Below are 111,486 nucleotides of genomic sequence, written 5' to 3' on the forward strand. Positions count from 1 at the left end.
GTAGGCTAATGAATGAGAGGAGTATTCCTACTGTTTTAGGGAAGGTGCCCACTTTTTTCTTTATTTTGGTTTTGTTTTCTATTTTTGGGATGTGCTGAGAAGAACCTAGATAGCATATTGAAAAGCAGAGACATTACTTTGCCAACAAAGGTCCGTCTAGTCAAGGCTATGGTTTTTCCTGTGGTCATGTATGGATGTGAGAGTTGGACTGTGAAGAAGGCTGAGCGCCGAAGAATTGATGCTTTTGAACTGTGGTGTTGGAGAAGACTCTTGAGAGTCCCTTGGACTCCAAGGAGATCCAACCAGTCCATTCTGAAGGAGATCAGCCCTGGGATTTCTTTGGAAGGAATGATGCTAAAGCTGAAACTGCAGTACTTTGGCCACCTCATGCGAAGAGTTGACTCACTGGAAAAGACTCTGATGCTGGGAGGGATTGGGGGCAGGAGGAGAAGGGGACGACAGAGGATGAGATGGCTGGATGGCATCACTGACTCGATGGACGTGAGTGTGGGTGAACTCTGGGAGTTGGTGATGGACAGGGAGGCCTGGCGTGCTGCGATTCATGGGGTTGCAAAGAGTCGGACACGACTGAGCGACTGAACTGAACTGAACTGAACTGAGAAGCATGTGGGAGTTTAGGTCCCTGACCAGGGATCAAATCTGGGCCCCCTGTGCTAGAAATAAGGTCTTTAACTATTGGACCACCAGGGAAATCCCAAGATGCCACTTTTTAACTTTTATAGTCAGCTTTGGAACTGTCATAGCACCTGTGGGTGTGTCATTTAGCTTACTGGTGTGTTACAACGGGGCGTCCCACGTGGCGCTAGTGGTAAAGAACCTGCCTGCCAATGCAGGAGACATCAGAGATGTGGGTTCTATACCTGGGTCAGGAAGATCCCCTGGAGAAGGGAATGGTAACCCACTCCAGTATTCTTGCCTGGAGAATCCAAAGGACAGAGGAGCCTGGTAGGCTACAGTCCATAGGATTGCAAAGAATAGGAGACGGCTGAAGCAACTTAGTACACAAATGCAGTTGAAGTTCAGTCAGTTCAGTTCAGTCACTCAATCATGTCCAACTCTGCGACCCCATGAACCGCAGCACGCCAGGCCTCCCTGTCCATCACCAACTCCCAGAGTCGACCCAAACCCATGTCCATTGAGTCGGTGATGCCATCCAACCATCTTATCCTCTGTTGTCCCCTTCTCCTGCCCTCAATCTTTCCCAACATCAGGGTCTTTTCATGAGTCAGCTCTCTGCATCAGGTGGCCAAAGTATTGAAGTTTCAGCTTCAACATCAGTCCTACCAATGAACACCCAGGAATGATCTCCTCTGGTTGGATCTCCTTGCAGTGCAAGGGACTCTCAAGAGTCTTCTCCAACACCACAGTTCAAAAGCATCAATTCTTCCGTGTTCAGCCTTCTTTATGGTCCAACTGTCACAACATCCTTACATGACTACTGGAAAAACCGTAGCCTTGACTAGACGGACCTTTGTTGAAGTTCATTCATTCTCATTTCTGTGTAGTATTGTGGTGTGTGACTAAACCAGGTATTGGTGCAAATGTGGAGCCACAGGAACTGCTGATAGGACTGTGAATTGTCTAACCATCTATATTGTGATTTATATCAGAAAATACATGTCTGGTGTTTGTCCTAGTACCTTGCACTGAGCTCCTAAAACCCTAGGAATGTCCAAAGTGATAAGAGTTATAGATAAAGGTTCATACAAGCCCCTTTTAACCACACCTTCAGTCAATTCAGTTCAGTCGCTCAGTCGTGTCCGACTCTTTGCAACCCCATGAATCGCAGCACGCCAGGCCTCCCTGTCCATCACCAACTCCCAGAGTTCACCCACACTCACGTCCATCGAGTCAGTGATGCCATCCAGCCATCTCATCCTCTGTCGTCCCCTTCTCCTCTTGTCCCCAAACCCTCCCAGCATCAGAGTCTTTTCCAATGAGTCAACTCTTCTCATGAGGTGACCAAAGTATTGGAGTTTCAGCTTTAGCATCAGTCCTTCCAATGAACACCCAGGACTGATCTCCTTCAGAATGGACTGGTTGGATCTCCTTGGAGTCCAAGGGACTCTCAAGAGTCTTCTCCAACACCACAGTTCAAAAGCATCAATTCTTCGGTGCTCAGCCTTCTTCACAGTCCAACTCTCACATCCATACATGACCACTGGAAAAACCATAGCCTTGACTAGACAGACCTTTGTTGGCAAAGTAATGTCTCTGCTTTTTAATATGCTATCTAGGTTGGTCATAACTTTCCTTCCAAGGAGTAAGCGTCTTTTAATTTCATGGCTGCAGTCACCATCTGCAGTGATTTTGGAGCCCAAAAAAATGTCTGACACTGTTTCCACTGTTTCCCCATCTATTTCCCATAGTTTATGTTAATGAAGTGACTTTTGGAAAGCCACCAAGCTAGTTGTCAGGGGAACCAATCAGGAGATTGCACTTTTTACTCCATTCCCCAATCCCTAGAAGAAGGAAGAGGGGCTGGAGATTAACTTAATCCCCAATGGCCAATGATTTAACCAATTATACCTACATAGTGGGGCTTCCCAAGTGGCTTGGTAGTAAAGAATTCACCTGCCAATGCAGGAGACTCAGTTTCCATCCCCAGGTAGGGAAGATCCCCTAGAGTAGGAAAGGGCAACCCACTCCAGTATTCTTGCCTAGAAAAATCCCATGGACAGAGGAGCCTGGTGGGCTACAGTCTATGGGGTTGCAAAGAGTCAGACACAACTTAGCGACTGAGTACATACACACACAAATACACACACTCCTATGTAGCGACACCTTCCTAAAAATCCCTAGCCTATGGGGTTTGGAAGAGCATGGCAAAGGATGAGATGGTTAAATAGCATTACCAACTCAATGGACTTGAGTTTGACCAAACTCCAGGAGATAGTAGAGGACAGAGAATCCTGTTTCTAGTAGAGTAGAAACACAGGCGTTCCCCTCGAGGCACTTTAAAAACTAGCCCAGATCAGATCAGTCGCTGAGTCGTATCTGACTCTTTGCGACCCCATGAATCGCAGCTCGCCAGGCCTCCCTGTCCATCACCAACTCCCAGAGTTCACCCACACTCATGTCCATCGAGTCAGTGATGCCATCCAGCCATCTCATCCTCTGTCGTCCCCTTCTCCTCCTGCCCCCAATCCCTCCCAGCATCAGAGTCTTTTCCAATGAGTCAACTCTTCACGTGAGGTGGCCAAAGTACTGCAGTTTCAGCTTTAGCGTCATTCCTTCCAAAGAAATCCCAGGGCTGATCTCCTTCAGAATGGATTGGTTGGATCTCCTTGCAGTCCAAGGGACTCTCAAGAGTCTTCTCCAACACCACAGTTCAAAAGCATCAATTCTTCGGCACTCAGCCTTCTTCACAGTCCAACTCTCACATCCATACATGACCACTGGAAAAACCATAGCCTTGACTAGACGGACCTTTGTTGGCAAAGTAATGTCTCTGCTTTTGAATATGCTATCTAGGTTGGTCATAACTTTCCTTCCAAGGAGTAAGCGTCTTTTAATTTCATGGCTGCAGTCACCATCTGCAGTGATTTTGGAGCCCAGAAAAATAAAGTCTGACACTGTTTCCACTGTTTCCCCATCTATTTCCCATGAAATGATGGGACCGCATGCCATGATCTTCGTTTTCTGAATGTTGAGCTTTAAGCCAACTTTTCACTCTCCACTTTCATTTTCATCAAGAGGCTTTTGAGTTCCTCTTCACTTTCTGCCATAAGGGTGGTGTCATCTGCATATCTGAGGTGATTGATATTTCTCCTGGCAATCTTGATTCCAGCTTGTGTTTCTTCCAGTCCAGCGTTTCTCATGATGTACTCTGCATATAAGTTAAATAAACAGGGTGACAATATACAGCCTTGACGAACTCCTTTTCCTATTTGGAACCAGTCTGTTGTTCCATGTCCAGTTCTAACTGTTGCTTCCTGACCTGAATACAAATTTCTCAAGAGGCAGATGAGGTGGTCTGGTATTCCCATCTCTTTCAGAATTTTCCACAGTTTATTGTGATCCACACAGTCAAAGGCTTTGGCATAGTCAATAAAGCAGAAATAGATGTTTTTCTGGAACTCTCTTGCTTTTTCCATGATCCAGCGGATATTGGCAATTTGATCTCTGGTTCCTCTGCCTTTTCTAAAACCAGCTTGAACATCAGGAAGTTCACGGTTCACATATTGCTGAAGCCTGGCTTGGAGAATTTTGAGCATTACTTTACTAGCGAGTGAGATGAGTGCAATTGTGCGATAGTGTGAGCATTCTTTGGCATTGTCCAGCAGTTATCAAATACAGGCTAGTTGATTTGGGGTAGGAACGTACTCCTATACCAAAATACAGCAATTCTAACCCCTGAGTTAAAATTCATGTTTAATTGCAAGATCAGAAAAATTTAAACCTATTTTTTTACTCTCCCCTGTACTGTGCTTTGTGTATCTGCATTAGAAGTCAACCAAACCTCCCCCGGTCCACAGAAAGATCTGCTCAACCGTAAAAAGAAACATTCTCTCAGCATCAAAAGACAACTCTTTAAAAGATAACATCTTCTTGATTTTGTAAGGGACCACGTGACCCACCACTCTGTACCCCAGATTTGAATTGTGCAAACTTTCTACATCATTTAGTGTATAGTCCTATGTCTCAAAAACCTAAATAACAGTGCTTTGGCCTCTAACAGGTGGAACAGTCTCAGAACTTTCTGAGGTTGTAATACTCCATTTGACTCAAATAAAATTTTCCATTTCTTTCCTAGATTGATCAATTCATTTTTTTATTGATAACCCCCAAAGTATATATCCCACAAGTACATATAAAGGCACAAGGGAGATTGGGGATAGTAAGTAGGTGATGCGGGATTGATCCCTGGTCAGGGAGCAAGGATCGCACACGCCTCAGATCTAAAAAACCAAAACCAAAAATAGAAGCAATATTGTAACAAATTCAATAAAGACTTTAAAAATGGTCCACATGAAAAAAAAAAATCTTAAAATGGTGTGGCCAAAACAGTTATAAAAATATATATTAAAACTTTTTTTTTCTAACTTACTACCCAAAACCAAACTTTGTTTAAATTCCTTACTAAGAAAGCACTCAAATCTAAGTTTATCTTGTCAATTTCTCGCCAAATTATTGTGTCTTTTTTCCTACAAGAAATATGTTTTTTACAAAAAAAATTTATTTATTTTTGACTGTGCTGGGTCTTTGTTGCTGCGTGGGCTTCTCTCAAGTTTCACTGACTAGAGGCTTCTTTTGGTTGTAGTGAGCCGGCTTCTCATGGCTATAACTTCTCTTGTTGTGGAGCACAGGCTCTAGGGCACCCCGGCTCAGCAGTTGCAGCTCCCAGGCTCTAGAGCAGAGGCTCAATAATTGGGGTGCATGGGCTTAGTTGCTCTATGGCACATGGAATCCTCCCAGATCAGGGCTCAAACCTGTGTCTCCTGCATTGGCAGGCGGACTCTTTACCACTAAGCCACCAGGGAAACCCACTAAAAGAGACAAGTTTTGTCTACTGCCTGTTTGGGCCACTTCTTAGGTTTCAGTTCTTTTTCTCCTGTTAATCTGTCTTATGTCAATTTTATTACGAATCTAGCCACAAGAATTCAAGAAGGGTGAAGAGGGAAATTTCCCACTCCCTTATGGCATCACCAACTCAATGGACATGAGTTTGAGCAAACTCTAGGGGACAGTGGAGGAAGGGAAGCATGGTGTGCTGCAGTGCATGGGGTCAAAGTGTCAGACAAGACTGAGCGACAGAACAACGCACTATATCTTGGAGCATCTAGAGAACCACCTCTTGCATGGGGTCCAGAAGCCCTAGGATTTCCTTTGATGATGTCTCCCAAACATGATACAAATTGCTGCCAAAACTCCTAGAGGGCCCCCAAACATTTTGGCTCTCTGGTAGTAGGGATGGGAGGAAATACAAATTTTAGCAACTTTCCCTTTGTTTTGGGACAAAAAAAAAAAAGAATTCATTCCAACATATCTCTTCTTCTGGATCGCCAAAACATCTTTGACCTAGCAGGTGCCCGTATTTTTCTGAGACAGAACCTTCTATAATGTGCATAAATCTATAATCAATGAATCCATAGCACCTGTTTCATTGTCCATTTGGTGTTGGTGGTTTAGTTGCTCAGTTGTGTCCGATTCTTTGCAACCCCATGGACTGTAGCCCACCAGGTTCCTCTGTCCATGGAGTTTCCCAGGCAAGAATACTGGAGTGGGTTGCCATTTCCTTCTCCAGGGCATCTTCCTGACCCAGGGCTTGAACTGGGTCTCCTGCATTGCAAGTGGATTCTTTACTGAATGAGCCACCAGTTATTCTTGGAAAATCATAATTCTGGAAAAGGATGTGATTTTTCTAGTTCCTGGGATGGCTTTAGGGTGGGTTCTTTGTGCCACGGGTGAGCAGTCCTGTAGAGAGGAGACATCACAGAGTGTGGATGCAATTCCAGCTTCAACTTCTGGAAACCCTGGGGAAGAAAGGAGACCATTGGTCAAAGAGAGACATTATGGTGTATTGGATCCTACTGACTGCCAACCCAATCATTATTCCCACATTCTTTCTTGCTAATCCGATCTTGGATTTATTGGGAAGGCTGGAGGTAAAGAAGTTCATTTTATGAAGTGAACCTGTGTCTAACTAGTTCTTAAGGAGATGATGCCCCCTCTGGGGCTGAGATTGTAGCAGCCCCTTGCCTTCCAGCTCTGGCTGTCCAAGCCTGCCTCTCTGCCTTCGGGTAGGGAGGGGCCTGTATGCCCTTATGGCAGAAAGTGAAGAAGAATTAAAGAGCCTCTTGATGAAAGTGAAAGACGAGACTGAAAAAGTTGGCTTAAAACTCAACATTCAGAAAACTAAGATCATGGCATCCGGTTGCCATCACTTCATGGCAAATAGATGAGGAAACAGTGGAAACAGTAACAGACTTTATTTTCTTGGGCTCCAAAATCACTGCAGATGGTGACTGCAGCCATCTTTTAATGAAATTAAAAGATACTTGCTCCTTGGACCAAGCTATGACCAACCGAGACAGCATACTAAAAAGCAGAGACATTACTTTACCAACAAAGGTCCATCTAGTCAAGGCTATGGTTTTTCTAGTAGTCATGTATGGATGTGAGGGTCGGACTATAAAGAAAGCTGAGTGCCAAAGAATTGATGCTTTTGAATTGTGGTGTTGGAGAAGACTCTAGAGAGTCCCTTGGACTGCAAGGAGATCCAACCAGTCAATCCTAAAGGAAATCAGTCCTGAATAATAATTAGAAGGACTGATGATGAAGCTGAAACTCCGGTACTTTGGCCACCTGATGCGAAGAACCGACTCATTGGAAAAGACACTGATGCTTGGAAAGATTGAAAACGGGAGGAGAAGGGGACAACAGAGAATGAGATGGGACACAATGGACATGACTTTGAGTAAACTCCGGGAGTTGGTGATGGACAGGGAAGCCTGGCTGCAGTCCATGGGGTCGCAAGAGTCCTACACGACAGAGACTGACCTGAACTGAAGGAGATGATGTCGCCCCCTAGAGGACATTTTGGAAATTATGGAGGGAAATTATTTGTGCTTGTCAATTGGTTCTCAAGGTGACAATATTGCTCCATTCGGGACGTTTTGGAAATTTTTGTGGACTTTTGAGGCATCACAATAATGAGGGGGCTGTTACCAGATTTAGAAGGTAGAGGTGGGGATGATAGAATATTCTGCAACATTAGTTTGTGGATAATGGGAAAAACTGTTTATGCTAAGTTATATTAAGCTGTCATGCTGAACTTTTCCAGTTCTTTAGCAATTTTGTACATAGCAAAGTCATGGTAGACTCTTGGAGATAAACGCATACCAACACTTTTGGAATAAGAGAAGTGTTTTGGAATTCAATAGAAGTGGTGGTTTCCAGTGGTGGCTGTACTAAATGTCACTGAATTGGTCACTTTATTTTTTTAATTTGTATTTTAGATTAAACTATAGCTAATTTACAATGTTGTGTTGGTTTCAGATATACAACAAAGTTATTCAGTTATCAGTTCAGTTCAGTTCAGTTGCTCAGTCATGTCCGACTCTTTGCGACCCCATGAATCGCAGCACGCCAGGCCTCCCTGTCCATCACCAACTCCCAGAGTTCACCCACACTCACATCCATCGAGTCAGTGATGCCATCCAGCCATCTCATCCTCTGTCGTCCCCTTCTCCTCCTGCCCCCATCCCTCCCAGCATCAGAGTCTTTTCCAGTGAGTCAACTCTTCGCATGAGGTGGCCAAAGTATTGGAGTTTCAGCTTTAGCATCATTCCTTCCAAAGAAATCCCAGGGCTGATCTCCTTCAGAATGGACTGGTTGGATCTCCTTGCAGTCCAAGGGACTCTCAAGAGTCTTCTCCAACACCACAGTTCAAAAGCATCAATTCTTCGGTGCTCAGCCTTCTTCACAGTCCAACTCTCACATCCATACATGACCACTGGAGAAACCATAGCCTTGACTACACAGACCTTTGTTGGCAAAGTAATGTCTCTGCTTTTTAATATGCTATCTAGGTTGGTCATATTCAGTTATACATATACATTTTAAATTTTTTTCAAATTCTTTTTCCAGTTAGGTTATTACAGAGTATTAAGCAGAATTCCTTGTGCTACATAATAGATCTTTGTTGATTTTCTATTTTAAATATAGTGGTGTATATATGTTCAGTCCCAAACCTTCAATTTATCCCTCCCACACCAAATTGGTCTCTTTAAAATGGTTAATTTGGGTATTCCTTGGCAGTCCAAAATATTTTATGTTATATGAATTTCAGATGAATTTCACTCAGGACACTCCCTAACCCAATGCAAATAAGTACATGCCCTGGATCTTTAAGGTCAGTTTCAAGATCAATATATTAACAAATCATTCAAAGCTCTAGGTCTGTTTTTGCAACTCAGAAAAGTTTCACTTAGACTCTCCTGGTGGTACAGAGGATAAGAGATCTTGCTGACCTCAACTGGAGAAAGTCTGCATGGGGCAATGAAGACATGGTGTCACCAAAAATCAAGAAATTTTAAAAAAGAGTTTGATTCCTTTATTTTCCTATAAGCCGTGTGTGTGTGAGTTTAGTCACTCAGTCCTGTCCGACTCTTTGCGACCCCATGGACTGTAGCCCGCCAGGCTCTTCTGTCCATGGGATTCTCCAGGCAAGGATACTGGAGTGGGTTGCCATGCCCTCCTCCAGGGGATCTTCCCTACCCAGGGACCGAACCCAGGTCTCCCGCATTGCAGACGGATTCTTTGTTCACTTTAATAACACAAGGCAACTCAGCAAAAGTGTTTATTTCCAAAGGCTTATCCAAAAGATACTTGATATAGCCCTTTGCTGCCCAGTCATTCCATGACTTCTAAACGTCTTTCCTGCGCAGAGGTTATTTGATCCTGTCTTTGGCATTTTCCCCACAGAGGTTATTTGATCCTGTCTTTGGTATTTTCCCCTTTGATTGGAAAATAGTAACACAGCAGAGTGCAATAGCTTTGAATTTAGAACTTAAAACAAGGTTTTAAAAAAGAAAAAACCCACAGTTTTATTTTGGAAAAATTCAAAGATACACAAAAATAGAGGGAAGAATAATGTGAAAGTCATGTATACATTATCCAAATTAAACAATTATAATGTCATGGCCAGATAACCGACAAGGATTTACCATATAGCAGAAGACCTATGCTCATCATTTTGTAATAACCTGTAAGGGAAAAGAATCTGAAATAAATAGTTTATGTGTATGTAAAAAGTGATACAAATGAACTAATTTACAAAACAAAAAGAGATACACACATAGAAAACAAATTTATGGTTACCAAAAGGGAATGGAGAGGAGGGCTAAATTAGGAGCTTGGGATTAACACACACACTGTGGTGAAGAATCTGTCTGCCGATGCTGGAGACGCAAGAGTCTCAGGTTTGACTTCTGGGTCGGGAAGATCCCCTGAAGAAGGAAATGGCAACCCATTCCAGTATTCTTGCCTGGAGAACCCCAGGGACAGAGAAGCCTGGCGGGCTACAGTCCATGGGGTCACAAAGAGTCAGACACGATTGAGCAGGTGAGCATGCGTGCACATAATATAATACAGTACATACGTTACATGATACAGACTGATGAATTTACATCTGTACAAAGTGTTACGGGGCAAATTGTGTCTCCAAGAAGGTATGTTCACATCTCAATCCCTACTACCTATGAATGTGAGCTTACTTGGAAATAGGAGAGCATTCTTTACCACTGTGCCCCCTGGGAAGCCCCTTGTTATAGTATACTTTTATTAAAACATATTTGTTCTAAGGACTCCACTTATCCTTTGACTGTCATAGTTTCTACTCTAAACAGCAGAAACTGTGTCTACAGATGGCTTAGAGAGTGTGATTAAAAGCTGTACAGACCCATGAGAGATACCCAGAGCTTAATCTGATGTCATTTTTTAAAACTGAAGTATAGTTGGCTAACAATGCTGTGTCAGTTTCAGGTGTACAGCAAAGCGATTCAGTCATACATACTCTTCAGAATCTTTTCTTCTACAGATTATTACAAGATACTGAGTATAGTTCCCTGTACTATACAGGGAGTCCTTGTTAGTTATCTAGTTTATATTCGGTAGCATGTATATGTTAACCCCAAACTCCTAATTTCTCTCTCCATCTGTTGTCTTTTATTTATTTATGGCTGAACCACCAGGCATGTGGGATCTTCCCTAGCCAGGGATTGAATTTGTGCCCCCCTGCAGTGGAAGTGCAGAGTCCTAACCACGGGACGGCCAGGGAATTCCACCCCTTCCCCATGTCCTTTATCTATTTTTTTTTTTAATTTAAGTTTTAAAAAACTTCATTTTGTATTGGGGTATGGCTGATTAACAATGCTGTGATAGCTTTGGGTGAACAGTGAAGGGACTCAGCCATACACATACCTCCCCCCCATGTCTTTTAAATACCCCATAAGAGTTACATAGTTCTAACAGGAAGAGGAGGAAAAGAATTCAGACTACAATGAAACAAGACACAGACCTTTGTTCCACAATTCTCCACACTGACTGCCTTTCAGAATCATCTGGGGAGCATTTGGTAAAAATCCCAAGGTCTCAGCTCCACCCTGAACCAATTAAGCCGTCTCTGAAGTGGGGTTTGGGCACTGTCTTCGCTAAAAAGCTCTCCAGACAATCCTAATGTACAGGTGGGATTGAGAACCACTGCCTTGGTGAATGGTGAGCAGTCACCTGGGTGGAGGTAATTATGTAATCCTTAAACCCAGGAGCCTGATGTATTGAATAACCGCTCTCCTCCCCCTTTAAGTTACTCTGTCACAGTTTGGGCAGCTGTTTTGATGAGGTGTTGCTAAAAAGCAAATTGCCCCATGGGTATCTACCCAAGAGAAATGAAAACTGTGTCTCAAAGAGATATTTGTATGCCAGTGTTCACAGCTGCATTATTCACTATAGTCGAAACAGTAGAAACAAACCAAATGTCTATTGATGGATGAATGGATAAGCAAAATGTGGTATATGCTCACAGTGGAATATACTCAGTCTTAGAGTCTCCGCCTGTGATGCGGAGTTCTCCTGGGTTCAATCCCTGTACTAGCGACTAAGCACACACAATGATCACATATTACAATTAACAAATAGATTTCCAGGCTTTAAAAAAAAAGTATACACTTTAATCCAATGTTGTATGTCAATTATACTACTACTACTAAGTCGCTTCAGTCGTGTCCGACTCTGTGCGACCCCATGGACTGCAGCCTACCAGGCTTCTCCGTCCCTGGGATTCTCCAGGCAAGAACACTGGAGTGGGTTGCCATTTCCTTCTCCAATGCATGAAAGTGGAAAGTGAAAGTGAAGTCGCTCAGTCGTGTCCGACTCTTAGCGACCCCATGGATTGCAGCCTACCAGGCTCCTCCATCCATGGGATTTTCCGGGCAACAGTACTGGAGTGGGGTGCCATTGCCTTCTCCCATGTCAATTATACCTCAGTTAAAAATAAAACAAAACATTATTTTGCCTCTCGATTGATGCTTTGTCCCCTGGGGTCACCATGGCTTAGTTGCCTGACTTCTCTTCCTTTGTCTCCTGTCTACTTGGTTATCACTTCCTCTAAGAGACGTTCCCTAAGCCCACAGTACAAAACACTCCCCCTACAGGTTATCTATTGCCTAGCATGGGGCTGGGCACTGAGGAGTTAGTGGCTTAGTGTTAGTCTCTCAGTCGTGTCCTACTCTTTGCAACCCCATGGACCGTAGCCCTCCAGACTCCTCTGTCCATGGGATTCTCCAGGCAAGAATACTGGAGTGGGTTGCCATGCCCTTCTCCAGGGCATCTTCCCCACCCCGCAATCAAACCTGGGTCTCCAACACTGTAGGTAGATTCTTTAACCATCTGAGGCACCAGGGAAGCAGGCATTGAAGATGTCCCCAGGGAAATGTAAATGAATGAACACATCAGAGAGACTAAATTCAGAAAGATGGAGAGTGAGTTTGCATTCTCAGAATACTCTTTCCTGACTCCTACACTAAATCAGACACTATTGTAGCTGCTGCTTCTTTCCCTTGACAGCACTTCTCAAAGTTTCTATTTATTTTTATACCACTTTCAGCAGAGAAAAAGAACTAGAGTTAGAAAGAGAAAGGAAGCTGGGGTTGGGCAATAAGGGAGAGTGTGAGAAGGGAGAGAATTGAGTGGGGAGAATATTCAGGTTTTCTAAAGCTCTGTAGCAAGTGTCAGCAAACTTGTACCAAAGGGCTTTCTGGTTCTTAGTTCCTGGACCAGGAATTGAACTCATTACCTGGTACTGCAAGCTGCTGAGTCTTAACCACTGGACAGCCAGGGAATTCACAGTACTTACAGCTCAGTACTTTGGGTAGAGCTTGGCAAGAATAGCTTCTCTCTGCTCCCTCTGGGGTGATTTTCTGCCAGAGGATCTCCTTTCAAGATGGCGCACTCACATGGCCAGAAAGATGGTGCTGGTTGTTGGTTGGAGCTGTCAGCCTGGCCGAGGGTCAGAAGCTTTTGTCCCTTTCCATGTACGACTACTTCATAGGCTGTTTTGGCTTCTACTAGCGTGGAAGCTGGGGTTAAGAACAAGCGTCCCAAGAAACAGATAGTGGAAGTTGACCACTTCCTTTTTAAAAAACAGCTTCACTGAGATATTCACACACTATGCAATTCACTTATTTAAAGTGTACAATTCGGCGACTTCCCTGGTGGTCCAGTGGCTAAGATTCTGCACTCCCAATGCAAGAGGCCAGAGTTCAATCCCTGATCAGGGAACTAGATCCCCAATGCCACAGCTAAGACTTGATGCAGCCAAATACATAATTTTTTTTTTTAAGTGTACAATTCAGTCTCTTTGGGTATATTACATTATTAATTTTTAAACATTTTACTAATTTTTTATTTTTAAATCATTTTCAAATGTACAATTCAATGTAATTAAGTACAGTAAGTGTCACACAACCACCACCACTGCCTAGTTCTTCTTTCATCACCTTTTGTACCTGAGTTCTTTCACTTAACATAATATCCTCAAGGTTCATCCAAGTTATGGCCTGTATCAGTGCTTCATCCTTTTTACGGGTGAATATGTTTTCATTGTATTGTTTTACCACATTTTGTTTATCCACTCATCACTTGATGGGTGGATTGGGTTGTTTCACATTTGGCTTTTGTGAATAATTGTCATAATGATCAGCATACAAATATCTGTTTGAGATATTTGCAAATGGAAATTGCTGGGTCCTCTGATAATTCAAAGTTTTGCTTTTTCGAAGGAAGGCTGCCCATTTCTCAAGGGCTGGACCCAAACATTGGCCTAGCATTCACTCCAATCATATATTATTAATCAAGCAGCCGTAGAACACAGATTCAAGGACAGGAGATCTAGATTCCTTCCCTCCCTCCCAATACAAATGAAGAATATCAAAGGAGTTGAGGACATGTTTTTATCCCTCCCACAGAAAGTCTGGGAGGGAGAGGCGGTGGTGAGGACCAAGGAGAGACTCTCAAGGAGTCAGACAAAGAGAATTAACTCAGACTCTGGGTCTTGGCAGGGGAAGCCGTGCTCTCAGCTTGGGGTTCTTTCGCTGGTTTGGTAGTTTCAATCTTTATCGACTGCAAATATCAGCTGAAAGTTTACACTCTCAAAATATTTTTTCCTGACTCCTACGTTAAGTCAGATACTGTCATATCTCCCTCTTCTTTTCTCTTTCTCAAAGTTCTATTTCTTTTTTTCTTTTTTATTAAAAAATATATTTAATTGTTTTTGGCTGTGCTGGGTCTTTGTTCCTATGAGGGTTTTTCTTTAGTTGCAGTGAGCCGGGGTCACTCTGTAGCTACAGAGAGTGGGCTTCTCATCGCAGTGACTTCTCTTGTTGCAGAGCACCGGCTCTAGGGTGAAAGGCTTCAGTAGTTACAGCTCTCAGGCTCTAGAGCACAGGCTCGGTAGTTGTGGTGAACGGGCTTAGTCCCTCCGACGCGTATGGGATCTTCCCAGATCAAGGCTCGAACCCGTGTCCCCTGCATTGGCAGGTGGATTTTTTACAACTGAGACACCAGGGAAGCCCTAAATTTTTAAATTTTTTTGCCATACCACAAGGCTTGTGGGATCTTAGTTCCCCAGACAGCAAGCGCGGAGTCCTAACCACTGGTGTTCCCTGGAATGTGTCCAAGTTTATCATGATTGTATCCCCAGGGCCTGGCCCAAAGTTGAATACATAGTTGGAATTTGGTAAATAGTTGTTGAGAAGTTGCATTAGTGAATGCCTTTGATGAAGTACTGTCTGTCCTCCCTACTAGAGTGTCAGCACCACACAGGGCAGGTGTTTGCTTTGTTCACCGTATTTTCACCGGGCAAGATGTGTAGTCAGTGGAGTAACGTGCCTCCAGGATGGTCCCCAAATGATCTTTGCCCTCTAGTATTCACACCCTTGTATAATCCCCTCCTGCAATGAACAGAGCTGGCCAGTACGTGGCCAATAGCATACTGGTGAGAACGCGTGACTTTCAAAGCGGCTCTGAGGATCACTTGCTCTGGGGTATGGCAGTCGGTATGTCATGAAGACACTCTTAGCAGGCTGGTGGATAGTCCCAGAGGGAGAGGAATTGAGGTCCCCAGCCATCAGCCAACATCAACTCACCAGCCACAACTATGAGTCATTTTGGAAGGAGATCTCCCTGCACCCCAAGCCATCAGAAAGTTGTAGCCCCAGCTGCCATCTGACTTCGTCCCTATGAAAAACCTTGAGCCAGAACTACCCCACCAAACTGCTCCTGAGTTCCTGATTCACAGAAACACTAAGAGATAACAAATATCTATTGTTGTTTTAAGTCCTTAAATGTTTATATAATTTGTTCCATAACCATAACCAACACAGTAGGTATTGCTACCCTTTTCTGAATGCCAGAGTCATATTGCAAAAGGGGAAGAAATATCTATTTCTGAGGTTCATAGAGAATGCACCTCACTGGGCAAGGTCATAGAACATGTGCGTGCATGTGACTATGTGCTAAGGTTGCTTCAGTTGTCTGACTCTTTTGAGACCTAGTGGACAGTAGCCCCGCCAGGCTCCTTTGTCCATGGGATTCTCCAGGCAATAATACTGGAGTGGGTTGCCATGCCCTCCTCCAAGGGATTTTTCCGACCCAGGGATTGATCCCATGTCTCCTATGTCTCCTGCATTGGCAGGCAGGTTCTTTACCACTAGGTCAGAGGACATAGTAAGAGCTTAATGTACCACCAGAAGTGTAACTTCCTGAGGAAGCATGTGGGCCTGGGTTTGAATCCTAGCTTCACTACTTCTAAGATATTAAGACTTTGTTTGGGCCACTAATACTTAACTTTGCTGGATCTCATACTCCTCAGCTATGAAATGGGAATACTAAAGGATGTATCTACTCTTCCAAGGGTTAGAGAAATAATCCATGTAAAGCCCATTTAAGCTCCATGAGAGGGCAGATACTGTTTTTTCCTTTTCACTGTTCTATCCCTAGCACAAAGATTGGTGGTTGACAGTTTATTAATAAATATTTGTAGACTGAGCCATAAAAAGGCACTTTGCCTAAGTACACATTAGCTATTACTAGCCTATAACATCCTGCACGGGGCTTTCCAGGTGGCTCAGTGCTAAAGAATCCGCCTGCCAATGCATGAGACATAGGTTCAATCCTTGGGTTGGGAAGATCCCCTGGAGAAGGAAATGGCAACCCACTTCAGCATTCTTGACTGGAAAATTCCACAGACAGAGGAGACTAGTAGGCTACATTCCTTGGGGTTGCAAAGAGTCAGACACAACTTAGCGGTGGCGGTGGTTTAGTTGCTAAGTCGTGTCCCACTCTTGCAACCCCATGGACTGTAACCTACCAGGCTTCTCTGTCCATGGAATTCTCTAGGCAAGAATACTGGAGTGGGTTGCCATTTCCTTTTCCAGGGGATCTTCCCAACCCAGGAATGGAACCCTGGTCTCCAGCATTGCAGGCAGATTCTTTACTGACTGAGCTCGGAGGGAAGCCCCACAACTTGGTGACTAAACAACAAAAAAAGTCCTAGTGATTTCCCACCTGCTTCATTTTATGATTTAATCTTGTGCCATTTGCCACCCTCTCACTCTGCTCCATCTGCCCTCCCCTCTCCATAGCTCCTCAAATATGTCACATGTGCCAGCTTCAGGGCTTTTGCACCTGCTGGCCCCACCACCCCAAAGAAATACTCCATCTACATAGCTTGTTATTGCAGGTCCTTCAGCTCTCTACTCAATGTCACCTTTTCTGAGAGACCTCCTCTGGCCGCTCCTGTCACCCTCTAGTCCCATATCCTGTTTTACTTTTCTCCAAAACATTTACTGAGGGCCTGACTTCCCCTCCCCCTTCCCCCCTTTGGGCTCTCTTCAGTGTAATGTAAGCTCCATGAGGGCAGGGCTTTGTCTATTTTACTCGCCACTCTATTTCACAACTCCCGCGTTGCCAGGATTCAGCCGATTTCATTATATTTGCTGAATTAAAATGGCAACCCACTCCAGTACTCTCGTCTGGAAAATCCCATGGACAGAGAAGCCCGGTAGGCTACATTTCATGGGGTCACAAAGAGTCAGACACGACTAAGCGACGACAAATGACCACCTGGCTTCCCTGGTGGCTCAGACGGTAAAGCGTCTGCCTGCAATGTGGGAGACCCGGGTTCGATCCCTGGGTCGGGAAGATCCTCTGGAGAAGGAAATGGCATCCCACTGCTGTACCCTTGCCTGTAAAATCCCAGGGACGCGGTCCATGGAGTCGCAGAGAGTCCGACATGATTGAGCAACTTCACTTTCCTTTGCTTTACAAACGACCAGCTGGGTAGCCCCGTGGAGCTAGAAGCCGCGGGGATTTTTGGCCAGGATTGGCCACAGACTCCGTCACATGACTGGCTGTGTCCCGCCCGCCTTGGCGGCTAAGGAGGTCCACGTGGTTTCGACTCCAGGGACGGGGCGGGGTGGGGGTGGGGCGCCTGGAGGCGGTACTGCGCAGGCGCAGTTCGTGGCGCAGGCGCAGACGCCTCCCGGGCGCGCGGCCGGCGGCGGTTGGCGGCGTGTGGGGCCGGCTGGCGGTTGCCGGGAGCGGGACCAGAGCTCAGGCAGCTAGAGCCGGCGCCATGGTGGAGAAGGAGGAGGCGGGCGGCGGTATCAGCGAGGAGGAGGCGGCGCAGTATGACCGGCAGATCCGTCTTTGGGGGTTGGAGGCCCAGAAACGGTCAGGGCTGGTGCGGCTTGTGGAGGCAGGGGGAGGGTGGTTGAGGATCTGCAGGGGGCGTCTGGCCTGAGGCGTTGGCGGCCTTCGGGGAGCCGGACGGTTTCATTTGAAAAGAGCAGGCGGGAATCGTGTCAGGCGTGGGCGCCCTTATGAGAGGACTGGAGGGGGTAGATTTGGTCTGCTTCCTCAGAAGCTTTGGGAAGCAGGGACGTCCCAGGTGGTGGGAGGGTCGTTCCGAGGGGTTGGCGGCCTCTCGAAGGGGAGGTTCAGGGACTCGACGCCCGAAGGGAGTAATGGTGGGGTTTGGATCGGGGTTGCGGGCTTACGGACTAGGAGAGGGGAGGAATGCCTGGAAACGGTGAAGTGGGGGGGCATAGTTGATTCATTCATAGGTAGCAGGAACCTCGTCTCGGCTGGACGCTGGGGGAGACTGGCGAGCCAAACAGATGCGAACTTGGATTCATTCTTGTGGCCTCTAAGTGGTGGGCCAGTCTGAAAGAATGAGGACTTTTTTCTTTTTTTGTTTTTTTTTTTTTTTTTTTGAGGAATTTTGGAGCACTTTATTTCAAATGGGCATCCCGAGAGGCTCGGAGGGTCTCGGGGCGCTGGAGGTACCCGAAGAGGCTGCTTATGTGTAGATCTGGGGATTCCTCCAGAGAGGACAGGATTGGGCATGCCTTCGTCTTGGGCGAGTAATTTTCGGAGGGGATGAAGTCTTTCAAAGAGGTGATGGATTTGATCAGATATTTATTGAGCACCTACCACAGACACCGGTGTAGGCACTGAGCGGGTGTCAATGAACGATGGAGACTGCATTCTTGTGGGGAACGCAGTAAACCTAAAGAAATAGCAAAATATTGGGCAATGCAAGAGCCAGGGAGAAAAAATAAAGCAGGAAAAGAGGGTCAACAGAGGATGGTGAGGTGGAAGAGCCATTTTAAAATTTTATTTATTTTTGGCTGTGCTGGGTCTTCCTTGCTCTGTGGGCTTCTCATTGTGGCGACTTTTGTTGCAGAGCGGGGGCTCTAGGGTTCTCAGGCTTCAGTAGTTGTGTCTCCTGGGCTCTAGAGCTAGGGCTTAGTTGTGGCACACAGGCTCAGTCGCTCCGTGGCATGTAGAATCTTCCCCGGATCAGGGATCGACTCCTTCATTGGTAGACGGGTTCTCCACCATTGAGCCACCAGGGAAACCCTGTTGTGTTTTTTTTTTTGTTTGTTTTACTGGAGTATAGTTGCTTTACAGTGTTGTGTTAGTGGGAGAGCTGCTTTGATAGGGTGGCCAGGGGAGTTATCTGAGAGGTAACACTGAGCCTCGGTTCTCTATGCAAGGAAGGAGCCAAAGAGCCGTGTGGTCATCTCGAAGGACCTTCCAAGCCTAGATAACAGCAAAATCCTGGAGGCCAGGGCATGCTTGGCAAAACAGAGCAACAGAAGTGGCTGGAACCAAACCAGGGGAAGCTTTTTAATACTAAGTGCTGAGGAACCTGTTGGAGAGTTTTGAGCAGAGGAGTAACACGATCTGCTTTGTGTTCAAAAAGGATCAGTCTTCTCTGTTCGAGTGTGCAGAGGTGGGAAGAAGGATTCTGTTTAAGAAGTAGCTGCAATAATCCTCTTGAGACGGAAGTAGTGACGGCTTGGAACTCTAGAGAAGGGGTCAAATTAGATTCTTACAATTTGAAGGTAGAGAGAACAGGCTTTGCTGAAGGATTCAATGTGTGGGGTGTGAAACACAGAACTCAAGGATGCCTCCAAGGTTTTGGGCCTAAGCAAGTGGAAAGATGAAAGTGCCTTTACTGAGTGAGGTGGGGAAATTGGAGGTGTGGTGTGAAGAATCGGGAGTTCACTTTTGGACTTAGGTTTTAACTGTTTACTAGACATATAAGTAGCAATATGAAAGTGGTTGAGTTCAGTGATGAGGTCTGGGTGATGGGGAGTGATTATGTGATGTGAGGGAGTACAAAGTGGAGAATTACTTGATTGAAGGATCGGGGAGGCAAGCAGGTCACGAGAATTTAGTTTGAGGGGTGAGAGCTTGTAGAATTTTTGGGTGAGTGTGTGTGGGGGGGGTGAGGTGGGGGTTACTTCAGGCTCATTCTGGAATCTTCTCTGATTGTGGAGGAAGGTACATCATGAGGTATTAGTAAGCAGTGGTCCGAGGGTTGGAGGCACCTGAAATAAACGATTGGTAATTAAATAATGAGAATGGGCCTGAAGACATAGGTGGGGTGGATTGAACTTAGGGTCTCCTGATTGAAGGATTGAAGCGTTAGGAGGTCCTAAAGAATTGGGACGCGAATCCTAGATGTTCTGGAAGGGTTGATCCAAGGGTTTAGGAGCAGCAGGTAGGTCTTATTTGAAGTGGTGTAGTGTCGGTGAGGATTAAAGGGAGCTGTCAGAGGCTTAGGAACCAGTGATTTATCTGAGGAGCAATAAAGGATGGATGGGGGCTCTTGAGGGAGAGAAGACCTAAGGGGCAAATCAGAGTCAGGGTAAGGAATTCTTGGGAGGTTGGAGTTATTCTGAGGAAATGGAGATGTACTGAGCTCAGTGGAGAACCTGTAAAGGGTTGGCTGAGGGTCCTGGGGGAAGGAAGGGGTTACCTATCGTTTGAGAGCTATAGATTTGTAGACAGTCTTACAGAGTTGATAAAATGCTCTTGAGTCTCATAGCAGCTCTTTGGAGAAGGAAGGCAGTGGTTTCCTCCTCTGTTCAGAAAGGAAGGAAGCACCACAAAGCAAACTGATTCGTCTCTAAGGGAACTCCAGGTGGGGTAGGAGAGCTTCGGAGACTGGAGCAACTTCGTGAAATAGAAAGCAGCCTGGGAATCGACAACTGCATTCTGGCTACAGGTTTGCCTCTGACTCTGTCATGTTGGACCAGGGTTGTCAGAGAACTGTAAGGGAGAGAAATTATAATAAAAATGGCCTTCAGGGGAACTCATACAGTCTGGAGGTTAAAAACGGGTGTATCTCTCATACAGTGTTTTAATTTTTTTGAAATTAGTTGCCAGCATTAAAAATTCTAAAAGAATTGGCCAAATTTGGGACAATTTGAGCATGGAAAGAATAAAATCGACCTCACTTAGAAATATGTAATAATGTATTTTCTGATGTGGTGATATAAGAACCTCAATGCATCATCTTTGATGTTTTCCTACCAAATATCTTTTACCCTAATCATGTTTTTAGAGAACAGGGGAACAGGTTAAAGGACACTATTGAGGTAATGATGAGATGTCCAGCATGTGGAACATTTTACAAGACAGCTGCCCTGGTTCTCTTCCAGAAGTCAGTGTCATGGGAAAAGCAAGCAGTGGGACTGTTCTCAATTAAGAGAGTAAAGTGGTGGAGCCCAATGCAAGGTGTGATCCTAATTGGATCCTGGTTCAAAAAGAAAACTTCTATAAAAAATATCTTTTAGGCAATAGGGAAATTTGAGTATTTAGTCCTGTTAGACGATTTGGGGAATTATTTTCTAGATGTGATAGTAGTGTGGTTATGAAGGAGAACATCATATTTTTGGAGCTGCAAGCTAAAGGTGTGAAGTGCTGCCTCGTCAGCACATGGGTGAAGCCAACAGGGCAAAATATTAACTCTGCTTTCTATTTTTCTGTATGTTGGAATTTTTTAATGAGAAGTTGGGAAAATGTCTCTGTCTCCCAACTACTCTCCATGCTCCCCACATAAGGGGATGTCACAGTTTCTGATTTATGTCTTGAAAAGTAGTTAAGGTCAGACAAACAGTAAGGTCAGCATCTATCCCTATATCGGTTGGATCGAAGTGGAGGCTGCCTGTCTTACAGAGAGCTTATGTGGCCATCGTCTCCGTCAGCTCTGCTTCAATCACTGATGGAACTGCCCGGCCCAAAGCATGTGAGTTTGCAGCTCTTGGTGTGTCCCCAGCCCATGTTGTGGTTGAGGTTCAGGGAAGGGAGCCAGCTCTCCCAAGGTCACGCACCAAGTAAATAGAAGTGGGACTTCTATCTAAGCTGCTAACTTCAGGTTCACTGCCTGTTTCCATGATAGCTCATTTGCCACCCTGAGGGGGCTCATTCTTTCAATTAAAGTAACATAAAGGAGAGTGTTGAAGCTGGCAGCCCTGGTCGTTCTCAGACCATGTGCTTCAGTAGTTTTGCATTGCGTTTGTGCCAGAGGCCCATTTATCCCCTGTTTCAGAGTGAGGAAGAAAGGTGCCTGGGAAGAGAGAAATAGAAGATAAGCTCTGTGAGGGTAGGTGCTTTGAAATGTCCGATAATTGAGATGTGGGTTTTGACTGGTCACTGTGAAATTCCCAGTGCTTTGTTGAGTGGATGGAACGGTTGTACACTGCAAAGACCTGGGAAGTCCAGAAACCTGGGTTCAGTTCCCGGCTCTGCTCACTGGCTCTCTGGCCTTGGGTGCGTCACACAGTTCCTTGGCCTTAGGTCCCATGTGTGCACAAAGGAGGGGTGAGTGTGACTAAATCTTTAAGGACTCAACGTTGAGTTTTAACCTTACAGGATTGGGACTCCCCAAAACTTCGCTGTTTGGAAACACTCATTATCCTACACAGCTGCTGTTGAGACAGCACTTCAGTTGGATCCATGGGCACCTAGTTGTCATGAAAGTGACTGAGCTTGTACTGGAGGCCAGTCCTAATGGTTTCATATAAGGATCCATTTTGTAGTGGTTAATAGTTGAGTTTGAATCCAGAACTTCTTAGTTATCTAACCTTGGATACATTTCATAACTTCTCTGTGCTTCAGTTTTCTCACGTATCAAATGAAAATAACAATCTACGTTATAAGATTTTTGAGAAAGATGGGACTTTCCTGGCGGGCCAGTGGTTAGGACTCCTGGCTTTGACTGTGAAGGACCTGGGTTCAGTCCCTGGTTGGGGAACTAAGATCCTACATGCTGTACAGTGCAGGAAAAAAAAGAGAAATGAGATGAAGCACGAATAGGATCCATGCACAAATACCATTATTTGACAAATATAAATTACAGCCACAAAAGACAAGGAACTAAGTAGGAAATGGGTTGTGATAAATAAGATACAGCAGGTGTCTGTGGATGCCAGGAAACTCCAGAAGGACAAGCTAGACTGTGGGAGGAGCAGGTTTGCCCAAGCAGATTGAGGTGGGGAACAGTCTTAAGTTGTATCTTGGATTCTGACAAGACATTGATGTAAGTATAATGAATAGGCAGTTGGATTGAGCGGGATCATAGATTTAAATGACAAGTTCTGTACTGTGTGTCTTGCCTGGTGTCTCAGCAGTAAGAATCCACCTGCCAGTGCAGGAGATGCAGGAGACTTGAGTTCTAGTGCTGGGTCGGGAAGGTCCCCTGGAGGAGGGCGTGGCAACCCACTCCAGTATTCTTGCCTGGAAGTCCCATGGACAGAGGAGCCTGGCATGGGGTCACAGAGAGTTGTATATGACTTAGCAACTAAACAACAACAACTGTACTGTTAATTGAAAAAGAGAAGTATTTTTAGAAGCAGGAAATGGTCAAATCTGCCAAGTGGTCCCATCATTTATCTGGTTGCACTGACCAGAAACCTAGGAGCTCTTTATTTATCTCTGTCCTTTCTGTCTTCGTCCAGTCTGCTGGGAAGTCCTCAGATCTCTGCTTCAAGGTTTATCTCACCTGCCTTTTTTCATTATACCCATCATCTCAGATCACCTCTACAGTTCCTCCTTGGTCTCCCCGTTCCACTCTTGACTCCTTATAATCCATCCTGCACTTAGTAGCCAAACTGATTTAAATGAAAAACAAACAAACAAACATCTTAACATTCCTTCTCAAAGCCTTCCCGGTGATTTTCTGAGTGCTCAGATCTTTTAAATCTGGTGCCCTTCTTGCCCTGCCTGTCTGTCCTTGCCTGCATCTCCCTGGCTTGCTCCATTCAAGCTAACGGTCCTTGAACCCCTCTGTTCCTCAGATATGCTAAAGCTCTGCCTGTCCTTGGGGACTTTGTGTTTGCCCTACTAGAAATAGTCCTATACAAGATTTTTGCATTAGACTCTCAATAAATGTGGTTTGAATGTGAATTTGGTAGTCTCAGAATTTTTAATCATGAGTGAAGTTCATTGGCTTGACTTACTTTGCAGTATGTTTTGTGAATTTAGATTATGGTATAAAGATTGGTTCCTTCCTTCCCAGAAATTTAAAAGGTATTTCTATACCAGAAGTTAGAGGGAAGTGAATCCACAAATGCTTATGTAGAACCTACTTTATCCTCATTGAAAAAGACCCTGATCCTGGGAAAGATTGAGGGCAGAAGGAGAGGAGGATGACAGAGGACCAGTTGGTTGGGTGGCATTGCCGACTCAGTGGACACAAGTGTGAGCAAGCTCCGGGAGATGGTGGAGGACAGGGAAGCCTGGCATGCTGCAATCCATGGGGTCGCAAAGAGTCAGACACGACTGAGCAACAACATGCAAGGCAGCATGGGGGAGATGTTGAAAGAGGGAAAGAAGAGCACAGATCCTGGTTAAAACTGAATTTGGATCCCCAGTGCTGGACACCTGTTAGCTGTGAGACCTTGGACATCTTTGCTGAACCTCGGTTTTTTTCCTTTCTCAGGATAGGCATGAATCCTTTCCTATGGAAACATAATGGCCCATGCTGGGGCCCGTGGAGCCACCTTGCCTTTTAGGGAGAGAAACTATATGCAACATTTAGCGTGTGTGTGCTTTCTGAGAGAGGAAAATGGTGAACCATAATCAAGGTTTCAATGAGGCACTGTATGTACATATCTAGCTCAGTGCCTGTACCCTGTGAGCCCTCTGTGGATAGTAATTACTATTATTGTTACTGATAGACTGTACACAATATGTCATAATGTGACTTTACATTTATTTGCTATAGAGAGGCATATAACTTTATTTTTTCCAAAGATTTTCTTATGTGGACTGTTTTTAAAGTCTTTATTGAATTTCTTACAATATTGTTGCTCTTTTTTGTTTTGGTTTTTTGGCCCCCAGTCATATGGAATCTTAGCCCTCAGAGCAGGAATTGAACCCGCATCTTTTGGAAGTATGGAGCCTAAATCCTGAGAGGCATGTAACTTGATGAGCAGACTCTGGAGCAGTATTGTGCAAGTTGATATCTGCTTTGCTAAGATCCCACATCCCATGCTGCGGCATGGCCAAAAAAACCACCCAAAAAACACAGTTTTTGAATGCCAAGCACTGTTCTAAGCAACTTAATATATATATTAACTCTGCAAGGTTGGTAGTATTAGGCTCATTTTACAGATAAAGGAAGCTGAGAGTGGCAGACAAAATAATGCCTGTTGGGTAGCTGTTTTATCTTCAGCAAGGTCCCTAAGAACTCCGTGCCTCAATGGGTTAGTTTCCTTTTGGCAGCTGTAACGATTACCACAAATTTAGTGGCCTACAGCAGCCCAAATTCTGGAGGTCAGAAGTTTGGAATCTGTTTCCCTGGGCTAAATGAAAGTCAAGGCAGGGCTGTGCTCTCTGGAGGCTCTGGGAAGAATTTGTTTACTTGATTTTTCTAATGTCTAGAAGCCACCTGCATTCCTTGACTTGTGGCCCCTTCCTTCATCTCCAAAGCATCTTCAAGCCTCTCTTCTCTGAGCAAAGCCCTTGCTTTTGTCATCACTTCGCCACCTCTGACCCTTCTGTCTCCCTCTCTAAAGGACCCTTGTGATTATTTGGACCCACCTGGAAAATCCAGGATAATTACCCCTGCCCCTCCCCCAAATGCTTAATTTGATCACATCAGCAAAATTCCTTTTGTCCTGAAGTAATTTATTCATGGACCCCAGGAATTAGGGGCATGGACGTGGCGAGAGCGGGGCTGCATTATTTTGTCTGACACTCTCAGCTTCCTTTATCTGTAAAATGAGACTAATAATGTAGCCTCGCGTTCTGGGAAACAAACTCACTCAGAAGGACAATGCAGATAGTGGAGTGGAGTTATTACTCCGGTGGGCCCAAGGCAGAGTCTCCTCTTAGCCAAGGACCCCAACCAGTTTTAGTGAAAACCTTATATACCCTAAGTGTACATGCCCAAAGCCACCCCCCAAATTCCGTGAAACTAGTCTGAACAAAGGAAAAGAAAGATACAATCAAAGTTAACCCGTGATTCATATGCCTTAAGCCTGGGTAGGTAACAGAAGATAATTATCAATAGTCCTGTGGTCATACTCCAATAAGCATAATAGAATTTATGATTCTATTTGGTTGCGCAGATAATTAGGGTATTCTTTTAGGAGACGGAGAGTCTAGATACAGGCCCTGGGGCTCTTCCATCCCGGGGGTCTGGTTTTCCAGTTGGTATGTCATTTCCATAGATACTGGGCATATAGCTCAAAGTCCACAGTCCGGGCCAAGATGGAGTCCTGCTTTCAAGATGGAGCCTGTTCTGTTTCCTCCTTCAATAATACTACCAACCTTGCAGAGTTAATACACATAAGTTGCTTAGAACATGGCTTGGCATTCAAACATTGTGTTTTTCGGGTGTTTTTTTTGGCTGTGCCTTGGCGAGGCATGTGGGATCTTAGTTCTCTGACCAGGGCAAACCCATGCATGCCCCCCTGCATTGGAAGTGTGGATTCTTAAGCACTGAACTGCCAAGGAAGTCCCTCAGTAACTGTTTCCTAAGTGTCAACTACTGGTATTTCATTCTGTTTTATGGCTGCCTCACGGGCTCCCCTGGTAGCTCAGCTGGTAAATCCACCTGCAATGCGGGAGACCCCAGTTCAATTCCTGGGTTGAGAAGATCCTCTGGAGAAGGAATAGGCTATCCACTCCAGTATTCTTGGGCCTCCGTGGTGGCTCAGATGGTAGAGAATCCACCTGCATCCGCCTGCAATGTGGGAGACTTGGGTTCAATCCCTGGGTTGGGAAGATCCTCTGGAGAAGGGAATGGCTACCCACTCCAGTATTCTGGCCTGGAGAATTCCATGGATAGAGGAGCCTGGCGGGCTACAGTCCATGGGCTCGCAAAGAGCTGGATGTGACTGAATGACTTTCACGTTGATTTTCCTAGCAGGTGCACACCAGGGCGCCGTGGCCTCTGAGCCCACCATCCCAGTCACTCCGCCTTGTTGTTGCCCTTCTCTGCTGCTGGTTCTGTCAGTTACTTTTAGCTGTGTAACCACTGTGTAAGCTAGTTCACTTCTTAGTCCCTGTTTTCTCAGCTCCAGAGTAGGGATAGCAAGGCACCAGCTCATGAGATCCTCATGGGGGTTAAATGGCATTATACAAGTGAAGAGTTTACAACAGAGGTGGGTGGTAGTGTGAGTGTTCACTGACTGTTAACTATTCTTTGTTGTTGTTTTTTTATTTTTTTGCTATCTACCAGGTTTATGTAATTCTGCTGGGATTTCTTTTGCTGTATCTGTAACAGCTACTGGATTAACAGTGTCATATATTTCCAAGCACAGTCATAGACGCTAGAGATACTGTGGTTTCTGAAGCTCGCTTACACTCTAATGGAGGAATGAGCAATGAACACATGAACAAATAGCATAACTCCAGATGTGGACCTATTTTGGATGAGGTGGCCAGTGTGGACCTCTCTTAAGATGGAAACAGTTGAGCTGAGACCTGAAGAATAGGTCATGTTTGAGGTAGGGGAAGAAGCAGAGAGAACAGCTAATGCCAGAATCCAGCAGCGGGAGCCGACGTGGCGGCGCTTTCTAGGATCAAGGATGGCCAGCCGGGCTGTAGGCGATTACCAAGGGCGAGAGTAGGATGAGATGGCAAGGCTGACGGTACCAAGCTGGCCTGGGAACCGTTGAAGGGACTGAGCAGGAGAGTGGCATGATCTGGTGTCGGAGCTCTCTCTTCCTGAGATGGGGACAGCGGCTTGCAGAGGGCAGGGATGGGAGCAGGGAGGCTGGGTATCAGGGTGTTGCGGTTTTACAGGTGAGAAACGGAGGCCAGGGTAGGGTGGTGGCTGTGGAGTGGTGGCCCATGCTGCCGCGAACATCAGTGTGCCTGGTTTTGGCCCACCTCAGTATTTCTGTAGGCTTGATTCCCAGAAGGCAATTCCTGCCTTAGAGTGAGTAATGAGAGCGGACATTCTTTAAGTGCTGACTACGTGCCAGGTACTATTTTAAGTGCTTTTCATCTAATTGAGCCAGAAATAAGCAGTCCTCTCAGGGCCCTAGAATGGTTAAGGATTAAAAACATACCGTGATATTCGGTGTTGTTGGCAGTTGAATAAAAAAACCTCCTGAGCAGTCAGAGTCCGAGGAGCTCTGTAGGATGGAGGGATCCTGGAGAGGCCGTGGGCTCCATGGGATTTCTGTCAGAGGTGTTTATATGGAGCAGGCGCTTGAAGACTTCAGAGAGAACACTGAGTCGGTTGTGATAAGGACTTCTTGAGGAAATGGTGTCTGAGTCGGGATTTGAAGTCTGCAGGAGAGGCTAGGCGAGGCCGAGGGAGGAAGACAGGGTGCGCGTGTCAGCCGGGTGCAGTGCTTCGATTTAAAGTCTGCAGGTGGGGAACTGAAGGCATGTTGGGAGGAAGCTGGTAGTAGTGGAAGATAAGGTGGCGGAAATGGGAGAGAGCCAAGACCGAATGGATTTAAACGTCAGCTTAAATTTTGTTTCTCTGTCAGATTTTTTTTTTTTTAATCAGAATCAAATCGATCACTGAGCCCTTTTGTAATTAAGGCAGTGGAGATTGAAGAGATGTTCAGGTAACTTTTATTCAGCATCTGGTAGTTGGCTGGGCCTACATTAGGTGGTTTTGCACACGTTTGACCAGGTCTTTGGGGAGAGTTAATGATACAAAGTAAGAATGGGTGTCTCCATTTTACAGATGAATGGAATGAGGTTCAGAGAGATGGCTCAGTTTGCCTGGGTCACCAGTTAGGAAGTGGCAGAGCCATAAATTCAAACCCAAGTCTTCACCCCTGAAGGGCGTTAGTGCTGGGCCCTGCCTGTTGCCAAAGGAACGGCAAGGAGAACAGAGCCTGAGAAGTTAGTGGGTTTGGGGGCATCAATTTCTCAAAAGCAAGCGGGGCTGGTCTAGCTATATCCTTGGGGTGATGGAGCAGCCAAACCAGAAAAGACCATCACTCAGACTAAGAGGGACCATGAAACCTGGAATTCCAGGCACAGCAGTGTCGGGGCCAGGTGAAGGGAGATGAAGAACAGTGACAGCAGAGACCTGGGAGGTACCGCTGAATGCATGGCTGCTCAGCCTGTCTGGTGTCAAAGGTTTGATGTGTGCACAATATCCTCTTTGGAAACATTGCTTGTTTATTATCTGTGCTGTTTCTGGAGGGATCAGAGTGCCTCTGGAAAGATGCATAGCCTCTTTCCTCCTTCCCGCTGCTGGTGTGATGCTGTCAACCTGTAATAAGAGACCCCCCTCATTGCTAGCATCTCTGTTATTTATCTTGCTTGTATGTCATAAGTCCTTTGCCCAGTTACTCTGGTTAAGTGGAATTGTCGCACGAAAGGCTCCTCTCTGCTAGGGTGTGGTTGACAGTGGCAGGGCAGTGTAGAAGAACAATAGTGAACAAGCTGGAACCAGACATATGTCTCTGAGGGAAATATTGTCAGAGTTCTTTCCCTCCCTCTGATTTTACCCTTTGAGCATACCACTGAAGGAAATCCCAAATCTGCTAGCATCAAGAATCAGTGCAGGACTTGATTTTATCAGCCCTCATTCCCATTCAAGATTTCTAGCCTGATGACATGCAAGTGTCCATAATTATTAGAACCATTTTTGGAAAAGAGTTTCTGCATGTTCTCCCTATAGTGGTACTACATGAGAATGGACTCATTTCCTAAATTAGGAGCAGACTCATTGGCCAGCAGACCCTGAATTTATGTGTGACTGTTCTTAGTTCTTACTCATCCTTGTCAGTGTGAATAATCATAGATTTGCTGCAGAAATATTAATGGGTTTGATTACAAGGTGCTAAGACCTGTAAGACCCTGATGGGGTTTTTCATGATGCAAACTCTTTATTTCCTGTTTCCAATTGGAAAAATTCTGATTCTGAAACACTTTTGGTTCAGGAATTTCACATAAGGGATTGTGGACCTCTGCTGCTTTCTGCTGACCTCACAGTTAAGTCCAGACTTCCTGGGATATAGCCCAGCCTCTGATTACTTTAAGCTTCCTCTTCTGTCACCCTACAGACTTAGAATGGTATAAACACTCCCCAGATGTCCCCTTTCTCATGCCATCTTGTGTGTGATAGCTTAAATAGTGCCCCTTCTCTTCTGCTGTCACACTAGTCCAAGCCATCGTCCTCTCTCAACTCGGACACTCTTCTAACCACCCCCCCGGCCCCACTCCATGACTTTCCATCTTGTTTAAAGTCCAGCGTCCTGACGGTGCCTTTGTAAGAGCCTGCATGGTGTGAGCCCTGCTTCTCTCTGCAGCCTCATCCGTCATTCTTCCCTTTGCTGTCTGCTCTTCAGCCGCTGTCTCTGCCTTCCTGTTCCTGGAACATGCCGCGCACCCCTCTGCTTCAGGGCTCTCGCACTTGGCTGTTTTCTCTACCTGGCACGTGCTTCTCCCAAATACTACCTGTGTGCTTGTCCTTCATTTCATTTTAATTTTTGCTCAGCACCTCTGTGGAATGGCCTTCACGATCAGGCTGACAAAAGTAGCATCGTCCATCACTGATCCACGTCACGCTTGATTTTCGTCACTTTTGGACATGTTATGTGTCTCTCTTTGTCTCTACAAAATACAAGCTCTGAGAGGGCAGGGATTGTGTCTGTTTTTTCACTGCTGTATTTCCACACTTTAGAGGGGTGCCTGGCATTGTAGGTGCTCCATAAACAGTTGTTGAATGAGTTGTTCTCTGTAGGATAGAGTGGAGCCTGTCTCTTTTCCAAGATCTGAGGTCTTGGTGCTTAAGTGCATTCAATGAAAACCAAGGTTACTTCTCTTTGTCTTGTTTTGTTCTTCAGTGATTCGCGGTACTTCCAATGTTCTCTCTCATCCTGTTAACAATGTCTGCCTTGTAGGCTTCGGGCCTCCCAGGTGCTTCTTGTCGGCATGAAGGGACTCGGGGCTGAAATCGCCAAGAATCTCATCCTGGCTGGAGTGAAAGGACTGACCATGCTGGATCACGAGCAGGTGAGATGCGCTGTCGCGGGATCACTGTCCTTCACGGTCTCCACCCCTCAGTATAAACACATGGAGATGGCGTGTGTTCCTGCTTGCCCCTTCGGGGCTGTGAAAGAGGAGGGCTGGCGTTAATGACACTGTAGCCGTGGAGACTGACAGTGCTGACGCCAGATTTGAATTCACTGCCACCATATCTTACATGGTCTGCCCGTGGAGACTCCCGTCCCCTCACTGAGCTTGCTTGTCTGTAAGGTGGAGTTACCATCTCCCTTGAAGGGTGATTGGCACCACAGTGCCCCCTAGTGGCAGGAACACCTCACCCAGAAGAAGAATTTGTGACAGAGGAGCCTGGTGGGCTACAGACCATGGGGTTGCTGAGAGTCAGACACTACTGAGCGACTTCACTTTCACTTTTCACTTTCATGCATTGGAGAAGGAAATGGTAACCCACTCCAGTGTTCTTGCCTGGAGAATCCCAGGGACGGGGGAGCCTGGTGGGCTGCCATCTATGGGGTTGCACAGAGTCGGACACGACTGAAGTGACTTGGCGGCAGCAGTAGCAGAGAGGGTAATGGAGAAGGCAATGACACCCCACTCCAGTACTCTTGCCTGGAAAATCCCATGGACGGAGGAGCCTGGTAGGCTACAGTCCATGGGTCGCTAAGAGTCAGACACGACTGAGCGACTTCACTTTGACTTTTCACTTTCATGCATTGGAGAAGGAAATGGCAACCCACTCCAGTGTTCTTGCCTGGAGAATCCCAGGGACGGGGGAGCCTGGTGGGCTGCCGTCTATGGGATCACATAGAATCAGACATGACTGCAGCGACTTAGCAGCAGCCACAGCAGCAGAGAGGGTAGTAGCGAAGGAGAGGGAAGCCTGGCATGCTGCAGTCCCCTGGGGTCGCAGAGAGTTGGACTTGTCTGAGCAACTGAACAGCAAGAGAGGGTAAGAGTGGAGACCCAGGGAAGGATGGTTCCAAAACTTGGAGGTCCTTGGTGTGGAAAAACAAAACAACAGTGGGCCGATAGCGTCTTCATTTGGTTGTGTGATCTGAGCATGGGGAACTAGGAGAGAACGCTGAGGGCGAGTAGCCTGCTTCTGGCTCCGCCTCAGCCTGGGGACGAATGCCACTCAGTGTCGGAGCCACCCCTTAGCTCTGCAGTGCGAGCGCTGGTGGTGCTTTCTGCTTGGCTTCCGCTGCAAGGCCTAGCTCCTCTGACTGGTTTTCAAAAGCCTAACACGTGGTTCTCAGTCCCATCTGTGCTGTAGAATATTCGGGTAGTTATTTAAGAATAAAAGTTCCCCAGGTGAGTCTAAAAGTCAGGGAGGGTTGAGAAGCACTGCCTTCGTGTAACCTGGTCCCAGTCAGCTTACCCAGCCTGATGCCCATCTCATAAATTTCGTAGTTCACGAGCACGCCTCAGTAGTTCTGCCTTTTACAGTTTGCTTGAGCTTTTGTCCCTGACTACAGACATCTGTGGGAAATTCTGAAAGAGATGGGAATACCAGACCACATGACCTGCCTCTTGAGAAATCTGTATGCAGGTCAGGCAGCAACAGTTAGAACTGGACATGGAACAATAGACTGGTTCCAAATAGGAAAAGGAGTTCGTCAAGGCTGTATATTGTCACCCTGCTTATTTAACTTACATGCAGAGTACATCATGAGAAACGCTGGACTGGAAGAAGCACAAGCTGGAATCAAGATTGCCGGGAGAAATATCAAGAACCTCAGATATGCAGATGACACCACCCTTATGGCAGAAAGTGAAGAGGAACTAAAAAGCCTCTTGATGAAAGTGAAAGTGGAGAGTGAAGAGTTGGCTTAAAGCTCAACATTGAGAAAACGAAGATTATGGCATCCGGTCCCATCACTTCATGGGAAATAGATGGGGAAACAGTGTCAGACTTTATTTTTCTGGGCTCCAAAATCACTGCAGATGGTGACTGCAGCCATGAAATTAAAAGACGCCTACTCCTTGGAAGGAAAGTTATGACCAACCTAGATAGCATATTCAAAAGCAGAGACATTACTTTGCCAACAAAGATCCATCTAGTCAAGGCTATGGTTTTTCCTGTGGTCATGTATGGATGTGAGAGTTGGACTGTGAAGAAGGCTGAACACAGAAGAATTGATGCTTTTGAACTGTGGTGTTGGAGAAGACTCTTGAGAGTCCCTTGGACTGCAAGGAGATCCAACCAGTCCATTCTGAAGGAGATCAGCCCTGGGATTTCTTTGGAACAAATGCTAAAGCTGTAAGTCCAGTACTTTGGCCACCTCATGTGAAGAGTTGACTCATTGGAAAAGACTGATGCTGGGTGGGATTGGGGGCAGAAGGAGAAAGGGACGACAGAGGATGAGATGGCTGGATGGCATCACTGACTTGATGGACGTGAGTCTGAGTGAACTCCGGGAGTTGGTGATGGACAGGGAGGCATGGCGTGCTGCGATTCATGGGGTCGCAGAGAGTCGGACACGACTGAGCGACTGAACTGAACTGAACTGAACAGACATCCCAGGGAGACAGTGCTGCATGATGCAAAAACTTTGGAATCGTGCAGACTTGGGCTCAAGTCCCACCTTCTGAAGCTGGGCAAGGGCATTAACCTCCCAGAGACTTAGTTTATACATCTATAAAATGAAGATATTCATTCCCACCCCTTAGAGTTCTTCATTTCAGTTACATCAGCACGCATCCAAGAACACCTGCTGGCTGCCTTGGAGTAGTCTAGGTAGGGGCAATAGAAAAGTCCACAAGAGGGACTTCCCTGGTGGTCTGGTGGTTCAGACTCTGGGTGCAGGTTCCAGCCCTGGTTTGGGAACTAAGATCCCACATGCCATGTGGTGCAGGGAGGTGGGGGGAAGGGAGGGATGCACAAGATTTGTTTCCCATTCTCAGTTTTTTCCAGAAACCAGAGAAGGCTCCCTGACTCAGGTTGTGTCAGGGAGACATGAAAGGCTTCCCGGAGTGGTAAACTCAGTCTTAAAAAACAAGTAGAGATTTTTCAAGGTTAGAGGGGCTGTGTTTTAGGCAGGGGACATTAGCACAGCATGGTAGAAATCAAAAATAACAAGCAGTTTGGTATTTGTAGAGCATGAAGCCCAAGGGATGGGGGTGAGGGCGCAGATTGCAGGTGAGGGCCAAGTCACGAAGGGCCTGCTGGTAAACTCCGCTATGAGCCTTCCCTTACTTCTCTCGGTGGCGTGGAGTCATCGGAGAGTTCCAGATGGGCGAGGCGGGCCTGAGCTTTGGGCCTTGTGTAGATCACTGATACCGTGTAGACTGGATGGCACAAGGCATGGGACAGAAGACTACTTAGAAGGCTGCCTTAGTAGTTTAGGAGAGTTGGAAAGAGTGAGGAATGGCAGTGATGATAGAGATGGCGAGAAGCACCCAGAGGTGAGAGGTGCTTAGGTGGTAGGGGCGGATGGATTCTGTATGGGGAAGCAAGGAGTAACCACGGCCACTGCCATGGACTGGAGGTGCTGGACACTGTGCTTAGGGCGATAGGTGTAGTGTATCATTTAGTCTTCAAAACAGCTCTGAGATGCAGGGATTATCATCCCTCTTTTACACATAAGAAAACAGAAGGAAAGGAGGTGAAGCATGGCCCACCCAAGGTCTCAGTAGTTAGTGGGAGCACCAGAACCCAGGCCCCGACTCCTGGCAGAGCCCACCTGCTTAGTCCCGTCACCTGGTGGCTGCTGTCAAGGAAATGTCGAAGATACGAAGACCAGGTTTCTGGCTCTGGTGACTGAATGGGTGACTGGTGGGCTCATCAACAAAGACAACAAATGTAGGAATCACATATGATTGGCCCCTGGGATCTACAGCAGGAAATATCCAATGGACAGTTTAACATAAGACTCAAATGGATCAGGACGTCTGTATCAGTAACAGCAATTTGAGAAACAACAGTAGACTTTGGTAGATACTAAAAGGTATGGAGTTGGTTTATGGAGCTACATAGAGTGAAAATATGAGTGATTCTGAATGGAATCCTGAAGACAGCTGCACTGAAGAGGGCCATATAGAGACTGGGGTGTCCGGTGAGGGGGAAGGAGAGCTAGGAGCTGAGAGGCCAAGGAGCAAGGCCCAGATGACCCAGGTAAGCCAGGCAGAGTGTTGAGTAAGTGCATTGCTTCTAGTAACGTCGTCATTTTCAGGCTTCTCTGTCCATGGGGATTCTCCAGGCAAGAATCCTGGAGTGGGTTACCATTTCCTTCTTCAGGGGATCTTCCCGACCCAGGGATTGAACCTGGGTCTCCCACATTGGAGGCAGATGCTTTAATCTCTGAGCCACCAGGGAAGCCCCGTTTTACATGGGATTTCTTCATATTTGCTCAAAATCACACATTTAAGTCCTTGAGCCGGGATTTGAATCACAGATTTGAATCCAAGCTTGATTATTCCAGAAACCGCTATGATGTACAATCTCTCTGTGTTGTGAGATCCCAGGATGGGTCACAGGTACTGTTAGACGGCTGGCCTGAAGCGGGAGGAGGACCAGCGCCGTGTGCTTGGAGACAGGATCCTAGGGACAGTGTGTGCTGTGCATAGTTGGCAGGAGAGCAGGATTTCCTCTACTGAGCCCAGTCTTGGTGAAGGTGGTGAGGTCATCCATGGAGATGAATGATTAAATTAGATGTTTGATGTGTGAAGAAATGCATTTTGAACAGTGGAATCTAATCCTACTTGTGGCTATCAGGGGATTATATTATCTGTCTTTGAGGCTCTCTTCTGGTGATGTCCAGCCTTCCGAGTGAAATTGTCCCTCTGCTCCAGCCTCTGCTCATCTCACCTCCTTTCTGAGTTTTAATTGAATTTAAGAGTTCGTTTCCAGCGTTCTTAATTGTGTCTGATTTTTGCATCGGTTTGATTTGAAACCACTTGTAGGCAGGGAGTGCATCTTTTAAGCTACTTATGTTTTTCTATGAATGCTTCAAGTTGGGCACATGGTAGGTATTTTTGGTCAATTCTTAGCACTCATGATTATGTCATTTTGTTGGCAGTTAAAAATTAAGAAAGCATGTACTTTTTTGTTTATAGAGTGAATTTTCATTATAAACACAAGGGGGTGCTCTTTAACCATCAATGCCCAGTTTAAAAAAGAAAAAAAAGTTAAATGTCTGTTTTAAAGCTTCGGGAGGAAAGAATATAGGGAATCTGCGTTGGACAGATTCCTATAGAAACAGTCGTAATACAATTAGATGGTAGATATTTTAGTTACTCTTTAAAATGGAAAAGTTCAGGGGAACTTCCCTGGCTGTCCAGTAGTTATGACTTTGCTTTCCAATGCAGGAAGTTCAATCCTTGGTCCAGAAGCTAAGATCCCACATACTCTTAGCCAAAAAACCAAAACATAAAACAAGACACACTGTAACAAATTCATTAAGGAATTAAAAAAATAAAATGGAAAAGTTCATTTGTTATTTCCTGCCAAATTCAAATATTCAAAAAAAAAATTCCTTCCCAGGTATCTCCAGAAGACCCCGGAGCCCAGTTCCTGATCCGTACTGGGTCTGTTGGCCGTAACAGGGCTGAAGCCTCTTTGGAGCGAGCACAGAATCTCAACCCCATGGTGGATGTGAAGGTGGACACTGAGAATATAGAAAAGAAACCGGAGTCATTTTTCACCCAATTTGATGCTGTAAGTTTCATAGAGAATGTAAAGTCTACTGGAGGAATTAAGCCCTAGTTGTATGTATGTTAGGTCCCCTGGGGTATTAGACTCGCAAATCTGAGCTTTTCCCCCATATAGTTTGTAGGCTGTTCTGTTCTTCGCTTTTAGTATTGGGTGGGCCAAAAAGTTGCTTCGGGTTTTTCTGTACTATCTTAAGGAGAAACCCAAACCAGGTTCTTGGGCACCCCAAGCTGTTGTCCTAGTTAGGTGAAGTCTTATATTACCTTAGTGCATATATGCCTCATTAGTGTGTGGCCTTAGTTTACTGTGTGTGGGGGGTAGGCAGACCCAGGCTGTTGAATCTGCTTTAGCTGCTTGTGAGTTGCTGCCTTTTGGTTTCTTCTTTGGGCATATTTCCTCCAAGACCAGCTTTCATCATTGGTGTTTTGTCTTCCTTCCAGAATCTCCGCACACAGCTTTAATACATTTCACTGCAAATGTTTTCTTCCAAAAACTTAACAAGTTGGTGATTAATTTCTGTAGCAGAGTCATTTTTTTGTTAGAAATATCAAACTCCAGTCTGTGTTTTGTCTTTTGAAAGAGCACACCTGATCTTGGTCTGTCTATATCTCTCTCCTCCACACAGCCGCTTTGACCATGTTGCCATGGACAACTAGACAGAATCACTGCAGTCATAAGCCAAATGAAGCATATCCGACCTCACTTGATTTTACTGCCAAATCTCTGCAGAGGTGAAAGGATAAGTGAAATTCTGCTTCAGTGTCTACACGACCTTTCAGACATGGTTCCCTCCGCCCTGGAAAAGCTTAGTAAATGTTGGATAACCATGTAATAGTCAGAGATGATCTGCTTGGTTTTTCAATGAAAGACCCATTACATGAGAGGTTAGGATTTGAGTTTGGTTTCCACGCCGTTGTATCTCATATGTGCATGTATTCAAATGTGGGCTTCAAAGGACGGTTCATCTGTGCGTTTTGTCCCTTTAAGATTTTTTTTCACTCTGTTTTGTAAGTCCAGGTATTGGAACATTTTCCATTTGGACATAAGTCATCCTTCATTTCTTTATCCATAGCAACCACATTTGGTTTCTCTAGGTGTCCTTGAACTTCTAGCCACTAAAGCTTTGTTAGAACCGAAACAAGGGGTTGTTGCTTGTATTAATCTGAGGCATGTTCACAGGGCCAGCGTGACTTGTTTGAGCCGTGTTTGACTGGCCCTCATAGGTTTTCACACTCGATTTTGACTGCAGAGCTCCGTTGAGACAGTGTGCATGTTCAGCCGCACCTGTCTTGTCTTTTAGATTTGGTTTCTCCCTGGGTGGCTGCGTCCTTTGAATGGCAGTGGAGACACATGTTTCTCTGAAGCAGTTATGTCAGTGTTCAGGCTCCCAGGCAGCAGCAAAGAGGTTTATCAAGTGAAAACATCCTTTGGTAATTTTCTTCTCCAACTTTCTCTGTTCAGAAGAAAACAAGTACGATTTAGAAGTTGTCTTCTGCTCCTGATCACAAAACTTTTCCTGAAAAGATGGTGTCCTGTGCAGTAAAACTTAGCCGTTTCCAATACCTCAACTTACTGGAACATGACCTGGAGGCCTCAGAGCAACATTGATGATTCCCCTGAGTGAATCACCAGCTCATTGTCTTAACTCTGAATGGGAGGTCACTTGGGCTATAACCTTTTCTTTTGTCCTTAAATTCAGATTAAGTTTCACATCGAAAACTGTGGAAAAATAATCTCAATGGGACTTGTGTACCTTCTTTATCATCACACATCAGTCAAAAGAAGGGGGGGAATAATGCCCTTGTATTTAAACATGACCTTTGGGTAAATTTTAAAAACTGGTTTTGTTTCTTGCTGTAGCTTAATCAGACTTTAATAGGTGTAATGATTTAGAAATAACTTACTCTGAGTTATATTACTGTCTTTTCATGAAAACTGTGAAGTGTGGTTTATGTATGTTCATGGTTTAGGGGAAACAAATTCATTGAGTGCCTGTTACTTAATAGCTCAACGTGTTTCATTTTGGTCGCGGAAGGTGAAATGATAGTCTCGATAATTTACATTTTCTGCACACTGAAGCCTGCAACTGTTCTTTTGTCTTCTAACCTGAGGATCCAAAGAACCTGTTGTACCAGTTTGAAACCGGCTTTAGACATGCCCAGAGAGACTGTTCATTACGGTTTATTTAGACATCTGGGCGGTGAGTCATGGTCTGCCTAACTCACATGCAGCCACTTTCTTTTCTTCTGCAGGTATGTCTGACTTGCTGCTCCAGGGACGTCATAGTGAAAGTTGACCAGATCTGTCACAAAAATAGCATCAAGTTCTTTACAGGAGATGTTTTTGGCTACCATGGATACACGTTTGCCAATCTTGGAGAGCATGAATTTGTAGAGTAAGTTGAGGGAAAGAAGGAGAGAACATAGCATTTTAAAATGTACTTTTATTCACAGGTAGGAAATGACTGAAATGGTTAGATAGCATCACCGACTCAGTGGACATGAATTTGAGCAAACTCTGGGAGATAGTGAAGGACAGGGAAGCCTGGTGTGCCGTAGTCCATGGGATTGAAAAGAGTTGGGCGTGACTTAGCGATTGAACAGCACAACGGCAACAGGAAATGACCCGTTAAAGAAAAGTATTTTACTTTAGGACTTAGAACTTTGGGAAATCAGTTAACAGCTTATTGACTACACAGATTGTGTGTTCAGAATTGTAGGAGATGTGGCTCCTGCCTTCCAAATTGATGGTCTCCTCTAGAGCAGGGGTCCCCAACTCCCAGACCCCCGACTGGTCCCAGTCTTTGACCTGTTAGGAACCAGGCCGTGCAGCAGGAGGTGGGCAGAGCTTCACCACCTGCTCCCCATCACTTGCATTACCACTTGAACCATCCCCTGCCCTGACCATGGAAAGATTGTCTCCATAGAACTGGCGGTGCCCCCCCAACCCCACACCGTGCCAAAAAGGTTGGAAACAGTTGCTCTAGATCATGAGACAGGCATTTCTAAGGTGATCAAAGCACACCACAGGGGTGTCTGATCAGTCTGGATCAGACTGATTTTGCTTTCTGTTTAGGAACGACTTGATTAGATTGTATACATTTGTTCCCCAGCTTGGGCTTGTGTGTGTTTAGGTTTGAGAGCTAATAAAACTGAGTACTAATTAGTTAGATGGGCAACTCTGGAGGCACTCTTAGCCAGAGTCTACCTTACAACATCTCTAGGGTCCAGAGGCAGCTCTGGTGGAACAAACAGACCTCTTCTTGCATCTTGAGGTTGCAGATCCTGATAAGTCTCACATGATGAGACCTACCATATTTTGAACTTACAGCTTCTAGATGAAAGATGGTGATGATACCATTCTTGTAAGATGACAAGAGTTGGTTTGGGGGCTGTGACTTTTGACCACCGCCTTTCCAATGAGGGATAAAGAGAGACCCTGTGTGGTAGTGAAGCCCCCACCAGGAGTCAAGACAGGAACTGCTTTCTTTCATTGAACTTCTCAGGGGAGCCCCTGAACTCTCTTCAGTTTGCAGGTTTCTTGCCTGTGAAGTCAAGATGGGGGAAGGATAGACATGTTCAGAATCTCTTGTAACTCTAATGTGTGATGGCTTTAAGAAAATCTAGTCTTTGAGCATGTTCTAAATGGATAAAGAAGTCACTGTAGAGAAAAGAAGGCCAGATTATTTGAAGGTGAGCTCCCCATGGGAGATGGGAGGAATTGAATTCAGGGAATGTTTACAGCATTTCTTGAGAACATACTATGTGCTTGGCAGTCTGCTAACAATTGGTTATTTCTCTTAATAATCCTGCAGAGGTTATTATTCCCACATAGTAGGTAAATGCCACATCAGGTGGTCTTGGCTCCTGGGCTGGGATTTGAGCCCAGATCAGTGTGAGATGTTGCTCTTAACCACCATCCATTCCATGCAGTGAGCTGGTGATGCTCTTTTTGTTCTCATGGCATAATTCACAGAGTAAAACTCGATTCCCCCGCTTGTCATCCTCTAGGGAGAAAACCAAAGTTGCCAAAGTCAGTCAAGGAGTAGAAGATGGACCTGATACCAAGAGAGCCAAACTTGATTCATCTGAGACGACCATGGTCAAGAAGGTGTGTTGATGCAGCTGATTCACTTTGCTGTACAGTAGAAACTAACACAACATTGTAAAGCAACTGTGTAATTGTGTTGTTGTTTTAGTTGCAAAGTCATACTTGTTTTAGTTGCTAAGTCATATCTGACTCTTTTGTAACCCCATGGACTGTGTAGCCTGCCAGGCTCCTCTGCCCACAGGATTTCCCAGGCAAGAATGCTATACTCAGTAAAAATTAAGAAAAAAGTTATGTTGGGGGGAGTGTTAAGTCAAAAAGCCCTGGGGTCCTGTAGGCTCCAGGCCATAACCAGGAAAGGAAACATGTAGTCCTGAAGGGAGGAGTCTGGACAGAGTGGGCCAGCGCTTGTCCCCTTTAAAGGGGGGCAGATATGCTTAGTGCCAGCTAGCTGTTACCATGAGGTTGTGTGTTCAGTAGCTAAGTCATGTCTGAGTCTTTGCGACCGCATGCAGCATGCCAGGCTTCCCTGTCCTTCACTATCTCTCAGAGTTTTCCCAAGCTCGTGTCCATTGAGTTGGTGATGGCATTCAACCATCTTATCCTCTGTGGCCCTCTTCTGCCCTCAGTCTTTCTCAGCATCAGGGTCTTTTCCAGTGAGTCAGCTCTTCACATCAAGTGGGCCAAATTATTGGAGCTTCAGCTTCAGCATCAGTCCTTCCAGTGAATGCTCAGGGTTGATTTCCTTTAGGACTGGTTTGATCTCCTTGCAGTCCAAGGGACTCTCAAGAGTCTTCTCTAGCACCACAGTTTGAAAGCATCAGTTCTTCAGTGCTCAACCTTCTCTGTAGTCGAACTGTCACATTCCTACATGACTATTGGAGAAACCGTAGCTTTGGCTATATGGACCTTTGTAGACAAAGTGATGTCTCTGTTTTTTTAATATGCTGTCTGGGTTGGTCATAGCTTTTCTTCCAAGGAGCAAGCATCTTTTAATTTCATGGCTGCCGTCATTGTCTGCAGTGATTTTGGAGCCCAAGAAAATAAAATCTGTCACTGTTTCTGCTTTTTCCCCATCTATTTGCCGTGAAGTGATGGGACCAGATGCCATGATCTTAGTTCATTGAATGTTGAGTTTTAAGCCAGCTTTGTCACTCTCCTCTTTCACTCTCAAGAGGCTCTTTAGTTCCTCTTCGCTTTCATAGCTGAGGCTCTTCATATTTCTCCTGGCAATCTTGATTCCAGCTTGTGAGTCATCCAGGCTGGCATTTCACATGGTGTGCTCTGCATATCAATTAAATAAGCAGGGTGACAATATACAGCCTTGACGTGCTCCTTTCCTAATTTGGAGCCAGTCTGTTGTTCCATGTCTGGTTCTAGTTGTTGCTTCTCTCAGGGTCAGGTAAGGTGGCCTGGTGCCATCTCTTTAAAAATTTTCCACAGTTTGTTGTGATCTACACAGTCAAAGGGTTTAGCGTAGTCAGTGAAGAAGTAGTAGATGTTTTTCTGGAGAAAATGTGGACCGAGTGATGCCCAGAGGTGATTTTTCTTTTCTTTTTTTTCCAGAGGTGATTTTTCAAGAGAGTGGGAAGTGTAGAATTTTTTCATATGCCCTGTCCCAGACTTGTTAATGCCAGCAGCCTTTTTGCATGCTGTTCCCTTGCGCCGTGTAGAGACTGAAGAGAACATGTGCCCTCCTTACTCACCTGCTGTGGGCCAGCAGTTTGAACCTTTGGGGTATGGAGTAGCATAAAGAAGACTGTTGTTGAGCATAAGCCATTACTCTTGTACAGATTTTTTTGTTTTCAAATTGGTAGACAATTTAGTAGGCTCCTTAATGGGCAGGGAGACAGTTTAAACTTGAATTGCTTATTGCTTTTTTAAAATAAAGTTTTTGTTTTTTTCCCCACCAAATAACCTTTTAAGAAGAAAGGTCTTGCTATTGACAAGTGTTCTCAGGTGTATATATGTATTTTTTTAACGTAGTTTATGATACTGTAATTCATTTTACATAAGAAAGAGTGGAAAGGGCATCCGTAGATAGATGATGGTTTCATAGCTAGTGCTGGAATTTGAGAAGGGAATTCACGTGATGAGGAAAACAAATCCAAGTGGCCAGAATTGGTTTTGTTAAACCAAGAGGAAAGACATGGGCAAGCCCATATTTACTCTTTACTTTGTAGATTTAAACGTTGAGAAAAAAAATCAACTGGTCAGGGCGTTGAGTTAAAATTGCTCTAAAGGGGGGATTCTAAGAGTGCAGAAACCACAGAGAGACTGCAAAAAACCACAAAAGTGGAACTCTTGAGTTTCCAGCAAAGCTGCGCTGGAGATTTTCTTTCTCTTGCTCTTTATGTTTGTGTTGGAATAGTTCGATGCTGTGAGTGCGATACAGAGGAATTATTAAGCCCTAATTTTAGTGTCTATTCACAGGACCATAATTATCCAGAGTGAACATTAGTGTTTTGGCCAAAACTTGCGTCTTTTTCTTTCTTCCTTTCTTTCTTTCTTCTTGAGGCCCAGTCAAGCTTTATCTGAATGGCTCCGTGAGTTTGGTTGGGGGAGATAAATTGTTAACTAAGGGAGGAGGACAAAAGCAGCTTTGTGGGTGCTGTCAATTTATAAATCACACCCTCTTACAAGTGTGACACTTGGCCTTGGTGTGAAGGGTTTTATGGCTTAAGGGCCTTCTCTGATTGAGGCAGGCCTTTCACATTCAAATAGAGAGAGCCCTAGCTTTGTGAGCCCTGCACAGCGGGAAGTTTCCTGGGAGTCAGTCTGCTGGTGCCCACTGGGGCGAATCTGGAAACCTCTTTTGGGAGCCACTTTAGCGAGCTATGAGGAGAATGTGGGCAGCCCTGGCAGGCCCTGGGTGGCCTCTGCGTACCATTCTGCGGGCTCTTCAGGCACACAGCTCTTTGTGTAGCCTCTTCCTCCACAGGGCCCAATTTGAAGGTATCAAAATATTCCCCAGCTGACATTGTTAGTCAGCTGTTTCATGGGGACAATTCAGGCTTGGATTCCAACCCTGAGCCGTGAAGGTCGTGAGGCATGCAGGGCATTCCTCATGACAATCTCCGGGATTCCAAACCTTGTCTTTGTGTGGCCTCCCCGGGAGCTGCAGAAGGCCGGGGGCTCGGCCACCTTGCAAGAATGTGCCGTCTCCATTTTGGCAGTGACTGCTCCACAGTTTTGAAGTTTTCCTCCAATTCAAAAATCCCTGGGTTTAGATTCTGCCCTTTCAACTAGCTGGGCTATGCTCAGCCTTGCAGGATGGGGGTGGGGAAGCAGCCACTTCCTGTTTCCTGTGAAAGGCTTCTGCTGAGGGTTCCCTTCCCCTCCCCCTTTTCCTTAGTCTCAACCCTATGTTGTACACCCACTTGTGCTTGAGGGTACACATTGTGCTCTGAAATTAGAAACATTAAAAAACAAAGAGGAAAAACAGAGCTTGTGGTTTTCACACCGTCTAGGAAGATGCTTGGCCGGGCCTTTCTAGCACCTGTGCTATGGTGAGAACTACAGTGGTGGGCAGATGCCCAGCCCAGAGACTGGTGCTCAGGAGGACACTGTGCGCTTCCTTTGGTGCCCAGGAGGAGTCACAAGAGAGATTTCCCCAGAAACAGGTCTTGGGCACAGGCGTGAAGTGGGTACCCATATACAGCACCTAAAGGAGATGGCAGCGGTTTTATGACGAAGTGTCTGGAAAGGTTTCCCCGAGGAAGAGTTGTCAGAGTTGAAATGTGAAGAACAGACTGGCAAGCACCAAAGCCAGGATCCGCACCCAGTCACAGGAAACAGGGTCAAGAAAAAGCTTAGATGTTGAGACTCTGACTTCCCTGGCTCCAAACAGCCAGTTCTTTATGATTCTGTGAGTTGTAAAATGCCTACTGTGTACAAGGCACTGCATTGGGTGCAAGGAAGTACGTTAGTTGTCTTGTCTCCATTTACAGCAGACCCTGAAGCCCAGAGAAGTTAAAGGACCTGCCTGAGATCACACAGCTGTGTCAGAAGGAAGGACTAGGTGGGCTTCCCTGGTGGCTCAGATGGTAAAGAATCTGCCTACACTGCAGGAGACCTGAGTTCGATTCCTGGGTCAAGACCCCCTGGAGAAGGGAATGGCAACTCACTCCAGTGTTCTTGCATGGAGACTCCCATAGACAGAGGAGCCTGGCGGCTACAGTCCATGGGGTCACAGTGAGTCAGACAGGACTGAGAGGCTGACGCAGGGAGGGGAGAACACAGGCAGTGGCCTAGGGTGCAGGTGCGCTGTATCACCACAAGGTGCATCCCCTTGGAGTTTCCAGGATGACTTGAAGTTGGGTTAGGATGCCGGGGTGAAATATGTGAAAATCAGGATCACTTCTGAAAACTTACGGGATGAATGACGACCAGTGTGCTCCCACATTGCTGCTCATGTTTCTTTATTGTTAGGGGGCTGCCGGACAGGAGTGGATAGATTCCTGGGGGTGGATACTCTCTGTGATAGCTTTTTAAAGATTAAACATAAAGATTTGCTTCTGACATGCTAAGGAATACAGACTTAATTTTACCCCTTCTGAAGTAGTGGGTGTCTAATTTTGGCCCTGGAAATCCCTTTTTTCATGAATTAGTTGTGAAATTCCACAGTTGAAGAGTGATTCATTGTTTTGATTTCTCCTTCCTGAGACATTTGTTGACAACTCTCATCCTCCTCTCAGCCCTTTCTTTACAGCAGCATTCCTGGTGGCTGGCTAGTGTGGCTCCCCCTCTCCTGTGGCATGTTGATTGCGGCACCCATTGCCCCTCCGATGACTTGGCAGTGTCTCCCTCGTTCACATAAACTCCATTTGACCTGGGCTGGGGAGTTGTGTTCCCAGCTGTGTCCTGGTGCAGCGCCCACACGTTCGCGTTCAGGACAGGTTCAGTGCGCGGTGGTAGTGGCTGTTGCAGCAGCATAATATGACCCAACTTGGGAGATCATTGTCATTGTAAAAAGAATTTGTTCATTAGTTAGAAAGGATTTAACTTTCTTTGTGATTGAATAAATTGATTAGTGTTGTAGTATGTTAGTTCTCATAGTTGAGGTTATTTGAACTGAGCTGAGAGAACAGACTTTTAAAGAAGACAAGGTTCTTGGCGAAGAATGTGTAGAAGTCTGTTACTGAGTTGTTGCCTGGACCAGAACTTGCAGTCCAGAGAGTTCAAAACTCACTGTCAGAGTGACTTGGTATGTTTGTGGCTGGGGGGCAGGCAGGGAGGGGGCAGGGTGTACATTGCAGAGGATTTGGTGGGAAGCTGATGGCAGGTTTTCCAGGTAGAAGAGTTTTGGAGCGGGTGCTGCTGGTGCCTTGTCTCATTGGAGAGAAGTTTCTCGGTTCTATGGATGAGGAATAGAAGTCCCTGCCAGCATCACAGCACAGTGTGTGTGTGATATTTGATACACAAAAATCATGTGACATCAGTGCAAGTTATAAAACATAACAATAAAGCAAACACTATCCACCTTAATAACGAGAAGGTTTCCAGGACCCTTGTACCAATCTGCGTGTTCTTTCTCTGTCTCCTCAGGTCTGCTGGTACATTTGTGTGGATTTACTAAGGTATCCAGAAAAAGTAGATATTATAAGCCGGCTTGGCATAGTGTTTTATCATGTGTTTGTAAATCTCAACAATGGAATGATGCTTACTAGGTGATGATGTAGGTTAGAAATTAAGAATGTAGAGCGAAACCACTGTGAAACCACCACCCAGATTAAAGCAGAAAACACTATTGGGTGGTCGAGGCCATTTGGATGCCCCTCGCCCACATGAGTAACCTCTGTCCTCAGTCATGTTTCTCATTCCCGTGTATTTCTTCTTCCTGCTCGCCTATGTTTCCAAGCAATACAGAATTGTTTGGCGTGCTTTTTAATTTCTTACAAATTGGTTTCACATGCTTTTTTTCCACATGCTTTTCTAAGAGCAGCTTTGTGAGGACATCTGTGTTTGTGTGTAGGTCTGGAGCTTTGCTGTCCATTATGGTAGCCACCAGCCATGTGTGGCCATTCAAATTAAAATTAATAAAATTTAACTTAAAAATTCAGTTCTGCAGTCTCACTAGCCACTTTTCACATGCTCAGTAACCACACACAGCCTATGGCATCCATATTGCAAAGCACCCATATACAGAGTGTTCTTGTCATCATTGCAAGTTCTCTTGGACAACAGTCATTGCAAGACAGTTTTTTTGGTGGGTTTTTTGTTTATTTGTTTTGACCACAGAGTATTTGTTGTGTGAAAACAGTACTATTTATTCTCCTATTAACAGGCATTTAGCTATGTAAGCTATTGCTGTTACAGATGGCGTTGCAGTCAGTGTTGTGTGCGTGCATAGATAATCTCTTTGGGTAGGTGTGTGATTTCTCTAGGGCATAGGAGAATTAGAATGTGCACACCTTCAACTTCACCAGACTCTAAAAAATAAGTCTTAAGGCATTTTCTCTATTTACATTCCAACCCAGCAGCATGTAACAGTAACATTTGGTAACTTTGGGCTCTTTTGCCACTCTGCTGAGTGTGAAAACTGTCTCAGGTTGTGGTTGTCAGTTGTTAAAATGCTTTTGAAAACTATAGTCTCTGATAAGCAGGTGTGGAAATTAGACCTCGAAATCTGTAGTTTGAAAGTTGTTTCAATTCTGATTTACATGCTGCTTTACATCCAGATCTTTATCACTTGTTATAGATGTTCAGCCTAATTTTAAAAAGTAAAATAGGGTACTTCCCTGGTGGTCCAGTGGGTAAGATTCCATGCTTCCATTGCAGGAGGCACGGATTTGATCCCTGGTTGGGGAACTAAGATCTCACATGCTGTGCGGCACAGCCAAAAAAAACCCACAAAAAACAAAATGGTTTCACAAGTTCCAATGTGGAAAATATAGAACAAACTGAGAAAATGTGAATCCTGCTACCCAATAATGTCACTATTCTTTTTATGCATGTACATAATAAATTGGAGTGCTAGTTAATATATGTAAATATATGCAAGACATACATAATGATCTAATGTATGTGGCATATATATATATATATGTATTGTCTTTTCCTTTTTTCACTCCGTGTATTTTCATAAGCACTCCTCAAATCTTTGTGTCTACTTTGGAGAGCATGCTTCTGTTCTACTCTATTTTATTTATTGAGGTATAGTTGGCATACAATTGGAGAACATGATTTTTAAGTGGCTGTCTGGTAGGTCTTCCTCGCTTTGCCTTGGTGTGATCTATTGAGCCAGTTCCCTATTGCATAGAGGTTATTGCAGTCTCCCACTATCTAAATGGCTCAGCGAAACCCCTTAATTTGATAGCTGATAGACTGTGTGGAGAATTCATCTTTTATATTTACTGTTGGGCTTTCTGGCAAATGAAAGGCAGGTGGGTCTTATCAACTCCTGGGTATTTGTTGAAAATCTGCTCCATTCAATGCTATGCCTTTCACTGTGGTCTCTGCCTCAGGAAGCTGCTACCCAGTGTAAGAAGGCTTGTTATGAGTCTTAACTAGACTCTCAGATTGAAATCCTCAAGGCCCAGAATGATCAGGGAAGAAAATGGACAGTGGAGGGGAGTGGGTGAGGCCTACCAGACAGGGATTCGTGAGCGGAGGGCATGGTGGAACAGGAGGGGTTACTTCGTTTGGGTGAATGGTGGCAGCTGCTACCTGGGAGGCTTTGTGGCTGCTTCATCTGACGGCTCTTCACTCCCTGAAAGCACTGTCAGGCAGCATATTCTCTTTATAAACTCAATGCCGGTGAGGTGGGTAAGGTAGGCACCGCCTTTTGCATCTGTTCTACTACAGATTAGGCAGCTTGGTTAAGTTTTATTTTTGTTATGAGCCACAATAGTAGAATTTGGATACTTTGAATGAAAAAAGGGGGCATTAATTGAAGGCAGGCTGCAGTAGCCCAAGAAGCATAGAGTTTTATTCCTGTGATCTGAGAAGAGGAAAAAACCAGGGCAGCTGGGAAGCCCTGGAGGCAGCAGGAATCTGGCCTTTCTCTTTAGAGTTCTGCCATGAATGTGTCTCTATTTCCAGCTTTCATATTCTTGATTAAGGAATCTGGTGGGCCTGGCTTGGGTCGTGTGACCACCTCAGACTCTGTCACCTGTGCTGGTGGGTTGGTACACATTAAAGCCAAGGCCACAGGGGCCTCCTCCTTAGATCCCAGGAGACTTCTCTAAAAGTTGTCTGCCACAGACCCAAAAGAGGTGAAGTCATTGGTCCACGGTCACAGACTAGTGGCAGAACTGGGACTAAATCTGCCCTAAAGTTGGGAAGGGCAGAGGGCCTCTACCCTTGGCCATGGTGCTGTAGAAGGTCCCACTCCCGCCTTCCTCCAGCCGTTCCCCTCACAGGGTGAGGCTCCCATGAGATCAAGAAGGTGCATCTGCCTGGGTCCCATAGCCTTCCCCCAAGTTCTGAACCCCATTCTGGGTACCTGGACCCCTGGAATCTCCTGGCCAGATAGCCTCAGGCTCACTTTCTAGGCTGCTTCCCTGTCTGCCTCTGGAGTGTGGACCTTACCACAGCGTCTGAATGCCTCGGCCTGAGGATTGGATGTTTTGGTGGGGAAGGATGGGCAAAACCTTGTGCAAAGTCAGGTTCAAAGCTCCTTACATTGTGGGTGAGCCAGAATGAGACGGGGGCAACCTTCCCAGGGTACCTCCTCTGACACAGGACTCCCACGGAGTGTGAGAATTCCAAATTTGAACCTAGTTTTCCAGGTGGTTATGAAGGAGGTTTATTTGTCAAGGCAGGAGAATACAATATACTTTACTTAATAGCTTATTAGTGTGATTTATAACTGAATATGTAGACATGATATATGGGTTTTCATTTGTACTCTTACCCTCAGGCCCTGAAAGCGTTAGAGGCAGGCCTGCTTCAGACTGATTCTAAGAACCAACTTTTTTCCCCCTTATTCTTCATATAATGGCCTAACAAATCAGTAGATTCTTAGCATTGGTCTTGGCCAGGCAAACTACAAAAATTTTGAATGAAAGTCTTGGTGGGTTTTGAAACCTGGTAAGACTTTTCTTCATTGTGATGGCATCTCCAGGTCGTACTGCTGATGGCTTGATCTGTGTGGTAAGACTTGTCAGGAAGGGTCTGGCAAGTCTGTACTAAGCACTAAATGTCACTCTGGTTGACTGCATGACTTATCTGCTAAGGTCAGACAGACCCATTGACCAAAAGGTTTGAGGGCAGTAGAGGCATCTTGTATACTAGCTTTTACAGTGGATCCAAACCCCAGAGGAGTGATTATGGGGAGGCAGAAAGCCACCTTACACACCATGGCTGGTTTTTATTTTCACCAGCAGTTTGAGTTTTCATCTTTCAGATCCATTTTGATCTTCAGCAGGGTGTGGAAACTGCCTGGCAGCTAATGGATCTTGGCTCCCTTAGCCTGTAAATTGCGCCATTGTTGTCTTCTTTCTGTTTTCTTTTTCTTTCTGATGTGTGGGGGGGTGGGGAGTTGGTAAAGGAAAAAAAGGAAGACACACACCTCTGTAAGTGTGAAGTTTTATACACTTGGCGCACACACATGTACTAGCTTAAACTTGGTAGAAGTACCTAACAACCATATGAGGATAAGGTGGCACTGCCTTACTCCCAAATATTTTAGTCTGTATTTTCTCAAATAAGGTATTCTCCGTGATCAGAAACCAGCCATCACAGTCAGGAAAAATACATGGATAAGTCACTGCCATCTAAATCCTCAGACCCTGTTTCGGGTTTGCTAGTTATTCCCGTCATGTCCTTAACAGCAAAAGGATCTGGGTCAGAGTCATGGATGATCTAGATTTTCATGACATCTAAAGGTTGCAAGCCGGTTATTTTGTAAAATGTCTCTCAGTTTGGGTTCCTCTGATGTTCCTTGTAATTAGACTCTTGCTACACATCTTTGGCCAAAATAGCACAACATGGATGCTTCTCATTGCATCCTGTGGTCTGGTGCATGGTTTCCATGTGTTGCTTTACTGGTTGTGTTAATTTTGATAATTTGAGTAAAGTTAGTTTCCATACTGATCCTTTGAAAACAATTTTTTTATCCCTGTGTGACTAATAGGTATTTTCTGGAGAAGTATTTTGAAAATATGTAAATACTTCATTCCTTAAAAAACTTTGCTCATTAGTTACTTTTAGGTCTAAAGGATTATAGTTTACTTAAAAGTATTATCTATTATCCTTTACTTTTATCCTCAGATTGCTCCAGATTTGACCTGAATTTAAGCTGAATTGTTACCTCTTGACATGTCCCATCATTTTTGGGGGCACTTTTCCTTGTCTCAGGCTCCTCTCATGTTGCAGCTTTGAAATCAGTCATTTCTCCAAGGAAAAATGTGTCTCTTAGTGGTGATTAGAAACCAGAGTCTGTGTTTGAGATGTGCTCATTGCTGCTAGAGTATCATTGCTTTTAGACGTTTTCAGTGGACACAGCGGGTAAATACTTGTATGTGTACACATACACTTGCATTTACATTTATTTATCTGTCTGTATATATGGAAAATAAGAGTTCACGGCAGTAACTCTCACCACAGGCTTCATTCTAATTCTCTCTGTTTCCATAGTTCTGATTCTCTTCTTTGACAGTGAAGCCTTGCTGCCCAGATTCTCAGCGCATTTTCTTGTTGCATCAAGTCCTTGGATGTGATCGGGCTCCCGCTGCTGTCCTCTGGGGATGCCCTCCTTACCCTGCCCTGCTCTGTCCCCTCCAGTCCAGCCACCAGCCCTCCACACACACTTTCTTTACCTGTCTTCCTTCAGTCCCAGAAAACGGCTTTTGGACTTCATTGTTTAGGAAAGGAAAAGAAAACCATTTTCTTATTCATAATTAGTTGTTTGTATTTTAACATATATCTCTCATGGCATTTTTAAAAGAAAATTTGATGTAGGTTACTAGGTTTCAACTGTATTTCCTTCTGCCATAGGGAGAAGGAATGCTGTTATTTATGGGTATTGTTGTTTGTGTCTGTTTACTAACACAGAGAACATTTCATTGAGTATCTTTAGACACATTTTATTGGTCACTTGTGAAGGAATTTCCGTGGCATAAATACCGCCAGAATTCACCAGAGAGTCAGAATGGACAGAGCTTTGCACTGTCTTCCTGCAGTGAAGGGAGTCCGTGGCATTGATCTCTGTGACCCCGGTGCCCAGGGGAGCTCATAGTAAGTGCTCAGGAAGCATTTGTTGGATTTGAGTTGGCCTCAGCTTCTTTTCGGAGAAGGCAATGGCACCCCACTCCAGTACTCTTGCCTGGAAAATCCCATGGATGGAGGAGCCTGGTGGGCTGCCCGTCTATGGGGTCGCATAGAGTCGGACACGACTGAAGCGACTTAGCAGCAGCAGCTTCTTTTAGTGAACAGGAAACCTAGTAATGGTGATGAGTTACTGCCTGGTGATTTGAAGTCAATGTATTTTATCCTTGGCCTTCCCTTGTGGCTCAGCTGGTAAAGAATCCACCTGCAATGCTGGAGACCTGGGTTCGATCCCTGGGTTGGGAAGATCCCCTGGAGAAGGGAATGGCTACCCACTCCAGTATTCTGGCCTGGAGAATTCCATGGACTGTATTGTCCATGGTGTCACAAAGAGATGGACGTGACTGAGCAACTTTCACTATTTTATCCCTAAGCAATCTTGTCTTTTTTTTTTTTTTTAAACAGAAGGTGGTCTTCTGCTCCGTCAAAGAGGCGCTGGAAGTGGACTGGAGCAGCGATAAAGCAAAGGCAGCTCTGAAGCGCACGACTCCAGATTACTTCCTCCTTCAAGGTGAGCCCTGAAAGCAGTTTCTCGGCACGCGCTTTGTGCTCTCATTTCTGCATGTGAGTCTGCAGAACCCAGAAGGTTCCTTGAGGTTGCCCTGAGCCTAGTTCCCCCTTAGTTGGTTCTAAGTGGTCACTTAGGACAACAGAGTGAATGGAGAGGAGGCCCATCATTGAGCTCTAGTTTCTTTACAATTTCTGTTTTTTTTTAATTATGTGTTGAAATGAACTGCTTTCTGAAATTGAGCCCAAGATAACAGTGTTATAAATCAAGCTCCTGTCATCACTGTTCCTGGTGCTCAAAACCGGCGTTCCTCTCCTGAGAGATTTTCTCCCATCTCTCACCATCATTCAGAGGGCGTTAGGTAGGTGTTGGTTGCCATCTCAGTGTTCTTGTGCTTGGCACTTTATTATTATTATTATTATTTAAAATATCCATGGAATGTGGGATCTTGGGTCCCTGACCAGGGATCGTACCCTTGCCCTCTGCATTGGAAGCACAGAGTCTTAACCACTGGACTCCAGGAAAGTCCCTGTACTTTAATTTTTTAATATTATTTTAAAAACAGTAATCATGAACATCGAGTGCTTACTAGCAAGAGCCAGTGGGAGTTGATGTGTTATCCCTTAGTTCACAGACAAGAGAGCTGAGGCACAGAGAAATTGAGGTTGCTCTTGTTCTCAGGGTGAGCAAGTATGTAAATCATATGGGTTTGTTAGCATAAAAATAATCCGTATCTGTTACAGAAAATACCAGAAAAGCCCCCCAAAAAAGAATCACCTTGACATTTTTGTACTTATGGGGATGTGCTTCTCAACTCCCCCTCCTCACTGGTGGTACATAGACACCCCTCTGTAAACAGCTGTTAATTTGCAGAGGTTTGGGCATAGCCTTGGTGTTTCTAACTGCCAGTTATAAGAGGAGTCAGCTAGTATTTGAGTTTACCATAACCTGGGGATCCTCAGCCAGGGGCAGTCTTGCCCTCCAGGCAAGTGTCTGGAGACATTTTTGGTTGTTATGACTGGTGTTGGGGTGGGGAGAGAGCCCCCAGAGTCAGCAGTGTTGAGGTTGAGAGACCCTGATCTACAACCCTTTTGCAGTTTCCAGAGTACTTTCTTGTCCACCTCCTCATCACATCTCCCTCATGAGATGGACAAGGTAGGAATTATCCCCAGTTTGGTTTCCGGGGCTGAGGAGGCAGAGACCCAGAGAGGCTTGTGTTTTGCCTTGAGAGGACACCGAGTGAAAGTCACTCAGTCGTGTCCAGCTCTGGCCTTGTGGCCTGCAGCCGCCAGGCTCCTCTGTCCATGGCAGTCTCCAGGCAAGAGTGCTGGGGCAGGCTGCCATGCCCTCCTCCAGGGAGCTTCCCAACCCAGGGATCGAACCTGCATCTCTTACATCTCTTCTGCATTGGCAGCTGGGTTCTTTACTACTCGTGTCACCTGGGAAGCCGAAGAGGACACCAGATGCAGATGTAAAAGAGGTGGGACCTGAGCAGCCCGGGTCTTTGAAATCTAATGAATTAAATACTGTATGAGGTACCAGGTAATAAGAGCATGCATGCTCCATTCTCAGTGCCCTGTGAGTGTTAGCTCATTGGATCCTCACCTCATGCACACGAAGCTGCTGCTGTGCGCTCCTCTATACACACAAGGGATAGACTGGTAAAGACACAGGCCCATGGCCATCACTGCCCTCAGGAGCCTGTCACTGAGATGGGGAGGCAGGACTCATGCCCTGGAGACAGGATGGGGGAACGTGTATATTTCATCCAAGTAGATTCTGCTGAGCATCACCATCAGAAGTTATAAGGGGCTGGGGAGTCAACAGGATGTGATGAAGAAGCAGGAGCTTTATATCACTTCGCACATGGCAGGCAGTGGTTCACGGTCATTCAGAACTGGCGCTTTGGAATCAAAACAGACCTGCCTTCCAGTCCTGGCAGGTGGGTGAGGTTGAGCCACAGACTTCAATTCCCAGAGGCGCCCTCAGATTCCCCTCTGACCATGGGGGTGGTGACAGTGCTGGCCTCAGAGGGCTTTTGTGAGGCTTGGATGATACCCGTGCAAGAGGCTTAGCCCAGAGCGAGTCCTAGAGATCTGTCTAATCTAGCCGTGTGCTTGGAGGTCGGAGGTGCTTTCTAGTGTTAGGGTTGACTCAGTTTACCCTTAATTCCATTCTTGAGTAGGTATTATCATAGCAGCAATCCTGTCAGGCTTTAGTTTTTTTGCCCGTAAAAAGCAGTTTGTTTTATAATACACTTCATGTGTTTACTTCCCTCTTCTAAATGGTAACTAATTCTCTTTTTAGTTTCAAAGCTTTGCATTTGGAGATTAAGACTATGTTCATAATTAATAATATACAGTTTCTTTATTATGATAAAAACACGCACCATAAAGTTTATCACCTTAACCATTTTTATGTGTAGTTTTCTTTTTTTTTCTTTTTGGCTGCATTTGGTCTTCGTTGCTGCGTTTTCGCTTTCTCTAGTTGCAGAGAGTGGGGGCTACTCTCCAGTTGCGGTGCGCGGACTTTTTATTGTGGTGGTTTCTCTTGTTGCAGAGCATGGGCTCTAGAATGAGGGCTCAGTAGTTGTGGCTCACAGACTTGGTTGCTCTGCGGCATGTGGAATCTTCCCAGACGAGGAATCAAACCCATGTACCCTGCATCGGCAGGCAGATTCCTAACCACTGGACCATCAGGGAAGTCCATGTGTATAGTTTTGTAACATGCGTGTGTGTGTGTGCCACTGAGTCATGTCCGACTCTTTGCGAACCCATGGACTGTATGTAGCCTGCCAGGCTCCTCTGTCCATGGGATTCTCTAGGCAAGAATACCGGAGTGGATTGCCATTTCCTTCTCCAGAGGATCTTCGCCACCCAGGGATCTAACCCAGGTCTCCTGCATTGCAGGCAGATTCTTTACCATCTGAGCCGTGAGGGAAGTCCATAGTTTTGTAATAGGGAATTTTAAAAAAGGAGGCAGCTCCACACGTCATACCATCTTGGTCAAGGCTGGCAGCCATGTGCTTCCCACTCTTCCCTCCACCCCTGGGGCAGATGTGGCTAAGAAATCATCCTTGTTGACCGGCCACTTCTCCCAGAGCCTCAGAATCCTCTCGACAGCACTGCCTGCAGTCCTCTCTGACTGGGCATACAGATGAGTCCACTTCTAAGCTTATAAGAATAAGGCCTAGAAGGGAAGTGACTCCTCCTCCTCCTGGCTATACAGCACACCAGTGGCAATATCAGGCCTAAAACCCAATTCTCCTGATTTTGTTCTTTTACACCACCGCACGCATCCGCGCCACACACACCCAATTCTCCTGATTTTGTTATTTTCCTTCGCTTTTCTCTCTGTAGCAGATGACGTGTCCTAACTTTTCTTGCGTGTTGTCACCTGCGTATTCCTGATGTTTTGCTTTGTTTTGCCCTCATGGGTCATCCTGTGCCCTGTTTGTTTTTCCAGATATGCTGCACCTGGAACTCTTAGTGTCCTAGCAGTGAGCATAAGGGGCTGGTTAGCTTTCTGGGGGCTTTTCACATGTGATTAACTGCTTGATTAAGGACTGGACTGAGCTTCTGGAAGTGGAGGGCAATGGCTCTCATGATCTCTTTCCCTAGGGGAGTCTGGCCGGCAGGTTAGACTTCTGCCAGAATTCAGCTTGTAAGTGTTAAGCGACTTGCTTTCTTTCACTTGATGGCCTTACGTGCTTCGGAAAAGATCTTGGAGCATACATAGAATGACCTCATTTGTCTTGTTGGCTGCAAAATGTGTTTCTCTGGGTATGCTGTCTTTTGTGACTCGTCTTATCAAATGTAAGTTGTTTTCAGCTTTTCTCAGTCCTTGGAGTTTGTCCCCAAGAGCCTTTCTAGGAATGTGACTGATACACCTGATGATGCCTTAGGAATTCCTGGTGAGGTCAGAGTGCAAGGTCAGAGTACTTGACTGTGATACGTATAGGAGGATACCTTGCAGATAACCCAAATGGAACACTTAGTAGGTGCTCGACAAGTAGTTTATACTTGTGACTAGTCTGCCTGTCTGGTCATTTCTTCCCCCTCCCTGCTGCTGTCCCCAGAGGCCCCTCCTGCCTCCCTGCTCCCCTGGGAGCCATCAGGCTTTCAATCCCAGTGCCACCCGGCTCTGGCTTGTCCCGCACGTGTGGACGGTCCTCACCCCATTCACCATCCAGCCCCCGGTGAGACAGTAGCCCTGCTGTCCGTATGCGTGTGTTTGCCTTGTTGGGGTGTGAGTGTTTTTCCAGTTTACTTCATAAGATAGTGGCCAGACTGCACGTTTCCTGCTGCATTTTCCACTATCTCAAGAGTCAGCCTTACCAACTGTGAGCAAAAGGTCTCATCTTTTTATTATTCTCCCATGGCATGTTGCAAAACATTAAGTGTGAGCTGGTTTCCTGTGGCAAAAAGTTGACTTTGATTTGTTCTTTTTGAGGTTACTGTGAGTTTATCATAACAGGAGTGCTAAAAATAATTGAGTCTTGTATGGAAACAGCATTCACTTACCAGCATGAACAATAACACGCAGGTTTAGCCCAGAGCAGGAAGATATGGACTTCATCTCGAGATGTGAATTACTGAGCAGAGAATCTTTGGCAATCCTAACTTTTCTCAGTCTGTTCTGACGAGTCATGGAAAAGTACTTGGGCTGTCTTTGAACCACAGAATTAATGCTGAAAATAATCTTAGACCATTTTTGGAGCACCTGCCATGCACCAGATCTCGTGCCTGGAGATCGTCACAGGAAGAAGAAGCCTCCTTGCCAATGGAAAAGACAAGCATAGATAATCCTGCTCATGAGGGGAGCTGTAACAGAGGGCTATTGACAAAGCTGTCGTGTTGTGCTGGTCTGTTTTTCAATATGTGTGAATTATTCGACAGTCGAAAGCAAACTGTTCTGAGAGCTCAAGGAACTTGGGGTCTGGGTGTCTTTGGGGAATTGGGAAGGCTTCAGAGAGGAGGAGACACCTGAGCCAGATTTTAAAGAATAGGTATTTGCCAGGTGGTAGAGGGAGGTGAGAGCGTTGTGGGCCAGAGAAGCAGCGCCTGCAGGCGGCCAGCAGGGTGGAGACCGTGGTCCCGCAAGGCTGGAGCTTGGTGCGAGCCAGCCAGACATGAGACTGGGGCCTCACTTTTTTATGTTTTTATTCTTAGAGCCAGTGGTTTCCCCAGAGGATATCAGGCTCCCTCAGGGAACGTTTGAAATACAGATCCCTTGGCTGTAGCTCAGATGTACTGAATCGGAGCAGCTCAGAGTGGCTGGCATCTGCAGTGTTGCACACCTCCCAGGTTTCTAAAGGACCAGTCAGTCGGAGGGAGACCATTGCCCTAGGAGAAGGGGAGCCCTGGCCTGTGTCAAAGCCTCGCTTCACTCATCTGCAGTTTTATTTTAAGACATGTTAAATGCTGTATTTCAGGCGAGGACATGACTGAGGCAGGGCTAAGATGATAACCCCATGTGGCTCTTAAATGTGCTGTTTTGTCTATAGACCCTCATACTAAAAAAATAACTGTAAACAAATATTGAACTCGAGTTAGGTTTGTTTTTTACAGTGGTGTGGGTTAGAAATTCTGAAACTTATTTACTCTTTATTCTAGGATACCATCTCAGCCACCAGGGAAGCCCTGGATGGAGCAAATAGGCAAATATATTGTGGATAATGAGACTTGCATTTTTTTATTGCCAGAAAGGGGAGTTCGTTACTTCCCCTTGTTTTAGTCGCTCAGTCGTGTCAGACTCTTGGTGACCCCATGGACTGTAGCCCTCAGGCTCCTCTGTCCCTGAGATTTTTCAGGCAAGAATACTGGAGTGGGTTTTAATTTCCGTCTCCAGGGGATCTTCCTGACCGAGGGATTGAACCCATGTCCCATGAATTGTCAGGAGGATTTTTTACCATTGAGCCACCTGGGAAACCCTCTCTAGTTCAATTGGAATTGGAGTCATCTGGATGAACTCATGGTTTTTTTATATGTAGGTACAGAAATAGATGCGTGTGTGTCCATGTATTTACATTTTTTATTATTTTTAAAAACATTTATTTATTTAGCTGCTCCGGATCTTAGTTGCGGCATGCAAGATCTTTTTAGTCGTGGGCGGTGGGATCTAGTTCCCTGACCAGAGCTAGAACTCAGGTCCCTTACATTGGGAGTGCAGAGTCTTAGCCACTGGACCACCAGGAAAGTCCTCATGTGTTCACATTTATACATATGTATTTTCCAGCTCTAACCAGTTGAGAGGGCTTTTAGAACTACTAGCCATGAACAGACTTCATGGTTGTTAACATGCTGAGAACCAGGACTCCTTGGAGAAAGGGCTGGTTTTGGGCCTGGGGTAGGAAATTTACAGATGTGCTTGGAACATCCTGCACTGCCCGAAAGTGAGGACGTGTACAGAGAATCACAGTCGTGTCTGCGTGAAGGTCACAGGAGTCAGTTTGAAGGGGCGCCTACTGATCAAATCTGGGAGAATTTGAGGATCAGGTAAATCATGATCGTAGTTGATTACAGCCCATAGAATAAAATAACTCATGAACCTATACTGATAAATATATAAGTAAATGAGGGAGAATAAATAAATGAGGGAGAGGGGAGAGTTTATTTTTTTTTAAACAGAAGAAGAAGAATAAATACAGCAAGAATGAGGAAGATTAAAAGAAATCTGTGTTTGGCCATCATAGTAGTAGTTTTAAGGATCATTGTTTTAAGGATCATTGATGGATGCTAAAAGTAGGCTGTGAAGCAGCATAGATGTCTTCCCAAGATACTTTTTGATTTATTACAGAGAGAGACTAGAGAACCCAGCAGGTTGTCCCTCCACCAAGAGCTCACAGTTAACATTCCAAGAATAGGACAGTAGGTCTCACGCGTCCCACGTGGACGCACTGAGCAGGTAGGAGATAGTGTAAGTAGCGCCGCTCTGCTGAGCCAGCCAGCGGTGGCCTCTGGTTCTCGGCCCAACATGGGTGATCTCAGCCCAATTATGGGGAAACATCAGACACACTTGGACTGAAGAAGATTCTATAAAATAAATGGCCTGTACTCTTCAAAAGTGTCATTAAAGACCCAGGAACTCCATTTCAGATTAAAGAAGGATGAAGAGACAGGGTAACTAAATGGAACACGGACTTCCCAGACTGGATCTGAAAGCAGATATATTTTTTTTTGCTTTTGCTTTCAAAGACATCAGTGAGACTGTCAGTAAAATTTGAAAAAGATCTGTTGAGTACATAGTAATACTCTATCGATGGTTAATTTTCAGTTTTGATAACTTTTGTGGTTCTATGAGAATATTCTTGTTTGGGGGAAATACACAGTGAAGTGGGCTTCCTTGGAACTGGTAGATCAGACCTTGGGCCCGCTGTGGGGGAATTAGAATCTTTTCTAAGGTGGCCGATTGTTCTTGGTTCATAAGTCTAGCCCAGCAAGTTTGGAGTTCATGTCTACTTTCTGCTACCCCTAGAACCTTGATGTCTCCAGATTTGGATTTGGAAGAAAGGCATTTTGGTTCCACTCTGTCGTATAGTTCACCTTATGGCCTCTGTTTTCTCATATAGCGATGGGGGAGACGTTGATAACCTCCTCCCAAAGATCATGTATAGGAGAGCCTTAGAAATCGTTCTGTCTTCTTTTAATGTTAACCTTCTTAGTAAAATACTCGGATGTCTCAGAGAAAACTGCCATTTCATGTGTATTCTTCCAGAACTTTCTAGTATTTTGTGCCTCATTCTTCCTCATCACTGCAGAGATTCTTTGGCAAGGTTTCTTATAATGGACAGTTTTAACTTTTTTATGGTTAGAAAACTTAGTTTCCTTGACTCCTCCTTCCTCAGTTCCCCCTGCCCCCACCACACTCCCAGCCTACCTGTTTTTATGATTTTTAACTGACTTTGTCTCTAGACCTCAGCTTGATTGGGTGATCAGTTCTCTTCAGGAGGAACTTCTTATTTTAGAACCTGTAACCTTTGTACACCAGCCATCGCCAGTAGCTGGGCCCGGCGCTACCCCGCCGGTGTTTTGCTGTCCAGCGATGACAAGAACTGCTGAGGAAGAGACGGCCACAGGGAAATGGGTTCCGATAATGGGGCAGCCTCTGAGTGCTTGTTGATTTGCTGCTGTCATAACCACAGATGTTTAAAAATAATTTGTAGGGAGGGAAGAAGAAAGAAGTGGTGGGTTTTGTTGTGTTTCTTTTTTGTTTGGTTTTTTTTTTCTGGTGCCACTTGTCTTATCAGTGGTACAAAACGCAGACCACAGTCATTCAGAAAGGAAGAAGGCAGTGCCACACAGAGTGGAGAGGTGAGGGGGAGGGCAGAGGTGAGCCGTGAGTGCAGTCCTGGGCTTCACTGCCGTCAGCGGGTAGAGACTCTTGCTGGAGAACCAGCTCTGTTAGGCTTGTGCTCCATTCCTCAACCTGAAAAAGAGGCACATAACCTGGAGTCTGCCACTGGGGTCACAGGGATTAACAAATGCGGGCCAGGCACATCTTGTGCATTCATAATTTTTTTTACTTTTTAATTTTTATTGGCGTATAATTGATTTACAATGTTGTGTTAGTTCCAGGTGTACAACCCAAGTGACTCAGATATACATATACATGTGTTCATTCTTTTTCAGATTCTTTACTGATAGAGATTCTTACAGAATATTGAGTAGAGCCCCTGTGCTATACAGTAGGTCCTTGTTGATTAACCAACAAGGCACTCTCATGAGAGCAGATCTTACTATGACCATCTCATTTTCACAGACGGAAATAGAGTCTGAAAGAAGCTTAAGTCATTTGTCCAGGGTCACCAAACCTAGTAAGTGTTTAAGCATCCCCCAATAAATACCACGTCCCTCAAAGCGCTCAGTCAGACTTCAGCTATTCACCTTACTAATTAATACTTATGGCATTATGTCCATTTTTTAAAGTCTGAACATCACAAGAACCCGTGACGTTTTCTTGTTCCACTTCTGCAGATGGGAAACTGAGGCCCACCGTGGCCAGATTGAAATAATGGGCAACATTGTCAGCAACCTGCCTTGTCTTCTCTGCAGGCCCGTGTCTCCCCCACCCCCGTTGTTAGCTTGTGTTTGAGCTGCTCTCGGGCCCCAGCCCAGCTGCGATTCTGGTTGAAAGCCTCACATCTCTTCCCTGACTGTCAGACAACAGTCACGGGAATGTCCTGTGCCATCTTCCCTGGGTAAGAGCGGTTGGTGGAGAGCAGCAGATGCCCAGAGTCAAGGTCATGTGCCACTCAAGTGCTGGGCTGGAGAAAAGCCCCTGTCTCCCTGCTGCTTGTGACCAGGCAGGGGAGTGTGAATGGAGAGGGTTCTGTCAGAACAGCTCTGTGAGCCGAGGGTGCGGCTGGCCACGCTGGGAGACGGGGCCAAGCACTCGGGGTCCAGGGAGCTCCACACTTGGCCTCTATATAACCTGCCTCAGCATTTCAGAATGTTTATGTCCCCTTCTTTTTGTAAGTTACAGACTTCTCAGACTGCTCCATTGTAAAGATGAGAGTCAAGCTCAGGAATCATTAGACCGTTGTTTTGTGGGGTTTTTTTTTTTTTTTAAAAAAGAAGAGAAATGGGGGACTTCCCTGGTGGTTGGGATTCATGCTTCCACTGCAGGGGTCACGGGTTTGATCCCTGGCTGGGAATGCTGCAGAGCACAACTGGGGGAAAAAATTGTTTTTAATTTTTGTTTTAAAATAATAATTGTTTTTTGTTGTTGTTGTCTTTTAAGGAGAAATAGAATATTTGGCCAGATGGAGTCTGAATGGGTGGTTTGCATTACTCTAAACTGATGGATTCTGGGATGGGAAACTAAGTTCATTTGAAGTGGTTTTCTTTTTTCTTTTCTTTCTTTTTTTTTTTTAATTTTATTTTATTTTTAAACTTTACAATATTGTATTAGTTTTGCCAAATATCAAAATGAATCCGCCACAGGTATACCTGTGTTCCCCATCCTGAACCCTCCTCCCTCCTCCCTCCCCATACCCTCCCTCTGGGTCGTCCCAGTACACTTTCTTTTCTTTTTTTAAACCAGTCTGTATTCTCTCTTCTCTCTGCTTCCAGGGAGGCAGTACAACATAGAGGTTAGAGGTGTAGTGATTTTGGAATCTATCAGAAGCCCAAGCCTTAGTTTCCCACGTTGGACAGGAGGATGGTCACAGTTGTACCCACCTCATTCTGTTTTTATTTTTTATTTTTATTTTTTTTTTTATTCATTACTATTTATTAGATGCATGTGAGGGAATCAGGTCCTTTCAAGTATCTTATCAGCACAGACCAGTTTCTGGTCTAAATTACCACAAGTATGGCATGAAATAAGAAGTTACTGAACTATTAATTCATATCCTTCAAATTTTTGTCCTTCTGGGACCATATATACTTCCTTAAGAATAGTTTATTCTCTTTCAACATAAGATGTTTCCAAAAAAGAGATTAAAATAATCTATTATCCCCTAAGGAAAAAGAAAAACTGGTGATTGTCTTTGGCTGCTGCTGCTGCTACTGCTGCTAAGTCGCTTCAGTCGTGTCTGACTCTGTGCGACCCCATAGACGGCAGCCCATCAGGCTCCTCCGTCCCTGGGATTCTCCAGGCAAGAACACTGGGGTGGGTTGCCATTTCCTTCTCTAATGCATGAAAGTGAAAAGTGAAAGTGAAGTTGCTCAGTCATATCCGACTCTTAGCGACCCCACGGACAGCAGCCCACCAGGCTCCTCCGTCCATGGGATTTTCCAGGCAAGAGTACTGGAGTGGGATGCCATTGCCTTCTCCATCATTCTGTTTTTATTAGAAGAGCTCGTTCTGAGTATAGGCTATTACCTGCCCCTGTTTTAAAAACCTAAATGTTAAGGAAACAAACATGTGACCAAAAACTGCTTAAACATAATTTTGATAGCTGAATAATACTCCATTTGGTCAATCTGTCATATTTTATATGCGTGCTTAGTCGCTCAGTCATGTCCAACTCTTTGTGATCCTATGGGCCGTAGCCCACCAGGCTCCTCTGACCATGGGATTCTCCAGGCAAGAATACTAGAGTGGGTTGCCATTTCCTACTCCAATCATATTTTATGTAATCATCCTATTATTGGATGTGAGATTGTTTCCAGATTGTGGCATAAATAACGGCGGCAACCATTTGCACATAATTAAATCACTGGCCACAGGGCCTGACCTTTTATAAAGCCGCTCAGTACTGCACCTTTGCACGGCTGGGTGAGCCAGTCTCTCCACTGCATGCTCAGGTTGAGTAATCTGGGTCTTTCATTTGGTAGGCAAAACCCAGCAGGTCATTTCTGAGAAGCAGGACTCCCCTTCTCCCATCAACAACTTTCATCCAGCTGCCTCAGGTTTTCTTCAGAAGACAGCAAGCTGTAAATAACCAGACAGCTTTCTTTCTCTCTCTGCTGAACTGAGATGGAATGTGGTCAGAGACTAGCTTTCATTGGCGAGATGAAAGGATGGCCAGGACTTGGTGCTCAGCAGGGGTGTTTCAGAAAAAGTCTTCAGGGCAGGCCAATCTGGGGGTGAAGTTCTCTGGAGAAAGAGGTCAAAGGCCCGGGCGGCCGTGGTGACAGACAGGGGCTTATGTGCGTGCCCTCTGTGGACTGTGATCTCCGCCTTTTGGGTCCCAGCACGGCTCAGCATATGGGGTGGAGGTGGTGTGCAGGTGCTCAGGAAATGTTTGTGGACAAGAAAATGAATGAAGGAATATGTGCATGCACATACTTTCAAGTTTCTGGGTTAAAGAGGAACACTAAGAAAGGTAAATGAAGCGGGTAGTGGGGTGGAGCTGAGCTGAGCAGATGACGAGATGCCACCAGATGCCTTGAAAGGTGAGAGAGGCTGAGAGCCAGTAGGCCCTCATGGGGGTTCCCGGAGACCGTGCCTCTGCTTCCTCCAGCCCAGCCCCTTCCCTCCTTTGAGCTCCACGCCTGTGGACCGGCTCTTCTGCATCTTTGGCCCTCAAATGTGGCCTTGAAAGGCAGGCTTCTATCTTGTTTCCCTCTTGAGGCAGATGTGGTACACTGTGTGTCTTTTTTTTTTTTTCCTTTTTTTCTCTGGCTGAACATTCCTTGGTAAGAAACAGAACCATCCTGGGTATCTTGCGGTCTCCATTCAGTTCAGTCAGCACAGGAACAGGCTGGTTAGATCTGTGGGGGCCTCTGCCACCTTGTTGTGAGCCTTCTCGCCCTGTGACTCCTTTCCTTCCTTCTCCAAGCACCGACACTTGCTCAGTGTGTGCAGTGGGGGCCCGCCCCGTGCTGGGCACTCAGTAGGTAATGGTGAATGTGACAGATGTATGTCTGCCCCGCAGAGCCCCAGAGGCTGGTGAGGAGACGGGTCCATCTTCGTACAGGTGAGCCGACACTTTGACTATGAAGTTTCAAATTGTGATCGAGACCATGAAGGCCAAGAGCAAGGTGCGGAGAGTTACTGGAGTATGCACGATTTAGAGCCAAAGCACGGTCGCCTGCTGAGCTCACTGTTGAGTTGGTGGTGGTCTCAGTCATGTGAGGAGTCACAGCATAGGCCAGTGTGTCAGCCTCTCTGAGGGCCATGTAGGTGGGTTTATGGAGGTCGGACAGTTCCGGAGTAGCACCATGGACCCGACGCTCCCCTGGCACCGGCCAAGGTGCCTGGCCTGTATTCATTCTGTTCATCCTTAAACCGCATGAGTTCAGTGCTGTGATGCTTCCCATTTTATGGAGGAGGCTTAGGGATGTTGTCAGGGTCCAGTGTTACAGTGATTTAGATCAGGGGTCAGAGCTATCTGCTGGTTCCAGGCTGCCCAGGCCCGGGGAAGGGCTCTGCACAGAGAGGGCACAGTGGTCCCTGATGAGCAGCACGGGCAAGTTCCAAGGGCAGGAGGTGGCAAGGGTCAGCGTTCAGGTCTGGAGGACCTGCCGAAATGTGGTGGTTGTGCCTGGTGGGCAGGGGGTGTCCGGCTGCTCGGGGAGACTGCCCTCTCCTCCCCGTCGTGCTCGCTCAGCTCCTCCTCTCGTGCTGCCTCTCGTTACCGTGCGTTGTGATGTGTGTCGCCCTCACACATACTCGGAACGGCAGAGCGTGCAGCTTGCTCTGTTGCACTCGGGCCCCGGCACAGAGGCTGTGCTCGCTGTGTGTTTATTGAATGAACAGTTGACTAAAGAGGAGACCTGGTGTCTTGCCTTAGGAAATGGGCTGCTGGCTAAGAGGATAACTCGCCTTTTCATTTTCTTGGAGATGTATGTCACCCAGGAGTGGATCCGATTTCCAGGCCATTCCCAGAGATAATGAGTCTCTTGAGTGAGCCAGTTTGGGGAGAATGTTGGGAAGCACCAGTGGTGTGAGGCAGGGGTGTCTGGTATAGAACAGTTCTAGGCACCAGCCAGGCAGTTTTACAGAGATTTGGCTTTTTTCCTTTAGATGAATTCTTTTGGGGAACAGCAATTGGGTTGGAGCTAGTTTGCAACGTTGACTTCATTTTTTTTCCTACAAAAATAATGGAGTTTTTGAATGGCCTTAGTGATTATGCTAAATATAATTGTCCCATTTAAATGCAATGAAAGTTTTCAGAAAGAAATAGAATAATTAATAATATAGCTTCCCAGATTCCTATTATAACACTAATCTAGTAGTCTGATTCAGATTAAATTTGAATTTGGGTTAATTTCTCTTTGCAAAAGTAGTAGTTTATCCACATGTACAGTTTTTCTTCTAATCCAGGAAAAGGTGCTTAGTGTCTCCCTTTCAGAGTTTGTCTCCTCCGTTGCATGGGCGAGTCCTGAACTCTAGCAGAGACCCCAGTCTGTCCTCAGTAGCAGTGAATGTCACCCCCCACCTCCGGACTTCAGCAGCCTGAGTTAATTAAAAGGTTCAGAGGAAGTTAATCAAGTTTGGAACTCTGATTTTGTGCAGTGTTTTGATATGTTTCGATGAGTCATCTTTTGGCATCCCTAACAGTATTTGATCTTCACAGAATAGTTTCATAATCTGGAAACTGGCTGGGAGGTGCTCTCCAGAAATGCAGAGTCAACAGTGATGTGTGTATGTCTGGCCATTTGGGAGGGCAGATGACAGAACAAAGAGGAGACTTTAATAAGCAAGAACCCGTCAGGGGCTCCGGTCAGTTCTGAGGCTGCTGCCCGTCTAGAACACTGGGCTTCTTCCCGCCCCCTCCAGCCCTGCTCACTGGAGTGCTGACATTAAAGGAAGAAAAAAAAAAAAAGAGTACAGAATACAGCCTCTGTTTGCTTTGCTGCAAATAAGTGGCTGGAGTGACTGGCCCCCGTCCCGGAGGCCCTGCGCGAACTTCAGATGTGGTCAGTGAGGCCTCTAGACGGTGCCAGGCTGCCGGCCCACGTCCAGGCGGCCCGCACCAGGAACAGGCAAGGGGCCCAGAGAAACAGCGGGGCCAGCTGCTGGCGGCCTCTGCTCGTCCTCTGAGCGCCGCCTTCTTTTTTTCCGAGATGAAACCGGTCTTACCCTCTGAAGATGGATGGGCCAGGGCTCGTATGGCCCCTGCCTCCTCTTCTCACCCGAAGAGCTAGGAACTTAAAATGAATGGACCAGTTGAGAGAGAGCAGGGCCCGTCTGGAAAATGCATCTCACCAAAATGTGGTCGAGCAGGAGTTCTCTTAAGGTGGCGGGCAAAGAGCCAGACCACCTGGGGTCCTTGGGCTGCATTCCTCATGGTCCTGGATTTCTGCTGCGTCAGTTAGGGTTCAGAAGCAGAGATTCTGAGTGCCAGCATTGGCAGTTCTGTGACACTCCTCATTGGCAGTCCCATGGAAAAAACTGTTCAGTCTCTGGACTTCAGTTTCTTCACCTGTGAAGGGGGGAAGCGAGCGTATCAGGACCTCCCTCCCTCCCTTGGTTATTGTGGACATAAAAGGTTTAGAAAGGTGCCTGGCATGGAGTAGGCACTGTTTGTTTTGGAGTTGTTACAATAGTCTGAGTTTGCTTCAAGAGCTGTGTTCCATAACCAGAAGGTGAAAAGTTTTGCGGCGAGGGCTTAAAAAATGAGCCTCTCTGGTGTCCCTTGTGACAGTTCGTGCTTCTGCCCCAGTGACACAGAAGAGGCAGGGCCCCAGCTGCAGTCCTGCAGCCTCATTCGCTTCCCACCTGCTTCTCCCTGGCCCTTGGACTGTGCATTACAAGCATCTGCTCAGGCAACACTGACGTGCACACTGGGTCTGTCTTCTCCAGAGTGATGGACAGGATGAGGGCTGACATTTGATACCGTCCGCTTAGAATGTCCTCTTGACTGGACCGGAGATTTCCAGGTTCATTTGTCTTCACAGGACCTTGTTGGCAAAGAGGCTCGGTCTCAGCGATTCCTCACCACTTCCACAGCCTTTCCTCCACCCTGTCCCCACACACTCGCCTGAAGGCACTTGTTTAGTCCAGATCAGAATCCCAGCGACACATCTGCAGAGGTAGAAGTTGAACTTAGGTAATGGCATGTCCGTGTTAGCCAGCATCCGGATGGACATTGGCTTTGAGTTGGCTGCCAAATGGTCGGGCCGAATCAAGGGTTGTAGAAGCTGTATTCTTGGAAGAGAGAGGAGAGTAACATTCCCAGACTGCAAACAGTATCCGAAGCAGGTGTTCTGGAACCTTCTAAAGAAAAGAGGACAAGCCCTCTGATGTGCAGAGCCCTGTCCAGGGCGTGTGACTAGCAGTCTTTCTCTGATACTGGCACTGAGAAAAGCATAGCCCAGCAGCAGTTTGCATCTTCTTTAACCCGGACCTCCGCTGTGTGGGGTCTTCTGAGAACTCTGTATAACTGTTTATGAACTTCTCTCAGGCTGCAGTGGAGCTGTCTGTCCTGGCCTTTAATATCCTGTCCTCCCCCATCACCTTCAGGCTGCAGAGACCTTGCTCACCACTGGACTCTGGCACCTAAGTCCACCGGGCACACCTAGGTCAGCCCTGCTCACTCATGCTGGCGAATGAATGAATTCTTACTACTTCTTGGAGAGCTGTTCTCCACTGGGCTGCTCATCACAAAAACTGTGTGTGAGTCTGAAGAAAACAAAGAGAAGGTTGATGATTCCCTAGTCTGAGGTTAGATCCAAACATTTGCATTTTTAAAGAGCCCCACGACAATTGCCCATTCACCTTTAACTTTTCCCTTTCACCTTTAACTTTTAGAGGAGAGCTCCTTGTACTGAGAGGGAGGGAGTATGATTTGGGGGATGAGTTCACTTTTTCAGTGAACTCGTCAGCAAACACTGATGAGACTTAGTGGAAGCACTTGGTGAACTGTGAGTGTGAAGGGCCCTCCCAGGGCCCCCCAGGATCTACTATCTCTCCCTTTGCTCCAAAACAGCCTGTGTGCTGTGGGAGGAGCACTGCCTGGAGAGGAGGCTCTGCCTGCCTTGGAGAGCATGGTGGGGACAAGAGTGCCCCCCAGCCCGCCTGCAGTAACATCTGGACGAGGCAGTGGAAGGGGCTCATGTTTTGATCGGTCTTCTGTTCATGCCTGTGTCTTTTCATTTGGCTTACAAGTTCAAGTCTTGTTCAGGGCTCGTTCCACGGTAGCTCTGATTTGCTGCCATCATCTGAACACTTCCTCTAGTTCACATCCAAAATGAAACATCCCTTTCTGGAGGTTGACGTAGCAGTTGTATTAAGTATGGGAGGGTTTGTTTGTAACGATCCGCCTGTCTGATGTGTCCGAGCCCTTGGCTGGCCTCTTCTGGCTGGAAGCAGTTCATCCTTTGAACTTGTGCCTAGCATGCGTGCCTCCTCCACCTGACGTCTCTCCTGGGTCAGAACAGGGCCTTTTCCCTGCGCTAAAAGCTTCTTGGACCTTTCTTCCCAAACCCACACAGACTTCACTCATGGTGCTGACGCAGGGAAGCTTTGCTTAACAGACCCTATAGAGGATGTCAGACTCTGTTGTACTGTCATGGCTCTCGTCACAGGAATTTTAGTCATTTTTGTCATTATTTGATTACCTTTCTGACTATGTTTGTTGAATAAATGAAAAGTGTTAACCTTTCACTTGGCCCACATTTTAATTAATGTACTTCCTGTAGAATGAAAAAAATTTGTTTTATTATCAACATTTGTAAGTATTTATTACGAAAAAAATTATTGAAGTACTGTTGATTTAGTGTTGTGTTAATTTCTGCTCTACAGCAAAGTTGATTCACATATACAGACATTCTTTTCCACTGTGCTTTATCACAGGTTATTGAATATAGTTCCCTGAGCTATACCTTAGGATCTTGTTGTTATTCCGTTCTATATATAATAACTTACATCTGCTAATCCCAAACTCTCAATCCGTCCTTCCCCTTTAGCAGCCACGAGTCTGTTTCCTGGGTCTGTGAGCCTGTTACTATTTCGTAGATAAGTTCATTTGTGTCGCATTTTAGATCCCACGTATAAGTGATATGTGGTTTTTGTCTTTCTCTTTTTGACGTACTTCACTTGGTATGATAATCTCTGGGTCCATCCCTCTTGCTGCACATGGCTTTATTTCATTCTGTTTTGTGGCTGAATCAATATTCCATTGTGTATACACACCACAGCCTCTTTATCCGTTCATCTGTCGATGGACATTTAGGTTGTTTCCATGTCTTGGTTATTGTGAATAGTGCTGCTTTGAATATGGGGCTGCATGTGTCTTTTTGAATTGCAGTTTTGTCTAGATACATGCCCAGGAGTGGATTGCTGGATCATATGGCAACTCTTTTTTTTTTTTTTTTGAGGAACCTCCATACTGTTTGCCATAGTGGCTGCACCAGTTTACATTCCCACCAGCAATGTAGGAGGGTTCCCTCTTCTCTGTAGCCTCTCCAGCATTTATTATTTGCGGATTATTTTTTTTAATTGAGGGCCATTCTGACCAGTGTGGGGTGGTACCTACCTCTTTGTAGTTTTGATTTGCATTTCTCTGTTGGTTAGTGACATTGAGCGTCTTTTCATGAGCCTGACAGCCACATGTATGTCTTCTTTGGAGAGATGTTCATTCAGGTCTTCTGCCCATTTGAGTTCTATGAGCTCTTTGTATGTTTTGGAAATTAAGACCTTTTTTGATCACATCATTTTCTTTTCAGTTGTGAAAAGACTTGGTTTTTTAACCTGACTTCTTCCTTTCCCAGTGCTCCTGAAGTTTCGCACAGATAAAGGAAGAGATCCTAGTTCTGATACCTTTGGGGAAGATTCTGAGTTGTTGCTCCAGATACGGAATGATGTGCTTGACGCCCTGGGTGTCAATCCTGATCTGCTTCCTGAAGACTTTGTCAGGTTGGTCTGACTATTTATCACAGTTGAGTTTAGATTGATAAATGTCTGTGTTTAGCATTTGCCTTAATTTGGAGAGATGCTTTATTAAGACTGAAAAGCCCTGAGGAGAGAGCCTCCTTTGCCACATTCTGCCACACACACACCCACACCCACACCCACCTCGCAGCCGTCCGCCCCTCTGTTGGTATAACAACAGTATATGAAAAATGGAGGTGACCTTGTATGTGTTCAGATATAACTGCAGGGTCAAGGGAGTGGCGGGTCAGAAGGATGGGTTTATCATTTGGTAGATACTGCCCTTGCCCTCCGCTGATGACCCATCAGTTTATACCCTCGGCTGCAATGGCATCCTTGTTCCCAGCATCTTCACCCCTGGGCACTTCGATGTTTTCAGCCTCAGGGACCAGTCCTTTGTTCTTATACACAGTCAGGTTTTGGGTTTGTTGGTCTCTCCAAAGGGAGACTAAGTTAGGAATCCCTCCCAGACAGTTTTGGGATCATCTGCTTACTTCCACTCTCTCTCCGCATCTTTGAGGGACTCTGTAAGCTGCCTTGCTGTGCCCCGCTTGTAGCTGCAATAATGATGGCTAGAATCTACTGAGCAGCTATTACAGTACCAGGCACTGTGGTAGCTGCTTTGTGTATGTGCCCTGTCTTGACAAGACCCCATTTTATAGGAGAGGGGAAGCTGAGTTAGAGCTCAGAGAAGCCCAGTCACTAGCCTGAGGTTACACAGATGATAATGGAAGCACGGTGTAGTGAAGGCTTTCAGTGCTTTACCAGTGCAGCCATATGGCTGTTAAAGTCCTTGAAGGGTGTGTTATTATTTCCCCGTGAGTTAACTGAGGCTCCGAAAGATACAGTCACGTGTCCAAGGTTTTAGTAAGTAGCTGACCAAGATTTGCCCACACCACTGATCCCTGGGGACAGCCTAGTACCTTGGTTCCTATTCAGCAAGAAAGTGAATGGTGGTCCCACCCTTCCCTAGTCTTTTCCTTGTGTACTCATGTCTGGGGACCTCACTTAGACACTGACAAGCCTCAGCCAGTTTAAGACCAGCAGTGGGGCTTTGAATCGCCTGCTGAGCCCTCAGCCAGAAAGAGGCACCTGGATACCAGGCACTCTTGTAAGTTGGCACCGGGAGGGAGTTCAGGGGCTAATGACACCACCGCCTGGGATGGGGTCCCTGTCCCGGGGGACGGCCCACGGAGAACAGGTTCCCACAGGTGTCCGGCTTCAGTAGTCCCATCCGGGCCAGTGAGCACACCTAGTGCCAGTGCCAGGCCATGAGTGTGCAGCCGAGTGACCGATTTGGGCATTGAGAGTGATGAATGGCCTGCTTAGGCATCACCAGCCAGTGGCAGAGCCCCCACTTCCCAGAAGGAGAGAGCCACAGCCTCACTGCTCACAGCCTGTCTCGCTGCTGGCTGGTTTCCTCTCCACAGAGTGTTGTATTCCCCCCACCCTCCCAGTCCTCTTTGCAGAAACAGCTCTCCCGTGTCTATGCCCTCATGTCTATGCCGTCCCGTGCTCAGGCACTCCCTCTCTATTGCCCTTTAAGTGAGAGGTGTTTGATGGCCTCTTAACAGCCGGCCATGGCCAGTGCAGATAAGGCTGGGGGAGATGCGCTGGGGATGTGGCGGGGAATCGAGCTGCCGTCTGGCAGCTGAGCTGCCTGCACAAATTGCCCACTGCCAGCTCCAAGCAGGGTGCGCTCACTTGAGGAGGGAAAGCTGTGCCCAAGTCTCCATTTCCCTCATCTGTCTGTGATCTGCTTGTCCCGTCCTTCATGTTATTTATTCTCTTCAGAGAGCTCAGTTGCTTTTCTGATTATGAAGGTAACAGATGCCCATTGCCAAAAAATAGAAAAGGGAAGAAAAGGATCTCCCATAGCTCCTCCCAGTGAGAAGTCACCAGTGCTGGCTTGGGGTTTAATTTGGGGGTTTAGCCTCTCAGACATCTGTGTGTGTATTTACTCATGTGTCTTCTCTTTTTAAATACCAAAATGATCACACTTTTCATACCACAGCCTTCCTTTTCCAGCATCTCATGGATCTGTTTGTGTCACAAGTAAAGACCTGTAACCTCGCTTGTACTGCCGCATGTGTCATTGTCTACTGAATGGTTTTCATTTAACCGTTACCTGCTTGGTGGGTACTTCAGTTATTTGTAGTTTTTCACTGTTATAAACATCTATGACAAACATTCATAATGTATATATGTAATATAACTTGTGCTGTTAAATTTTTGCATTATGGTAAAATGCACACATCATAAATTCTAACACTTTAGCCATTCTTAAATGGACAGATCAGTGGCGTGAAGTCCGTTCGCACTCTTGTCGCCTGTCACTGATACCCGTCTCCAGAACTTGGTCCTCATCCCAAAGTGAACCTCTGTCCCCACTGAACACTGACTTCCCATTGTGTGTCCCCAGCCCCTTGCAGCCTCTTTCTTTCTTGATGAATTTGACCGTTGTGGGCATCTTGTTTAAGTGGAATTGGAATGTAGTATATGTCCTTTGGTGAACTTACTGGTCCTTAAGTTTCAGAGATAATAGACATATTATGGAAAAAAACAGATAGTATGGAATGAATCCAAAGATGGAGATGAGGGGAGGTGGGAGGCACAGAGGGTGGGATATAACATAGGCTCGAGGATGCACTGTGTAACACACGGAGTATTAGCCAGTATTTTTAATAACTGTAAATGGAAAATGACCTTTAAAACTGTATAAAAAATTTTTAAAATAGGGACTTCCCTGGTGGTTCAGTGATTAAGATTCTGCACTTCACCACTTCTGGGGGTGCAGGGTCAGTGCCTGGTCAGGAAACACAGGATCCCACATGCTGGGTGGTGTGGTCAAAATTTTTTTGTTTTTAAAATAATTTTAAAAGAAATTTAAAATTACTCATTCCATGAACCAGAGAGGGGGGAAAATCACTGAATTTGTCCGGTGCCGTACTACACTGTCTTGATTACTGGAGCTTTGTAGTAGGAAGTTTGAAATTGGGACGTGGGTTCTCCAACGTTAGCTCTTCTTTTCCAAGATTATTTGACTATTCTGGGTCTCATGCAGAATTTTAGGGTGGATTTTCCCATTTCTACAAAAAAGGTTAGCTGGAATTTTGAGAGGAATTATGTCAAATGTATAGAATAATTTGGAAAGTATTGCTGTCTTAACAAAGTTAAGTTTTCTGATCCATGAACATGGGAATATCTTTCCATTTATTTAAGTCTTTTATTTCTTTCAACAGTAGTCTTCATAGAGTAAGTCTTAAACATCTGTTGTTAAATTTATTCTGAAATATTTTATTCTTTTGGATGCTGTTGTAAATGGAATTCTTCATTTCATCTTGAGGGTGTTCGTTGCTGATGTATAGAAATAGATTGGTTTTTTTTTTTTTTGTATGTTAATCTTGTATTCTGCAGCCTTGATTCAAATAATTCAGTAGTTCAGATAATTTCTCTGTGGTTTCCTTAGTACTGTCTGTGTACCAGATCATGTCATCTGTGAAGACATATCACTTCTTTCTTTCCGGTCTGGATGCCCCTTGTGCCTCTTTCCTGCCTTCCTTAAATGCCCTGGCTGGAACCTCCAGGACAGTGTTGAATAGAAGTGGTGATAGCAGACATCCTTGTTTTGTTCCTGATATTTCAGTGTTTTGCCGTTAAGTGTGATATTAGCTGTGGATTTTTGTAGATGTCCTTTATCAGTTTGAAGAAATTTCCTTCTGTTCCCAGTTGTTGAGTGTGTTTATCACGAAAGGGTGCTGTGTTTTGTCCCATGCTTTTTCTGTGTCAGTTGAAGTGATCATGTGTATGTTGCTGTTTTGATTTACTGGCATTTTGTTGAGATGATACTCTTTATTTTTTAAGATTATATTCTTTTAAGAGAAAAAAAGTAGAACATTAAATTTTTATAGTAGGATCACATAGAATAAAGGAGAATTTTTTTAAAGGAAAAAATTGACTATCTTTGAGGAGTAGAATTATGGCGACTAGTTTCTCCTGGCTATAGTTTTCTCTGTTAGGTTTTATAGTTCCTCAGAGGACCTTGGTATGCAAGAGGAAAAGTTGCCTCCGTAGATTAACAGATGGGGGTGCTGGTCCCAGCCAGGGGGTAAGGAGATGGTCACCCCGAGCCTAATTAGTGGGAGTTGAATGGATCGAGCCTTTCTGGAGAGCATCAGGACTCAGCAATTCTATATTTAGGAATTTGCCATAAGAAGCTGTTTGGACGGCTCTACCAAGGTGTATGACCACAGAGTCCACCAGCTTAAATATCCCTCCGTAGGTCATGGGGCACAGTGAATAGTAGTTGCTGTGACCTGGGTTTTCAATTATATATATTTAGATATGTGCCCTTTTAAAAATGTCTGGAAGGGTGTGTACCAAAGCAAGAAGACTGGAAGTGTTCTCTCAGTAGGGCTCCAGAGAGAAGTTTTCCGTTTAACTTGCCTGCACCTCAATCTGCTCATTCTAGAAACCCCTTTGTGTTCAGGAGTGGGAGCTGGCGAGGCAGGCTTCCTGGAGGGAGGTGGTGGGAGACAGCGTTTGACTGTCTGGGATGGATGATTGGGAGGGGCAGGTGACAGTATTAGCTAAAATTTGTCCTCTGGGTTCCCCCTCTTGGCCCAGAAGGGTTGGTATCTATGTGGGTAGTGAAGACTTTTCTTTCCTCCCATGCTTTAATTTCAGACCCCGACTTTGCCAAGCTGTCTGCATGTTAACACAGGCCTGCTCCGGACATTTGTCTGGGACTAGCATATTGAACCCACTGCCCATTGTGGGACAGAAGAGAATTGCGAGAATGTGACCGGGGCACCAAAACATCTGGTATTTGTAGGGCTTTATTTTTAGGATGCACAGATATAGTCTTATCCTTTAACTTCAAAAAAAAAAAAGAAGTTGTGAAACAGTTCTTGCCTGCCAAGGTTCAGATGTCTTTCTCGCCACCCACTAACCTGGATCAGATTTACTTTTCACACCTAGATACCAGTATTAGCATTACTGTCTGAATTGACTCCTCCTGGTGGGAGATGTTTTCATTCAGGCAAACCCACCACTGACCTCTCCCAGATGTCCACACCAGCCTTCCTGTTGCTCAGAGCTCTGTTTCACATGTCTTCTCTTTTAGGTACTGCTTCTCTGAGATGGCCCCAGTGTGTGCAGTGGTTGGAGGGATCCTGGCCCAGGAAATTGTGAAGGTAAAAAGTCCCTGTGGCATGGAAGATCATTGGCCCTCCGCACTAGGACCTTGGATGTGCCGACAGAGAACCCAGAGCTGTCTTAGAGAGCTGCCTGGTTTCTCAGACCCAGTCATCCTTGTCTCCTGACCTCCCTGTTCCCTTTCTCCCTCCCTTTTTCCACTTCATCCCCTTCTCTCCAGCCCATTCACGTGGGGCCTTCAGCAAATGGCCTTGGGAGTGCCTACTTCGTGCTGATAAGCCCAGAACTGGACACAGAGCCCACGGGGCTGTCTGCCGTCCCCTAACTATACCACCCAGCTATCTGGTGTTGTGACATTTGCCACAGATTCTGCTCACAGCTCTGTAAAGTGGGCACTGTCCTGATTCACACTTAAGGGGTGGACACTGAGGCCCAAAGAAGGGCCTCCACAGCCTGTACTGCTCCTGTCTGCTCCAGTTTCCCTCCGCTCATGCCATGGCGTCAGAGTTCCCTCTCGTTACTTCGCACCCCGTGGGCGAGTGTAGAGCAGGGGAGTCAGCACCAGAGGAACTCAAGCCCTGTGCCCAGAGCCCACAAGGCTCTGCCCAGCGTGCCCTGTACCCACGTTAGGCAGATGTCCTTCTCCCTCTCGAAAGGGGAGCTTTCACACAGGGTCATGTGTTTAGTACCTGGCACGGCACTTTGAAGTCTCTTCTGGAGCATTTGGGTTATCAGAACTGTAGCATACCCCCCAGTATGTGTTCCTTTCTTGGGGGACTTTGATATTTTCCTAAAGTGATGAATTTGCCTTGTGCACATCCTAACCACTGAAGTGGACTTGGAACAGTGGACCAACTTCCCCTGCTTTGTCTTGGTTTGCACACTTGCTTCAAAAACAGTTGACGCAATCTCATGGTCCCACCATCTTCTTAAGGCTTTTTCCCTCTCTTTTCTTCCCTGATCATTCTCTGGATCAGATTCTTTCTGAGTCTCACTCTGTGGCGTAGGCAGTGGGAGGCACAGTGGGAGGAGAGGAGAGGCACGCGCTGCTGTGTGCGGCCTCACCCCGCTTCTGCCTGCCCAGGCTGCTGGCAGGGTTCGCCTTGGGCCCCTGGCCTGGGGAGTCGGTGGTGGCTGCGGGAGGACTGTGTTGAGAAGGACTCTGAGACTGCCTGTGGAGAGACTTGGCAGGAAAGAGTACAGTGATGGAACAGCAAGGGGAGAGTGGGAACCTAGTATGTTTTTGTATCCTACGATGATGAGAGCATAGATAACACTTATTTATTTTAAACATAGTTTTCTCTAGGACTTTCTTTTTTTGACTCTGCTGGGTCCTTGTTGCTGCCAGAGGGCTTTCTCTGGTTGCAGAGAGTCAGGACTACTCTCCAGTTGTGGGGCATGGACTGCTCATTGTGGTGGCTTCTCGAGGACATGTGGGTTCCCTAGTTGTGGTACACGGGCTTAATTGTCTGTCCCTCGGTGCGTGGAATCGTCCCAGACCTGGGATCTAACACGTGTTCCGTGCATTGGCAGGTCGAGTCCCCACCACTAGACCATCAGGGAAGTCGCTAGATAGCATTTGTTGAAAGCCCATTCTGCACCCACTGCTTGGACTCCTTGTTCTCAACTTGATAGACTCGTTTGATCCTCACAACAGCGCATGAGGTAGGAGCTGCTGCGATCCCTGCACTGAGATGCAGAGCAGCGGTGAGGCCGGGATTCAAGCTCATGCCGTCCGGCTCCTGGGCCCATGCTCTTCAGCCCTTGGCCAGCAGGTCTCGGGTGCCCTCAGCCTCACCTCCACGCATCCCGCTGAGATGCTGCTTCCTGACTTTCTTGCATGGGATGGAGGTGGTGGGCTGGGCAGGCGGTCTTGCCCCGCTGTGTGCAGGGGCACGCGGCGCCTGCGCCCCAGTCCCGCCTCCGGGCGCCCCTCCTCCTGCCGCCGGGCACAGCTGTGGCCCGCATCTTGTTCCTGTCTGTCCCATGGCCAGAGCATTCTGCGTTCCTGGCTGCAGGCATGTTTGGAATCTCCCCTCCCCCTTCGGAAGTACGTTCCCCCTGGCCCCGCGTTCACCCCATGCCCTGCTGTCTTGTCCCTGCCACTCCCCCTCACTTAACACCGGTCCAGCTCCAGCCAGCTGGCGGTAAAGGCCTGCCATCTGAGGGCGGCAGACCTCCGCCCTCTCCCTGGTGGGGCCCTCTGACCACGGTAAAACGTAAACATTGGGAGATGGGGGCAGATGTACAAGTCTGTTCCCTGGGAATCGTCTGTTCCCCTCCTTCCTTGTATCTTTCCAGACACCACACATTCTAGTCCTGTCCTGTCTCATCCTCCTTCCTTGGGTTTAATCATTCTTCTTTACCTTTCACTGTTGGTGGGCAGTCTCCCCTCCTACAGCACTAGAGGTGAGAGTTGACAGCAGCAGCCTTACCAGGCTCCATGTGAAAATGCGTCGTGCCATCTCCTGGAACGTGGGTTCTTGCGTCTGGGATCCACCTGTGTGTCCTTCGACCTGGCTGAGTGCCTGGGGGCCTCAGATATTGGGAAAGGACCTCCTGTTCGAGCAGTAGCAGCTCCCATTTATTGAGAATCTACTCTGTGGCCGGCATGTTACAAGCTGGATCGCGTTTCATACTCACCAGGAACCCTAATAGGCTGAGGCCGTTTGTTTGGGTTTTCCTATGCAAGCTCAGAGAAGCCACCCTCTGACACCAGGTCAACACCTCCTCTCCAAAAGAACAGTTTGTTCCAGAGTAAGCACTTGGAATAGGTATAATCATCTCCATTTTACAGATGAGGACTGGAATTGGCGCTTAGTTCAAGGAGGAGAGGTTCAGGGCCCAGCTTTGTAAAGGCAGGCCTGCCTGAGGAGTGACTGACTGCATGGAGCTCCCGGGCACCTTGGCAGGTTGCAGTTTGCGTGGGTGATGTCCTCCTCTTTAAACAGTAACCCTTCTTGGGTTGAGAATGTCTTAGAAAACTCACTGTCACCTCTGGACCTTGCCCTGGTCCACACAGGTCACTCGTGGTCCAGCATGTAATCCCAGGGACTGTCACTCCGTCTCTTAAAAGTGCTCTGACCTGTTAACCGGATGAAATGATGACCATTTCCATGGCCGACTAGAATCTCCCAGGCCCTTTGGATGCCCACCCTGGTGTGTCCCGTGGAGGGCCAGCAGCACTGCCTTCCCCTGGGAGTGTCGGTGTGTGTCCCCCCAGGTGACAGAGGCTGTGCTCCCAGATGGGTCAGAATGATCATTCACTGCCTTTCTCAGTGGAATGTTCATAAGTAATTATTACGGCCATTTGCCATTGGTGCTTCTCTGAGTTAAGCATTGTTTTAGATATTGGAGGTAAAGCATCTCTCTTAATCCCCAGGATAAAACAGTTGTTGTTTTCATTTTACGCGGGGAACGTAAAGGTCTGAGAGGCTAAATGGTCTGCTCAAGGGCACACAGCTGGTAGGGGACAGAGTGCAGGGACAGGAGAGTCACAGTCAGAACTGTTTTCTGACCTGGCCAAATAGCCCCTGGGGAGCAAAGTCGGCCTCTTTCGAGAACCACTCTCCACGTTGCTTTGGGAAGGTCTCGGTTAAGGGGTCTATTCTCTTTTCTCCCTCGTATCCCCTTTTAAGCACTTGAGCTGAACCTTCTTATTTCCCTCCGCAGGCCCTGTCTCAGAGGGACCCCCCTCACAACAACTTCTTCTTCTTCGATGGCATGAAGGGGAACGGGATTGTGGAGTGCCTGGGCCCCAACTGAACCCAAGACTCTGCGGCCCCAGAGATGCTGACCGCACGGCGCCCTTGTGCGATTGATCCCCTCCCCTCCCCCATGAAGGCCTCTCCAGGCGAGGGAAAAACCAAGTCACTGAACCAGTACCAACCATTTCCTGTGAGGCACGAGGCTGTGCAGCACTAGTGGCTGCACAGGGGCCTGGGTCCTGACAGTCTCCTCCTCGCCCCAGGCCTCCCAGCTCGCCTGCGCGGCCAGTTCCTGGAAGTCCCCAGCCAGGAACCAGCACACTTGGTGGCCTAGGAGCCTCTCGCCACCTTCTTGTCCTCAGTCCCCACCTGATGTCACACAGCGAGGAGCGTGACTTCAGGTGGGGAATAATGCCCTGGGCCGTGAAACCACACGTCAGAACCACAGTTCCAAGTGTAGACAGGTGCCCTTAAGAGAGCCAAAAACATGGCGGGCGGAGTGTATCTCCACCAAAGGTTGAAGCTCTGCGAAACAACAGGTGCCATCTGGTGTGCTGTTCTTGAGTTTTAGTTTAGGATTAGTTGAGTTCCAGCCTGGATTTTGAAAGAGAGGAAGTATTACCAAATTCTCTTGGATATTAGGGTGAGGCCTTGCCAGTGGAATATTAATGGGAAAGCTTGTTTAAAAAGGCAGATTCCTGGGTCCCACCCCTGGGAAGCCAGCCTGACTCTTTGGCTTTGAGGTGGGACGGGGGAGCCGGCCTGTCTTCCTGCAGAGCCCCTCACAGGTGAAGGCAGTCGTGCTGCAGGCTGTCACATTGAAGGGCTGTGTTGGTCCTTCTTGTTACCCCCCTGAATCGCAGCTGTTCGTGTGTTTTTTATATTTTCTATATTTCTTTGGTTCTTCAAAAAGGAATGATAGAAATAAAGTTATTTGCTTTAAGATTTGTTTTTCTTCCATGTGAGAAACTTCTTCCTCTGACAGGGAGCAATGGCCTGTTTAAACATGAAGATGTATCCCTGGATGCTTGAACACAACACGGAGGCCCTCCCCTCTGTCACCATTCCTGCCACTGTTTTCCTGAGCAATGCAGCAAAAGTTAGCATGCTCATATTCTAAAGCACATAGAAGCTTGAGTCTTGTTGTCAAATAATTCCGTTAAGTAGTGGCTGTTCGCAGTGACAGCAATTGTAATAATAGTGGGAAAGGAGTAAAAGTGAGCAGTGATCTCATAGCAGTTAAGTGAGACCGAAGTAAAATGCCCCAAGTCCCACAGCTGGACGGGTCAGAGCAGTCGCTGGAGTGCCAAATGTATCTTTACTCAGCGGCCCGAGCGTGTGTCCACCTGGAATGCGTTCCTCACCCACACTTGGCTTTCTCCCCATATGTAAATTGGCTGGTTAGAATGAATAAATCAGCTTCTCTGTTTCAGCCCTGTTGATGTCAGTGAGAAAAGAAAAGCACGGATCTCCTCTGGGAGGAGGGACTCAATTCTCCCCCCTCCTGGTTCTCTCTGCCCCCTCCTGAGGTGAGGCTAGGCTCTATTTCTGGAGCAGCCCTTTTCTGGGCCCTAGAGTGTTGAATCAGGGGTTCCTTGCAAAAATTTCACAGGGTCTTGGAAAATCTGAGCTAATTACACCCTTTATTTTGCAATGTGGGGCGTCGGTCACAAGGGGGAGCAGACGGGTCTGGATGGATTAAAAACAAAACTGTCTTAGAATCTTCTCTGCAACTTTTCAAACTTTTCCACCCCTGTACCTGTAATGGCAGAGACTTGAGTGACCCCGAAATGACCCCTTGGGAATCTGGAGGGTGGTGCTGGAAACTTCCAGCCCTGGACAAGAAAAAGGCTTAATTCTCCTTGCTTTCAGATTTCATATTTTTCCATGTTACAAGTTGGTGTTACCTTAAGAATAGATTTCCCTAAGTCTCCAGGAAGTCCACGGTGATTATCCTGTGGGTTCAAACACCTCGGGACATGCAGCCCACTTGGGAAGAAGGATCCTGTCTGAAGGTAGCGTATGTCTGGTGGGGGAGGTGCTGAAGTTAGCAAATGAAATGGTTCTGCCAGGGCTCTCCACTCCATACCCCACTTCTCTTGTCTCTGGTGTGCGTAATAACCAAACTTAGGTTCTCAGTGGTTGAACATTCTAGTGAACAGGTGGCTACTCAGAAAAGCCTCCCTTGTCTTCGACGTTAAGAATCCACCTGCCAATGCAGGCGACCTGCATTCGATCCCTGGTCCAGGAAGACCCTACATGCTGCGGAGCAGCTATGCTGGAGCGCCACAGCTGCTGAGCCCGAGTTCTAGAGCCCCTGAGCTGCAGCTGGAGGAGGCTGGTGCACAGCAACAAAGACCCAGCGCGGCCAAAAATCGTAAACTTTTGGCCCCATCACAGCCTTACAGTCCATGATTTCCCTTTCCACTGCGGACCCTTTTTTTCAGTTTCTTGCATTTTACTGAAAAGTATAAATGTCCCATCTATTGAGGTGTCCCCTACTTGGCCCTCCACAGGTAGGGAAATGTAAGTTTATGTATTAGTTGGCAAAGAGTGTAATAACAGCTGAAGTCCTCACACGACCCACTTGATACCTTTCAAAATAATGAGACTTCAGCTAAATTGCTTGAATCCTCACAGCAACTATGGGGGTAGATACTGTTGTACCCATAGCACAGATAAGGCAACAGCCTCACCCACCCAAGTCTGGCGTAAATAGAGAAAAAATTTTTTTCCTTTTATTTCTGACTGTTTAAAGCAAAAAATACATGTCTAAGGACGTCCCTGCAGGGGGACCTGGGTTTGAGCCCTAGTCAGAAAACTAAATCCTGCAAGCCACAGCTAAGAAAGACCTGGCACAGACGAGTAAATACATATTTTTTAAAAAGTTAATACTTGTGGGCATTTGTAAGGGGTGTTGATATGCTCCGTATGACAACTACAGCATGAAATGATGGGGAGAAGAGGGTTAGCAGGGCTGTGTGTTGGCAGAGCTTCTGCGCTGTAAGTGACGTGACAATCCATAAATAACGAACAGGTAAGGATATGTTTGTGATCCCGGGAGCAATACTAAAAGATGCTGATACACCTAAAGATAAGTTTAAAAGAAAGTATTCAAATAATCCAAGAGGAGGCAGGAGAGAGGAAACACAAAAACCTGATGAAGAGAAAACAAGAAAACGACCTGATCCAAGCAGATCAATAGTTCAACGAGGGGACTTCTCTGGTTGTTCAGGGGTCAGGACTCCCAGCTCCCACTGGGCGTGGGTGCAATCCCTCCCTGGTCGGGGAACTAGGATCCCACAAGACTTGTGACACAACCAACATGCTCCCCGCCCCCCCCCCCCCAAAAAAAAAACCTTGGGGCCTTGGGCCCTGTGTGTATGTAAGCATGAAGGAAATACAGAGAGGCACAAGATGAATACCCAGTACCCACCCACCATCATTTCGCTACTTGCTGTTTCTGCTCACCATTATTTGCTGTTTATTCATCGTGATAAATTTCAAGTTTATTCCAGTTCACTGCTGTGTGTTGTATTGTGTGACAGCAGACTTGATTTACCCTTCAAACTGATGGCTCTTGCTACTTAGATGGTGGCTTTGTGTCTTGCCAACCCTTGGACACCTGTGCACGTCCCCTTCTTTTTATTTATTTCTGGCTGTGCTGGGTCTTCGTTGCTGCACAGGCTCTTTTCTATTTGCGGAGAGTGGGGGCTCCTTCCTAGTTGCGATGCTTGAGCTTCTCTTGTGGAGCACGGGCTCTAGGGTGTGCCGGCTTCAATTGCTGTGGCACGTGGGCTCAGTAGTTGCAGCTCCCGGGCTCCAGAGCACGGGCTTAGTTGCTCGGTGGCATGTGAGATCCTCCCAGATCAGGGGATCGAAGCCGCTTCTCCTGCACTGGCAGGTGGATTCCTTACTGACCCACCAAGAAAGCCCCGAACATCCACTTGTGAAGGAGACACCCAGGAAGGCGCTTATTGCCATAGGCAGGTACATCTCAGCTTGACAAGCTTTTGCCAAATTCCTGTCCAAACGATGGTTCGCGTTTCCGTTTCCCTCAGCCTGCCCTTTGAGAAGAGCCACTTCCGGGGAATGCCCTGGTGGTCCAGTGGTTAGGACGCTGCTCTTCCACTACAGCGGGTGCACATTCGATCCCTGGTTGGGAAACAAAGGTCCATGTGCACCACACCCCCACCAAAAAAAAACCATTTTCTCTGAACTGCCCCTTTACTGGGATACCCAGGGGAAGGGGCAAGGCTGGGGTCTGAGCCTGTCTGGGCCAGTCCTCTGGAAGATGCCACAGGAGAAACATTTGGCCCATTACCCTGTTTTCCAGAAGATAGCAGTAGCAGCGCCCCTTCTTATATTTTCCTTTTTGTGGGGGGCAGCCATACCACTTTGCTCTTGGGATCTTAGTTCCCCTGACCAGAAATGGAACATGGGCCCCCTGCAGTGGAAGTGAGGCATCCTAACCACTGGCCCACCGGGGAAATCCCTCCCCTTCTTGTATTAATTCAACACAGGGTTTTTGTGTTTTTAATTTGGCTGCACCTAGTTGTGACATGCAGGAATTTTGGCACTTGGGATCTAGTTCCCTGACCAGGGATCAAACCCAGGCCCCCTGCATTGGGAACGCGGAGTATTAACCACTGGATCGCCAGGGAAGTCCCTCCCCTTGTATTAATTCAACACAGGGTTTTAACACTAGATTAGAGTGTCAGACTTTATTTTTTGGGACTCCAAAAATCACTGCAGATGGTGACTGCAGCCATGAAATTAAAAGACGCTTACTCCTTGGAAGGAAAGTTATGACCAACCTAGATAGCATATTGAAAAGCAGAGACATTACTTTGCCAGTAAAGGTCTGTCTAGTCAAGACTATGGTTTTTCCAATAGTCATGTATGGATGTGAGTGTTGGACTGTGAAGAAAGCTGAGCGCCGAAGAATTGATGCTTTTGAACTGTGGTGTTGGAGAAGACTCTTGAGAGTCCCTTGGGCTGCAACCAGTCCATTCTGAAGGAGATCAGCCCTGGGATTTCTTTGGAAGGAATGATGCTAAAGTTGAAACTCCAGTACTTTGGCCACCTCATGCGAAGAGTTGACTCATTGGAAAAGACTCTAATGCTGGGAGGGATTGGGGGCAGGAGGAGAAGGGGATGACAGAGGATGAGATGGCTGGATGGCATCACTGACTCAATGGACGTGAGTCTGAGTGAACTCCGGGAGTTGGTGATGGACAGGGAAGCCTGGCGTGCTGCGATTCATGGGGTCGCAAAGAGTCGGACATGACTGAGCGTCTGAACTGAACTGAACTGGAGGGTGCTTTGGCTTCCCAAGTGTCACTGGCGGTGAAGAACCTGCCTGCCAGTGCCCACCAGGTCTATCTCAGGACTGACACATTCCCCGGGGCTCCTCACAGTGGGACTTCTGAGTAAGTTAAAGGTCATTCACTCATTCTGTGAATCTTGAGCCCCCTGATGTTTTATCCAATAGGAATAAAGTGAGAAAGTCCCCCCAAAGCCCTGTCTTTGCAGGGCTTAGCTTTTAGTGGGAGCCCAGGTTGGGTGCATGAAGGTTGGGCTCCCACAATGGCACAGAGCCATCTTTTAACCAGAGTGACAGACACCCCAGGGTGCTCCAGGCACCACCCACCCACCTCCTCCCAGCAAAGGGTCACAGGCTGGGCCCAGGCCCCGCCGCGGGGAAGGACAGCTGACAAGAGTATCCACTGTTCCAATCTGATTTTATTGAAAAGGAAACATACAAAAATCATGTACAAAAAAAATTAACCAAACATGTACAGAAAATTCATTCCGGTATCTACAGCAGCGCATATACAGTATTTTACAGGCTGGGCCATCCCTCCCCACTCCCAGACTCCTCCCTCTTCTGAGATTTTCCCCCCCTCCCTGACTCCCCGTCTTCCCCCAGCGCTTCGCCCTGGGGACTAAGGCTGGGGTGGCTTCCGCCAAAATATCCCACCCCCCAAATGAATGCCAGTGGTCACGCGTGCTCTCTCTAAACCTATGCAATGGGATTGATGGGGGGGAGCGGGGGGTGGTCACGGGCAGAGCACAGGATTCACAGTCTGGGCCCCTCCTGGCCACCCACCCCCAGATGAAGGTGAGGCAGGCATGCCCACCACCTACCGGCTGGCTCAGGGAAGATGGCTGGGCGCTGGGCCGGGGCACCCGTCAGGACGCACCCCACTCTCTGGCTCCAGGAAGCTAGTGGTCACGTTTGGCTCATTTGCTCTTCATGGGCCCCCTCCCCAGGAGGAGGGGGGGAAGCACCAGGGGCCTGAGGCCAGGCCCAAAGTGAAGGAGCGCCGGGGGGAGAGACCCCCGCTCCCCAGTGTCACCGCTGCAGCTGGAATGGGCAGCCAGCACCAGCAGCCTTTCCTGAGATGGTGGTGGGCAGCAGAGGGAAGCAGCTCAGGCCCTGCCCCCTTGGTCCCCGCCGCCTTCAGACGCCAAGTCCGTCAGCCCTCTCTCCCCTGGCCCCTCAGCCAGGGGCCCAGGAGTCCACGTCTCCATCAGTGCTCCCCGGGGCTACGCCAGGGCTGGGTCGGGAGTGGCTGCCCTGGCCCGCCCCTGGGTCGGGCAGGGCTGTAGTCCAGTATGCTACATGGTGCAGAAAGAGTCCCCCGCGCTGGCCAGGGCATCAGGAGTTGGGAGGGTCCTGCCCCCCTGGGTCCCCGACGTCCACCGGGCGGGTACAGGCACCTAATTGGGCTCCACCTCGGGGGCTCCTCGGCCCCCGGGAAAGGGCAGGAGTCCCATGATGAGATTGTACAGGACCCTCCAGGGTGAGGGGCGGTGTCGCTGCCGCTCCTCTTGTCTCTGGGGAAAGGGAGCAGACAGGAAGTTAGACGGGCTAGAGCCGGACAGGTGGGTGGGGCGCGCAAGGGGGTCAGGCTGAAGGGCAGCGAGGCAGGAGGCATAGACCCTCCACCAACCTGCTCAGGGCGGTACTGTTATTATCGTTCATTGGGTCATCTCCTGGCCTGGAAGAGACTAGGAGGGACAGGATGTGGACGAGGCCCTCAGCATAGGGCCCGTGGGTATCAGCTCTGATCTCCTAGTTCCTGGTCTCCAGATGAAGACAGTCACTCGACCGAAGTCACCCAGGCTTGAGGGGTAGGCTGGACCACAGCCCACCTGCCCTCCCATTGAAAGCTGATGAGACACACAGAAGGGAGCAGAGTCCCCCTGTCTCAGTGATTCTAGAACACTCTGTGTAAGAACCGGGAACTATTCAGTGCTGAAGCTGTACAGAAATATGTTTGGGTCAAGCAAACCCCCAGCCCTTTCCCGAGTGGCAGGATAAAGGCTGGGGGCAGCCTCCGGGACTGTCGCAGCTCCACAATGCTAGAAAAGGGAGAACGAAGAAAGCTAGATACAAGAAAAAGTTGCCCTCCAATAAAAATCAACAACAATACTCAATACTTATGGAGAGCTACAGTTCTCTCCACTCTGTGCTGAGTGCAGGCCTAGGTCCTGTGCCAAGGAACTAATCTCATCCCCACCAGATGGGAAGAAGAAACCCATTTTACAGATGCGAACAAGAAGGTCAGATCAACCATGCTAATCTTACTGGGTGCCTGGGGGTGTGCTGCCTGGTACCAATCTGTCTCTGCCTCAGTCCCCACCGAATTTTCCAGCCAGGAGAAGGTGACCAAGGGGTCACATGAGATTGGCAGAAATGCCACCGTCCCACTGTGGAGTGCCACTTGGCATAGTCACCTTGCTGAGCAAGCCAACTATTATTTACCAAGGCTAGGGGCTGGCAGACCACCCAGGTATCTACTGTGGAGACATGTGTGTGCCTGGAGATACGCATTTTTTGGAACAGCCAAAAGAAATAACAATAAAATTAAATTACGTTAAAAAATTTGAGACACTTATGGAATATCCTAAATACCCACCAATGAGAAAATGAAGATGGATACTACATGGTGATCCAACAGAATGCTACGCTATGTGGCAGTGAAAATGAATGAACTGAAGCTCCCTTGCCCGTGGATGTATCTCAAGCACAACACTGAGCGGGTGGGAGCAGCTTTGAGAACACACCAGATCACGTTTATTAACTCTGAAACGCCTCGCAATCCTAAGTATTGTTTGTGGCCTGGTGAATGTGTTGTAAAAGAATCAACACCTACAGACCAATGGGACAAGCCAATCTGTGAGGTTTCCTTTGAAAGCGGGGGGGGGGGGGGGGGGGGGGGGGGGAGGTGGGGGTGAAGGGGCTTCGCAACATCCGGTTTTTGTTTTTTGCCTCGAATAAGCAAGCAGTGTGGCTGTAATGTTCAGGTTGGACAGAGCTGGGTGGTGGGCGCCCCGGTGTCTGTTATTCTCCGTTCCACCGCCTTAGGCTTCAAGTATCTGGTAGTAATGAGAGGCCTGGCTGTGGGCCCCGGGGGCGGGGCCTCCGGCGGGGCGGAGCCCCAGGCCCCGCCCCCAGCCCCCCGGGAAGCAGGGTGGCGCGCCGCCGCAGCCGCCGCGCTGGCGGGCGGGAGGGGCGGGCGCGGCCGTGCCGCCGCTGCTGACTCATCGGCTATAAATAGCCCGGGATATATGAGCCGCTCCACCTAGCGCCGCCCTCAGTCCCCACGGCCGCTGGCCCCGGGCGCGCAGCGGCGCTCGCGGACGCTCCGGCCCCGGCCCTCAAGCCGGGCCGTGCCGGCCGCGCCGCGGGCCCTACGGCGGCGGCTCGGCGACCACGCCGCCCCTCCCAGCTGCCTGTCCCCGGCGCGACCCCGCCGCGCAGGGCAGCAGCTGCCGCACATCTGGCTGGGCCGCCGCAGCCCCCTCCCCAGCGGGAAGTCCCACCTGCCGTCTGCCCCTCCCCCAGCACTCACCCGCCGCTCGTATAGCGCGTTGAGGTCGTCCGCCATCCGCCGCAGCTGGGCCCCGATCTCTCGGGCCCACTGCTCCTCCTCCCCCCGGACTCCCGGGGCCGCTTGGGTGGGGCCGCCCGCCAGGGCCCCCGGGGCGCTGGGCACTGGTGATTCCAGGTGCTGCTCCGCGGGCGAGAGTGAAGGCTGAGGACCTGGGAAAAGCCGGGGCTGGGGTCACACCCACCACCCCTCTAAGGTCCTGCAGTGGCCCGGAGGAGGGCCGGCTGGCTAGGACTTGCTTCTCCCTTTTCCCGTCGCCTGACTTCTCTTCGGCTCCCCACCTCATCTCGAGCGATGCCACTTTGCCCTCTTAAGAGCTAGATGTTTTAGCTCCTACTTCCCGGGGGAGAACAAAAGTGCTGGGGGGGCCTTCCTGGGCTCACCTGTCTAGCCAGCTACCACCCCACTCCCCGTGTTATTCTGGAAGTGCTTCCTCTTATCCTACCGAAGTTGTTTGTTGATGTTTAAGTCGCTCAGTCGTGTCCGACTCTTTTTGCGACCCCATGGACCATGGCCGGCCAAGCTCCTTCCAAAACGATTGCCAAATTTTGACTGCTCTACTCAACCGACAGGGAAACTGAGGCTCCCCCTAGGAAGTGGCCCAAGGTCACACTGGGATACGGTGACTGACTACACCCCGAGTCACAAGCCTCAGGTCTCCTGCCCTCTAGTGTCCAACCACAGTGAGGCCACACCCCCGGATGTGGCAGAGGCCTGGAAACCCAGAAGGCCGGCCTGTGGCCCCCTGTGAGCCTGGAGGATAGGATGCGGGACGTCCCCACGCATTTTCTGAGTTCCTCTGACGACTCTTTCTCCCTCTGTCACGCCGGGTCCTGGCTTGAGGGATCCCTGAGAACTAACCTCAGGGCCTCAGTTTCCATGCCTGTCACTCTGGTCTAGGAACCGGGTCTCCTCCAGCCTCCGCTGGCCAGGGAAGTCTGCCCTCTCCTGACCTCTCCGGGCTCCGGGGACAGGTGGGGAGGGGAGTGGAGACAACCTCTCCCTTGCCAGCGTGCGGGCCGGCCGGGCACCACGGAGTTAACAGCCCAGCAGGCAGGGGACCTTTAACCCTTCCCTCCCCAAGACCCGCCCCCCCCCCACCCTTTCCCCCAGACAATGGACCCTCCCCCTCCTTCCTCCTCTCTGACTGCAGAGAGGGCGGGCCCTGGTCAAAGAGATGCAGATAAAGGCACCAGGCCACCCTCGACCCCTCCCCGAAGTCCTGAGAGTGACAGTCCCCTCTGCCCACACTCTTTCCAGCTGCAGTCCTCAAGAGGCTCCCGGGGACCCAGAACTGGAGAGGGTGGGGGGCTGGAAAACAGCTGTTGCCCCGGGCCCGGAAAAGGCAGTGGGCTGCAGCTCGCGGACTGCAGTCCGATTCCAAGAGGGACTTCCCAGTCGGCCTCCCCCCACCCCCCAGCCTCCCACTCCGTCTTCCTGCTTCTTGCAACACAAAGACCACACTGGCCACACCCTCCCAGTGGCCCCGCCGGCTCACCACCTCCCCCGACTCGCTCCCCTTTCCCGGGTTCCTCGGGGTCTCTCTTTCCCCAGCTCCCGCCATCTCGGGTTGGGGGCAGGCACTCACCGTCGGGTCGCGGGCCTCGGGGCCGGCTGCGGGGACCCCCAGGCCAGCGGGGGGCCCCCAGGGCGGCGGTGACGGCGGGCGGGGCGGTGGGGGCGCAGAGGTAGGCGGCGGGCAGCAGGGCGGGGGCGGCGGGGGCAGCAGGCAGGCCGGGTTCGCAGAGGCCGCAGGACACCGCCGAGGGCACCAGGCGGCTGAGCGGGAAGGGGCGCGGGCCGTCGCGGGCCAGGCCCTCTACGGGCTCCGGGGAGCTGCCCTCCTGGCGTGCTCGGGCCATGGCGCTCCCTGGGGCCTGCGGGACAGGGCAGACGGGCGCGGTCAGCAGCGGGGCAGTGCAGGGGGAGCCCCACAAGGTACACAGGGTACCCCACTTCTGCCCGCACGGCGGGCTGGGGCAGCCCACGAGGGTCCACGACACACAGAGCTGTGATGGAGGGAGCTGTAGGTGTGTGTGATGGCCCCTCAGACAGCCCCCTCCCCAGGCTGACCCCAGGCCCAGCCAACCCAGACAGCCTCCCCCAAATGTGGTGACCAGCACACAGGAGGGACCAGGGACAACATGGTGACCGGCATACAGAAGGGACCAGGGATGAGGAGGCACAGGACGGTTCTCATAGCAAGGACAGGGGCTCACGCAGGTCCCAGACTCGTGGGCCTGTCAGCAGTGTGTGTATAAGGGCTGACAGCCCCCTAACACAAACTCACCCAACCTGGGACTCACAAAGGGCCTGGGCTGGCAGGGTTAACTTTTGGAACACAGCGATGGGCACGCGCGCACGCGCGCGCACACACACACACACACACACACACACACACACACACACACACGGAGGGCAGCCAGGCACTGCGATTGCTCCCACAACAAACACCAGGACTCACACAGGACCAAGAGGAGGTGTATGTGGAGCGTACACAACGCACACACAGGACTCAAGCAGGACTGGCCCGCCCGACCTCCCACCAGGCCTCCTATTTGCACCCCAAGACACCGAAAGGTCCCAGGACACACACACACACAGACCACGGAACAGCTATCCACACACTGCATGCTGGCTGGTACACCCCATCTCAAAAACACAGATACGCAAACTGTCAGGATGTCACCCACTGACCCGCTGTTAATATACCCACAGAGCCACAGAGACTCACAATGTGGCTGTCACAAGCACAGACAGAAACACATACCAGCTAGGGCACTGTCCCTTCTCAGGCACACGTGCCCCTCCCCGTAACGCACCCGCAATAGATAAGACCTACACCCCTCAGGACTCACACACATATCAACACAAAACAGACCTCCGTGGACACACAGGGAGCTGTACAACTGCAACACACCCACTTGTCACCAACTCTTAGGTCCCGGGACACATGTAAAGCAGGCACACATGTCATGAGATCCGGATGAACCACCGCATGCCAGCAGCAACACGGAAACACAACAGCAGACATCAGCCTACCCTCCTCCCCGAACCTCCAAACACCATTACCAACTGTCAGCCCTGGACACACGCGCGCACACACACTACAGCTAATCCCACACTGGCCTGGCAGGGCGCACACCTGAAGCACCCTCAGAAAACACTGGTCTCACGTGACTGACATAAACACTACACACACACAGCCCACATGACACACACGAGCCAGCCGATCACAGAGACAAGCCCCTCAGACTCAACACACACACTCTCTCTCTCTCACAACACACACACACACACACACACACACACACACACACACGGGCTCAGACACATCCCTGTACAAGAGGCTGCCAGCAGCATCTACTGACTTTCTACTCAGACCCCACAGAGCCTAGCTCCTCAATTCCCAGACGCGATGCCAGACACACAAGCCAAACACAGACTGAGACAACCCCCCACCATACACACACACACACACACACACACACGACGCAGAACTCACACAGACACCTGGACAGAAAACAGACATCCGCAAACGCTGAGCTGAGCCAGATGCCCTGGAGATAGACACAGATACAGTCCACACTGACAAGACACACAAGCACTCACAAACACAGCCCGTCGGGCAAGACGCACACGTAAACACACAAACAGCTCACTCAGGCAACGCGCACACACACTATAGCGCAAGCAGGCAACCAGGAGCCACAGACTCACCCCCAAACAGCACACACAGACAACTCTCAGAGAGAACACACACAAGTACACCACACATCAACAGAGCGCCCACCCCTCAGGCGCGGCAGCACACACGGAGAGAACCCCCTCACACACACAGGGGGACGGCGCCGCACACCCCGACGGGGCCACAGTCCCAACATGCCCCGGGACTGGCACAACCACTCCCTGCAGACCCCAGCACAAACTCGGAGCCAGACACGCGCACACACCCAGGCGAGACACCTGCAGATCCACCACCCCGCACACGCGCGCTCCCACGGCGGGCCCAGACGCCCCCCTGCGCTGTCACAGTCCCCCCACCCCCCACGCCGCCGCCGCCACGTGCGCCCGCCCCGCCCGCCAGGCGAGCGCGGGGCCAATAACCGGCTGTTGCTGGGGCGCAGCCCCCGCCCGCAGGAGCCGCAGACTCCACGGCCCGCGAGCCGCCCCCTGTCGCCGCCCCCAGCGGGCGCGCGCCCGGGGTGTGGCTGCCCCTCCACGCCGTCCCCCCCACCCCCACCCCCCGCCCCTCCGGGACTGCAGGGGCCGGGGCAGTCCGGGGCGACTTACTTCCCCGGGCCCGCACTGGCCACCAGGGGGCGCTGCCGAGCCCGCACCCCATTGTTTGTAAACAAACCCGCCGGACCGCGGAGGCACCTGCGCTCTTGGACCCTCAGTGCCTCCCGCCCAGGGACCCCAGCCTCGTGGAGGGTGGGGAGGGCAGGGGGAGAGGGGAGCCCGGTGTGGGGACGCAGCGCGCCCTGCCCCCGCACTGTCTATCCGAGTGCACTCCCGCCACCTCCTCCAGGGAGCCCACCCGGCCTGGCCAATCGCGGCTGGCGGGGACTCGGGGTGCGCACACTCACCCCGGGGGCATGAACACGCCGGAGGGGATGGTGATGGGGGGCGGGCGGCTTCCTTCAGGAGGGCGCGCCCGCCGAGCGCCGCTCGCTGCGGCTGCTGCCGCTCTAACTGCAGTGGCTGTTGCTGTTGCTGCCGCAGCTGCTCCTCGAACCTCAGGCGCGTTCGCGTCCTGGACGCTGCTGCTGCTGCTGCTGCTGCTGCTGCTGCTACTGCTTGCTGCTGCTACTATCGCTGTTGCTGCCGCCGCCGCTAGGCGCCCGCTCGCATGTGGCTCGCGCCGCGTCTCAGGCCGCCCGGCTGATCCCGGGTCCTCTCGGAGGCCGCCCCGCCCCGCCCCGCCCCCGCCTGGCGGGTCCCACGCCCCGCCCCCGAGTGACGCCACGGCCGGGCCCGCCCGCCCGCCCGCCGCGGACAAGTCGGGACTTGCAGGCGCGCGCCGCGCCCCCTACCTCGGCGCGGGGGGTTTCCCTGCAGCCGGGGGCGGGGCAAGGCTTGGGCCTGGGGGCGGAGGCGCGCCGATCGGCTGTCCAGGCGGGCGGGACAGCTGGACACACACACACACTGACACACTGACACACTGACTGGGACCCACAGACACACACCCCGAGACGTGTATGCGGGCTGACCGTCTGGCGCTCCAGGGTACATAAAGTCACGTGCTGTCAGGGCCACGGGGCCAAGCCCACTCGCAGACACGCCAGATACACTCCCTGGACAGGGGCGTGGACACACAAACTCACACACTGACGAGGCACTCTCCCATTCAGGCACAAATACATACGTAACATGACTTCCTACCAGTCTCACTGGGACGCAGTGTCACAGACACAGAAGTTGCACAAACACCCGCACCGCTGAGCACACCTAGGCTCACAAACCAATCCTGTTCACAAGCTCTGTTTAGGTACCCACAACACACACACCCACTAAGAGCTTGTCTTGTCGGCACACAGAAACTTCCTGATAGAGCAGGACACACACACACACACACACACACACGACACCTGTCACTGGGACACCTGGACACACTGCTTGATCTATAGTGTGTAGAAACACCTACAGGGACACACCTCCAGCAGCTCACACACAAACACACCCCCAGCAACTCATAGCTGACACATGAAAACTGTCAGAAATTGACCCTCCCGGACACAGATCAAGCTAGACATAAAAAGACGGACTCCCCCAACAGACAGTCACAAAGTCACACCTGTGACAGGTTCCTAAGTGGCCCACTGCTGGGACACGCTCCGGAAGCATGTGCACCTGTCCGCACTCACCACGAATCTGGTGGGGGACCCAGGGGGAGAAGAAAGCCCCGGGCAGCTGGCACGGGACATGCCCGGGCAGCCTCTGCAGTGGCTCTCACCCGGGGTTTTCTGCCTTTCAGTTCCCTTTCCTTTCTCAGTCTCCCTTCGTCACTCCTTCCCCCACTCTGATGTGGTGAGGTGACGCAAGGTGGTGTCTAAAGGCTCTGGGGCTCTGTCTCCCCTGCACCCTCCATTCCCTTTGCATCACCCCCCAAACCCCACGGCATCATCAGAGGGCAAGGGGCCTCTGAGTGCCCAGCAAAGGGGGGTTCTCAGGGGGTTGTCCAGGTTCTCAAGTTTGGCCAGATGCTTCGATTTCCCAAGAGCAGAGAAGGCAGGTCTCACATGTGATCTCCCTCCTTCAAATACTGGGGACCAGTTCACCCTCCCTCTCTGCTTCCTTTCCTTCATTCATTCAATCATTCATTCATTGACCTTTCCTTCCTTTCTTTCTTCCAGTGTGTTTTATTTTTCTTTTCTTTTTTTCAATTTATTTTTATTTATTTATTTTGGCTGTGCCACCCAGCTTGTGGGATCTTAGTTCCCTGACCAGGGATTGGACTTGGGTCCTTGGCAGTGAAAACAGTGTAGTCCTAACCACTGGACCAGATCATCAGGGAATTCCCCTTCCAAGCTGTGGGTCATGACCCATGTGTGTGAACCATGTATTGTGAAATCACTGGTGTGGATCTTATTCTGAGTTCACTGAGATGTATTTACATATCATAACATTTACTCTTTTTACGTGTATAGTTTGGGGAGTTGGGACAAATGGACACTGTTGCACATCACCACATCCAGATTTGGACCCTGTCTGTCGCCCTCCGCAAGACTTCTCTTGTGCTCCCCCTGTTTTATTTTTTGATATTTTATTTATGTATTTATTTGGCTGTGTAAGGTCTTAGTTGCGGCACACAGGATCTTTGATTGTGGCATGTGAGCCTTTGTTGTGGCATGTGGGTTGCTGCAGGCAAACTCTTAGTTGCCACATGTGGGATCTAGTTCCCTGACCAAGGGTCGAATCCAGGTCCCCTGCATTGAGAGCACACCAGGGAAATCCCCCCTTGTGCCCCTTTATAGTTAATCCCTTCTGCCTGCAACTTTAGTGGCTCTTGACCAGACTCAAAACAAAACAAAATGATCCCATTTTAAAAATGTTGAAGTCAAAGGAAAATATTGTTTTTGTGAAAATTTTATTATAGCGGTTACATCCCAAGTCACAAAGAAAATGGATGTATTGCTGCCTCTGGATGGAACTTAAAGGCGTTTTAGAAATGCTGCTGTAGACATTTATTAAATGAGATCATGCGTGGAAGTCAGTGAGCACAGTGTCTCGTATGTATGTGCATGTGTATATACTCACAGGTGTAAGTGCCTAATAAATGTTAACTCCAGGGAGGTTTCCAGGTGATGCTAGTGGTAAAGAATCCACCTGCCAATGCAGGTGATGTAAGAGACATGGGTTTGATCCCTGGGTTGGGAAGGTCCCCTGGAGGAGGTCATGGCAGCCCACTCCAGTGTTCTCGCCTGGAGAATCTCATGGAGGGAAGAACCTGGCAGGCTATAGTCCACGGGTTCACAAAGAATCAGACACGACTGAAGTGACTTGGCACGTGTGCACACACACTGTATCACTAGTATAACTAATTATTGTCAATGTTTGCTCTGGACCTGGCAGTGATGCAATCGGGAGAAAGGCTCATAGACCAGCCTGGACTTCTTATCCACTGGCCAGTGCCCTAAAGCTGCCTTGTCTCTGGCTGGACACCAGGAGGTCAGATGTGCTGGAATGTTCTTCTGAGAAGAAAATGAGGGTGAAGGAATCTGGCTTGGTGAGTAAGGGTGGGAGAGGAGAAGGCCAAGAATCTACCAGGCCACAAGCAGTGGCACCAGTCAGGACCCTTCCCACAATCTAGTCCAGATCCTGTTCCAAATTCTGGTATCCTCTCACCCACCAGACCGGAGGGTCTCAAACTCAAGACCATCAAGAAATAAATGAGAGAAATGAGTCCAGTGTAAGACAACAGGGCATGGTGGGGACTGTGGCTAAGTGGAAAAAATATGTGTTTTTTGGAGGCCTACAAAGTCAAAATTAGAAACTATATGAGCAGGCTTGCCTGGCAGTCCAGTGGTTAAGAATCTGTCTTGCAATGCAGGGGACACTGGTTCGATTCCTGGTCTAGGAAGATCTGACATGCTGCGGGGCAACTAAGCCTGTGCGCCACAACTACTGAGCTCGTGCCCTAGAGCCTTGGAGCCGCAACTGCCGAAGCTGATGCGCATAGAGCCTGTGCTGCGCAATGAGAGAAGCCACTGTAAGGAGAAGCCTGAGCACTGAAACTAGCGGCTCCTCCTGCTCACCGTAACTGGAGAAAGTCTGTATAGCAACAAAGACCCAGCATAGCCAAAACTAAAAAAATAAATAAAATTTAAAAACCCTATATGGGGGAAAAAAAAATTGTGACTGGCTGAAGGGCTGCCTTTTTGAGACCCGCATCCTAAGGGCCCAAGGAGGGATAAGTCCCAACCTCCACTTTCCAGACTAAATTTCCGCCCCCCACCACCCCAGCAGGTCTTCTGAGGGACCCAGGGACTCCCTCCTCTAATTTTCTGAAGAACCATTCCCTCCAAACCTGCCTCTGGTCCCTGCTCCCCTGGAGAGGGGACAGAGGGTTCTGAAGCTCTGAGGGGTCACCAATACCTTTGACAGAGGACGAGCAACAGAGGCAAACAGAGATACAAACAGAGACAGGAAGACCCAGACCAGGGGAGTGGAGGGAGTTGGAAAGAGACCAGGTGGAGAGAAAATAAGAGGGGTCAGGGATGGGTTGGCTGAGGGTGGGGGAGGTCAGGCTTGGCAGAGAGCAAAGTTCTGCTTTTCGGCCCACTGGCACACAGGATCTTAGTTCCCAGACCAGGGATGGAACCCATGCCCCCTGCAGTGGAGGCGCAGAGTCCTAACCACTGGACCGCCAGGGAAGTCCCTAGAGCAGTCTGTTAATCTCCTCTCTACTGACACGTGAGGTCGGATGACTCTTTGTTGTGGGGACTGTCTGGTGCTTTGTAGGATATTTAGCATTCACCCTGACCTCTATCCCCTGGAGGCCAGTAGCAGCCTCTCCCTTTGTGACAATCAAAAATGTCTGCCAAAATTAAAAAAGTCTGCAAACACTGCTTAATATCACCCACATGCATGCTAAGTCGCTTCAGTTGTGTCCGACTCTTTGCAACCCTATGGACTGTAGCCCGCCAGGCTCTTCTGTCCATGGGACTCTCCAGGCATGAATACTGAAGTGGGTCGCCATGCCCTCCTCCGGGGGATCTTCCCGACCCAGGGACTGAACCCTCGTCTCTTACATCTCCTTCATTGGCAGGCAGGTTCTTTACCACTAGTGTCACGTGGGAATCACCTGGGGGAGGCAAAAATCATTGAGAACCACTGGCTAAAAGAAAGTCACCAGAATCTCCATAACTGAAGCTCATTTCCCCCCTCCCCCAAGAATGCACAGAATCTCACCAAGGAGCTGATGCTCTGTGGACTTGATGGCCTGACCTAGAATCTCCAGCTCTGCCACCTTCGGGCTGTGTGACCCTGGGCAAGTGGTCCCATCTCTGTTCCTCGATTAATTTCCTCCCCTGTGAGTTGGGACAGCACAGGTCCCTACCTCAGAGGATTCTTCTGAGTAAGGTCAGTAAAAATAACGCACTGGGCTCTAATGAGTCCTTCACACATCATTTCTGTGTGGGGGAGCTATTGATTCTGAGAATTCAGACAAGGTCTTCCTGCTAAGACCCTCAGGTTGGGGAAGGGGTTTCAAGTCTGGCCTGTGGGCCAGCCATTAGTGTGTTTCACTGGCTGGCACAGTTTCTCATTTTGAATGTTTTCTTTATTTATTTGGGGGCACTGGGTCTTTAGTTGTAGCATGTGAGATCTAGCACCCCAACCAGACCAGGGCTTGAACCTGGGCCTCCTGCATTGGGAGTGCAGAGTCTTAGCCACTGAGCCACCCGGGAAGTCCCTCATTTGGACTATTAATGCCTCTCAAAGGGACAGTCAACACAGTGAAGATATACACCATCCAGATTTTGGATCCAGGCTGCCTAGGTTCAAACGATGACCTTGAGGAAGTAGCTTCCTCCTTCTGCGCCTCAGTTTCCCCACGTGTACAAAGACGATCGCCATAGGACCCCAACTTCAATGTGAAGATTAATAAATGAGTTCCGATTTGTAACGCAGGTAGGACAGTATCGTGTCGGGCAGTGCTGGGCTCCATGTGAAGTGCTGGGTGAAGAAAAACAACGTCCCAGCTAGTTTACTGCGGACCCGCAACCTGCCCCGGTATCTTGAATGCCGTTCCGGGGAAGATTTCTCAGCACCGGAGAGGGAGTTGGGAAGGACTTAACTTTTCAGAGCAGGCTGTGAGTCCTGGCTTTCCGCGGTAGGGAGGGGGGCCTCCTGGGTCCCCTCGGTGCGGCCGGCCTCCCAGGCCCCGGGGCTGGACTGGAGCCGGGTGGGGGCTGGGCGGGGGCGTCGGTGTCCGCAGGGTCCGAGCGGCCGGCGCGTGTGAAGGTTACCGCTCCCCGGCGGGGCGGGGGCCGCGCGCTGTTGCTGGGGTCTGCGGGGCCTGCCCGTGCCCGCGCCCCCCCTCCTTCCCGGCCAGCCAGTGAGCGGTACCCGCCGCCGTTGCCAGGGGAAACTCGCCGCCCCGTTACCCAGCAACAAGCCTGGCCCAACCAGGCGCGAGGAGCCCCCAGGCCCCGCCCGCCGCTGCCCACCGCGTGCCCAATGCCAGGCGGGCAGAGCCGGCCCGGCTCCCGGAGACGGCGAGCGCGCTCATTGGCCGCCGACGCGCCCGCGCGCCTGCCCGCCCGGATCTGGGGGAGCCCTCGGCGCGGGGGGCGGGGAGGCGGGCCCTGGGGAGCTGCCGGGCTCACTGCCTGCAAGCCTGCGGCCGGCTGGGGTGAGGCCCGGGCTGGGCACTGCCGCTCTCCCTCCCCGCCCCCCCGCCGGCCCGCCCCGTACTCGCACTCCCTGACGAGGATGGGCACTTGGGATGGGTTGGAAATAGGGGCCGCGCATCCCGTCCCTCCCCAGGACGGCACGCTGGAGGCGGCCTTGTGGAAACAGGGAGCAAGCCTCCCCTTCTCAGAGGGAGACCTGGGCATCCTGACCCCGCAAAGATAGGAGCTGGTTGTCTGCACATAAACCCCCCAGACCCTCCCCAAACAGGATTTAGGCATCTTGACTTTTTAAAAAAAACAGGGGCTGGGGAATCTCTCCCAGAAAAAGATCCCATAAAAATAGGGGTCTCCCCTTCTCCCCAAAGGACTCAGGCATGCCCTGTCCTGTGACAACGAAGATATGAACCCCCCACCAAGGGATGCTAGTTTCCCAGCCCCTGGAAAGAAGCATTCAGGATGCCCCCAGAAGGGAACCCAGGCAGGGCTGCTTCTGAGAAAGTTAGAACTGAGCTCCCCACCCCCACAGGAAGCAGGGACTCTGGTCTTTGGGCTCTCAGGCAACGAGATGGCTCAGAGTCCCTGGGCATCCTGGCGCCTCACCGTACTGATGCTGGGAGACCCCACAGGTACACCAGTTACCAGATCCTCAGGTGTCCAGTTCATCCAGAGTACCACCTGCCCAGCCCCAAGGGGTAGACTACGAGCTCGCCTCCCCTCCGAGTCATTTCCCCCAGGGTCTAGCTTGTTGATCTCCTAGGTCGCCAACATCTGACCCCACAGCCACGCCCTCTGCTCCCTGGCACTCAACCTCCCCCCTTCCCCCACCACGCACATGCCAGGAACCCAGGAGTCTAAGCCCCAAGTGTCACAGAGACTCCCCCTCCTCCAGACACCTGGCGAAGTGACCCAGCCCCTCACAGTGTCCAGGGGGTCCTTTCCAGGTCCTGGGGTCCTGGGATGCCCAGGACCCTAGGTCTGGTAGATCCTGTCTCCCAGTGCTTTTAGTTGGCCACCAGGGATCCGGGACTGCGAGCCTGCAGCCTCAAGGGACCCTGATGTGAGCGCCCAGGCTACTCCAGAGAGGCTCAGATTCCTCAGTCCTCACCCCCAGGAGACCCAAGCAGCCGAGCCCCCAGCTCCAGACGCGGGTTGAGTCCAGGTGCGGCCCGCCCCTACCCTGGTACCTGGGGGGGTGGGGGGTGGAGTCGAGGATTACTCAGCCTCCAGAATGAGGCGATGACATCATCCTGGGGGGGGTGACTAATGGCCGCGCTGGGGGGGGGGCGGGGAAGTTTACCCGGTAACAGCGGCTGCCGCACGGCCCCGCCCCCGGGGAAGGGCCAGGAGAGGGAGGCATAAGCACACACACACATACACACATACACACAAGCACACACATACATACACAAGCCCACTTAGCATTCCCCCTTCCCCCAAGCATCCCACATCACACACATCCTATTGGGGCAAGGGCAGGGATGAGTGCCTGTGTGTGTGTGTGTGTGTGTGAGACTGTGTATTTGCGTGACTGTGTGGTTTGTGTACTGGAGAGTTCTCTGTCAGTCTGCTGGGCTACTGTGCTGTGTGTCCAGGGGTTGACTTATCTGAGCTGTGTTTGTGTAAAGTTGTGGTGTGGGACTGTGTCAGTGTACTGTTGTGTATCAGTTGATGGTGTGTGTCAGAGGGATGATGTTGTATGATGGCATTTGTCCCACGGGATGGCTCTGACTCTGCGATTGTGTGTCAGTGTGCTATTTGGGCATGCTGTGTGTGAGTGTGATGGTGTATCTGTGTGTTTGTGTTCATGTGCTGTTTTGTGCAACTTCCTGGTGTGCATAGATGAGATGATGTATGTCCCTGTGGTTGTGTTGGTGTGACAGTGGGATTGGATACGCATTGAGTGCTGTTGTGCATTAGCAGAAATGTTTGTGGACGTGCTGTCGTTGTATGCAACAGTGTAACACTGTGTGGTTGCATCACTATGATTGTGTCTGCAATGCGTCTGTGACGGTGGAATTGTGTGTGTGTACCATCATGGTTGTGTGTGTGCACAAAACTTCACATCCTTGGGATTATCTAGGCCACTCTGTGCCTCAGTGGAATTGTGAGATTTTGTGTGGTATGTTTGCGTCACTGTGATAGTGTGTGCCTGAGTGCTTTGCTGTGTGGCAAGGGGAAAATGTGTGTGCCTGTCACTGCTAATGGGTATGTTTGGACAATGCTGTGTATAGCAGGACACTCTTGTCATTGTACTGGAAATGTTGTGAGTCTGTCGGACTGTGTGTTACTGAGAGTATGTACATCAGTGCAGTGCTGTGTGTCCTGATTTTGTGTGTCGTTGTGATTGTGTTTGTCAGTGTGGTGTGTGTCCATGGGACTGTGCCTTTGTTAATAAGGTTGTGTGTCTGTGCAGTCTTGTGTCACTGTGATTGAATGAGTCATTGTGATTGTGTGTATCACTGCGATAATGTGTGTGCCATGACCTCTGGCATTGTGTGTGCCACTTATATTGTGTGCTCTAGGGTCTAAGTCGTGAAGAATGCATGGGTCTGGGCAACACTGGGTTTCAGTGTGCTGTGTGTTAGGGTAATGTTGTGTGTCATTGTGATTGTGGATCTGGGCAGTGCTGTGTGTCCTGGAACTGCGAGTGTGTCCCTGAGATTTTGTGCGTCTGCGATGCTGTGTGTCTCTGCGTGTTCCTGGGGCCGCGTGTGTATGACACGATGTGTGTCTCTGTGATTGTGTGCGTATAGGGGGCAGGCGATGCTGCGTGTCCCTGGGACAGGGTAAGTGTGTGAGCCACTGTGACTGTGTGGCCGCGTGCTTCGCTGGGTGTCGGGGGAAGGTGCATCTCCAGGCCTCCTGCCCGAGAACAGCGACGCTGCTCTCTGATTGGCTGCGGCCTCGCCAGTGAGAAGCTTCCGAATCCTGCGGTAACTTGGTAACTCGGAACTCGGCCGCCGCCGCCGCCGCCGTGGTGGGGATGGGGGGGGGTAGGGAGGGGCCCCGCCTATATCCCGCAGGGCCCGCCCCTGCAGGCGACCCTAACCCCGAGTGCCCCTCCCGGATCGCCCTCACCCCACCGCTCCCCAAACTCACCTCGGTCTCTGCAGCACTGACTCCCTCTCCCTCTCCTTCCCCATCTCGGCCACTCGCTAGGACTCTCTCCGCCTCTGTCTTCCCCGTTTGTTTCTCCCTATGTGTGTGTCCTCGTTTGTCTCTTTCTCTTTTTGTCTCTGTCTCCCACCTCCCCAGCTCTGTCTCTCCCTGTCTCTCCCCTACCTCTGTCTCTCCTTGATCTCTCTCTCCCCCCATCTCTCTCTTCCTGTCTCTGTCCCTCCTGAGACTTTCTCGGGCTCTCTGTCTCCCCCTCCTCTGCCTCAGTCTCCCCATCTTTGCGTCTTCCCACGTCTTGGCTCTGCCTCCCTCCCTTCCCCGTCCCCTTTCTCTCTCACTCCCACACCAAGCTCAGAATTCACTTTTCATTCTGCGGAAGCCCGAGGACCGACCATTTGCTACTTCACCCTCGCCCCTCCCCGCAAACCCAGGCAGGCTTCAGCCAGCAGGCCCCACGCAGGGCAGACTTCAGGAAGGACTTCCCTCCCTGGTTCAGCACTGGAGTTTTATCGCTCGGGCCAGGCAGAGCCCCGGAGGCCCCGTGGCTTCCGGAGGCGCCCGGGCGGGATGAGCTCACTGCAAGTTGGCTTGGATTTCATCAGCTTCCTCCGCCGGAGTTGCCCCCGTTCCTCATCCCGCGCGGGCCGAGCCGGTGAATCCGCTGGGCGCCTGCTGCCTCCGAGCGGCGAAAGGAGGAAGCGCAGGCTCCGGCGTAAAAACCCAACCTTTGCAGTTAACGATGTCACCAGCTCACGAGTGTGGCAAATAGGAATCCATTTCATCCTCACAGCAACCCCAGGAGACAGAGACAATTTTCTATCTCATTTACAACTGGGAAACTGAGGTCAGAGCCTTGAGGTCGGCCGCCTGAGGTCACATATAGGGTCATAAAGGGTGAATGGAGCCCTTTAGAGGTTCACATGTGAGAAGGGAATGCTAGTAATCACCCAGATGTCTGCGGTCATTTCTTCTTTTTGTTTTTAAGATTTTTTTTTGATGTGGGCCATTTTTAAAGTCTTTATTGAATTTGCTACAGTACTGCTTCTGTTTTATGTCTTGGCTCTTGGCTGCCAGGCATGTGGGCTCCTGGCTCCCCGACCTGGGACAGAACCCCCCCCCCCCTTCCGCAACGTTGGAAGGTTAAGTCTTAACCACTGGACCACCAGGGAAGTCCTTCATTTATTCGTATATTCAGCAAAGATTTGACTTTCTATGCCAGGCACTGTTACAGGCGCTGGGGACACAGGAGTGAAGAAAACAGACAAAAACCCCTGCCTTCCTGGGGCTGATACTCTAATCTGGAGGAGATAGGCAATGGATAATAAAATTAACAATACAAAGTGAGTCTCAAAGTAGATAAAAGAAGCAGGGAAGGTGGACCGAGAGTGTTGAGAGTGGTCTTAATCACCACAGTGACCAGGGAAGATCTTCCAGAGAAAGTGATACTGGAAGGAAGAGCCCAAAGGAGGTGCCCCTGCAGAGGGAAAGGCAGGTACAAAGGTCCTAAGGCAAGAGTGGACATGTCCAGAAGAAACAGGAGCGTCTGTGGGGCTGGAAGGGCGTGAGTAAAGAGAGAGGGTGAAGTCCATACAAGATTAGATCGTGGTGAGGACTTTACTTTTTACTCGGCGTCAGGTGGCAGCCACTGGAGAGTTCCCAGCAGAGACGGGAGGTGAGCTGACGTCGTTCTTAAGGCGCCCCCTGGCGGCCAAATGGGAAACAGGTTGTAGGGTTGTGGGCGGAGCGAGCAGAGAGCCCCGGGAGGATGCGACAGGTTGGGATGGTGGAGATTGGACCAGAGTGGGTCCTGTGGAGTCAGGCTGAACGTGGAGCCGATAGGATTTGCCGAGGCACTGGGTGTGGATGTGTGGGAAAGAGGAATTTAGAGGGTTTGTCCTGAGCATCTGGAAGGATAAAAAGACCAGGATGATAATAATATCATTATAATGGTAATTCCCACATTCTGTGCACCTACTATGTGCCAAACTCGGTGACAACTCACCACGTTAACACCCGTCCTGGTTAAATCCTTCTGACCATCCTGAGAAGCCAGAGGTGGAGGGGGCCAGTGTAGCGTTCTGGATTTATTGAGATTTTATTTTGAAAGTAGAATCTACATGATTTACTCAGTAGCTATGTGTGGATTTGATGGATAATAACAATAATAGCCTACACATAGAGTGTGTGTCTGGAACTGTTCTCAGCATTTTAACTGTATCATCTTATTTAATCCTCACAGCCTGCCATCATTAGCACCATTTTACATACGTGGAAACCGAGGCAAGTATCTTGTCTAAGCACAACTAGTAATTACAAACACTTATTATAGAGGTGTTAGTGTGGGCTCTAGGAATTAGAAGGATAGCTTTGGGTTCAAATCCCAGCTGGATGTATGACCTTAAACAGCTCACAAGGACTCCGGGTTTTGGTATCCTGCTTTATAAAATGGAGATTGCAAGAGTACCATTTTCACCAGGACTTGGGAATGAATTGCTGAGGAACAAAAGAGAACCACAGAGAGACTTCACTGGCGGTCCAATGGTCAGTGCATTGGATTGCCATGCTTCCAATGCATCAATGCAGGGGGATGTGGGTTCGATCTCTGGTCCGGGAACTAAGATTCCTCATGCAACACGACAAGACAAAACAAACAAACAAAAAACAAAACTCAGCGGCAAGAAAGACATATGTTAGTACAGACTCCTTTTGGGGCTTCCCAGGTGGTGCTAGTGGTAAAGAACCCATCTGCCAGTGCATAAGAGATGCAGGTTCGATTCCTGGGTTGGGAAGATCTCCTGGAGGAGTGCATGGCAACGCACTCCAGTATTCTTGCCTGGAGAATCCCACGGACAGAGGAGCCTCGAGAGCCACGGTTCACAGGGTCACAAAGAGTCAGACACGACTGAAGCGACTTAGCAGGCACACACAGACTCTCTTTAAGGCCTGGGGCTACAGAGACACGATCTTAAAACAATCCTGATAAAACAAATATTCAGTCACCTCAGAGGGCCTACAAGGTGTCGTGGCCAGAGGGCAAAAGAACAAGATAAGCCCAAAGGGCCTCAGAACGCAGGAACGGAAAGCAGCAGACCCTTCCTGCCTTTCCCTCCAGGTTGCAGCTGATGCAGAATATCTGAGCCCTTTTTGTCTAAAGGTATCTGTCCTGTGCTTCTTCCCCATATAAGGAAAGTATACATACCTCATCCAATCAGCAAAGGACTCGCAAGCTGTCTAGCCCATTCTTTCGTTCCCTGGTTATAAAAACAGGCAAATGACCCATATTCCTTATCGCGCTCCCTTGAGCTGGCCCGCTGTTCTAAGTGTCTCCCACTCTGATAAATTCTATTCTCCTCTTGTTCTGCCTCCTGTCTGAAAATTCTTTTCAGGGACCACAACACAAGGTTTGAGTCTTGCGAGGACTCCTCCAGGTAGGACTCCCTGGTTGCCTCCTTGCTTCCCCAGGCTCATAGGAGCTCTGTCTTGTCTGTAGCTCTGCCTGCGCAGCTTGTGTCAGGGAATATGCCTCCCAGTGCCTCTTACTGGGCCTGGATGGGCCTACCTCAGCCTCCCTTTCTATCTTACAGCTGGGAATGGAGCCACCATATTCCCTCTCTTCACCCGGGACACGGCACTATTCACTTGGCTTGCCCCCACGTTTCACTCTGATCTCTACTGAAATCGCCTTCCCCAAGAAGCCTTCCAGGACCATCTTTGTCCCCTCACTCTGCCTTATTTTGCTCCACAGCTCTCCTTTTACATATTCATTTGTTTAGCTAGTTACAGTCTGTTTTCTTTAGTTGAAAGTCACCGCCATGGCGGCAGGGACATAACTGTACCTTCGACTTTCCATTTCACAAATTGGGAAAAAAAAAAAACAGATCAAGGCTCCTCCGCAAAGCAGGTTTCATGGTTCAAGGACTATTTGTTGAATGAATGCGTCTGGGGTGGAAAGCGGAGCGGAATGCGCCACACCGCCCCCTGGTGGCGAGTGAGAAACTCGCACCGCGGAAGTACCCTGCAGGCTGTCCCAATTTTCTACAGACGTTCAGGCCTTCTGTTATTACCTGTGTACTAATACTAGGACGTAACTCCATTTCATGTTAAACACCAAGTATTGTTTACGATTATTTTTTGAACTTTCAAATTTTACTTTTAAAATGCTTTAAAACGTTGCTTCAACTGAGGCATAACTTCCATACTTTTGTAAGGCTCACAAATCCCACACGTGAAACTCCATGTAATGCGTACACTCTGCCCAGGGTCCGAGATGGGGGATGCAAGACACAGACATTACCCCTAGGAGCTTCCCTCAGACCCCCTCTAGTCACTTCCCCCGGGGGAACCATTATCCTGAATGCTAACAGCAGAGATTAGTGTTGCCTTTTCCAGAACTTCAGACAAACGGCACCATGCATGTGTGCCCCTTGTTGTCTGTCTGGCTCTTGTCGCTCGGCTTCATGTCTGTGCCATTCATCATGTCGCTGTGCATCATCGGAGGCCGTTTGTTTTCTGTTTCCTTTTTGGCTGCGCCTCGCTGCACGTGGGATCTTATTTCCCTGGCCAGGGATCGAACTCACAACCCCTGCATTGAAAGCGCAGAACCTTAACCACTGGACCACCGGGGATGTCCCCGTTTTCGTTTTCGTATAGTATTCCCTGGTGGGAAAACACCACAGTGTGACTATCCCCTTCCCTGACAGGCGTTTGAGTTGCTTCCGGTTTGGGATTGGGTTAGTCTACTTAGGGCTGCCAGAAGAAAATAGCACAGACTGGATGGCCTAAACAACAGATACTTATTTTTTCAGAGTTCTCAGACATCTGGATGTCTGAGATCCAGGTCCCGGTGGGGTTGATTTCTTCTGAGGCCTCTCTTGGTTGGTAGAGGGCCACTTTCTCTCTGTGGGTTCCAGTGGTCTTCTCTGTGTGTGTCTTAACCTCTTCTCATTCATTTTTTTGGCCTCAGCACAGGGCATGTGGGATCTTAGATCCCCTACCAAGTATTGAACCCACACTCCCTGCATTGGACGTGCCAAGTCTTAACCACTAGATAGCTGTGAAGTTCCCCTAATCTGCTTTTCTTATAAGAATACCAGTCATATTAAGTGATCTCATATTCACTTAACTACCTCGGCAAAGAGCTGAGAGACACGTAATCTGTCTCAGTGAGGTCACACGCTGGGGTCCTGAGGTGGGGGTTAAGACTTCAAGATACACATTTTGCGGTGATACAAATCAGCCCCTAAGAGGGTCTATTATGTAAAAGCTGCTATGAACATTCTGATTCGTGGCATATCTTTTGGGGCTCACATGTATGCGGAGCATGTGTTCTCAGTTGCTTCAATTGTGTCCGACTCTTGCGACCCCATTGGTTCTAGCCCACCAGGCTCCTCTGTCCATGGGATTCTCCAAGCAAGAAAACTGGCGTGGGTTGTCCTGCTTGACCGCAGACTAGGTCAGGTGCTCCTCAAGGCTGACCCTGCCAAGGAGGGCTTCCTTGCTTCCCTTTTTTGTAAAGTATTTATTTGGCTGCACTGAGTCTTAGTTGGGGCACATGGGATCTTTCATCTTAGTTGTGGCATGCGGGATCTAGTTCCCTGACCAGGAATCAAACCCAGTCCCTTTGCACTGGGAGTGGGGAGTCTTAGCCACTGGACCACCGGGGAAGTCCCAAAGGAGGGCTTCCTGGAGGAGGTGACATCAGAGCTGAGCTCTGAAGGATGAAGAAGACTTAGTGGAAGAGGCTGTGAAGGGTGTTCCAAGCAAGAGGAATGGCTTATTTCCAAGGCTCAGATGAGGGAGAGCATGTTATTTTCAAGGAGCTAAAAATATTGTTCTGTATGGCTAGAGGAGTGTTTCTCAGCGTCAGTTCTATTGACTTTCGGGGCTGGATAAGTCTTTGTTGTGAGGGCTATTCTGTTCATTGGAGGATGTTCTACAGGTTCCTGGCCTCGACCCAACAGATGCTAGGGGGACCCTCTCCTTAATCTTCTCTAATCCAAGATGATCTGGGCTCCACCTCCTTGCTGTAACCACATTGGCAAGGCCCCTTTATTCCAAATAAGGTCACAGTCTGGGGTTTTAGTTGTGATAACCAAAAATGTCTCCAGACATTGTCAAATGTCACCTGGGGGGCAAAATCGTCCCTGTTGAGAACCAGGAGGTAAAACCGTGGAGGGTGAGGATGGCAGAAAGGGAAAGAGGAGGCCCGAGAGGTCAGCAGAGGGCTGGGCACCCTCAAGTCTGCTCTTTCCGCCTGAGGGACTCTATGGAGGATGGGCCATATGGAGGCTGGCCAGCCTGGGGACTGGGTTCAAATTCTGACCCCACCACTGCAGTGACTGGATTGTGGTCTCCAAGATAGGTCCACTTGGAACCTCAAAACGTGACCTTATTGGACTTCCCTGGTGGCGCAGTGTATGAGAATCCATCTGCCCACGCAGGGGACACAGGTTCGATCCCTGGTCCGGGAAGATCCCACGCGACAGAGGAAGTAATCCCGTGTGCCACAACTACTGAAGCCCGTGCGCCTGGAGCCTGTGCTCTGCAAACAAGAAAAGCCACCACGATAAGAAGCCTGTGCACTGCAACTAGAGAGTAGCCCCCACTCAACTAGAGAAAAGCCCGTACACAGCAACGGAGACCCAGTGCAACAAAAAATAAAACAAGAATAAGTACATTTAAGAAATGTGAACTTACTGGGAATAGGGTCTTTTCAGATGTAGTGAAATTTAGGAACTCAAGCTGAGATCATTCAGGATTAGGGTGGGGCCTGAATTGAATGACAGGTGTCCTTATAAGAGACAGACAAGGAGAAGATACAGAGAAATCCAGAAAGGAAGTCCTGGTGAAGGCTGAGGTGGAGACTGGAGCGATGGGTCTGTAAGCCAAGGGGAATACTTGCCGGCAGCCTCCAGAGGCTGGGACAGAAGCAGGGCTTCCAGAAGGAAGCATCTCTGCTGACACCTTGATTTCAGACCTCTGGCCGCCAGAACTGCGAAAGAATGTATGTCTGCTATTTTGAGTCATGCTGTTTGTGGTCATTTGTTACCCGACACCAACCCAGCCGCTCAGCAGCTGTGACACCGTGGATGGAGAAGCCTCACTGAGCCTGTCTTCTTTTTCTGTAAAATGGGTATAAACAAGGCACCCACCTTTTAGGACTATGACGCAGATGAAAAGAGAGTATCCTTTTAATCAATAAGTTAGCAAACATTTGTGACATGTTCATAGATCATCAGCTGGCCTGTTATGTGGTCAGTGGTATTACACGTAACAGAAATATAATCAAACCCCAGTCTCCCACATCGTAGGCAGAGTCTTTACCAACTGAGTCACCAGGGAAGCCCAACAGAAATATAATAGTGGCAGTTAAATGCACTTAATGTGTTCTGGGGACAGGTTTGTTTTTTTTTTTAATTTATTTAGCTGCGCTGGGTCTTTGTTGCGGCACATGGGATCTTCGCTCTTTGACGCACCTTGTGGGATCTTTTAGCTGTGGCACGTGAACTCTTAGCTGTGGCATGTGGGATCTAGTTCCCTGACCAGGGATCAAATCCCAGCCTCCTGCATTGACCTTATGGAGTTTTAGCCACTGGACCATTAGGGAAGTTCCTGGTCACAGTGCTAAGTGCCTCTTGCTGCTATCAAACAACACGTGTATTCTCTTACCATTCTGGGAGTCAGAGATGCAAAGTCTATTTCACTGGACCAAAATCAAGGTGGCGGCGGGACCACACTCCTTGCAAGGCTTGCGGGGAGAATTGCTCACTAACCGTTTCCAGCTGCTGTTCCAGCTGTGGTCTGTGCATTCTCTGACTTCTGGTTCCTTCCTCCCTCTTCAATATGAGCAGTGGCTGCTGCTGCTGCTGCTAATTTACTTCAGTCGTGTCTGACTCTGTGCGACCCCATAGACGGCAGCCCACCAGGTTCCCCCGTCCCTGGGATTCTCCAGGCAAGAACACTAGAGTGGGTTGCCATTTCCTTCTCCAATGCATGAAAGTGAAAAGTGAAAGCGAAGTCGCTCAGTCATGTCCGACTCTTAGCGACCGCATGGACTGCAGCCTACCAGGCTCCTCTGTCCATGGGATTTTCCAGGCAAGAGTACTGGAGTGGGGTGCCATTGCCTTCTCCCATGAGCAGCGGAGCATTTGCTTTATCGGCATGTGACCTTCTTCCTTGTCAAATCTCCCTCTGCTTCCCCCTCTTTTATTTGAAAAATGTAATTAAATTAATTATTTTAATTTCTTGGTCATCCCGTGTGGCATATGTGGGGGTCTAGTTCCCTGACCAAGGATTGGACCTGGGCCTCCTGCACTGGCAGCATGCAGTGTGAGCCGGACCACCAGGGAAGATCCTGCTTCCTTCTTCTGAGGACCCTTGTGATTGGCATTGGATCCACCCTGATGGTGGATGGTGCAGGGTTCTCTCTCCATCTCAGGTTTCTTGACATGATCATATCAGCAAAGTCCCTTTTGCCACATAACATAATGTTCTCAGGCTCCAGGGATCAGAAGGTGGGTATCTTTGGGAACCACTATTTATATGAGATCCTTGGTGGCTCAGTGGTAAAGAATCCACCTGCAGTGCAGGAGATGCAGGTTCGATCCCTGGGCTGGAAAGATCCGTTGGAGGAGGAAATGGCAACTCACTCCAGTAGTCTTGCCTGGGAAATCCCATGGACAGAGGAGCCTGGCAGGTTACAGTCCACAGGGTCACAAACAGTTGGACATGACTTAGCAACTAAATTACGACTACTATTCAGCTTGCAACACCCCCTGGCCGGTAGCCCACTGGGGTGGGGACTTTATTTGTCACTCTACAGATGAGGACCCTAGGGTTCAGAGAAGTTAAGTGACTTCCTTGTGGTCCCACAGCTCAAGTGGCAGAGCAGGGATTTGAACCTAGACAACCCGGTCTCAGAGCCAAGATATCACTTGTTCTCCTCACTGTCTCTCTGGGGTCAGGCAGCCTCAGGTTCAAATTCCAGGTCGGCTGCTGATCAGCTGGATGACTGGGGGCCAGCACCACCAGCTGAGTCGTCATGTCTAACGTGTGTGTGAACACACTACTCCAGATAAAAGTGATAAACAATAAGTGTCTACTGTAGAGCACTGGGAACTGTATTCAATATCTTGTAATAACGTATAATGGAAAAGAATCCGAAAAAAGGACACATAGATATGAGTACTTA

General features: G+C 48.5%; 2 protein-coding genes and 1 long non-coding RNA gene across 12 annotated transcripts; 1 reads left to right on the forward strand and 2 right to left on the reverse strand.

The window, feature by feature from the left end:
- Nucleotides 1-4,772: 4,772 nt before the first annotated feature.
- Nucleotides 4,773-13,263, reverse strand: LOC147354119 (uncharacterized). The gene is made up of 2 exons (XR_015146224.1): nt 12,878-13,263; nt 4,773-6,497 (listed from the first exon to the last, which is right to left on the reverse strand). It is a non-coding gene; the product is annotated as an uncharacterized LOC147354119 (long non-coding RNA).
- Nucleotides 13,264-17,565: 4,302 nt separating this feature from the next.
- On the forward strand, nt 17,566-80,360 carry SAE1 (SUMO1 activating enzyme subunit 1). Of its 6 annotated transcripts, XM_086353300.1 has the most exons (10): nt 17,566-17,754; nt 30,708-30,819; nt 36,293-36,466; nt 38,713-38,855; nt 40,471-40,570; nt 52,184-52,289; nt 53,701-53,766; nt 70,394-70,538; nt 75,679-75,748; nt 79,383-80,360. In XM_086353300.1, the coding sequence occupies exons 1-10, from the start codon at nt 17,657-17,659 to the stop codon at nt 79,473-79,475; spliced, it is 1,107 nt and encodes a 368-aa protein (XP_086209426.1). In that variant the 5' UTR covers nt 17,566-17,656; the 3' UTR covers nt 79,476-80,360. The 6 variants fall into 6 exon arrangements, with proteins under 6 accessions (XP_086209426.1, XP_086209427.1, XP_086209429.1 ...); XM_086353301.1 differs by lacking the exon at nt 53,701-53,766; XM_086353303.1 differs by lacking the exons at nt 53,701-53,766; nt 70,394-70,538.
- Nucleotides 80,361-85,144: 4,784 nt separating this feature from the next.
- On the reverse strand, nt 85,145-94,258 carry BBC3 (BCL2 binding component 3). 5 transcript variants are annotated; one of them, XM_086353308.1, is made up of 4 exons: nt 94,118-94,258; nt 89,909-90,197; nt 88,282-88,472; nt 85,145-86,260 (listed from the first exon to the last, which is right to left on the reverse strand). In XM_086353308.1, the coding sequence occupies exons 2-4, from the start codon at nt 90,180-90,182 to the stop codon at nt 86,144-86,146; spliced, it is 582 nt and encodes a 193-aa protein (XP_086209434.1). In that variant the 5' UTR covers nt 90,183-90,197; nt 94,118-94,258; the 3' UTR covers nt 85,145-86,143. The 5 variants fall into 5 exon arrangements, with proteins under 5 accessions (XP_086209434.1, XP_086209433.1, XP_086209437.1 ...); XM_086353307.1 differs by lacking the exon at nt 94,118-94,258 and adding an exon at nt 92,910-93,193; XM_086353311.1 differs by lacking the exon at nt 94,118-94,258 and adding an exon at nt 92,274-92,509.
- Between the last annotated feature and the right edge of the window lie 17,228 nt (nt 94,259-111,486).

This window comes from Bos grunniens, chromosome 18 (genome assembly GCF_055505025.1).
Source record: "Bos grunniens cultivar Pamir isolate PY7600 chromosome 18, Bosgru_T2T1.0, whole genome shotgun sequence".
In the NCBI taxonomy this organism is placed as follows: Eukaryota; Metazoa; Chordata; class Mammalia; order Artiodactyla; family Bovidae; genus Bos; species Bos grunniens.

Bases quoted from the DNA above. Each gene is read 5' to 3' on its own strand.
- SAE1 (XM_086353300.1), top strand. From the start codon at position 17,657: ATGGTGGAGAAGGAGGAGGCGGGCGGCGGTATCAGCGAGGAGGAGGCG. The intron at 52,290-53,700 runs GTGAGCCCTGAA...CTGCATTGGCAG, and splicing joins AGATTACTTCCTCCTTCAAG to CTGGGTTCTTTACTACTCGT. The intron at 75,749-79,382 runs GTAAAAAGTCCC...TTCCCTCCGCAG, and splicing joins TGGCCCAGGAAATTGTGAAG to GCCCTGTCTCAGAGGGACCC.
- BBC3 (XM_086353308.1), bottom strand. From the start codon at position 90,182: ATGGCCCGAGCACGCCAGGAGGGCAGCTCCCCGGAGCCCGTAGAGGGC. The intron at 88,473-89,908 runs GTGAGTGCCTGC...GGCTTTTCCCAG, and splicing joins CCGAGGCCCGCGACCCGACG to GTCCTCAGCCTTCACTCTCG. The intron at 86,261-88,281 runs GTGAGTGCTGGG...CCCTTTCCCCAG, and splicing joins ACGCGCTATACGAGCGGCGG to AGACAAGAGGAGCGGCAGCG.